This window comes from Moschus berezovskii, chromosome 6, assembly GCF_049115385.1.
Source record: "Moschus berezovskii isolate FMDL1 chromosome 6, NW_MosBer_1.0, whole genome shotgun sequence".
Lineage (NCBI taxonomy): Eukaryota > Metazoa > Chordata > Mammalia > Artiodactyla > Moschidae > Moschus > Moschus berezovskii.
In genome coordinates this window covers 114786245-114928357 of record NC_142465.1, presented here as the reverse complement: position 1 = coordinate 114928357, position 142113 = coordinate 114786245, and the positions used below count along the sequence as shown (strand labels likewise).

At 55.4% G+C, this 142113-nt stretch overlaps 1 protein-coding gene across 2 annotated transcripts; it reads right to left on the bottom strand.

Moving 5' to 3' along the window:
• Nucleotides 1-22368: 22368 nt before the first annotated feature.
• On the bottom strand, nucleotides 22369-131796 carry CACNA1I (calcium voltage-gated channel subunit alpha1 I). 2 transcript variants are annotated; one of them, XM_088836764.1, is made up of 36 exons: nucleotides 131564-131796; nucleotides 113225-113336; nucleotides 111296-111429; nucleotides 92989-93086; nucleotides 75731-75890; nucleotides 68379-68694; nucleotides 66911-67003; nucleotides 63411-63717; nucleotides 59981-60405; nucleotides 50488-50639; nucleotides 49472-49657; nucleotides 49047-49164; nucleotides 48299-48454; nucleotides 47706-47799; nucleotides 46857-47059; nucleotides 45745-46212; nucleotides 45291-45391; nucleotides 44487-44610; nucleotides 44137-44205; nucleotides 43458-43642; nucleotides 42912-43038; nucleotides 41202-41327; nucleotides 39779-39868; nucleotides 38222-38414; nucleotides 37506-37657; nucleotides 36119-36228; nucleotides 35418-35551; nucleotides 34581-34651; nucleotides 31269-31347; nucleotides 30433-30554; nucleotides 29624-29968; nucleotides 29224-29370; nucleotides 28112-28234; nucleotides 26022-26187; nucleotides 24298-24497; nucleotides 22369-23028 (listed from the first exon to the last, which is right to left on the bottom strand). In XM_088836764.1, the coding sequence occupies exons 1-36, from the start codon at nucleotides 131794-131796 to the stop codon at nucleotides 22369-22371; spliced, it is 6579 nt and encodes a 2192-aa protein (XP_088692890.1). The 2 variants fall into 2 exon arrangements, with proteins under 2 accessions (XP_088692890.1, XP_055250597.2); XM_055394622.2 differs by having other exon boundaries at nucleotides 24298-24494.
• Between the last annotated feature and the right edge of the window lie 10317 nt (nucleotides 131797-142113).

Below are 142113 nucleotides of genomic sequence, written 5' to 3'. Positions count from 1 at the left end.
CTGGTTATCCAGGCAGGATCGCCAGGCAACGGGGAGGAGTCTGTGGTCCAGAAAGAGAAGACACAGCCCCTCCACCAGCATCCTCCCCTCTGTTCTCCCAGGGAAGGCTGGGAGGGCTGGGGGCCTGATCTTTGATGGGTGAGGGGATGGGGGGCTTTAAATCCACCCGAAGCTGGGCAGTGTCTCTTTGGGAGTGAGCCTCATTGTTTGGAGACCTCTGTGAAGGTCAGGAAGGAGCTGAAGCGCCACTGGCAAGCGCCAGACAGCTTAATCAGGACACAATCCAGTCTCTTCATTATAGACCTAGGTCTTAATCCATCTTTCAAACTGATGAGAAATTTTGTTGGGACGTGTTGGGGTTTGGTTTTTTTTTTTCCTTCATGTTTTATTACTTTCCCCCCAAGTCTTCCCGGAATACAAATCTATGTGGGGAAGGGGTGTGGCTTAGTGTGCTGTCGGCTCCACAGCCCAGCACTCGAACCCCAGCTCCCCTCTGGGGAGGCCGGGCCCCCCAGAAACCAGCGCTGACCTGGCGGGGGGAGGTCCGCTCAGAAGGCAGAGCCGACACTCACACTTCCTTCTTACTCCTTATCTGTCAAGTACCAAGCTTCAGCTTCATGGGGGACTAAAAACCCCACAGACGAACAGTTCATGTTCCACATGCTGCCTTCCGACAGCAAGAGAGCTGCAGAGACAGCTACAAGGTTGTTTCAGATTGGAGGGTGTTTCAGATTGGAGGGCTGGAAGTCGGCGGAGGGGAGGTGGCTGGGAGGGGAGGACCAGAGGGGAGTCAGGAGGGGAAGGGGAGGCAGAACGGGGAGAGTAGGGCAGGCCCTGGCTGCTTGGCTGGGTGAGGCCTGCGGGTGGGTGGAACTTGCCCAGACAGATCCAGGATGGCCAGGCCAGACTGTGCACGGAGGCAGAGGTCAAAGCCAGTTTCTGCCAGGGTGGGTGCCAGGCCCACGAGGACCAATCGTTTTGCATGAGGAGGACACCCCTGTTTCACAGCCCCGGGGTCTCAGCAGGGAAATGGCCCATGCTGGTCTGCAGAAGGACCTACCGAGGGCCAGGCTGGACCTTCAGCTCCCTGGACCCTCTGGAGTGGGTATCAGGTCCTGACTCCTTTTCCTGGAAGACTGAGGGTGGCGAAGCAACTGGTCTCCTAACTAATGACAGAGAGAGACGCGCGGCCTTGCACATGGCGGAAAGGAGGGGTCAACCCCATCCACCCTCAACAACCCAGAACCCGGTGGGTGAGGCCTCACGGCAAACGTCCCATTTACAAAAGGGGAGAACTAGTCCCTCCACCCCAGCAGGAGGCATGCTGGAGGCTGGGCATGTGGGAGGGGGCCCCCTTGATGGCCCCCCAGCCCTGCCGCCCCCTCCCAGGCTCCCTGAGGGTGCGACCTGTTCCTGCCCCAGGCTGGGCACTGTGCTGGCGCCTGAGTCACGGGCATCATCCCCCAGCGTGAGAGCTGCCCCGGCATGTGCCCGCGTGGAAGGAGGGGCGGTGAGCTGAGTCACTCAGGGGGCCTGGGAGTGAGCTCCAGAGTGCAGAGGCTCCCCCGGGCCCTGGAGGCGTCTCGGAGACCTCTGGAGGTGCTCTGTTCCCGAGGACGTGGCCACGCGGCAAGGTCCCCACACGTCCAGCTCCCGCGCCATGGGCTGCAGGGACTCTGAACAGAAAGCCGGGCTCTGACACAGTGTGCTTGGTGTCCGAGTTGGTGTGAGCCCGCCCCCTGTCCAGGGGTGGGTGGTGGTGCCTATCCGGTCCCCCACGGGCAGAGCAGAGGGCTGGGCTGCACCCAGCTCTCTGTCAGCTGTCATCCCTTGGGCCCCGACCCCTCCCGACCCCAGGCAGCCCTAGAGCTGTGACCCTCCCCTGCTGGGGGGCGGGCGGCGGGGAACTCAGGCCGGGTCTCACCAGCTCAGGGTGAGGTGGTGCAGGAGGGCCTCCGAAGGGCCCCATGTCTCCTCCGTGCGCCTCCCCAGCCGGGTCCAGTAGCTTCCCCAGGATTCTCTTCCTCCCAGAGCCAGCTTCCAGCCCGAGCAGATGTCACAGCCAAGACCTTTCCTGAAATCGGCTCAGTTTCAACCCATTACTCCTCATTACTCTCCTGAACGACTCCTTCTGAATTTTCTCCTCCCCCACGTTTGGTCCATGCCCTTCAGAGGTTTGCAACAGGACTCATTTCTTGGCCCAGGGACAGGCCATCCATCTTCTTAATCTGACCTCATAAATCAGCCATCTGGGCCTCCTCAGGCACCCGTCCATGGCCCCCTCCACCCCTGGGGGCCTTTGGGCACCTCTCAGGGCAGCACCCACCGAGACCGCCAGCCCCTCCAGGAGGGGGCCTGCTTCCCCAACATGCCCAGCACCGTCCTTCCTCCCCACTGTGCCACCCCCCTGCCCAGCGACAGGTCAGGGCTCCCAGCTGCTCCAGCAGGACTCCCACCAGCAGCCCGGGCAGCTGCCTCTGCTGTCAGCAGACCCTTCTCCCGGAACCAGAACGTCTTAAGCTGGTTGGGATCAATTGCCCGTGTCGCTCCACTTAGTCCCCCTGCCAGGCCCTGACATCTTCACTGGACGAGAGGAAACAAGGGCTTTCCAGGACTCTGGACCAATCCCTAAGGGGCAGGGCCTTGGGGCGGAGAATAAAGCAGGGTCTGGAGGGGGCAGGGCAGTTAGAAGCAGGGCAGTTAGAAGTAGCTCCCCCTCTGTAGCCCCTGGGGAACCCCGTGAGGGGCAGTAGGACCAGCGGAGTCCAGTGCCAGTCCTGGAACACAGAGAGCCCTCAAGTAAGCTTGCTAAGGGGCAGAGGAGATGTGGCAACTCTGGTAAATAGAAATAGTGTGTGTGTGTGTGTGTGTGTGTGTGTGTGTGTGTGTGTGTGGTGTATGCATTGTGTATATGTATGGGTTGTATATGCGTGTCAGTGATTTTTTGGTGGGGACAAATCCCAAGGACTGATGCTGAAGCTGAAACTCCAATAATTTGGCCACCTGATGCGAAGAACTGACTCATTGGAAAAGACCCTGATGCTTGAAAAGATTGAAGGTGGAAGGAGAAGGGGATGACAAAGGATGAGATGGTTGGATGGCATCACTGACTTGATAGACATGAGTTTGAGTAAGCTCTGGGAGTTGGTGATGGACAGGGAAGCCTGGCATGCTGCAGTCCATGGGGTCGCAAAGAGACAGACATGACTGAGCGACTGAACTGAACTGTTCAGTCACTAAGTCGTGTCTGACTCGTTTGCAACCCCATAGACTGTAGACTGACTGGCTCCTCTATCCATGGGATTTCTCAGGCAAGAATACTGGAGTGGGTTGCCATTTCCTTCTCCAGGGTATCTTCCCAACCCAGGGATCAAACCCGAGTCTCCTGCATTGGCGGGCGGGTTCTCTACCACTTAGCCACCTGGGAAGACATCTTTGACTTGAACCCCCACTCAAAGACCCACTGGCCGGAAGATACACGTTAAGTTTATATAGTTAGTTGCTCAATTAAAATTGACTTAGCATCTGCTCTGTTCTGAGCAGGCAAATGATGAAAATGCAGCAGTAATAATAAAGACACCGTTCTTGCTTTGTGAGGTGTGTGTGCATGCTGGAAGTCTTCCTGGAGGAGGGGTGTTAACCCTGCAACAGACAGGAGAGATTTCGAATGATTAGATTAATGGTTCTAAAACTGGTCCAGGCCCAGGGGCACCTGGAAACTTTTAGAAAGGTAGATTTTCTGGCTAAGTCAGACACAGATGGTAAAATGTCCTCCAGGTGTTTCAGGTGAGAACCCCTGGGCTGGGCCATGGGAAAATCAGCATCGAGGAAACCAAATTCTGGGAATTCTCTCCTCTGACCAAGACTTTGGGTCCTCAAAGCGTGTTCTGGGCTCCTGTCCAGGTGCTGAACCATCCTGCAGGTCTGTAAAGTGTGCGCCTGGATTCCAGGCAAAGCAGAGAATACTAATCAAAAAATTTGATATTTAGTATTTTTCCAAAGAGCATGAAGATCGTCATCATGTCATCATGAAATACCAGCATCTTGGTCATCTTATCTATTTTATCCCCAAATTAGTACTAGGATTGCTCAGGGTTTCCCAAGTGACTCAGCGGTAAAGAATCTGCCTGCCAATGCAAGAGATGCAAGCGATGTGGGGTCAATCCCTGGGTCGGGAAGATCCCCTGGAGAAGGGAATGGCAACTCACTCCAGTATTCTTGCCTAGAGAATCCCATGGACAGAGGAGTCTGGCGGGCTACAGTCCGTTGGGTCACAGAAGAGTCGGACACGACTTTGAGACTAAACAACAACAGGATTGTTCTACAAAGTCAATGTACCTCCAGGCTTTGCCCACACGTGGACCATCTCCTTGCCCCCTGTCTTGCCTCTGGGCCTCCTTCCATCAGGAATCACCTTCCAGTAGGAGTGGCTCTCATGGAGGGGTCTCCTGTCCCCTCTGGGCTTTGTCTGAAGATGCCTTCATCCTGTTCTTGCAAGACATGTTTATGTGATACAGATTCCAGTTGGACAATGAATTCACTTGTGCTTTAGTCTTTGATAATATTGATTTCCAGGCTCCTAACCTCTCTCACTGCCATTAAGGAGTCTGCCATTCACAGATGGGACATTTTCTCTTCTCTCGGCTTCGTGTAAGATTTCTTTGCTATTCTCCATCACTGTGATGGGTCCGAGTGTGGGTTTTGGTTTTTTTTTTTAATCCCTTGCTTAGGATTTATTGTGCTCCCTGAACTGAAATTCATGTCTTTTATCAATTCCGGAAACTTCTCAGCGATCACCTCTTTGAATAATGACTGTCTCTCCTGTTCTCGGTTGTCACCCCCTGGCCCTCCATGTAGCTGTGCATTATTTCTCATCCCAACTTCCTCTTCTTGGCCTCTATCTCATATTTTCTAGCTTTCTCTCTGTCTTGCGTTTACGCATCCTGGTAATTGCTTCTGCACCATCTTCTAGTTCGCCGATTCCCTCCTGAACTGGGTCTATTTGCTGTTCCTCCCCTCCGTGGAGCTTTGTGTTTCAGTTATTACGTTTTTCATTTCTAGAAGTTCTACCTGGCTCTTTTTCAATCTCTTGGATCATTTTTATAGTCTTTTTTTCCCCTCCTTGTCTGTATTCTCAATTCTTTCTTGAAACATTTTTAACTTATTTTTATTCTAGTTCTGATCACTCAAATATCTGAAATCTTTTGATCTGGTTTTGCACACGTGGTTTCTGCTGACTCTGACTTATCATGGATTGTTCTGTCATGTGTTTTGCAATTTGAGATTGTAGTCAAATGATATTCTGTAGGAACCCAGAAGGACCTAGAAGACATGGGTGTGCTCTAGCCGTGCACCCCAGGTCTATCCACCCAATACCACTTTAGGTTAATTTCTGGACTTGGGGTTTTCTGGACCACTGATCTCACGAATTGGAGCCCCAATTGCTAGTGAAGGTCAGCCTAAACTGACATGTTCTCAGGAAGAAATCTTTTTATCTTCATTCATTGCAGAGCCCCAGACACATGAATATCCTTGCTTGCTTTCTTTGCTAAAAGTTTGGTTTTCACAGCCCAAACTTATACTGAGTGTACCACCTCGGAGGGTCCCAGCTTGAGATAAAGATCTCACTTCACACTCCCAAGTTCCCACAAGCTCTAGATAAGACAATGTCTTGTGGGTTAGTTGCTAAGTTGTGTCACTTTTGTGACCCCATGGACTGCAGCCCTCCAGAGTCTTCTGTCCATGGGATTTCCCAGGCAAGAATACCAGAGAGGGTTGCCATTTCCTTCTCCAGGGGATCTTCCTGACCCAGGGATTGAACCCACATCTCCTACTTGGCAAGTGGATTCTTTACCATCAAGCCTCCTGGGAGGCCCCAAAGATAATGTGTGCAAAAACCAATACAATAATGTAAAGTAATTAGCCTCCAATTAAAATAAATAATTTTTTTAAAAAAAGGAAAAGAAAAAAAAAAAACCCAGTTCTAGGCTCCTGTTAGTAAATGCCTCAAGGCAGTGCTTGCTTCTAGTTCGGATATCAGTTCCCACATAATTACTGGCTTTAAGGATTTTCCCTTACTTTCTTGCAAACTTAGCTATGCATTGAATAAAGAAGTTTGTCATAACTGAACCTGCATTTTTAGGTGTTTTTGTAGCAAGAGTGTCCCTCAACAACCAGAGGATCTGATTATAGCAGAACAAATACTTGTTCACCAAACCATCTCTTCTTCCTTTGGGGCTCACACCTAGATCGCAGCCCTAGCTACCCTCAACCCTTGCAGCTAAGCGTGGTAGCATGTCCAGTGGAACTGTTCCCAGGTCAGGATCATGAAAACCTCCCATATGATCCACAGGGGAAGATGGCAGAGTCACAAGACAGATGAGCCTGCGTCCCTAATCACTGCTTGAAGGAGAACTGCCTGCCATTTCAAACATTAGATGAATAAGAAAAAAAGCCCCTGGGACTTAAGGATTAACCTGTGACAGCAGCTTGTGTTTTTAGTCCACTGGTCCACCATTTGTCAGAATTAAAGTCTCACATGGAATTGTCCTGCAGTTTAGTATTAATCTCATGAGGCAGCAGTGAGCAAGGGTGTGAAGCAAGATCTTACCTACCTGCCCGGGAATTGAACCTGGGTAGCCTGGATGAGGGGCTTCCCTGGTGGCTGAGATGGTAAAGAATCTGCCTGCAATGTGGGAGACCTGGGTTCAATCCCAGGGTTGGGCAGATCCCCTGCAGGAGGGCACGGCAACCCACCCCGGTATTCTTGCCTGGAGAATCCCTATGGACAGAGGAACCTGGCGGGCTACCATCCAAGGGTAACAAAGAGTCAGACACGACTGAGTGACTAAGCTGGGTGAGAACCAGGAATCCTAGCCACCAGACCAGCAAGGGCTAGAGGCTGGAAGATATTTTTCCCTGGATCTTTGTCCCCAGTGAAAAATGCATTTATTACGAAGGCAGAAACTATAAATGCAGGTACAAAGTTTATTATTAAATCCAACAACAAATGGAAGAGCACACAGAGAAACAGTTTATTTAAATGAGCTAGAAGCAAGGCAGAGGTGCGCAGCCAGTGGGAGAGGGTGTGGGTGTACCCCCTAGCGAGGAAGAAGGCAGCAGAAAGGTGGCTAAGTCACTTATATAGGTCAGTTCTTCAGGGTCTTTCTCTTCCTTCAGGCCAATAACCTGATTTTTTTCCCCCACACCTGACCTACCCTGAGACCCTCCCCTGGGTGTGCACGTACCCCTCAGCCAAGATGAAGCTCAAAGTGAAGTCTTCTGGGAGGAGCAAGACTCACATGACCTGGCCTTATCCCTTGACTTTTGACCCGCAAGGAGCCTTTGTGCGCATGTGTAGTGTCTCCCTTGTCCCAAAGGTTGGGGGAGCAGAGATCCCTTAATCCTTTACTCAAACAGGGTTTTGCCCCTCTTTGTCCTTGCCATGGCTACTACCTTAAGGTGTTTACAAGAGACAAATACTGGCTATTTCTTTACTACTTTCATTTCAGAGGGCAAAAAGGAGCCTGTTCGTAAATGCCTTAACTGGAACCCACCTATCTCTTGTCTCAGGAAATGCTAACAGTTGTAAGTATCCAGCCTGAAGCCCACTGCTCTGTGGCCCATGAAATGCAAACAGGAGGCCAGTTGTAAATGCCTAACCTGGAGCCCATCCATCTCCTAACTCAAACCTGTACAATCTTTTCAGGCCTTGGGGGCTTCAAGTGTGTGTATTCAAGGGGCTCCCAGGATGCAAGACCATGGCTCACGGAGCCTGAGCGGCTCACTGGAGTTGTAAGTGGGATATTGGTTTGAGAAAGATCCCCCTTCTTTGCCTCGTCACCATTCTATGCCAGGCCTGCCCTGGCCACTGGGCCCCCAGACCATGCAGGTGAGGCCATGCTCTTGGGGAGCCCCTGTGTATTGGGGACACAGATGCAGACATAGGCAAGTCTGGGATGAGAAGATAATGGTGGTCGTGGGCTGTAGTGGAGTGATGACTCAGGTGATGGCCCATTCAGACAGGTCAGGGCGTGGCTGGGAAGTACCAGGTTGCCAGCTCCAAGGTTCAGGTCCCTGGAGACAGAATCAGGCAGGCCCTGCTCTGTTCCCTGCAGGCGAGATTCCAGAGGGCAGCCCAGCCCGCCTGGCAGGAAGGGGCCTGGGCATGCTCTGGAGGTGGGCATGTGGCCCAGAGCTGGCCAGACGTTGAGGCTGCCCCATGCAGAAAAACCTCATCTCCACAGTCCTTAAGGACACCTTGCTTGGTCTCTGGAGTCCTCAGGTCACCCACTGTGCAAGCATGTCTTCAAGAGGCCACAAACCTATATTCATTGACCACTTCTGCAGGGATGAGGGCCGCCATTGGGCATTGGTGACATTGTAGGGATACAGTTGTTAGGAGAACATTGATTGAAACTGCCCACCCTGGCCAGGCACCACGGTAACCGTTTTCATGAGGTCCTGGCAAGGAACGGTTAACTAATAAGCTACCACCAACTGGAAGAGTTCAGGAAAGGCCAAAAGGAGATGCCATGTGTCCTACCATCTCCCAGAATCCTTCTCGCTGGAATCCATCTTGGCTGAGCAATGCGTGCGTCACCAGGAAGGACCCTGAGTCAGAATGATTGGCCAAAGACAACCCAGAAAAAGAAATCCCATCACCATAAAACCCAAGACTTCAAGCCACGTGGAAGAGCAGTCCTCCTGGGTTCCTTTATCCTCCTGCTCTCCCCCCAGGCACCCCTTCCCAATAAAGTCAGTTTCTGGGTCTCCTTGGGCAATTCATTTCTGAGTGTTAGACAAGAGCCCACTTTTGGGACCTGGAAGGGGTCCCCCTTCCTGCAACATGGAGACACATCAGGCCAGAGAATGGGCTCCCAGACCCCCACCCTCGATGGCTCACAGCCTAAAAGGACAAGGAAGGGCCCCCTGCTGGGAACCGACCACATCCCCTCCTCTGCCCCCCTCAGCTCTGGTAACAGCAGTGTCCACAACCCCCTCCCCCCACCCACAAGATCACACATGTGCTGAGTGGTCCCTGCCGGCAAAGGTGTGAGTTAGAATGGCCCAGCTGTGATGTCGCTTTTATGTGTCAACCTGGCTGGGCCATGGTGCTCAGCTGCTTAGACAAGTGCAATGTAGATGTAGCTCTGAGGGTAATTTGCGGGCATGATAACATTTACGATCAGTTGACCTTGAGTAAAGGAGATGGCTCTCCATGAGGTGGGTAGGCCTCATCGAATGGGTAAAAGGCCTTCAGAACAAAAACAGAGGCTTTCCAGAAAAAAGGGGACTCTGCTTCCAGACTGGAACACGGAAGTTCTGCCTGAGTTCCCAGCCTGTCTGGGATTTGCCAGCCTCCAGTCACGCAAGCTGATTTCTTCAAGTAAGTCTCTCAATTCCCTCCTCTCTCTTTCCCTCTCAATTGCCTCTCAACCTCCTCAACGAAACCACAGTCTCGAGAGCTTCCTGTGCACCAAACACAGACGGGCGGCCCTTGTCTTTCAATTCCTGGTGGCCTTGCAGGGAATTCAGACTCATATAGGACACCAACCCTGACGCATCCCAGATCCCAGCCAGAGGGTTGGGGAAGGTGGCCCAGTTTGGAAAAAGCCTTTGAGGGACAGGCTGAGTGTTCTGCGCTTTGCTCTGGAATGTTGTGCCCATCCCACCTCAACCTGAGCCTGACTCCCACCCACCCAAAATAAAATATCTGAGTGCATTCCACACCCTGGGGAGCTGCCGGAACGGGACAAGATTGTGGCCAGGGTAGCCCAGCCCCGCCTCGCTCCCGGAAGAGCTCAGCAGACAGAGACCCGCACATCCACCTAGGGAGATGGACAGTCACTGGGCCGCACTTGCCCAGCGCTCACTTCACGGCCACAGGTAGCCCAGGTTCCTGGGAGACAAAGTGCCAGTTAAAAGCCCATCATCTCCTACCGCCTTCCCACCTTGCACTCCATAGATCATAAATTCCAAAGGGCAGAGGGGGCTCATGCTGGGGGCTGAGGTCACAACCCAGCTCCATCCATTGCTGCAGATGGAGGCCCCCTGGGAATAAGGTGCAAAGGGTGATATCAGCCCCGGGCATCCCTGTCAACCCCCAACAGAGGGCCAGCCCTCTGACCTTGACGGGGACTATTTTGGCCACTGCCCTGCACTCCAGAGAAAAGTAACCCTCCTCTGCCCCTTCTTCCTCTGGTTATCCCACCGTGGAGTACAGCTTCTGGGTGTTTAGGGTTAAAGAGCAGAGGGAAAGCTGTGAACACAGATAAGCCCAGCAATTTGATATTAAGGAAACTCAGAAGCCTGCAGACTACTGGAAAGGGTAGTTCATTTTCACTTGCATCTTAAACCCCTGGAGCCAGCTGGGAATAACACAGACCTCAGTGTCAACTACGGGCTTCCCAGGTGGCTCAACGGTAAAGAATCTTGCCTGCCAATGCAGGAGACGAAAGAGACACAGGTTTGATCCCTGGATCAGGAAGATCCCTTGGAATAGGAAATGGTAACCCACTCCAGTATTCTTGCCTGGAAAATCCCACAGACAGAGAGCCTGGCAGGCTACAGTCCATGGGGCCGCAAAGAGTCGAACACAACTGGGCTCAGCACAGCAGCAGCAGCGTCAGCTGAGTGAGGACTGGAAATCTCGGCCCTGCCTTTGGCTAGTGGAGGGCCCTGGGCTTCATTTCACGGCTCTGAGCCTCCATCTCCTTGTCCCACAGACGTGGGAACGACAGCACCCCCCTCACCAGGCGGCCACGAGGGTGAAGGGCCACACTGGAAGCGCTTAGCCGGCATTTGGCGCTCTGTGCCCAGAGCTCCAACCCTCCTCTCGTCCCTCCTTCTTTCCCTTCCTGAGAAGCTTGCGGGGACACAGGACGTGTAACAACTAACACGATCCCGGGGGAGGGAGGGGGATGGGAGGGTCAGAGAAGACGACCCGAGTGACAGGGAGGGATTTCAGGTGGGGAGGAGGGTCTCAAAGGCATTTTAGGGGCGTTTTCTGTGCCCCTGGATACACTTTAGAAGCAGAGGCTTGGGACTTCCCTGGTGGTTCAGTGGTTAAGAACCCGCCTTGCAATGCAGGCGATGTGGGTTCCATTCCTGTTTGAGGGACTAAGATCCCACGTGTCACAGGGCAACTAAGCCCACACCCGGCAACTACAGAGAAGCCCTTGTGCTGCAATAAAGATCCCACATGACACAAGACCGCATGGAGACAATAAAATTAAAAAAAAAAAAAGTAGGGGCCTGGATGGAGGAGAGGGAGGCTTCCTCTCAGGCCAGGGCTACAGATGGACTGAGCAGCCTCCTTCTTCGTGAAGGGAAGGACAGGGGTGAGGGCCCCATGGAGTCCCAAGGCCGTGAGGCACCATCATCTCCACAGCAAGTCACATTCCTGAGGAATCGGACCACATAAGAATGAGGCCCCAGAAACCCCTGACTGGGCATGAGAGCCGCAGAAGAGAGGAGGCCAGCCTCTAAGGGAGGACGTGTCTCCCTGTCCAGAACCACCTACTGTGCGCCGCCCTTACTGTGCGCCTTCCTTCCGCCCATGGAGGAAGCAGGACCACAGGGGCGGAGGGTCTCACCGTGCATTCCGCAAGCTTCTTGTGGCTGCAACATGAGCCTGGATGGAGCAGCCCTTGAGACACGTACCTACCCTTAAGGGGCTTCAGAGATTGGGAAATTGAGGCCCAGGAGCACATGACACCCCTAGGCTGACAAAGCTAAAGCCTTCTGAGTTCTCGGACCCGGGGAAACCCCCACTCAGCAGCTTCCTCACTACGTAAACTTGATGGAATTCTCCTGTGCCTCGGTTTTCCTGTCTGTAAAATTAAAGACATCAAAGTATCCTGTGCCCTGGCCCTAAGGATGAAATGAAATAACTCATGTGAAAGAGCCTCATCAGATGCCTAACATAATAAACCTTGATTAAAATGACTATCCAGACCACAGTGCTATTATTCTAATTTTCTCCCATTAAGCACTCTGTATTCACTAAATGAGTGATTTTTTTTAAACATTTTATTATGAAAGTTTTAAACACACAGCCAAGTGTAAAGAATTTTTAGTGAACACCCAGATTCTATAACAGTAGAATTCTACCATTTACATTTCATAATACTTGCTTTATCAATATCCATCCATCAATCTGTCTTACTTTTTGATGCATTTCAAAGTAAATTGATGATGTCAGTCCAATTCCCCTTCAATGCTTCCTGGTTTACTGTTTGGAGGGGGGTGTGTGAAATTTACATACAGTGAAATGCACAAAACTTAAAAGTTGTTTGCATATAAACATGTAATACAAACTCATATCAGAATAAAGGATATGACTATCATCCCAGAGGGGCTTCCCAGGTGACTCAGTGGTAAAGAATTTGCCTGCCAATGAAGGAAACACAGGAGACTCGGTTCGATCCCTGGGTTGGGAAGATCTCCTAGAGAAGGAAATGGCTACCCACTCTGGTATTCTTGCCTGGGAAATCCCATGAACAGAGGAGCCTGGCAGGCTATGGTCCATGGGGTCACAGAGTTGGACACAACCCAGCAACTGAGCACACATCATCCCAGAAAGTGTCCTCCCACCTCTTTGTAGGCAGTCCTGCCCCTGCTTCCAGGAGGCAACCACTGTTCTGATTTGTTTCCACTACAGGTTAATCTTCCTGTTGTAGAATTTCACATGATGCCGAACATGATTCCTAACACAGGGCTATGTGTATTTGTGTCAGCTATCTGCGGCTGTATAACAAATTACTCCTAAACTGAGCAGCTTAAAACATCACCACCTAAGAGTTCAGTTTCTTTGGGCTGGGAACCGGGACATGGCTATCCTGGCAGTGGTGGTGTAGTCGCTAAGCCGTGTCTCTTTTGCGACACTATGGACTGTAGCCTGACAGGCTCTTCTGTCCATGAGATTTCCAGGGCAAGAATACTGGAGTGGGTTGCCATTTCCTCCTCCAGGGGATCTTCCCAACCCAGGAATCGAACCCACGTCTCCTGCACTGCAGGTGGATGCTTTACCTGGGAAGCTCCCTGGATTAACTGGACCCTCTGGCTTGGGGGTCCCTTAAGGCTGCAATCCACACACTGCCAGGGGCTGCAGTCTCTCATCTGCAGGCTTGGCTGAGGGAGGTCAGCTTCCCAGCTCACTGGAATGGGTGTAGATGGGACCAGCACCTTGAGGGTTGTTGGACTTGGGGCCTCACCCCCGTGGATGCTGGCCTGAGGACTACATCCTTCAATCCCTCATCACGTAGGCCTTGCAAAGGGCAGCCCACAGCGTGGCAGTTTCCATCAGAGCAAGGAGGTGAGCGGGCCAGACAAGGCGAGGAAGATAGAAGCCAGAGATAGAAGCCAGATTCTTGCCACTGGCTCTCAGAAGAGACATCCCATCACTTTTGCCATAGTCTAGCCATCAGAAGGAAGTCACTAGGTTCAGTCCACATGCTAGGGGTGGGGACTCTACAAGGGAATGGATTCCAGGAGGAAGGCTTACTGAGCGCCGTCTGACAAGCTGCCACCTTCCTTGGGCGAGACACCCAGGGCCGGTCCATCCCTAGCTGGGAACGGTCTTCCTCTGGCTCTGGGAGGTAACCATGGTGACGGCGCCTGTGCCCCTTGCTGTGGCGGCCTCCTGGAGGGAAGATGCTCCTCTCCGTGGTCGTGGGTGGCCTGGGCCCTGTCCCAAATCCAACTGGGACCCTGGGTCCCTGACTTTTGCCTCCCCATTCTCCCAGGATGGAGTGTCTTGTGGGGAACACCCCTCCAGTTAGTATGTGACATGGGGTGCCCTGGAGTGGGGGTGAGAACCCCTCCAGTTCTACATTTAGCTGACAAGTCCTGGTGGCACCTTTCCTCGGGGCCCTTTTCAGCACCAGCACAGTGGGCTGTCCCCTGATTTGCCCAAGCAGGGTGACTCTGGACCATGGTCACTTGGTGGGCAGGACAGGGACCCTGACCTGAGTGGCTTTACCATCTCCCAAGACAGAGGAGGTGAGGGTGCAGGTGACAGGCGCCATGCGGGGAGGAAAGAGCACAGAATCGGGGCCGGGCTGGGACTTGGCCTCCAACCCACACGCAGACCTCAGCCCCCTTCCTGCGGGGCCTGAACACAGAGGGCCTAGGGTGGCCGCCTGGCTGGTGATGTGCTTTCTGTTATTGCAGATGTGAGGGGGAAATGGTCAGGATATCAATGGAGAGTCAGGGATGGAGGGAGATAAGACAGAGAGACAGAAGCGGATGGAGAGATGGACAGAGAGACACCGACACGGCGCTGGGCAGAGAGGGAGGGACAGCAGAAGGGGAGACGGAGGGACCAGGAGGCCGACGCTGATGGGCTGAAATGGGGCGAATGGGGGTGTCGGCGGCAGCACTGGGGAGACCTTCCTTCCTGTGCCCCGCATCTCCCAGGGGAAACTCAAAAACCTCATCCTGAGGAGCTGACATCTGGAGCCATCAGCCCGGCCCTGGTGAATGGGGTGGGGGCGCTGAGGGACCCCAGGCAGTCACTCAGGAGAAGATCAGACCAGATCTCGACCTGGGCAAGTCAGTCACCTCCCTCTGATAGGATTGGCAGATCAGCAAATAAGAATCTGACCTCCAGACAAACCACAGATAGGGCTTTAGGGTCAGTATGTCTCCAGTGTGGTATGGGACATACACTAAACAATTATTCATGATTTATTTGATATTCAAATGTAACCGTGCGTCCTGGATTTGATCTGGTGGCCCAGCTCTGAGGGGTGGCCAGTGCCTTTGCGTGGCTGTCTACCTCTTGTCCTCCAGGCTCAAAGGACTCCCCTCCAGAGAGGTCTCCCCTGGCAGAAGGATCTTCCCCTCTCCCCTCAGTCATCCTCCGTCAGAGCACCTGGTCCAGAGCAGTCCTGGCACTTTCAAGTTCTGACACAACCCCACCCGTGTGTCTGTTGGCTGTTTATTTTCTGTCTCCCCATCTGAGACAGCAGGCTCCTGAACTCGGGGACCCGTCGACACTGCATCCCCAGGACCGTCACCTAGTGCAGACCAGGCGCTCAACAAACATCTACTGCAATATGCAAGGGCAGAGCCATCAGGGAGGGGAGTGAGAAAAAGTCATGGGTGACATGGGGACACTGTGCATACCCCACCCCTCCCACTGGTGACCTGTCCACTCTCCCCTGAGTCTCAGAGCTGCCCGGGGGGACAGAGTCGTGGGGGCCCATCCCAAATTCGGGGGCCTGCAGGTCTGCACCAGCCCCGTGGGACCCTCTGGCGGCCCCTCCCCACAGGACCAGTCTCCTATCCACTGATTCCCAGCGCAACCCTGTTACCATGACAACGGCAATCCGAGGTCACAGCGCAGGAAACTGGAGGACGCCTCCCTCCTGGAACGCTACCTCCGGAGTCAGAATCTAATTTTCATTACAGCCATAATAGCAGTTTTGCATAATCGTCCATATATTAATACCTAACATGCCAGTGTTTATTTGGTTAAAATTCATGAATTCAGGTCTAAATAAAAAGTGCTGATGGGTGAAGTTTTTCATTCTCTTAAAATGTTCTTTTTTTTTTTTCTCAGTCTCTCTCCTTGGCAGCAACTTGCCTTTAATCCCATTATTAACGGGTAAGGGAGAGGAAAACAAAGCATGGCTCTGCTCTCTAGGGCCCACAGTAGCCTCAGCACGAGAGATGGATGCTAGCTCCCCAGCTATGGAAGGGGCGGGCAGGTCATGGTCACCACTGGCCCCGCTTCCTTGTGTGACTTGGCACATGTCATACCGCCTCTCTGGGCCTCAGTTTCCTCGGGTAGAGAGATGAGGGAGGGGGTTAGCTGGGCACTAGGCTCTGGGCTGGGCGGAGGGACCATGGTTGCCATTGTTGGACTGATGCGGTGTGATGGAGACTCAGGAGACAGAAGAGGACATGGGGATAAAGAGTTGGTGTGGAGGGAGAAGTGGAAGCTGGAGAGCAAAGCCATGGGCAGCCGGGAAGGCTTCCTGGAGGAAGTGACATTTGGGTAAGCTGAAGTGTTAAGTAAGAGCCAGGGGAAGGGGAGAAAGGGAACAAAGGACACTGTGGGGGGATGCTGTTCTTACAGGACATGGGGGAAGAGGTGTGGGGTCCGCAGCACATGGGTGGTCTGCAGAGCAACAGAGGCCGATGAGGCCTGCAAAGGAGGCAGAGACAGCCTGGGGGCTGGGAGGGAGGAGAGAGTTCCAGGAGGGACAGTCACCTCCAAAGGGCCCTGCAAGGTGAGCCAAGGGGCCAAGCAATGTACCCTGGGGTTCAGCAGGGGGGGTTGGGAGGTGATGAGAAGGAGCTGGGTGGGGGAGCAGAAGGGAAGCAAGGGTGAGGTGGGCGGTTCAGGCCAGGGGCCCCTGGTGGGGGAGGAGAGGAGTCTGGGGCCCAGGCTTCCAGAGAGGGATGGGTGTTGGGGGTCAGCCGTCAAGAGGTTTTGAACAGGTGGAGTCTGAAGTGCCCCGTGGAAGGGTCCAGCAGGCTGGGAGAGGAGGGGCTGGAGCAGGGCATCTCCCCAGGCAATCAGGGCTTGCTGGATGATTCGGCCATGAGAGTTGAGACTGGGCAGCTGGACCAAGTCTCACGGGTGATGAGCAAGATTCAGCCTGGGGCCTGGACCTGCGCTGGGACTCAGAGCCCTGCCTGCTCTGTGGAAGGCCTGCCCTGCCTCAGTTTCCTCATCTGAAAATGGGGGTCAGACCCCTCCCCAGGTGGAGGGGGCCTCCAGGAGTAGGGGCGGGCCTGCCGCAGGCCCACGCGCGCCAACGCGTGTGCAGCAGCCGCAGCCAGCCATTGCTGCTCTCCCTGCCCCCACTGCTCCACCCATGGTGAGGCAGACGCCCAGGCCTCAAAAGGGCTCCTGGTGAGACCCCCTCCACCTACCCCTCCTCAAGCAGGGAAAACCTAGTGTTCTGAGCAGCGAAGCCTGCAGCTGGAAGCATCCACATGGGCGCCATGCAGAGGACCTGGAAGGCTGCAGTGATGTCTCTGTCCACATCCCCTCCCCCCACCCAAAGCTGCAGGGGCCACCAGAAGGGGTCTCAGAGCAGATGGGAAAGCAGGGGTGAGCCAACAGGGGCGTCACGTAGGGTCAGGGTTACAGGCCTGTCTGTGGGGTGGCCCCAGGTCTTCCTGTTCTCTGAAGTGGACAGCACTGGAGGTCACCTGCGTTGTCCCCATGTCCCTCTCCTGCCCAGGCCAAGGCCCTAGTTGGCCCTCAAGTATAGAAAGCACACACCAAGGGGGCGGGTGGACTAGATAAGGCTGGTGAGGATCAGGTAGGCCCTCTAGCCACTGGCTTGGCTAGTCCACTCCTACAGCTTGTAGACATCCAGGTGATCAGTCTCTGGACCTCTCTGGGTCCCTGGTCTGATCTGAGGGGCAGTGATGAGAGCACCTTTCCCAGGGATGAAGCTACACGCAGCTTAGCCGGGGGAGAGACAGCCCAGGTCTCTGTGTGTCCAGCCTTCAGCCCCTCCTTCCAACAGGCACATGTGGTTCTCCTTGACAGTTTCTCCCTTTCTTGCTCTCAAACCATGATGCCAGTGAGTCACCCCCATCCCTGGATCCCAGAGTTCAGAGCTGGCCAATCAGAGTATGGCACGTACCCCAGCCAACCTGAGAGTCCGTGAACTTTGCCAGACTGTCAGGGACAGACACCCTCCTTCATCTGGGGGTGGGAAGATAGGCCCCAAGGTTGGGCTGCTGGTGGCCACTCGGAGAAGAGGGAGGTAAACTCAGAAGGAAGCAGAGGCAAGAGGTGGAGAGAGACTTCGTCCTAATAACATAGTTGGAGCCCTTGATCCAACTGCATCTGAAGCTGACTCTACCTCTGGACTTTTAAGCTACTTGAGCCACTAAGTTACTTTCATCTTATTTCTCTCTTCTCCCTGCCTTCCTTTCCTCTCTTCCAGCTTTTTCTTTCAAGCTCATTTGAGTTGGATTTTTGTCCTTTGCGAACTGTGGTGTTGGAGAAGACTCTTGAGAGTCCCTTGGACAGCAAGGCGATATAACCAGTCCATCCTAAAGGAAATCAGTCCTGAATATTCACTGGAAGGACTGATGCTGAAGCTGAAACTCCAATACCTTGGCCACGTGATGCAAAGAACTGACTCATTGGAAAAGACCCTGATGCTGGGAAAGCTTGAAGGCAGGAAGAGAAGGGGATGACAGAGGATGAGATGGTTGGATGACATCACTGACTTGATGGACATGAGTTTGAGTAAACTCCCGGAGTTGGTGATGGACAGGGAAGCCTGGCGTGCAGCAGTCCATGGGGTCGCAAAGAGTTAGACACTACTAAGTGACTGAACTGAACTGAAGCAAGAGTCCTGAAAATACCCACAGTATGACTTTAGGTAAGAGTGCCAGGTAAGTAGATGACTTCTCTCTTGTTACTCTCTCACCCGGGTCCAGCGTCTTCACTACAGAGCCAGGTTCTGCTTCCTCCTCAGCCCAGCAGCCCCTGACCCACACCCAAGCCAGGAGAGGACCTTTCCGTGGGTGTCTCTAGGTCCCAGACACCCCAGGCCCCGCAGCCTGGGCATGATAAACACATCACCACCACCACGCCCACCCACCCCCCACCGGGAAACCCCCCAGATCAACATCCACACCACTAGGGAAAGAACAGCCCAGACACACAGAAAAATTCTGAAACAGGCTTCGGGTTTTATTCAAAACAACACTGGTGGCGGCTGCCACTTGGTTTCTCTACCCCAGGCCGTCTGGGCAAGTAGGTACCAGCGCCATCAGCAACTAGGAGGGAAGTTTATTCACACCATAAAAACTGTACAGCGACTGGAAGTGCGATAGTCACAGCAGCAGGACTGGGTGGAGGGCTTCCAGGAGGAGGCGGCCTCTGTCTCCTCCTCAAACCCTGGCTCAGCCCAGGCTCCGCCAGGAACACTGATTATTGCACAAAGACAAAAAGAGTATGTGTATCTGGGCTAAATAGCGGTTTCTAAGACCCCAAGCCCTTACACAGCGCAGCAAAGGGGGCCAGAGGTGGCCCTGGAAACAGAAAGCTCCAGTGGGAAGATTTGGTGGGGGGGGAGACAGGTAGACAGGCTGATACTGTGCACATTTGGTCCACTTTTAGGGGGCTGCCTGGTGCAGGAGAAGGCCTGGCAGGAGACAGGAAAAGGGTTTGGCCAGGGAAGGCCCTGTCCCATCTGGTCTTGGGTCCCTTTGTATAGATGTTGAAGTGCCTGCCAGCCACCATCCCGCAGAGATCTGCAAACACACAGCTTGGGGTGTCCAGCACCAGGGTCCCCACTCTCCTTAGGGCCAGGCCACGTAGGTTAGGGTAGGTTTGTGCTTTTGTGATGGACAGGCCGCAGGATTGCGGAGGGCAGAGGGGCTTATCACCCAACCCTTAGCTTGTCCTGGCCAGCCAAGCACAGCTTCCCTGGTACCCTATCACCTGTAACTCCCACGAACAGGACCAAGTGCCTGGGTTCAGCATTTGAGGCCCTCCAGGAACAAGCTCATCTCTCACGACTCCCTCGGGCAAAGTTTCTATCTTCCGTGTTCAGCTCTGTTCACCTCCAGACACATCCTGCTCTGACCAGACTTCCTACCATCACTCAGGTGACGGCTGGATCACTCTTCCCACGTGTCTGCTTGTTATGAGGTCACACAGATCCCAGTAAATGGATGGCTTTATGTCAGGTACACCCAAGATGTGTTCCCTGCCAGCCACTGATAACCCAGCGACACCAGGAAAGTCACTTCTCTGGTCTGTGTGTGGAACAGCAGTGCACACGGCTCAGGGCCACCTGATGACACCTGAGCCCAGAAAACGGAAGCTGCTGACCGGTGTCAGATACTAACCCCTTGAACCTCAACTCACCCTCAACATAGTCCTCCCAGATCCCACAGGCCATCTTCCAGCCCCTGGCACACACGTCCCTCCAGGAACATGCTGCCGGGCGCAGCTACTGTGTGTGCAGCCTCCCCTCCACCTCGACTGCTGGGGCCAGTGTGGCTCATGGAGGGAGGGTGAGGCAGAGCCCGGCAGGCTACCCGCGCCCTCTTCTTCCCCAGATGAGCAAGCACCCCCATGATAAAACCATCAGCATGGCCAGGGTGGCCAGTGCAAGGCTCTCTGGAGCAAGCAGCTCAGGACTAGGGCCCAGCCTCCCCCCACAGCCAACAGGCCCCTGGTGGGCAGGAGGAGACATGACCCCAAGCCCAGCCAAACTCTCCCCTGGAGGCTGCTGCCTGGGAGAGTCCAGAGCGTTTGGGCACTGCCTTGTGTGTCCTCACAGCAACCCCTCAAAGAGGACTGCCCACCATCGCACTTTTGGGTGAGTACAGGGAGGCTCCAGAGGCTCAGGGGCAAGTCCAGGACTGACCACCAAGATGGCCCAACTCCCCCTACTGCCAGCAGAGAGGCCCGCAGCCCGGCTGTGACTTTCTGAATCCACCTGCTTTGAAACACAGGTCCCTGTTTCACACTCCAGGTACTCGGGGGCTGGCTGCCCACGGCACCCCAGCCTCCTTGCTGCCCGTGCTCTGAGGGTTCTGGGGTGGCCCCTTCACCCCCTGGGGTGGACTTTGGCTTCCTAAGGTGTGAAGTGGACCAAACAACCCTTCCCCCAACCAGCCCTTGGGGAAAGGCTTTGCAGGCCACGTTACCTCCTCCCCTTGCACGATGCCCAGACCCCAGGGGTCCCTCTGCCACCCAGAAGACCCAAGGCCTGTCAGGAAGACCTTTCTCCCAAACCCATCAGCCCAGCCCAAAGCCAAGCTCTTTAAGGTCAGGGTTTGGAAACAAGGTCAAGGGCCCCTCAGCAGGGCCAGCTGAAGCCTTTGAGAGGCTCTCACACTGGCAGAGGGCCTGGTTATTGCTGAAGCGCGGTGAGTCCCCAGCTTTCAGCCTTTCCCACCCCACAACCTCTGCGTGTCTGCAGATCACTGCATCACCATGTTCCAGCCTTCTTCCTCAAAAAGACTTCAAGTCCTTTCACTGCTCAGAACCAGCCATGATCTGAGCACTATGCCTGTGACATCACGGGATCAATGTACTGGGTTTTTTTTCTAATAAATACTGAAATAAATGCACAACTATTCAAATAAATACCCATCTGATAAATGCAAAACTATTCCAATAAATGCCCGTCTGGGAACCCATTTGAGAAGTGTCGCAGCTTTGGGAAAGCTGGGGAGGGGACTGAAACAGACCCAGAGGCAGGCAGCAGGGGGAGAGGATGTGGGGATGTGGGCCTCCAGGTGCCAGGCGGGTGTGGGAAGGTGCAGGGCCAGGGCTGATCCCAGGGCCCAGGCAGATACCGCCACTCCTACTTAGGGTCCTGTCGGATCTATTTTACCCTGAACTCCATGGAGGATGGGGGGGCAGGGAGCAGAGTTGGTCAAGGGACAGGGAGTTGGGGGATGTGTACAACCTCCAGGAATGACCGTGGCTCAGGGTCTACCCTGGGGTGGGGGTAAAAGGCAATAAGTAACCGGCCACTGATTGTCAGAACCCAGGAGCCCCCAGGGGCAGCTCAACCAGCACAGACCAGGAGGGTTCCCTTGACCTCCAAATATCTCATCTGTTTAATTCCTCCACTGTCTCTCTCCTTCCTGCAGCCCTGCTGCTCTCAGCTCTTTGGGGGCAAAAGCCCCTGGAACCTCACCTAAAGCAGAGCACCCCCCAACCCTGCCCAGTCATGGAGCCACCTTCCACCCCCACCCCTGTCCTAAAAGTAATACCAGGACTCACCCCTGGTTTTTCTAAAGAAAGACATCTAACTGGTTGACTAAGAGAGTTTCTGTGCCCTGGGGCATCTATGAAGGACTGTCACAACAACTAGACGGTCAGGAACAAGACAGACACCCCAACATGTAGAGGGGTGGGATCTTAGCAGCGTTTCTTCTTTAAAGGAAAAAATGCACCCTGAATTCCATCTCTTCTTCTGGGCCTGTCTCCCCAGCCACGGGGGGGCGGGGCGGGGGCCCCTCAGAGACCTGAGAGCCCTCTCCCAAGACACCCTCAACCCGGGAGGGAGGCACCAGAAATTCCAGCCGCCAGTGCCCCCGGAGTGGGCCCCCACCGGCCATGCTCAACTTTAGCACTTTCTGGAAGTCATAAGCTCTCGGTAGAAAAAATAAATAAATATATATGTCTGTCTCTATGTATATGCATATGTATACACGTATACGACCGGGCAGGACCACAGCTGGGCCCTCCTGCGCCTCGGCCACGGGGGGAGGGGGGCACCCTGCTCCTCCCGCCCCGACAGCGGCCCCCCGGCGCGGCGCCCAGGTCCAGGTCGTGGACTGGACGAAGTATTGCTGTCTGCCCCTGGCTCCTGAGGTAAAGAAAGGTGAGACGGGGCGGGCGGGCGGTAGCCCTCATCTCCTCCCCTGGCTCCCGGCGTCCCCGCACGGCGGCTCCCCCGGCGGCGGGGGCTGCGGCTCGGGCGCCTCGGGGTCCCGGGGGGCGGCCGGCTCGGCCGGGCGCGGCGGGTCCTTGCAGCGATCGACGGCGGCCCAGGATGGGCTGCGGGCCAGGCCGCGGGGCCCAGCGGCGGCGGCGCGGGGACGGCCGGGCCCGGCGGCCAGGCTGCTGGCGCTGCTGAACCGGCGCGCGGGCTGGAGGCCGGGCGGCGGGGGCGGCGGCCCGAAGAGGGAGGTGAGCGAGAGGCTGCTGAGGGTCTCCGAGTGCTCGCTGCCCGCGCCCCCGCCGCCCCCGCCGGCCCGGCCGCCCGCGCCCTCCTCGTCCGACGGGTCCATGGAGTCGTGCCGCGTGCAGCCCGGGCTGGTGGAGCCCCCGCTGCTGTGGCTGCGCTGGTGCGCCCGCAGCCCGCGCAGGCTGAACGGGCCCCGGCCCCGCGGGCTCGGGCGGCGGCGCGCGGCGGGCGACGGGCCGGCGCGGGGCCCCGGGACGGACGCGGGCGGCCCCAGCCCTCGGCGCGGGCTGTCGCTCAGGGTCAGGCTGTCCTCCAGCGTGGTCTGCAGGCTGCCTGCCGAGCTGCTGCGGCTGGCCTCCAGCGACGTGTCGCTCCCCGTGGCCTGCGGGGAGGGCCACAGGGGATGGGGGGCCGCCCGGTGTTCCCCTCCCCCGATGGGCACCCCCGCAGCCCCTCCGACCCCTCAGGAACACACCGGACCTGGCAAGGCTTTCCAGCTGTCTGAACTGCAGGGTGGCCTTCCTGGGGGTCCCTGCAGTAGCCTCCGACTGGGCCCCAACCCACCCCACTGCCTGGTCCTCAGGGTGCCACCAGTCATCCTACTCAGACCCCAGTCAGACCCTGGCACCCAGCAGAGGGGGATCCAAGTTCACTGCGAGGAAAAGCCCTTGGGCCCCACCCCATCCCTCTGGGACCTCCCTCCCCCCTTACTCACCTGGCTCCTCCCACCCCACCCTGCACCCCCACCCCCCACCTCTGCCTGGAAAGCTCTTCCCTGATACACACCTGTGTCACCCCTCACTGCCCTCCCAGTCCCTCCACCTGAACTGTCAGCACCCCACTCCCCCCCAGCTCCCCCCGCACCCCCACCCCCCACAGCATTCTCCCTGGCCCACATCACTGCCAAACAGACTATACTCTCCACGCATTTATTCTGATCATCTCTCCTGGCACATCCCTGCAGCACACCAAACGGTAAACCCCCGGAAGGCAGGGATTTTTTCACCCTGCGGCCAGGTGTAGACTGGCTGACGGGTAGCTGGGGTCAACAGTCACTGGGCAACAAGTAATTGCAAGAGCCCTGGACTGACTATGCCTCCCGCACTGTGCTTTTCCCTGAGACTTGATCCCCTCCCCCTGCCCCCGCTCCCCCCCGATCCCCACCCCCAGATCAGGGATGTCAGGTCTGCAGACCCTTCTGCTCTGTGCTCTGCGCCCTGAGGGGTGCTCAGGTGGTAGCCCTGGCCAATTCAATACAGGTGGCCCCGCAGACCGAGACCTCCATTCCAGCAATCACACCCCAACCCCCTCAGTGCCCCACCCCCACACCCTGCAATGACTCCCAACGCCCCCTCCTCCCTGTCCCCTCAAGCTAGAGCCCAGGTCTTCCTCCAGGGCCCCCGATCTGGGCACTCCCCACACTCTGCTGTCCCCAGATGCCCTAGGACCCAGCCCTGTCCACTTCATCAGCCTCTAGTGTCACCTCCTCCCTCCAGTCTCAGCACTACACCCCACTTTCCCAAGTGCCCCTGGCACCGCCCTGCCTGGTGCCTTTGGTTGGGCCCTGTTCCCTCCTCCCTCACCTTGGATTTCAAGATCCCCCTCGCATGTCCCCTGACAGGAGAGTTCTCAGAGCCGGGAGGGACCGTACCTGTCGAAGGAGGGTGCAGTTGACACTCGGTGACCGCAGGGAGGCCCAGGAGCCCTGCAGGGCGATCTTGGGGAGGGTTCCGGCCCCAGTGCCCTTCTCCTGCCCTTCCTGGCTGGCGGCCACAGCAGGGTGGAAGAACTCGGCCGGCATGGGCAGGAGTGGGCTGGAGGCATCCGGGGAGAAGGGGCTCGGGGGCGCTGCTGGGGAGGGAGGAGAGGGGCAGGGGAGCAGGCTCAGGCTGGCGGGCCCCTGAGGGTGGGCTGGCAGGAAGGGCCCCCCCCTAACAAATTGGCTGTGACTCCACGAGTGAGCCTCCCTCTCTGAGCCTCAGAGTCCATCGTGAGAGCAAGAAACACTGAGCCTGCCTTGTGAGTCCTGGGAGGACGGGCACTGGACAATGGCAGTTTCTGGAGCCAAGCAGACCCAGGCTCAAGGCCCCCTAGGTTCCTTCCTCTTTAAATGGGGACAGGCTGCCCACCTTGAGGAGTGGAGACGTGGCTGTAAGAGCAAGAGGCAGCTATGGAGCTCAAGCCCCATGAACAGCAGCACTCACTAAGACGCTCACTCCCCAGTCCTGACACCCTCGGGGCCTGGCCAGGCCTGGGGGCCCCCCACCCAAGGACAGCATACAGGTGGGCACCATGCTGGACAGCAAAGCAGACAGAGTGCTGGGGGTGGAGAGGGCCAAGGAGAAGGTAAGATGGAGGTAAGAGCACGGGCAGTTCTATGGGTCGGGGGCAGCAACCTCTGTCCCCTCAGTGCCTTCCGAGATGAGGATGCAAGCTCAAATGTCCCCAGGTAAGGGGGAATCCTCATCTATGTCATCTTATTTAAGGAAAAATGCTAATAAAACGTTGGGTAAAGAAGATGGGATTTCATCTGATCAGAATGGCTCTTCGGTCCTGTGCCCTAACTTTTGATTCAGGAGGTCTGGGGTCTTGGCACCTCAGCCATCATATCCAGTCCAGCTGTCAGCTTTAGGAAGGTCCTCGGAAGAGTCACTCCACCTTTAGCTCCTGGAAGATGCTCCAGGCCAAGCCTCCTCCCAGGAGAGTACATGGGGTGGGCTCAGGATCTTGGGGCCCCTCTTCTGATGAATTCATCTTTCTGCCCCCCTTCCCCAGCCAGTACTATGAAGCCAGATCCCATCACCTTCCAGAGGCACTGGAGGTGAAGGTGAACCTGTAATGGATCAGTCAATTGAGTCCTCTGTCCTCAAGCCCAGAGCCCAGCTACAAGCCCAAAGTGCAAACAGAGGACCCTGAGGGTAGGGCTTTGTATGAAAGAGCTGTTGAGGACCACAGGCTCTCTGCTGTTCAGCATCACCTTGTGTGATGATCTTGTGGGAAAAACACCTCTCAAATTCAGCTCTAGAAAAATGCTTCAATAATTAGGCAGCTTGCCTTCTGCTTGATGAGAGCTGTGTGTGCCAACCTGTTTCCTTTTTCACCACAGCTCCTAGGACACTCCGCGTGAATCATCCATTAGCCCAGATTTTTGGTATAATTATGATCTCATCCTCTGTATTATTTGGCTCATGGTCTTTTGTCATTGTTCTATCAGGCCTGAGATTCCTATCTTTTATTGTCAATTAACCATCTGGTTCTTTCTGGACTCGATATAACAGTCTAGGCAAAATTACTAAGGAAAAATCTCAGCTAGCTCCCTCCGAAGCCAACACCCGAGATCAGGGCCATGGGAGCTAGCGGGGCTCCCACCCTCACCTTGGCTGCTCTCGTGTTTCAGCCAGGACCGGACGGGGTTGAACGGGATTGCCTCCATTTCGCACAGGAAGTTCTCCGGACCCGACGAGACAGCCGTGTTGGGTAAGGGGAAGAAGCATTCGCCCAGGTCCCCTACCCGCATGGGCTCAGGAGGGTCAGGCTCACCCTACAGGAAAAGGGAGGTGGAAGGGGCAGGATGGTGGATGGGGAACAGCCCGCCACAGCTGCCTTCATATCCCTGCTCTTCAGCCGTTTACTTCATGGCTCTCACTGCCTGGGACGACCTTCTCCTCACCTCCTCCACCTGGCCAGCGATTGTCATCTTCCAAAACTTCCTGGAGGCGAAAAGGCCCCACCTCCAGGAAGCCCTCTCTGATGTCCCAGGCAAGTAGCAATTTCCCTACTCGCTCCCCTTGTGACCCTGAGACTCCTGAGGGTCTTCCTTGTCTCTGTAGCCAAGTGCCTGGCACAGACCCTGGCCAGTAAAAAGGCCAAGCCTAGGCTGGTGAAGGCACCAGAAGACAGACCAAGAAGCTTCAAAGCCTCCTTGTGAGCATGACCCTGGGCAGGTCCCTTCCCGTGGCTGAGTCTCAGTTTCCACATCCATAAATGAGAGAGGAACCGCTCCTTCTGGCAACCAGCTCTCCTTCCTGGCACTCCCTGAGCCCTGCCCTTCTTCAACCCTGCAGCCCAAGGTCACCTCTGAACAGTAAGCTCCTCAAAAGCTGCTTCAATGCCCCCTCCAAGGTAGATGAGCCCCCTATGAACTATTCTTTGAGTCCTAATAAAACAGAACCCACCTAACACCCGCCAGACCCTAGAAACTGTGCATCCCAACGTCCTGTGTGGGAAAACAGTGCAGGGGTGCAGGAGATCCAGGAAGGGGCTGGGGGTGTTGGGGGACAGGGGCTGTCATCTGTCAGAGGGGGACAGAGGGGGCCGGGAAGATCCACTGCCCCATCCCCGCCTTCCTGGAGCTGATGGAGGACAGCCCTGGGGGCAATGGTGCCAAATCCAGGCTGCACCAGGGACCAGGGGGACAGAGACTCTCTTAGGAGAGGCCCACTGCGTACCAACCTCGGGCCAGGGGCCCTCGCACCTCCCCCAGCCTGGGCAAGCACGACTTGAATGCCGTGGAGCAGTTAGGCCCTCCGATGCAACTACTGGGAACACACCACAGCTGGAGAGTCCATGTGCCTCAACAAAGACCATACATGGTGCAGTGAAGATCCTGAACGCCACAGCTAAGACCCAAGTGTCTGACTCCTTGCGACCCCATGGACTGTAGCCTACCAGGCTCCTCTGTCCATGGAATTCTCCAAGCAAGGATACTGGAGTGGGTTGCCATTTCCTTCTCCAGGGGATCGTCCCAACCCGGGGATTGAACCTGGGTCTCCCGCATTGCAGGCAGACTCTTTACCATCTGAGTCACCAGGGAATCCAAATAAAGAAAGAAATACTTTAAAAAAGAAAAAAAGAATGACTCTGCCTCGAGGTCACAAGCCCGGCGGCAGACCTCCCCTCCCTGAGTCTGCAGGATCAACAGAGCAGCCCTTCCAGCCCTCCTGGCCTCCCTCAGACTGACCACCTTGAGGGCAGAGGCTGGGGACCATGCCCAGCTGTGTGACAGGACAAGCCACCTCACCTCTCAGAGCCCTCATGCCCTGGCCTGTGGAATGGAGTCACATCACCCCTAACACACAGAGCTGGGGGATGGACACACTGAGTGCAGACAGAATGGCCCACAGGAGGTGCCTGCACCTGTTTAGACTCTTCAGCCTCCCCTGGTCCCCCTGTAAAGTGTGCCCACCAGGGACAACTCCCAGTGGAGCAAAAACATCCAAAGCTACAGTGAGTGGCCAGGGCCACTTGGATGCTGTGATTGGAGCCCTGGCTTGTTGCTGTGTGACTTCAGATAAATCACTCCACCTCTCTTTCCCAGCCCTCATCTGACCAACAGAAGATGAGGGCCCAGCACGCAGCGATGCCACTTAAATGGTGAGCCAGGAAGGGGCAGTGTCCCAGCATGGCAGGCAGAGGCCAGGCTACAAGTTCAGATCCGCCTGCCCAGAAGCCCACTGGGTGCTCACCTTGCTGTCCCTGGAGCCAACAGGGCAGGCTGCAGGGTCTTCCAGACTCAGGTCATCGCCAAGCAGGATGGACGAGGACCTGTCTGAGTTCAGGGAGAAGGCCTCTGTCTCGGCCAGCTGCACCTGCAGGGAGAGGGGGCCACCTCAGGTCACCCCTGGGGCTGCGGTGGGGCAGGCTGGTCCTCCAGAGAGACACAGGGCAGTGGTCAGCGAGGGCAGAGATCTGAGCACAGATGACGCGTCCATCCTGTGCAGGGACCCAGCCTGGGCTGGGGGTGGGAGACAACCTGAGGATGTCACAGCCGGCAGAGTGCCAGGCCTGGGCTGGACCAGTGGGCAGGTAAGCTGCTGAGGGCTGTGAACCAAAGCTGGTCCAAGCGGACCAAGTGCCCTTCAAGGCTGCTGGGTCTGATTCACCTGTGGCCCTGTGCAGGCTGCCTTCATGGGCTGGGGGGTGCTTGTGAGCCCCTAGGACCTGGGGGAGTCTGAAGTCACCTCAGGCTGAAGGGGATCCCTGGGGGCTGGACACTCTTAGGGAGGTGCTCAGGGCCCCACGTGGCTGGGGAGAGGAGACAGGGCCCGCCTGAGCCTGCACAAGACAGGCCCAAGGCCACGGATGCCCTGTGGTGCCCATCAGGGAAACCCCAGCTGGGGAGGGCAAGGCTGAGCCCTGGAACCAGGGCAGGGGCCCTGAGAAGAGGCTCCAGGATGCTCAGGCCTTGAGCTCTGGGACGATGGTCCTGGGTGACCCCTTGACGTCACAGAAAAGGCACACTGCACCAGAGGTGACGCCTGGGCTTCCTGCTGGTGCCCGCAGCTTACCACCACAGTGAGCAGCTGCCCTTTTGAGCACCTGCTGTGTACAGGCCCAGAGCGGAGCCTCGCAGCTCCTGAGGCCACACCACAGGCCTGCACCGAGCAGAGGATCAGGCCAGGCTGGGCTCAGGGAGGAGGCCCGTCCACCACAGCCCCCCGGGACCAGCCTTGATCCAGTAGGCCCTGGCAGGCCTCCACCCAGAGCGGCTCACCCCTCGGGCTGGCCCTCCATCAGGACTGGCGCCACCACCACCCCAACCCTGAGGCCCCAGCTCCCTTGGGGGCGCTGCCGTTACCTCCTGCTTGTCGTGGTGACACTTCTCGCAGCCGGCTGGTGAGGAGTAGTGGTGGAAGATGGACCCGGACAGGTTGTCGATGATGGTCAGCTCCCCCTCCAAGGAGTCCTTGATGATTAAAGAGACGCTGTCCAGCCACAGGTTCTCCTAGGCGGACGGGGACGGGGTGGGGACAGGTGGGATTATCGGCCGGCTCGGGATGGCCGGGTGGGCGGGCACGGCTGCCTTCCTGGTTCTCCGCCCGTGGCCTGGGCCCGACCCCACATCACAGGGTCGCCCCTGAAACGGAGCCAAGCGAGTGGGGCCTGGAACGCCGAGCTCTCTGCCTGAGCCCCGCCCCGCCAACGCAGCTGCCCTCCCAGCCCTCGATGACCCGCTGCCCTCTCCGGGCCCCGCCCACCTGGGCTGGCGAGCGGCAGCTTCGGCGCAGGTGGCCCTCGGGGTCACCCTCGCTGCCCGCCGCTGCTGGCCCGTGGGCAGGCGCGGGCGGCCCCGGGGAGCCGGCGGGCGGCCGCGGGCTGGGGCCCAGACCGTGGGCCATCTCCAGCTCCAGCTCGGCGTCCATCTCGGCGTCCTCCTGGGCCTCTTTGTTGCTGTCGTCCAGGTGCTTCATGAGCACAGCCACCACCACGTTGATGAGCACGAACTGGGCCGTGAGCACGAAGCTGACGAAGTACAGCGGGGACACGAACTGCAGGCTGCTCAGGCAGCTGCGCTCGTCGTGCGTGCAGTCCCGCAGCGTGTCCTGCACCGGGGACGGGGGAGAGTGGGATGCGGCAGGCAGCTAGCGGCGCGGCCCGGGGGTCTGGGACACAGGCCTCATCTCTGTCCTCATGAGGCGCCTCTCCACCCAGCCCAGGCTGCACTGCAGGCCAGAGCCAGGGAACCCGTGCTGGGTGATAGGCAGTGAAGCCCAAGCCAAGGGCCCCTCACCCAGAGCGGTGGTGCCTGGAGTCCCTGGCCTCAGGCCCCCAGCACCCCCTCTGGCCCCAGGCAGACTCCCATCCCCTAGAATCTGAGCCCTGATCCCAGAGCAGCATTCAGGGCAGACAGAAGACCCGCTCTGGCCTCACGTGCACCTTGCTGTGCCCCAGGGCCGTGGGTAAGTCCCCCTGCGTCTCTGTGCCCTGCACACCCTCCTGTGTGCGATGGGCCGCTGGGCAGGCAGAACCCAGCCTGACTCTCCCTCCCCTGCCCACCCGCGTGTACCTTCATGATTCCGTTCCAGTTGTCGCCAGTGGAGACCTGGAAGAGCGTGAGGAAGGCCATGCCGAAGTTCTCAAAGGTGGCGTGCCGGCTCATGCCCTCACAAGGGTTCTCGTCGTTGCAGACTGGAAGGAGAGTGGGGTCAGCCTGGCCCGCTGCAGAGTCCCCTGCAGGGCCTGCCCTGTGCTGCTGCCTCTCAGCCTCATCTCAGACAACCTCAGAGGCGCGTGTGGGCTGTGCCTAGCCCGCAGATGGAGAAACTGAGACTCAGAGTGGTGGCACGCTGGTGGAGACTCAAGCTCAGGTGAGCATGGCTCCTCGCTTCACCCAGGTATCAATTTCTGAGATAGAAGCTGGGCTAAGGTAGGTTAAGGGCTCATGCCCAGAGGAGCCTGGCTTTCTGGAGCTGGCCTGGGCAGGGCTGCCTGGATGTAGGCTGCGTTGCCTTCAATCTGTGCCCCGTCCACTCTGCCTACTGGGGTGGCACTGACTGGGGATGAGCACTGGCAGGTGGGACTGGAAGGGGCATCCTTGAGAGGTCAGACGGCTAGGGGGGCTCCAAGCGGGGGGTCCACTGCACAGGTATGGGAGTGCCCGCAGACCCAGGCGGGCATCTCTCCAAAGCCTCCATTCACACTGGGAGGGGGTGTGGATGGCTGAGGGTCACCCATCCAGCCCCCAAAGGCTCGCTGTGGGAACATTTCCCTATCACAGAGACCGTGGCATGACAGTCTGTTCGGGGGAGGGTGTCTCAGGCCTCCCCACCCTGCCAGGACCCTTCCTCCACTACCAGACCTGTTCCATAGCCCACCCCCCAGGCCGGCTTCAGCATCACGCACCCAGCTTCCCGAAGAGCTCCACTCCCAGGGCGGCGTAGATGAAGAAGAGCAGCATGAAGAGGAGGCCCAGGTTGCCCACCTGTGGGGACAGCAGGTGGGGCTGGGCAGGGTCCAGGGAGGAGGCACAGCAGGCTCCAGACAAAGGGCCAGCCTGAGAGTCAGGGCAGGCTCTGCGTCCATGTCTGTCACCCCTATGCCACCTCCTGAAGGGCCGGCTGGGTCCAGCACAGGGCACAAGACAATAATATAACACGTGTGAAGCCCTTACTGGTGGCCCCTGTGGCTCAGTGGTAAAGAATCCGCCTGCAATGCAGGAGCCACAGGAGACGCGGGTTCGATCTCTGGGTCAGGAAGTTCCCCTGGTTAGGAGAAGGCAGCCCACTCCAGTACTTTTGCCTGGAGAATCTCATGGATAAAGGAGCCTGGCAAGTTACAGTCCATGAGGGCACAAAGAGTCAGACACGACCGAAGTGACCGAGCGTGAAGCCCTTCCTACGAGCGGTCCGATTTCAAGCATTCCTTAGTCATGGCTGCACACAGAGATCTATGGCCTCTCTTTTACCCCCATTCTTCAGGTGATGAAACAGATGTCCTGAGAGGTGAAATCCTTGCCCAGGACCACATCGCTAGTAGTGGTAGGACTGGGGTCAAGCCTAGCAGGCTGGCCCCAGGGTCTCTGCACACAGCTTCTACACCTGTGTGTGGTCAGTACCATCCCACGGATGAATGGAGAGTAGGAGAAAAGGAAGTCACATCAGTAATGCTACCTCCTTCATGAAGCCTGCCTGGATTCCTTCAGACAGACGGGGATTCAGTCTTACAGCGTGAGTGTAACTGGTGTGTCCCTGTCACCGTCTCTGCCAGTCTGCGAAGTCCTGGAGAGCAGGGACATGGCTGGAGTAATTCAGATCTGCTTCCTTGGGCCAGCACGAGCCCTGGCCCCAGAAAGGTGGTAACAAAGGAATCATGCAAGACTGGGCCCCCCAGATGCCTCCTGCAAACCCAGCCAGCCTCCTCCCACAGCTCCAGAGGGAAAAAATATCGCAGATTTTAAACCTATTTCAAGTCTATCCATAGGCCAGAGACCACCTTTAACTCATGTTATGGGTAAGATAAGGCTCCAACATGTTCTCGCCCTAGAAAGGAAGTGTCTCTGAGAACCCTCAGAAGACCTGCACGAATGGAATCTGAGGATGTTCGTGTTAATTGCTGAAAAGTAAACCGTGATAATCACGGGCTCCTAATGTTTCTCTACTCCAGACAAGGGTTTCCTTCTGAGCTGCGCCACAATCACACCAATAGTGTCTAATTAAACGATGCTGATTTATTAAAGAGACAAGCTCTCACTGAGCACCTTTGAGGCCAGGTATGAGACCCCAGCTGCTGAGGTCCAGCCCTGTGGACCCCTCCCAGACTGATCACCCAACTCCAGACTCCAGCCACACAGAGAACAGACCCCATTTGCATATTCTGTTTTCTCTGCCAGGAAGACCTTCTCTCTGCCTTTGCCTAGAAAATGCCTACTCCCCACCCCTCAATACCGGGATCAGGGGTCACTTCCTCTGAGAAGCCTTCCTTGATGCCTCCTCTCTGTGTGCCTGAGACAAAGCCTGGAAGGAAAGGGCTGAGGTTTCATTTTCATGTCACTTTACAAAGAACCAAGGAAATGTCCAGGACCAGCTAATAGATTTTGAGGGGTAAGCCCCTCACCCCAATACCACATGGTTCCAGGCACACACGTCTCTTAAAGTGGTTGTAATTACTATCCCATGTCTCCTACTTGAAGCTGGGACCTCCTAGGCATCTCCATGTGCCCTATGCCAATGCAGGGTTAGGATGCCCAGGGGTCAGAACAAGGGGAAAGGGAGACGGGAAAGGGCCAGGAGGCCAGGCAGGCTGGGGGCACACACTTGCCACCCCCATTCCTGTCCTTAGCAGACTCTTCCGTGGTGTTTCTTATGATCCAGTGCTTTACAAGTTTTAACTATTTTAAACCTCACAACAACCCTTTGAGATAAGAACTACTACCACCAACACCCCTTGCCCCGATTTCACAGGCAAGAAAAATAAAGGCACCTCGTCCCCAGGCTCTCACAGGGCACTAGGCTTTGACCATGGGTTCCCTGGTGGCTCAGATGGTAAAGAATCTGCCTGCAACACAGAAGACCCAAATTTGATCCCTCGGTCGGGAAGATCCCCTGGAGAAGGGAATGACTACCCACTCCAGTATTCCTGCCTGGAGAATTCCATGGACACAGGAGCCTGCTGGGTTACATTCCATGGGGTCGCGAAGAGTCGGACACGACTGAGTGACTAACACCTTGACTTTCAGGGAGGCTTGAGTCTGGTCTCCAAACCATTTACTATCTGCCCAGAAATCACCCCCATCTCCCATGTGACAAATTCCTCCAAAGGAATTTCATGTTAGGAAAGGCCACAGCTCTCTGAATGAAAGCCCTTGCTTTCCATCCAGACCTGCTGTCTGCTGTGTCGCTTTCCCTTTGCAACAAGGCTGCCAGGAAACTCACACCAAACTTGAGAACGGAACTCAACCTCCTCAGCCCAGGGGCCTGAGAGAATTTGCTTTCCCTTCCCCTGGGCTGTTAATCTTTCATCCTCATCTTTCGCATGCTGTATCTGTGCCTTTTACCTTAAGACACCTCGAGTTCCCTAAGACTAAGTGAGTCACAGTGAATAATGAACGTGTATGAGGCTCTCCTCAGAGCGAGGTGAGGCCGCACGAGGGGAGGGAGGAGGGGCCGTCAGCAGCTGGGACAGCGGGGGAGGGGCAGAGCGGGACCGCAGAGCTCCCGGGAGGACAAGATGCACCCTCTGTGGCCCTGACCCTATCTCCCTTCCCCTCACCAATGGTGGGGGGCGCAGGGTCCCCACCCCCAGGTCAGGGTCTCATGCTATCCCCTCCTAGAATGTCATACCTGTCACCATGCCTTATGCCTTCTCTGATTCCCCATGTGCGGGCCTCTCCCCACACTGCCCTGAGGCCTCTGTCGTCCCCCTAGACTCCTGGGGGCAGAACCTGGGTCCTCAGCGGCCAGCCCAAGGGCTGGGTACAGAGCAGGCAGGTGGGGGAGGGGCGGGGGGCGGGACCAAGTGCTCCACCAAGAAAGGAAGGAAGAAGTAGATGGGAACCCGCCCATCTCTCACGCCCTGAGCTTACAATTGCTCCTCTGGAGGCAGGACTCTGCCTTGGCTCCGGGCAGATCTGGAGAGAAGGGAAGTCACAGCCCACGCCCCCCAGGGGGCCCAGCGTGACTCCGATGGCGGCCAGGTTGGGGGAGGGGCGGCTCTTACCTGGGGCAGGGCTTGCACCACGGTGTCCAGCAGGGCCCGCATTCCCGTGGCCATCTTCAGGAGCTTCAGCACTGTGGGCAACACCCAACCCGGCCCACTCAGCCCAGACCAGCGGGGACAGGCCTGTGCGTGTGTGTGCGTGTGAATGGAGTAGAGAGAGAAAGTGGAGGCGCGTGAATGAGATGCCGCACTACAGTTCCCTGGGTGCAGATGAATGGGGGTGGTGCACAAAAACATGTCCCCCCTGGGTGGGTGTCGGTGTAGAAAAGCCCAAGAGAAGGAGGGCAGGCACAAGGGACCAGAGGGCTATCAAGTGTGTGAGTGAGCACATAATTCACTGTGATGAGGCCACGATGACCAGCGCGTGAGTGCCCCTGGCTCTCTCCCTTCCTCTCCGGCTGGAGAGGCCCCAGGGTGACTGCTGAGTTTCTCCATCGGACCCCTCACCACCTTGGAATCTGGGGGCAAGGGCGGGGCAGGTAGAAGGTTGAGGCCAGAGGCAGGAGGTTTTTTGAAACAAGTATGAGGACAGCCTTGGGGCGAAAGGGAGGCTTCTGGGAGAAGAAAGAGGGTTTCAAGGACAGGGTGTCCCAGCCAGAGCTGGCAAAAGGCTGGTGAGGACCCAGTGTTTTCTCGGTGGCACTCGGTTCCTTTCAACCCCACCTGAGACTGGACCACACTGGGCAGGGTGTTATATGAAGGGGGCATGCCAGGGCGCAGTACAGAGCTGTCAGGACGAGGGTAAGTGTGGGCACATAGTGTGGGGGCGTCGATGTGTGACGGGCTCCTATTCCCCCTGCTCAGCAGGCGGCCCATGCTGCGCCGCCCGACCCTCACCCCGGGCGATGCGCAGGACTCGCATGATTCGGATGATGGTTGGGTTGATGGGCAGTGCCGCGTTGATCTCAATCTCCTCCAGCGTGATGCCCATGACCGACAGCAGCACGATGGCCAGGTCCAGCTGGTTCCACCTGTGCGGCCGGGCAGAGAGCGGGAGTGAGATGCAGGGCCAGAAGCACTTGAGCTTAGACACACTCCAGCTGGGAGGAGTTTCCCAGCCCTCCACCCTCCTGCCATGGCCCTCGGGGATCCCTAATATCCCCTAAAGATCCCAGTGGTTCCAGCTCCCTCGCTGCCCCCCAACCCCAATCCCACCACAGCCTCTATCCCTCAAGCAAGAGGCTGACCAGGCTAAAGGAACATCTGAGGAGGAATGGGTTCTGACTCCTAGGTCTGAATCTTGAGCCAGCTGCTCCCTCTGTGTGGCTTTGGGCTAGTCCATCAACCTCTCTGAGCTCCACTTGTTCCCTCTGAAAAGAAGGACTCGCATGAGGTATGTCCTGCTCTACCTGTGGTGTATGGAGGACTCATGAGAGGCGTTCGTCAGGGCTGAAGGCAGCGCCTGTGGTCAATGGCCATCAGTCCTCAGACTCACTGGTTCCCCTCCTCCAGCTGCTCCAAGTTTCCCCTGGGGTCAGGACTGCTTCCCCCTCCTGCAGTGCACTCTCTGCTGCCTCAGCCAGCCCGGTTTTGCTCACCGGTCCTTGAAGAAGCGTCTCAGACCAAATGCCACCAGCTTCAGCACAGCCTCCAGCACAAAGACAGTGGTGAACATGTAGTTGCAGTACTTGAGGGCTGTCTCCAGAGACTGCAGGAGCAGCAAAGAGAAGCATGATCCAGGCCCCGTGACCTGTCCACCACCTTTACTCCAGTCAGGAAAATCTCTGCCTTGTAACGCGAGGATTTACTCCATTCACACTTAATACAATGATGCACATATCTGCTTTTACTCTTCCCACCTTACTTAATGTGCACTATTTATTTCAGATTGCTGTTTCCTTTTCCTTATTTCTGCTGGTCTGGTCCAGTTGCCACTCAGTGGAGGCAGTATGGGGTAATGGTTAAGGTAGTGGTTAAGAACCAGACCACTTATTAATCGATGTAAATTCAGACTCAGCACTTACTCCTTGTTTGTAGCCTTGGCAAGTCACTTGACCTCTTCAGGACTTAGTTTTCCAGTTTATGAATTGGGGATGATAATAGCACCCACCTCAGAAAGTTGCTATCAAAATTAAATGAGGTAATAGTCCAAGACCAGACAGAATAAATACCTGGTTAATATGAACTTATTCTTATTCCGTCTCTTCATGCTAATTTAGAAGTTCTACCATTACGGCTGCATTCCATCAATGGTTGCCATCAATGGTTGCCTGCACTCATTGTATTTCACTCCTACCATTTAAAATAACGTACCAATTCCTCATCTGGAGGCTCTGCTCTCCCCTCTTCCCCCATTCCAGTCAGTCTTCTCAGAGACTCGCCCCTACATAACACACCCCTCATGTCCCTCATGAACACTGCCTGCAACCAGCTGGGAACTGGTCATCTGTCCTACTCCAGTGTCTGCCCTCGATAGCCCCGCCCCTCTGCCAGGCTCCATATGCCCAGTAGTAGCAGAGCCAGGTGGCAAACCAGAGTTCCAGTCCCACCTCCACTCACTGACTGAATGACTTGGGCAGCATATTTTATGCCTCTGAGCCTTGGTTTCTTTATTTATAAAATCTGGAGAAAGCCCACCACACACACACATTAAGGTTGCTGCGAGGATTAGAGAGTTAACATCTGCAGCGTGTCCTGCAGAGAGTCTCAGTGAACACACCACAGCTACTGTCACCCATGTTCAAGGCTGGACCTGAATGTCACACCCCACCCCAATCCCACCCCATCCCACCCCACTCACCAGGACCTTTCCCTGGAAAGGAGTGACCTCTCTCACTCATCCATCCTACCAGGCCCTGAGCTTCTTAAGCATAGGACCCCGTGCAGGACTTGCTCAGACCCTGGCCTGCCCATCCCTGGGGTGAGGACCCACTGAGGACCCGACCCACCATGTGACCTCAGGCCAGGGGCCAGGCCGGGGCTCACCGTGGGCTGGTTGTAGTGCTCCAGAGACATGGTGACCACATTGAGGCAGATGATGAAGGTGATGAAGATGTCCAGGTAGTGGCTGGTGCACATGGAGTGGATGAGCAGCCTCGTGGGACAGTAGGTAGCATAGTAGGGCAGCCGCTGGGCCTCTGCAGGGGTGCGGGGTGGGTGGCACAGACCACAGAGGGTTGGGGCAGAGGTGGGGGTAGAGCACACAGAGGGAGAGGTGGAGGGGACGGAGGAGGCAGGGGGGGCGAGATCGGGTCCACCCCTGGCCCTGGGGGTCAGCCAGGTCCACCCCATCCAGCCAGGGCACCTCGAGGAAACGGGGCTAGAACGTGAGGCTGGGTGGCAAAGGGGGATTGTCCTCATCCACCCCAAATGTGCCCATTCAGGGGTTCTGGGTCTGCTGGGGGGTCCCATGGCTCAGGGCTGGGCATCCAGGCTCTGTTTCTGCCCTCGGCCTGGACTAAGCTGCAGGGCCTCGTTTGGGCAGGCAGTGGGGTCACCATCAGACTCTGGATGGACACTGATGACAGAGGTCAGGTCAGGCAAATGCTGGGGAAGGGCAAGGCCAGGGGCACAGAGACCTCCGTTCCCTCTGGGTCCAGAGGCCCAGTGGCTGGGGTCAGGCCCAGGCCTCCGCAGAGCAGCGGGCAAAGGAGCCCTGGGGCCAGGGGGCTGTCCCCCTCCCCCGCAGGCCACCCACTCACTCCGGCGCTTCTTCTCCAGCCGCCGCAGCCGCTTCTCCTCGCGCCGCCGCGCCTCCTCGGCCTCCTGGTGCTGCCGGCACTTGTGGAAGTTCTCCACCACGACGCCCACGAACATGTTGAGCACGAAGAAGCTGACGATGAGCAGGAAGGAGATGAAGTAGAGCAGCATCCAGGGGTTGTGGTTGGGCACGGGCTGCAGGGACCAGACGGGGCTGATGGAGGCTGGCCGGGCACCATGGGGCCCACTGCAGGGGGTACCCTCCTTCGCTGAGCCTCCATGCAGGGGTGGGGCACCAATAGCAGCCTCCCAGGCAACTGGGAGATTTTAAGGAAGTGAAGGTAGGAAGTGCCCACCCTGCCTGGCACAAGGATGGTGCTCAGCAAAGACAGTGCCCCCTTTCCTGCCATCCGTCTTCTTCCTCTACCCACCATCTAGTCATCCACCCACCAACCTATCCATCCACCCACTCATTCTTCCATTTGCCCATCCATCCAGTTATTCATCCATGTGCTTATCATCCATCTATTCATCCAACCATCCATTCTTCTAGAAACAAACCAGGAAACAAAGCAGCCAGCAGAGGAGTGATCACAGCCCTGATGGGGTGTGTGTGTGTGTGTGTGTGTGTGTGTGTCCATGTGTGTGTTAGTGGAGGTGGCAGGCAGGAAGAATGTACAAAGAAGTGGAAGGTGATGCTACCACGTGTTCTCATTCCCCCACATCCCCAACCTCCACCTCTATGTCCACTCCAGAGCTGTCCAGGGTGAAGCCAAGAGCCTGAGGGGGCCTACAGGCCTAGGGGGCATCCCCAGCTCTGATGCCTTCACTGAGTGGGTCCTGTCATGACCTAAAGCATCTCCCTGCTCCTTCTCCTGATGACTCCTGTAGCCAGGACACTGCTGACCCTGATCAGCCATGTGTCTTGCCTAAGGCCCCCCCTAGCCCCTGAGGGGACCCCTGTCTCAGAGGGATCTTGGAGGTGAGGACTCAGATCCAGCCTCCTCTCTGACCCCTTCCACCCTCCCACTCCCAAATCCATCCTCGCCCAGCAGCCCCAGGAGGCTCCCACAAGCTCTCCTCACTGTTACCCCTTCACTGATGCCCACTGCCCTCCACTCCAGCCCCAGCTGTGCACCTAGGCCCTGCTGACCTTCCTGCCCTGCTTACCTCCTCTACTTGCCTCCTGCCACTCTCCTTCCACTTCCTACCCCCGGCCCTGGCCTCATGACTCACTGTCCCACCCAGGCATGCACCTGCTGTCCTCGCAGCTGGCCCGGCCCCGGCCTTCTCTTACTCTTGCTTCTCCACCCACGGGCTCTGCAGCCCTCCGGGCAGAGCCCGCTCACAGCGCTCTCCCTGCAGGGAGTGGGCTTTCGGAAGCAAACGGAGCACAGACTTAGACCAGCCAGAACACAGCCCTAACAGGGAGGGCGCAGCCAGGACAGGGAGGGGCGGGCATGGCTGACAGTGGGAGACGCCAGCTTCAGACCCGGGGCCCCCAAAGACACCGTGTCCCTCCACTGCTGCCCGGGCAGACCCAGCCCGGCCGTGCCCACCTGCTGGTCCACCGCGACGGCATCCAGTCCATTGTACATAATGTTCACCCAGCCGTCCTTGGAGGCCAGCACAAAGAGGGACATGAGGGCCTGGAAGACACAGGAGGAAGGGGGCGGGGGGATGGTATGGGCAGCTCAGGCTGCATCTGCCCCCTCAGAGGGACAGAGAGGCCTTCCCCAAGTCCAGGGCAGAGCTGTGTCCTTGACTGACAGACCTTTTCTGAGGACACACCGTGTGCCTGCCCTGTGTCCTGCAGGCACTGCTGCAGGAGAACGAGCACTGGACTGGGAGTACTGGGCTCCAGTCTCAGCTCTGAAATTAAGCGGGCAAGAAAATTCATGAGGTCTTTTCCGCTCACCCGCAGAATGGCTCTAACCCTTCAGGGCCTGCCTGCTGCATTGGCTGGGAGGATCAGTGGAAACTTTAAACTGGAGGTTCCTGAAATCATGAGGGGCCCTGCCACTAGTGCCTGAAGCAGGACCAGCCCGAGTTCTGCCACTCACTGGCTGTGTGACTTGGGGCAGGCTCCTTCATGTCTCTGGGTCCCAGCTTCTTTGTCTGTAAATGGCAATATTTACCCTCACTAATATTAGAAACAGAGGTGATCCCCAGGAGATAGCCAAGGCTTCTATACGGACAGTAGGCCAAAGCATCCATGGGAGAGGTCTCCTGCCCTGTACTGGCCCCTCCATCCTGTCCATCCAGGCCTCAGACCCTCTTCGCTTCCCAGAGGGAATGGTGCTGAGGACTGCCTGGAAAGGGCTCAGGCCCAAGAGCAGGACAGGGGACAAAAAAGGAGCCCTCTCTACCAGGGAGGCACACGAAGTCCTTACAGCTCAAGGGGCAAATGTCCCTGTGAACCCTTAGATCACAGAGGTCTGGAGTGCAGAGAGCCTGGGGACCTAGGAATCACAGACCTGCTCTCACCGCTCCCATTTACAGATGAAGACACTGGAGCACAGAGAGGGACAGAACTGGCCTGAGGGCACACAGCTGCTAAGAGGTCCAGGAAGGGATCTCAGATTCCAGGCCATGCTAGAACCTCCAACATGCTTCTGCGGGGACCTACTCAGGAGTCTAAGGTCATCAGCCTGCCATTAAGAAGATTTTCCAGAATGGGAAAGGGCTGGGTGGGGGAAGAGGACCAGTAACCAATGTCCACTAAAGTCCTTACTAAATGCCAAGCACCTGCCAGACACTCTCTATTCAGGGTTCCTAAGCCTCACACTACCTGTGAAGGGAGTTCTCCCCCTACCCATTCTACAGAAAAGAAAATCAAGGCTTGAAAAGCAGAAACCCTGGCAGGGGAGGACTAGAGCCTGGTCTTTAGTCCTGCTGGCACCAAAAAGGGCTGTTGGCACGGAAGAGCTGTCGCCCCCACCCATGTTGGGGGTTCGATCAGGAGCAGGAGGGGGTGCTCACCTGGCCCAGGTTGTCAAAGTTGTACTTGTGATGGACCCAGCGGTAGTTGGCAGCAACGCAGTCGGAGCGGTTGGTGATGTTGCGGGTGTCTACACCCAGACAGTGGTAGAACTTGCCCTTGAAGAGCTGGGGGTAGGGACACAGGGCTAGTGACCATCTAGCCAGTGCTCCCAGGGGATGGTGGTGGGTGGGGTGCAATTGGGATGCAAATCGCAAAAAGGACCTGCCCCTTCAGGGACATGTCCTCTGTGCATGCCTGAAGCAACCCACTGCACCCCACCTGCTCTCCAAGTCTTCTAACATGAGGCAGGGCTACGCTCATCCCATCTCACAGGTGAGAAAACTGAGACCCCGTGATGCTAATTTCCCAAAGTCATTTCAGGTTCAGAAAGTGGCAGAGTCAAAGTTCACAGCCTGGTCTGATTCCCAGCTCTTCCACAGACCCCAGAGAGCAGACCCTGGAACGCACACTGGGGATTCAGGCAGAGATTCCACACAAGCAAGTTGCCTGTACATCTCCAAAGGAGAGAGAGAAAGAAGCAAGGGGACCCTCTTAGGGACCCAAGCCCTCTCCATGTCAACTGCCTGGAAGGGGCAGATCCACTGTCTGCACGAAGCCCTTCCTGCCCAGGCAGCCACGCTGTGATCTCTCAGGACACCTATGCACAGGGCTCCTCCAAAGCTACAGCCCGGAACACAGGACCAGGTGGGGAGCCTGGGGGCCTCAGAACAGGGCTCGGACCCTCAAGAAACAGGGTCTCAGTGGCAGCTCAGACCACAGAAGACCCAGGTCATTCTGGCCACCCCCCAACATATAGTCTATGGTCTGCACCCCCTCCTCCCTGTCCAGCCCTGAAAGTGAAAGTCGCTCAGTCGTGTCCGACTCTGCGACCCCATGGACTGTATAGTCCATGGAATTCTCCAGGCCAGGATACTAGAGTGGGTAACCGTTCCATTCTCCAGGGGATCTTCCCCACCCAGGGATCGAACCCAGGTCTCCTGCATTGCAGGCGGATTCTTTACCAGCTGAGCCACAAAGGATGCCCAAGAATAATGGGGTGGGTAGCCTATCCCTTTTCCAGCAGATCTTCCCGACTTAGGAATCGAACTGGGGTCTCCTGCATGGCAGGCAGATTCTTTACCAACTGAGCTATGAGGGAAGCCCTATCCTATTCCCAGACTGGGCTAAACCAAAATCTGAGTCAGCTCAAGGCCCTGCCTGGGTCAGAGGTTCTCCATGGTGCCCACCACGATGAAGCCAAGCTGCCCTTCCAGGTCTCGCGCCCCCTTGGTCCAGCTCACCTCTCCACGCCAGTCGTAGCTCCAGGACTCTCTCCACCAGTGCTCTGCTTATCCCCCTCGCCCCCCGTGTGCCCATCTGCCCCTGACATATATTGCCTGTGACCTGCCCAAACCACTTGTCTTTCAGGGCCCAGTGAAAAGGCTGCCTCCTTCCCCGTTGTCCCCAGCCCAGCCCTGTGTTCCTGCCTCCCTTGGACCCCTGGGATTCCATTTACCCCGCCTGCTCTGCCCTCAGCCCTTTGGGCCCTGTCTGCCTCCCTGCCTGGAATGGGAGCTCCCTGCTGGCAGAGACCATGGCTGCTCCACCAAGGCATCTGGCACAAGGTCCCGAGAGCTGGGCAAGAACCTGGAGCCTCTTCCTCAACTACAGAGCCCAGCCTACTGCCAGCCCAGCCTGGGGCCCCTCACCTGCACCCCCAAGATGCCAAAGATGATAAAGAAGGCGCAGCAGATGAGGACGATGTTGCCGATGGGCTTTAGGGAGGAGATGAGTGTCTCCACCACCAGCTTCAGGCCAGGTGCCCGGCTGATGACACTGCAGGCAGGGAAGGGCCAAGGATACCATGAGCCATCAGCCAGGCCTGGGACAGCCCCTATTAGGCCAGAGTCACCAGAGCAGAGGCCCCCAGGCCGCAGATTATACGCACAGCAAGACGCAGTGCTTTTACCCCAATCCCTTGGGATACATACTGCACCCTCCTCTAGATACTAGAGGCCCAGAGAATGCATTGAGCCCCCCAAGGACACACCTTCAGCCCCCGGCCTTCCAGCACCTGCTGAAGGCCCCGCCCCCCCAGGAGCAGGTCCCGCAGCCTGGGGTTCAGATGGTGCCCGGCACATGCTACAGAGGACCGCTGTGGGTGCGGAGGGGGCGAGTGAAGGGTTCACTTAGACCCTGGGAGATCCCTCAGGCAGTGCAGGGATTTCCCATCCGCGGGGGTTGGGGGTCCTCACCGCAGGGGTCGTAGAGTACGTAGGAGCCGCAAGACCCGGAGGACACCCAGGATCTTGGCTCCCCCAGCCGAGGCCACGGACACCACAATGTCGATGATTGACACGAAGACAAGGAAGCCGTCCAGTACGTTCCAGCTGCTGCGCAGGTAAGCCTGCTCCCCGAAGTAAAGGCCCAGCGAGACCACCTGGGGGCGGGGCGATGGGCGGGGTCAGGTAGGTGTCAGGGAGCAGGTGGGCAGGAGTGGATGTGTCTGCTGCCACCCCTCTGAAGCAGGCTATAGTTGTCCCCTTACCCAAGGAGCTGCTCCCTGAAGCACAGGCCCACAACTGCCCAGTTCCCTGCTCCCTGCACATCTGGCTAACCCCCACTGGAAGCCAAGCACTCCCCGAAGCACCCTAGACAGAACCCTCTCCTGTGCCCCACGCCTCCAGCAGGTACCTCCATGACACTGGAAATGCGTGTGAGCACCCGCCCGGCAGACATGAAGCTGACCTTGCCTGCCTCCTCCTTCCTCCACCCCAGGAGCCCAACCCAGTGGCTGGCACCAAGTGGGAGTGGGCCTCCAGCGCCCTCTGTGGAATGCTGCCTCGGGGCAAGTGGGTGACCAGCTGACGGAGGCTGGACCACAACCTGGGGCCCCGGACAGGGGGACGGAGAGATTCCAGGTGAAGCCAGTACCTTCAGTGTCATCTCGCCCACGAAGATAGCTGTGAAGATGTAGTTGGACACAGTGAGGAAGATGCGTTCCTGAAAGAGCCGGGAGAGGCCGTGGGTCCAGGGGCCTCCCAGAACTGTCAGCCTCTGCCTTCAGCCAAGGGGCACCCAGGAGAGGCTGCCACTTCACAGTCCATGGAGGTGGCCCCCTCTCCAGAGGCCTGCTCCCGGCCACATGTCCCTCCGTGGCATCCAGCCTCGTAGAGCTCTCCAACCACCCATCCCCCAAGCCCTTCACGCTATCCCACAGCAGGCCCTGGCAGCCTGTCCCTCTGCCTTGTCCCCTGCACCGCCTGAAGGCCCCAGGCACTCACGGTGCTGCCGGCCTCAATCTGGGGCCGCTCTAGGGCGATGGTGATGCAGTTGAGGAAGATGAAGGCCAGGACGACATAGTCGAAGAGCTTGTGGGCGATGATGGTCTGACACAGGACCCGGAACCTGGGCAGGGTGGGCAGGGGCCACGTGAGTGTCAGTTTGTCCCTCACCCTGGCCGGGAGGAAGGCAGAAGGCCCAGGCACACATGGGGACCAGTGTAGCCCAGAGGAAAGCTGACCCTTCTCTTCTGGACACATCACAGGCGGCGATTTCACATCTTCTCAGGATGCCACCTGACCACACGGCAAGCTCCTAGCACCCCAGAATGAAGGGTGCCCACCTAGCCTCGACGCTCAAAGCTTTCCAAACACAGCCCATGTCTTCAGCCGCATGGGGACACATGGCCAGATACCCTCAGTTCCTGCCCTCAGGCCTTTCCTCAGGCTGCTCTCTCCACCTGGACCGGCCTCCACCTTCTCACACCTCCCTCTTCATCAACAGAATGCTGTCTGTTTCCAAAGCCCAGCACAAAGGCTGCCTCCCCCAGGCAGCCCTTTGATGCCCCCTACAGAGGGAAGCACCCCAGGTTCTCAGAAGATTTATCCAACCTGGTGCCCAGCACAGGAATGGCCTAGGGTAGAGAAGATGCTCAGAAAAGCCCCCACACGAACCCCTCCCTCCCCTGCAGGCTCTGAGGTATAAGTGACGCCCCCACAATGGTCCTGTTTGGCTTGGCAGAAATCTCTCTCTCCCAGACAGGTCAACCCCTACACTAACGGCACCCCAAGCCTGGCCCTGCCCACCTGTTCTCGGGGGAGAAGAGGTAGACGGACCAGTCCTCGCGGACTTCACACCAGTCAGGCTTGTAGACGTCAATCATCTTGCGGACTCGGAAGCACAGAGTCTGGCAAGAGAAGCCCGTGGGGTCAGGCAGGTCAGCGCTTCCCAGAGCTGCTCACCTCCACCCCTCCACCCCTCCTGGCCATCTAGCAGAGTGTGGCCACTAGATGACCTCCGAACTCTCCGAGCAAGACCAGAATCTTCGCCCCACCCAGGGTAGGCCAGGAGGGCTTCTGTGCCAGGGGTGGGCCCACCAAGAGGTGGGCAGTCCAGGCCCTGCCCCTGCTCATGCACGCCCTCTCCCCACGCCCATTTAGGTGGGGCCCCATTCAAGCCCTGCCCCTCGGCCCCTCCCCGTTCTATGCCCGCTGTCCACCTCATGGTCCCTTTGGCTGCCCCAGAGCTCTGCACACTCACGTAGTCGATCTCCTCCTCGTCCTCCCCGTGATCCCGGCGGTCATCCATCTTGGTGAAGACGTCCTTGGCGATGCTGGGCATCCTGCCATTGCAGTCCTCGTGCCCAGAGGCCGGGCCCGCCGCCCTCCAGGCCGCCCGGGAGTGGGTGCCCACGGTGGGCACCAGCTCGGCCAGGTCCACCGAATCTCTGGTGTCGAGAGACAGCGTCCGTCGGTGGTGGCGATGACGGTGCGTCGGGTGGGGACCATGATGCACGTGGTGGGCGTGCGGGGCGTGCAGGGGCGCGGTCCGCAGGGGGCCCTCTTCCCGGGCGCCCTCGCGGCACCGGGCGCTGCCACGCTCAGCGGAGAGCAGGGACTCATGCTCCGCCGACGGTTGCTTGTGCTTGAGGCTGTTCCAGCTGGAGCGACGGCTGGCCCAGGCCCCGCTGCGGCCCCACGGCCCATAGTAGGAGCTCCGAGAGCTGGACTGGGAGGAAGCCCAGGGCTCTGGTCAACGCCATCACACAGTCACAGCTGTGACTGAAGGCAACCTGCACACCCGCTGAGGCCCAAAGGGGGCCACCCACCCAGCCACTGGGGGACAGAATGGGCTAGACCCCAGGAGACCTGTCCCTGCTCTGCCTCTCACTCCATCCTCATCTTGGGACATTTGGTCACCTCCACCCTGTGGTTCTGTCCCTCCTGCCACCTCATTTCTCGTGAGAAAGGTACAGCAAGTTAAGGCATCTGCCCATTTTACAGGAAAGGAAACTGGAGGCTCAGAGAAGCGTTGTAACTTGGCCATGGTTACAAAGCTTGGCAGTGGCAGAGGCCAGATTGAAGCTCAGGTCTCCCCAACCCGAAGGCCCATCTCTTTACCCTGCTCATTGCTGCTGAGACAAAAACCCAACTCTGCACCAGACCCACTAGCACTTATTAATTCATTCCTTGTTCCCTGGACACCCAGGAATGCAATGACATGGGCCCTGCCTGGTTCTGGCTGGGCAGTCTGGTGTCCCAAGCCTAGGTACAATCTGAGGCTGGTACCAGACCGGCAGACACATCTTCTCTGGGTCACTCAGCACATACCCGGCAGGAAGCAGCCATTCAGAGCACCCCACAAGGACTCACCAGGGAGCGCTGGTCGTAGCTCACCCTCCCCAGTGACATGACACTGCTCTTGCGGGAGCCCAGGGCCATTAACACAGGGTCTGGCTGCAGTGAGAGGCGGGGGGCAGATGCTGCAGCCCCAGTGGGGCCCAGATGTCCACCCAGCGGGAGATTGGGGTCCAGGTGCCCATTGGGGGTCATGGGGATTGGGCAGAGCTTGGGATCTGGAGGGTTCAGATAGAGACAGAAGGAGGGGCAGATAGGAGGACAGACAAGAGCATAAGAAGCCGTGAGACGAAGAAATAGACATGGACAGTAACAGAAAAGAAGAATTTTTCTGGAGAGACCTCCTCCACCAGGAAGTCCTCCTGGTTGGACCCCATTACACGTGCCTCCCCTATGCCCATCTCCAAGGATCTCAGCTTTACTTTTGGATGAGTGAAGCCCTTGCCTTCTATGTTTAGAGGCCAGCTCTGGGCTTCACCCAGCATGGGAGCCTCACTCCCTGAAGAAGGCAGAACCTGTCTAGCCCAGTTGCTGAGAAGGACACAGCATGGGCTGGGGACATTTCTTCCCAGCTGCCCAGAAGTACTCAACAGAACCCAGGCATCCTGAGGCCCAAAACTCTTCCTAACAGGCCAGCTGTGTGGAGGGGTGAGGGTGGGCTGCATGGCTAGAATTCAGGAGAGCCATGACTGTCCCCGACCTTTTTGAGATTCAGCATTTCTGTCTATTATAAACAACAAACCATAGAAGGTTAGCAGTCCCGGAGCCTTGGCTTAAGGGGAGACTAGATGCTGTACCCTCCGCCCGCCTGGAGCTCTGGGGAAAAGTCCTGGCCTCTCAGGTGACGAGTGGAAATCTGTTTACCTCCGCTGCTGTCCAGGCCCTCCTGGAGCTTGTCGAACTCCTCCATGTTGGCTGAGCTCTGGTCCTCGTCCGAGTAGGAGCGATTGGCATCACCCTGGGAGACCGTCCCTCACATTGGAACGAAAGTCAGTTTAGCCCTTCCCTCCCTCCTGAATTTTTCAATGGGTGTTTTTACCATTTCCCACACACATATACCATTTTCAGATGGGAAAACTGAGGCTTTGAAAAGGGAAGTGAGAAGCTAATGAGGACCTCAGCCAGAAATCCACATCTGCCTGACTGCAAGTGTCCCCCAAGCCTCAGAAAATGGAGCAGGAAGGATCCAGCATCCCAGGTCTTGGGGACTCTAGGATCTCAGAGATGGAGAGGCTTATTCCTATATCCCTGGGGGATAGGCAGGGGTCTTAGATGCAGCCTCCACTTGCATGCTTCCTGTGATGGGAAGCTCACCACCTCACTGGTAACACCCTCCTCTGGAGACCCGTTGCCTGCTAGATGTTTGAATTGTGGTCCTTCTCTATCCAGGCCACCCCACCCCACCCAGTCTCATATAGGCCCCAAAGGGGTGCTTCCTCCACCAAAGCCACAGTCACCTCCGCCTGGAAGCCCTCTACCAGGATGGCCACTAGCAGGTTGAAGAGCACATAGTTGCCGAAGGTCATGAGGGCAACAAAGTAGAGGGAGGCCCAGGGGGAGGTGGAAGCCATGCCGTTGTAGAGGACGACGTTCCAGTCCTCCTGGGTGAGGATCTGTGGGGGGACAGGATTGACTGCTTAGCCCCTGAGTATGCCCAGCCCACTGGGTACCTTAGCTGCAGGCAGGCAGCAGCTCGTGCACACCTACACACAGCATCCTCTCACACACAATCGTGCACACCCAGGGTCCTCGCATATCATGGCCTCGGATGGGGCATAGCCACAGACCCAAGCGCATGCACATGTGTGTGTGCGTGCACACACACACACACACCTTGCTCTTCCTGCCGCCTGGCCTGCCCACACCCTCAAGGCCTGCATCACACACTCCTGCCCTAACACTCGCTCCCCGGTGACCAGCGCTCCCTCCTGGCTGCGCCCACAACCCCACCCCCAAGACCACAGTACCCATGAGGAAACGGTTTCAGGGAAGAATTCTAACCCCAAAGTCTCAGGGCAGGAGTGGACGCACAGGGACGGGCACTGGGCGGTCAGTCCAGCTCTCACAGCCAGAGCTGCGGCAGTCTGGCCACTGGAGGCTGGGGTTGAGGGGCCTCCCTGCAGGCTGCTGCTCTTCCCCGGACTCGCTGAGTCTGGGGGCACCTCCAAAAAGCGCAGACACCCGTGGACACAGGCCGGGGCTCACCTGGAACACCGTGACGATGGCCCACAGCAGGGAGTCGAAGTTCTTCCTGTCGGGGACCGTGTCTCCTGTGTCCGTGCGCAGGCTGAATTTGCAGCCAAAGATGTGCATCCCAAGGATGCTGGAGGAAGGATGGAGGTGGCTCAAGGGATTCACACACACACCATGCTGTCTGCCCACCCGCCCTGTTTCATTCTCAGAACAGCCCACTAAGAGAAGCACCAGAGTTGGTTCACATTTTACAGATGTGAACACTGAGGCTCAGAGGGGCAGGATTTGCCAAGAGACATCAGGGATGAAGTGATGGTGCCAGGATTCACACCCAGGTCCGGGGTGCTGCCTGGAGAAGCTGAGTCACACTTCCCCAGACCCCTGCCCACGGCCCTGGCAGGCCCCGTGGGGGTGGCCCCAGGGTGGGCAGGGCTCACCTGAAGATGAAGATGAAGAGCATGAGCAGCATGCAGAAGGTGGCCACGTTGTCCATGGTCTTCATGAGCACCACGAGCTGGCGCCGCAGCGCGGGCATGAAACGCACCAGCTTCAGCACCCGCAGCAGCCGGAAAGTACGCAGCACTGACAGCCCTCCGTCCGCCTGCCCCACGATCTCCCAGATGCTGTGGCCCGGCCAGCAGGCAGGGCGGGGAGGGGAGAGAGGCAGGAGGGGTCAGTGGGAGGCCGGGACGAGGGCAGAGGAAGAAGGGGAGGCCGGGGAGGCGGAGATGCACACCTTCCATTCATACACTTGTTCACCCAATACTGTGAAGATACTGTTTGACAGGTCACTGCGGTTCGTGGCACCCTAAATCCAGGGCTCTGAACCTGGATTCCACGGACCGCCCCCTTCAAGAAGTCTACAGCCCATGAGTATCGCTGAACTCTTTTTGAGATTCAACATTCCTTTAATTATGAAGGTCAACAACAAACGGCAGAGAATTAATCAGCAGTCCCTATGACCCTGTGGCCAATCGAAATCACTGGTAGTTTTCTATCACGTGATGGCTGATACAGGAATTTCCAGACATTAGTTATGCTCATCCTTTCTCTGGAATGGGGTTGTCATGGACCCACTACTATTGATCTTGATATTTAATTCATTCATCCAGAAGCACATCTATATTGATAAATCATACATTTTCAAATATTTTCATAACTGGTTTTCAGTATAATTGACTTCCTCTGATCTTATGTACTTCATTTACATCCATAGTTGGATGGCATCACTGACTCAATGGACATGAGTTTGAGCAAATTCCGGGAGATAATGAAGGACAGGGAAGCCTGGTGTGCTGCAGTCCATCGGGTTGCAAAGAGTTGGACACGACTGAGCAACCGAACAACAACAACAACTTCATTTACTGGCTGGGGCCCGCGCATTTAATCCCCCTCCTGCCTCGCTCTATCTCTAACCCCGCAGGCTGGGGCGGGGGTGTGGGGGGGTCAGCACCTGATGATGACGATGATGCTGTCGAAGATGTTGTAGGGGTTGCGCAGGTAGTCGAAGAGCCCGAAGGCGGCGAGCTTCAGCAGCATCTCCAGGGCAAACATGCTGGTGAAGACCACGTTGCAGATCTCCAGGATGTTGGTCAGCTCCTCGGGCTGTGGGGTTTGGGGCAGGGGACGGGGACCCAGTCAGGCCAGAGGAGAGCCATGGATCCCCCACTCTGGACACCCATCAGCTCTCAAACCCCGAGGGAGGCCTGGCTCTGCCACCCTGGCCCCATGGCCTGCAGGTCGGTGTCCTCGGACCCCCATCCTCCCTCTGCACTTGGCCTCTGCATCCTCTCTGCTGTCCCAAGAGGTCTACTGACATGGGAACGCATGGGGCCAACCTTCCATCAATTGGGCAATGATGCCCCTACAGCCCACTGAGGGCCACATTATGATACCCAATTTACAGATAAGGAAGCTAAGGCTCAGAAGGCAGCCTGAGGTCACACAGTTAGACACAGAGCAAGACAGGAAGGCAAACCAGCAACTGCTGAAATCCCTGTCTGCCCACGACCCTAACCCATTTAGTGAGTGTGTGCAGGTCCTGTTCTGTGCACTTCATAAGTATCATGTCACTTAGTCCTTCATAAGAGCCCATCTGTATGCAGGACAAGAAACAACAGTTAGAACCAGACATGGAACAACGGACTGGTCCCAAACTGAGAGAGGAGTACGTCAAGGCTGGATATTGTCACCCTGCTTACTTAACTTATATGCAGAGTACATCATGAGAAATGCAGGGCTGGATGAAGCACAAGCTGGAATCAAGACTGCCAGGAGAAATATCAATAAGCTCAGATATTTAGATGACACCACCCTTATGGCAGAAAGCAAAGAGGAACGAAAGAGTCTCTTGATGAAAGTGAAAGAGGGGAGTGAAAAAGCTGGCTAAGAACTCAACGTTCAAAAATCGAAGATCACGCATGGCATCCAGTCCCATCACTTCATGGCAAATAGATGGGTAAACAATGGAAACAGTGAGAGACTTTATTTTGGGGGGCTCCAAAATCACTGCAGATGGTGACTGCAGTCATGAAATTAAAAGACACTTACTCCTTGGAAGAAAAGTTGTGACCAACCTAGACAGTATATTAAAAAGCAGAGACATCACTTTGCTGACAAAGGTCCGTCTAGTCAAGGCTATGGTTTTTCCAGTAGTTGTGTATGCATGTGAGAGCTGGACCATAAGGAAGCCTGAGCACTGAAGAACTGATGCTTTTGAACTGTGAGGTTGGAGAAAACTCTTGAGAGACCCTTGGACTGCAAGGAGATCAAACCAGTCAATCCTAAAGTAAATCAATCCTGAATATTCATTGAAAGGACTGATGCTGAAGCTCCAATACTTTGGCTACCTGATGTGAAGAGCTGATTCATTAGAAAAGACCCTGATGCTGGGAAAGATTGAAGGCAGGAGGAGAAGGGCATGACAGAGAATGAGATGGTTGGATGGCATCACCAACTTGATGGACATGAGTTTGAACAAGCTCCAAGAGATGGTGATGGACAAGGAAGCCTGGCATGCTGTAGTCCATGGGGTTGCAAAGAATCGGACACGACTGAGCGACTGAACTGAACTGAAGAACCCATTATGCAGATGAGGAGACAGGTTCAGAGAAGGCCCGTCCCCTGCCTGAGGCTGCACAGCTAGTACCTGGATTTGAACCCAGGCAGCCTAACTCCAAGGCTCTGCCCTTCACCCCTCCATACCCAGCCCTCCCTCCACCTCCTTCCTTCCTTAACAACTGCCTTCTCAAGATTGTGGGTGGCTGGATACCACCAGCTCTGTGAAGGGCAGACAGAGTCCCTGCACCTACCGTGTGCCACCATGGCTTTCAATACACTGGACCACCCGGTCAGTGGGGCTGACTTCACCTGCTGCTCGGAGGAGAACACTAAGGCCCAGAGAGGCTGAAGGTCAAAGGGGAAGTCACTCAGACATGTCCGATTCTTTGCGACCCCATGGACTATATGTAGCCCGCCAGGCTCCTCTGTCCATGGCATTCTCCAGGCAAGAACACTGGAGAGGGTTGCCATTCCCTTCTCCAGGGGATCATCCTGACCCAGGGATCGAACCCAGGTGTCCCACATCGCAGGCAGATTCTTTACCATCTGAGCCATGAGGGAAGCCCCTGAAGGTCAAAGTCCCAGCTACTCAGAGGGAGACTAGCCCCTCTGTCCACAGACCCACCCTCTGCCCCTGGAGCTGTATACCTGCTAATTATCAGCAGCACGTGACACCCCCACAAGTGGGACTACCCAAGGAACGCCAGTGCATTAAACAAGCCGCCCTATAGCCGTGACTGGGGTGAGGTTCCAAGTCCGGCCTCACTGCCCAGGCCTCAGTTTCCTCATCCACAAAATGGGAGATGGCGTGAGGGGAGGGCCGTACAGGGCTCCAGCCCCTTCTCTCTCCGCCCCTCTCCGCTCCCCTGGTTCTGCCAGGACCACTGAAGGGTCTGGTCTCCACTCACCGCCGGATCAGCTTGCTCCTGCCCAAATCATGCAGCAGGAAAGGGCCATTTGTCAGGCCTGAGCTCAACCCCAACTCAATTACTGACACCTCAGCCACCCTGCAAGGCCACTGTTGTCATCTCCGTTTTACAGATGAGGAAACTGAGGCTGAGAGAAGGGAACTGCCGTGCTCAGAGTCACCTGGCAAGGCTGTGGCAGAGCCACCAAGTCAGACTCCAAATTGCGCTCCCAGTCCCCACCCCCACCCCTGAACCCATCCATCCATCCATTCACTCGTCCACTGTTGCAGGCTCTCCCCAGCGTCGGTCAAGGGCTGGGCTTGTGCTACCCAGGCTGGGCGGTGGTGAGCCAATCAGGACATTCTTCCTGCCCTTGAGAAGTGCAGGCTCCACTGGCAAAGCCCATCGTGTGGGTTAACAAACCAGTCAGCAGGTTATAAAAACAGAGGGAAGTTAAGGTGGTTTGGGCCATAGGGTCAGTGGAGCCTGGAGCAGCTTCTTGGAAGAAGTGATATCTCAAGGAGACCTCAAAGCCAAGAAGGGGAGTGGGTAACAGGGAGAAGAGAAGGTGTCCAGGCAGAGGGACCAGCTGGAGCGCTCTGGCCCAACTCTCCCACAGAGCAACAGGGGCTCAGGGCCTGACTTTGACTCCACTTGGGTCAAAAGGAAAAGAGAAAAAAATAGCAACCCAACTCTCGGCTTCCCGCCTGGTGCCTGGGAAATCTAATAAAACTGGCAGTTCCTCTCAAGGCCAGATCAAAGGAGAAGGCACCATTCCATCTGTAATTACATCTAACTCACAAAATGGTCCCAAAAGGGAAGTGGGACCCGGAGAGAGGCCCCCAGAGCAGGAGGGGCTGGGGCCCAGCATCCCAGGCTGAGACAGGGCCCAGATGCTCTTGAGAGTCACCAATTTCCCAGCCCGCCAAAAGGGAGATGAAAGATGTGGCCGCTGACAGTCCGCAACGGCGGTCACCCCGCTCGGGGCCACGCGCTGCACATGCGCCCGCCCACCCACAACTGATGGGAAGCCTGCCGCCTGGCTCTCCCGGAAAGGTCACCTGCGTTCTCCCCTCCTCCTTCGCAACAGCTGTTTTTCTAGTCAAGCGCACACCTGTTAATCTTTTTCTAGTGGACCATCCATCACTCCTGCAAGCATTTTTCTGGGAGAGAGACAGTGAGCGGGAGACAGACAGGCAGACAAACCTAGATGCAGTGAGTGAGAGGCCAAGCGGGGAGGCCCGCAGAGGAGCAGGGCAGCCGTCAGAGAGACGGACGGAGGGGGGCTCAAAGCAGATGGACAGACAGACAAACATGGACCCGGGGAGCGAGAAGCGAACGCAGGGTGTGGAGAGACAAGACGAGGAGAGGAGGACAGAGATACACGCAGGATGAAAGCCTGAGATCATGACACCGGGTGAGAGACGGGGCCAGGAAGTCAGAGCGCCGAGGCAGACGGCAGAGAGGTGGCCGGAGATGGCGAAGACCCACCCAGAGGAAGGGGAGGTGTGGAAGGGCAGAAAAACCGGGTTACACCAGACGGGGAGCGGGGCGCCGATGAGGGGGCTGCAACCTGGAGGAGAGGCCGGACGCAGGGGGGACAGGGCAGGGCGGGGCCGGCTCACCCCGATGGACGCCAGGCTCAGGAGGGCTGGCTGCAGGGGCAGACAAGGGCCCAGCTGGGCGGGAACCTAAGCTGCCCCCAGGAACCCCTCGAGCCCAGCATCAACCCCATGACCGCAATGCCTGCTGGTGTTAAAAACATCCCCATGTGCCAGGAGGCGCTAAGCACGTTCCATGAATGATTCCATCCAAGCTAAAACATTACCCTACAGTAGCCCCGTTTGACAGCCGGAAAACCTGAGACCCAGAGAGGAGAAGTGACTGCCCCTGGCCACAGACAGGCAGCGGAAGAACTAGATCTCAAATCTAGATCTCCTCCCTCTGGCCCAATACCTTCCTATGGTCCAGGTGCCTTCACCTGCCCTACCTTTCTGACTTGAGGCTCCAGTTCAGCACAGACTCACTGGCTTGCTTATAAGCCTTCCATGCCTCCCTCCCCCACTACCCTAAGGAGAAAGCCAGTCTCAAGACCCTTCATGAATGGACAGCCCCCGGGCCTCCTGGGCTGTCTGCCCTGGCCATGTGCATATGCACCATGAGGGCTCAGGAGGGTCTTCCATAGGAATACCTATGTTTCTGGTGCCTGCATTTGTCTCTCCTCTATCTACTGAAATCCCAGTCATCCCTCAGGATCCATCGCCAGTGCCACCACCTCCAGGAAGCCTTCCCTGACTGCAGCCCATGTTGGTGTGTCTCTCCCCTAAGCCCCCATAGAGCTGGAATGTCAGGCACTAAGCTATCCCATCTTCCTCTTCCCAGAGTCACCCCAGATCTAGGTTGGCAGCGACTTGATAGGACTGCTGAAAACAGAATAAAACCTGTTCTGACCCATCCACTGATTTGGAGATCTTGAATGCTGTCCCCTGGGAGCTAGAGCCAGTGGACATACCCCAGCTGGGGTCAGCCCTGCCCTAGGGAGGGTTTCTGCACCCCTGTCTTGCACTCCATTCAACCTGACTCTCTTTTTCTTTTTTCGCCCCACTGCGGCATATGAGATCTCAATTCCCCAAGCAGGGCTTGAACCTGCGCCCCCTGCACTGGAAGGCAGAGCCTTGATCACTGGACCACAAGGGAAGCTTCTGATCCTCTTTGTGTTGTCCGATACGGTGACCATCCTCTAGTCCCAGGACGGCCTTGCCCAGCTCGGGAGGAGTCATGGGCATGGTCAAGAGAGTGCCAGGAGAGGGTGGGCCTGAGACAGCCCCCTCCAGGAGCAGTGCCTCCCCTTCACCTCCTATGAGCCTTCTGGAACCTCCAATTCAACCTCAGCATCTTGCAGCCCGGCGCTGACAGCCGCTTACCACACCACGCTGGGCAAGCCAGTTCACCTCTCTGAGCCTCAGTTTCCCCACCTGCCCAGTGGAGACGAGACACTCGCCCTGCCTGTCCCAGGGGCTACCAAGGTCATACCAGGAAGAGATATGACAACACAGGAGAGCAGATGACGACAGAGGAATCTGGCTGCCCAAGCCATCCCCAACAACCCACCTGTCACGCGGACTCCGTCCCAGATGGTTCTGGCCCCCCCCCGACGCCGGGTCGGGAACAGACTACAGCACCATCTGACCTTCTCATGGGTCACATACAGGCCCCTGCCTGGCTAACTCCTGCTTTTCCCGGTCACCTCTTCCCAGGCCAGTCCCTGCACGGAATATCCGTGACCACGAGAAAACTGTTGACACTCCTTCGTGATCTTGGCAGCAGTGACCACCTAAAGGCTGTGGGCACCCCAGTCTCACCTCTCATCTGAGCCCCTGTGATCACAAAGTGGTGGTCCTTTCACAGACGGAAAAGGAAAGTGACACCTGACCTCTGTCATGCCCTTGTCACCTGCCACCCCTGCCATCTGGTGAACCACACCAAGCTCCCCGCCTGCAGGGTGTGCAGCCGGAGCCATACGAGGGACCCCCCAGGACGCCTCCCTTCTGGGTCCCCTCCCCTGCAGGAGACGGACTGCATGTGCTCCCCAGCCTCCGCTTCCCGCTCCCCGCTTCTTTCCCTGCCCTTTGGCAGCCCTGGGCCACCTCTCTCTCTACCGGCACCACCTCAGACGGGAGTTGCTCAAAATAGACTCGCGGGCGGATCGCTTCCTGCCAGCACTGTCTGGGATGGGAGCGAGGGGCGTGGAGCAGAGCTACCCGCGCCCCATGAGCGGGCCCTGCGCAGAGCTCCGCCAAACAATGGCTGCCACTCGGAGCTGCTTTGAAGAGAATATTTTTAAAAATCTTCCCTCCCCCTCACTTTTTCCTTAATAATTTTTTTAAGCTCCAGACGGTAGCTGGGTAAACTCACCCCTAGCGTGGTGTAGTGAAAGTCGCTCAGTCGTGTCCGACTCTTTGCGAGCCCATGGACTGTCCATGGAATTCTCCAGGCCAGAATACTGGAGTGGGTAGCCTTTCCCATCTCCAAGGGATCTTCGCAACCCAGGGATCGAACCCAGGTCTCCCACATTGCAGGCAGATTCTTTACCAGCTGAGCCACAAGGGAAGTCCAAGAATACTGGAGTGGGTAGCCTATCCCTTCTCCAGGGGATCTTCCCGACCCAGGAATTGAACCGGGGTCTCCTGCATTGCAAGCAGATTCTTTACCAACTGAGCTATGAGGGAAGCCCCAAGGGTGGTGTAAGAGTCCAACAAAAGTTCACAAACCATTTCTAACTAGTGGGCGCAGACTATGCGCCAGGCTTCTTAACGCATTTGACCCTCCCAGCTGCTCTGGGAGGAGAGATTCCTGTGCCCACTTCCAGATGGGGCTACTAGCTGAAGGAGGCCAAGTGACTTGCCCAAGGTCACCCTGCTGGGCGACAGCAGAACCAAGGGATGAAGCAGCGGGTTTCAGCATTCTAGTGGTAGACGTCAGGTTGGGGGGTGGGGCAGGTGGTGTTAATACCTGCTTTGAGGATGGTAGTGAAAACAATACACCAGGCTGGCTCAGGGCCTTGCGCTTAGTAGGAGCCAGGGAGCCAATCCCTATGAGGGAAAGGATGCAAAGTCAGGGCATCTACTTGTGGACGAGGAGGCCAGGGAGGATCCTGTGAAGGGGCAGAGGGTGCCAGTGAGGGCACCCCAACAGGGAGTCCAAAGGGGGCCTGCAGTACCAAAGATAAGAGCCCCTGCTCCCTACCATCTGAAGGCTAGAGTGTTTGCCCAAAAGGATGCGGCAGAAGGAAAAGGCGGGACAGGCCAGGCGGAGAGACCCTGAGAGAACTCGAACAGGGACCATGGCCTGGCCTGGGTCTGGGGCTGCAGGGGGAGGGAGAAGCTGGACCCAGAGGTCAGATCTGCGGCCACCGTGTTGCCTTGGAGGGATGGCTGAGAAGGCGGGAACCAGTGGTACAGCAGCAAACAGGCCTCTGAAAATTAGTGCTGATTTGCAGCGATGGCAGCTTCCACAGGGTGAATACTCCCACCATGGCTAAACCGTTTGAAAGGGTGGGCTTGTAAAATCCTAGAATCTGAGAAAACGGGCTCCTGCGAACTGGTTCCACAAGCCAGCAGCAGGGACCGGGCTCAGGCCCTGGTGGGGCGGGGCCGTGACAGGCAGTCTGGGTGAGGCTCCACCCAAAAGCTAGAGCTAGCACCCCAGCAGCACCAGTCCACGGTGGGGCCTTCCCTGGGGATGCTGGGCCAGCAAAGGCCAGGAGACTAGACCCGAGGCAAGCGGGTCCGGGCTGCCAGTCTCACCAACTTTACCCTTGCAGAAAGCCTCCCCACCGGCCCTCCCCAGAGACCCTCGTAATTAAGCTGGAATGGCTGGCAAACAGGCAGCTCCGAGCAGAGTGTGGCAGCAGCCCCAGGGGCTGCATTTAAGTAAATTGAATGGAGCCTGTGCCTGGTGAGCTAATGCAGAGGGAAATGAGAGTGGGGCCCACCCTGGGGTGCTGTGGGCGGGTGGGGGGGCCCCACAGAAAGAGAACCACTGGGAAGCCAAGGGGGTGTTGAAACCCTATGGGGGATGAAATCTGACCCCAACTGGCTGTGGGATCTTGGGTCAGTAACATCCCCTCCCTGGGCCTCAAGGTTCCCCTGCTGGCTCCTAGACAGAGTTCCTCACACAGCTGGGGTGCAGGTTAAGGGAGGGACCCCACCTAGCAGCTTGGGAACAATGGGAGCCAGAAAATGATGTTTTTCCAAAAGGAGCCCGGGCTGGACTGACTTGTCCAGGCTGTCAGCCAAGTGTGAGCTATGGAGACATCTATGTTAACCCCCTCGCCCTCCATCCTGTACCCCCATAAATACCCTCTGGTACAACACATCCTCCCTGTGCTCCTGCAACCTTCCAGTAGCCGTCCCTGCCCCCACGGGCAGCTATCCTCCCTTGGGGGACCCTTTCTCTGAACTTGCTGCTGCTGCTAAGTCACTTCAGTCATGTCCGACTGTGCGACCCCAGAGATGGCAGCCCACCAGGCTCCCCCGTCCCTGGGATTCTCCAGGCAAGAACACTGGAGTGGGTTGCCATGTCCTTCTCCAATGTGTGAAAGTGAAAAGTGAAAGCGAAGTCGCTCAGTCGTGTCCGACCTGCCTCACTCTAAACCCCGGGCAGTACCCCTGGTGGCCCAGGGGACCTGGGACCCACCATTTAACTCTGTCAACACGGTCTCTACAGAAGCCATGGGTTCGGCCAAGAAGGGAGACAGGGGCAGCAGGGCAATCCCAGAGGGGTCCTCGGTGCTGTGGGGCTGCAGTGGAGGGGGGAAGGAAATTGGGGTGGGGGATCAGGGAAAGGAGGACGCCCCACCTGCTGAAGGTGTGTCATGGGTAGGGCACAAGGAGCTTTGACTCCCAGTGAAGATGTCTGCATTTTGTGCCGAGAGTGACGGAGGCCGTGGAAGTTTGGGGCCAGGGTGCTCCCAGCCTCTGGAAAGACCACCCCAGGGGTTTTGGAGAGAAGGGACAGGAAGGCTCAGGTGCAGAGGTGAGGAACGGAAGTCAGGGTTCAGCAGGGACTGGCGGGGGATGGGCTGTGGGTGAGCTGGTGTCCACGCTGAGAGGGACAGGAAGTGCTCCCCCTGGCTCTCACCCCAGGTGGCCATTCGGCCACTCGTCCACACTGAGCTCTGCCTCCGTGCCTCGCCCTGGGCTGGGCACTGAGGTCACGTAGCTGAATGGGACCCAGGACAGGGGAGACAGACACACAGCGGGTGTGCGCCGGGCCCGGGCACACACGTGCCGGCCCGCCCCGTGCCCCCCTGCCCCACACGTGCCGGCCCGCCCCATGCCCCCCTGCCCCGCACGTGCCGGCCCGCCCCGTGCCCCCCTGCCCCGCACGTGCCGGCCCGCCCCGTGCCCCCCTGCCCCGCACGTGCTGGCCCGCCCCGTGCCCCTCTGCCCCGTACGTGCCCCGCTCCCCACTGGCCTGCTGATGGTGCTCGATGCCCATGCTGACGGTGTTGACCAGAATAGCCATCATGATGCCCCGGTTGAAGTACTTGCTGTCCACGATGCCCCGCAGCTTGGCTCGCGTCTCCCGCCACACGTCTCCACACAGCCGGGCCGCCCCGTCGGCTGGCCCCTCCTCATCCTCCTTCCCCAGCTCCAAGGAGGCCCCGTCCTCGCTGGTCCGGGCCACATCCACGCTGGCTTCATCCTCGCCGCCCCCCGAGTCCCCGGAGCCTGAGCCCTCCTGGCCCGAGTCGCTGCTGCTGCCCAGGCCCGAGGGCCGCCGGTCGGTCTCGTGCTGGCACTGGGGGCAGCTGGCAGGGTCGGAGACCAGCATGGCGGAGATGGGCTGCACCAGCGTGTGGGGCGTTGGGTCCAGGGGGCTGTGTCGGGGGCATAACTCTGGAAAGGAAGCAGAGGTCAGGGTCGGGGCCTTGGCTTACGCAGGAGGCTGTCCCCACCCGCGGTCGGTCTGGCATAACCTGGGTCACCACCCGTGTGAGCCCGCAGGGTCTGCCTGGAACCCACCAGTGCTGCTTGGAGGCCGACAGCTGGTGGTTTCTGGGGAAATGAGCTTCCCCTTCTGGGCTTTCCTGGCCCCCCAAAGAAAAGCAAGGACCAGAAGCACCCATCCCACACAGCTGTGGGGTGGGTTCTATTGGTTAAGGCGCAGATGAGCCGTGAGGAGTGTCCTTGCTCCATCACTTCCTGACCTGCGGCCCCCCGAGATTAGTCACCAAAAGACCCTTCAGGTACCCCAGCCCGTCCCCACTGTTTTGCTTCATGGCATCATGGAGCCTGGAAAATGGCTGAAAAGGCCGGTGTGGAGGGCAGACACCCCTCAGAGGAAGCCAAAGAGGCCTCAACGTTCCTTAATTTTCCTGGGGTCTATCGCATCCAGGGAAGAAGGAGGCAGGAGCCCTGGGCAAAGGATAGTCCTCATTCTAGAAGCACCTCTCCCTGTCCCCAGGCTGCCCTCTACATAGCTGAGTCAACGTGGGCCCTGGGGAGTGGGCAGGAGGTCCCCACACGTGGCAGGGGCAGGAGCTGTCATCCCAGGGGTGTCCCTGGAGAGGTGAGGAGCTCGGCCAGTATCGGATCCAAGTTCTATGATCCGTGAACCATTTCAAAGAGGCGTCAGAGAGGCTCCGTCTGGGTGATTTGGTTTCTTCTTTACATTTGTCTATGTTTTCCTAGAATAAATGGGTTTTGCTTGTGTAGCAAAAAATATATAACATTAAAGGGAAAGAAAAACCTGCAATGTCTACCCTTCATTTCCACGCTTGCTACCAAATACCTCCGGACAAGGCTCTCGGCCTCACTCACCCTCTAAACTGGTGGGGCTGCCAGGGGTGGGCCCACCTCAGCATCGGAGGTCAGAGCAGAGCACTTCCCAGCCCAGCTGTGCATGGTTGTCCCTTCTAAGGCTTGTTTCCCAAGGAAGGGAGTTGGGGGAAGCACGGAGGCCCAGGGCAGGGGACAACCTCCCTCCAGAAACCTCCTCCACGCAGTTTCTCGGGAGAGAGTGGTGGGCGACAGCAGGAAGTCCCCAAGCAGTAAACACCCTCCCCGCGTCATCCAGGAACACAGGGTGCCAGCCTTGCCCAGACCCCCCCTCCCCCGGCCACGTGCTGGGCCAGCCCACAGGCCACCTGGAGCCTCCTCCAAGACCATGCCTGGACGGCTGTCGCCCAAGGATGGGTGGGCGGCCGCCCTGAGGATGAATTCTCCAGCTTGTCTCTGAGCATCTCAGATTCCCAGAACTTGAGAGCTGCAGAGGCGGGGCTTGGGCGTGGCTGACTCCACAAGGCCTGGCCTCATCCTCACTCCATGGATGAAGACCGGAGGGCTGCAGAGGAGCCGGGCCGTCCAGGGTCACAGCTGCCGCTGCTCTGGGGTCCAGTCCTGAGGCTGGCTGACTTCCTCACTGGCACCAACTGGGGGGCAGGGCTGGGCCTGGCGTGGGGCTCACCTCCTATGGCCCCTTTGCCTCCTCCTACGGAAAGGATCACGTCCCCCTGGGTGGTGGGGGGCGGGGGCAGCAGAGCCTGTGACGCTGATGTCCCTGACACACTGTGTGACCTTGGGTGATGCCCTTCATCCCTCTAGACCTTAGTGTCCCCATTGGAACACGGGAGCCGATATTACTCTGCTCCCTTCTTAAGACTGTTTTCTAGAACAGATGAGAAAATGAATGGAAAACCCTCTGAAGCCTAAGGGGCTAACCCTCTGGAACCGTCTACAGTCGAGCAAGAGAAATGGCCCCAAGGCAGGAGCAGATCACAGTGTGTGAGGTGCCCAACATGCCTGCCCAGGTGTGCTAGCAGGCAGGCAGGTAGCAGCAGGAAGCCCTGGGCGGGGGCACGGAAGTGGGAATGGCCTGCAGTGTAAAGGGATTTTATAGCTTCATAAAACTAAGGAAAACTATAAAACTATAAAGAAAGCTGAGCGCCTACGAAGTGATGCTTTTGAACTGTGGTGTTGGAGAAGGGACTGCAAGGAGAGTTCCTTGGACTGCAAGGAGATCCAACCAGTCCATTCTAAAAGAAATCAGTCCTGAATATTCATCAGAAGGACTGATGCTGAAGCTGAAATTCCAATACTCTGGCCACCTGATTCGAAGAACTGACTCATTTGAAAAGACTCTGATGCTGGGAAAGATTGAAGACGGGAGGAGAAGGGGATGACAGAGGATGAGATGGTTGGATGGCATCACCAACTAGATGGACATGAGTTTGAGTAAGCTCCGAAAGTTGGTGATATACAGGGAGGCCTGGCGTGCTGCAGTCCACGGGGTTGCAGAGTCGGACATGCCTGAGCAACTAAACTGAAAACTAAGGACAGATGCTCCAGAACTTTGACCACCTGATACAAAGAGCTGACTCACTGGAAAAGGCCCCGATGCTGGGAAAGACTGAAGGCAGGAGGAGAAGGGGACGACAGAGGATGAGATAGTTGGAGGGCATCACTGACTCAAAGGATATGATTTTGAGCAAACTCCAGGAGATGGTGAAAGACAGGGAACCCTGGTGTGCTGCAGTCCACAGGGTTGCAAAGAGTCAGACACGACTGAGCCGCTGAACAACAAAGAACATATAACTGTTCATTCTTTCGAGCATGGAGCCCACGGCAGAGCCTGAGTCCTGTGCACACATGGGATCAGATGGGAAGTCCTCCAGGGCGGGGCTGGGCACCCCCCCCAAGTCCAGGGCTAGGTCAGGCCAGGCCAGGCACCAGCAGGTGGTCGGGAAAGGAGAAGCTCCCAGGGGAAGGCCCAGGTTCTGAACTAGATGGACACCTCTGCTTGTGCTGGAGAGACAGGCCGCGTTTTCAAACCGCCGCTTCTGAGTCCCCAGCTGGAGACACACCAGGCCTGGGTGGAGCACCCTGGAGGCTCTGCTACTTACTGTAGTGCCTGGGCTCCTTGGTGCGGGGCCCAGGCGTGGCAGAGCCGGGCGTCCCCGAGGCCTGGCGCCGGCTCCGCAGGGCCTGGTAGAGGCCCAGGGCCCGGCGCTTGGCCTTGCGCAGGATGTGGCAGACGTACTGGAAGATCTCCTCGTAGCAGTCGCCGGGCTCAGCGTAGCTGGCCACCGTGCTGGAGGACAGGTAGCGCTGCCGCTGCTCCAGCATCAGCCGGTGCTCCCGCTGCTTGGTCTCCGAGAACTGGGTCGCTATGACAACGAGGCACAGGTTGATCATGAAGAAGGAGCCCACCTGTGACCAACGGCAGGAGAGGACAGGGACAGAGGGGACGGTGGGGTGAGAGGGGGTGGGCGCGGGGGGCGGGCCGCAGGAGGGTGGGAGAGGGAGGAGAGACAGAGCGGGAGAGACGCGGGGGAGACAGGGATGGAGGCAGGGCGAGGAGCAGAGGGGATGCAGAGGTGGGAAGAGGACCAGGGGGAGGGGCAGATCCCGGACGTGAAACAGGCAGAGAGACGCAGCGGGATGCAGAGAGAAAGGCAAGGAGAGACGCCGAGGGAGGGTGAGACAGGCTCCGAGAGGACAGAGATGGGGTGTGGGAGGCACGGAGACGGGGGCCGGTGGGGACAGGGAGAGAGAGGACAGGGCGGGGTGTGGAGGGCCCAGAGAGACGGAGAGGCACGGGCACAGACAGGAACAAGAAAAGATCACTGAGGCCTGGCTCCCGGAGGAGGCTGGGGCGCAGGACAGTGGTGACCAGGGCAGCCCCCCAGAAGGCTGCTTCCCTGAAGCCTGCTTCCAAGCCCACCCGCTTCGGATCCCTAGGTCCTGACCACAGCTGCCCTCCTGCCTGGGACATCGACACTGATGCAGGGGAGGGAGGCAGAGACCCTGCAGGCTCTGCTAGCCCTGAAACCCACCCCTGCCCTGCCCTCGCTATGGCCTTGACTTGGGCCCTAGTTGGGCCCGCAGACCCCACTAGAGAGATTTGCTTTAGAAAGGGTTTCCTTGTGTGCTTGGATGGGGTGGTAGGGAAAGGTTAGGAATTCTGCTACCTCAAGTCCTCAGGCCCTGCTCCAGGGGCCACCAGAGGCAGAAGGGCCCTTTCTGCCCCAGTTTCCAGAGTCAGGCTCCTCCCAGACACGTGCTGAGCCTTGGACCAGACTCAGCTGCAGTGAGAGAGGTGGTGGTGTTGCACCCTCCTCCAGGTTGCCCACCAGAAGGTTTCTGCAGGCGACAGTCGGTCGCTCATCCCCTCTTCCTTCCTCTCCCCGACAGCACGGCTGGGAGCTGGGGTTCGGGAGATGAGGTGTGAGGGTTGTAGGGGGCTTCCTGTCCCAGAGGACTCTGGGAAAATCCCCTGCTTCTAAAGTAAGAAGATGCCTCACTCGTTCGCTCTCTGTATTTCCGGGAGACAAGCTCCGCATGCCCGTGTGGGGGACACGGACCCCACCGCTGGGAGCTCACACTTGGCAGCCTCTGCCCAACCTGCCTCTGCGGCCGCTGTCCCTGGGTGACCAGACAGCGCCCCATTTCCCTCTGGACTTCCATTTTCCCCATCTGTCAAACAGAAGGCTCAGACGAGCTTAGGACTTATCCAGCCAGAAGGAGCGTGGGGGACCTGGGTCTTAGGGCTGAGAACCCCCACTGGCTGTGTGGTCCAAGCCAAGCACCTCACCTCTCTGAGGGTCAGGGTCCACACTTGAGAAATGGGCAGGTAACCCGGCCTGGTCAGGGCTGTGAGGGTCAAAGGACAGCACGGTCTCCCAGGCGCTGCTCACTACCCGCTGCCTAGCACCTGGCCAACCCAGCACCCCAGCCTCCCACCAGCCACCCTTGTCCCTGAGATGGGGCCACCACCTGGGGCCCAATAATTGCAGCAGCAGCAGTGGGACCCATCTACTGAGCAAGTACTGTGAGCCAGGAGCTGTGCAGGCGGCAGGCCCTACCTCCTCTAACCCTCCCGGGGCCCATGAGCCAGATGTCACCACTGGTCCCCACTTCACCATGAGCTTGGGAGCCAAGGGGCCTGCCCAGGATCACGCTGAAAGTTGCCACCCCCAGAGCCACTCCTAACTCCATTAGGAGAAGCAGATGAAGCGTCTGGCCGCTTCTCGCTGGATCTCAAGGCTCCTCTCACCACCCCAGTGCTTCAGAGTCCGCCCCACTGCAGGATTCTGTCTCAGTTCAAGGTCTCTACAAGGCGCCCCCTTCCCAGAAAGGAGCTTCCTCTGGCTCTTCCCTCTCCAGCTTTTAAGGTTCGATTCTGGCATCACCTCCTCCAGGAAACCTCTCACTTCCCCATCCCTTCTCCAGGCTGGGCGAGAAGCCTCCTCTGGACTCCCTTAGCCTCTTGGGCTTCCTTTTGTGGCGGCTCCTTCAAGATGCGGCTGGTCCCTGCCTTCTGCAGCCCGTTTTCCCCAATGAGACTGTGAGTTCCCAGAGGGCAGGGAAGGCCAGACTCACTGCTTGGTACCCAGCACTCGGGGCCTGGCACAGTGCAGGCTTCCCTGAAAGTGCTGGGAAATGAACGAACCAGTGGATGGGTAGAGATGCTGAACAAAGCCTAGGATCTTCTCCTTCTATCGGCAGTGTTTCCTTATGGAAGGCATTCCAGCACCCCCAGGAAGGCACTGAAGATAAGCCAGCAGTGGGTGTGTCTCAGCTTAGTTTGCCCTGAACCCCAAGTCAAAGTCCCAGCAGCCCAGGAGGGGGTGCTGCCCCACAGCACCAAGCACACCCCCTCCTAACACCAGGAAGCCAGACAACCCAGCCCTACAGCAGGGAGCCAGCAGTGACTCTCCTGGGAGTGAATCACCTTGACATTTGGGGACTGTGCTGTGGCTGAGACTGTGAGGCATGACAGAGTGGATGAGCTCTAAGCTTAGAGGAGGCTGTGGTGGGGGGAGGGGGCTGGCCAGCAGAGGGGCCCTCTCTGGGGGCAGAGAGAGCCCCCCTTCACCTCCAAGTCTCCCGCACAAGGCAGAGACCCCCGAGAGGTGTGGGTCCCTCCAAGAATTCCAAGGAGCTCCAGGAGCCCACACCCAGGCTATCTCCCCTCCAGACTCTGCCTGAGAAGCCACCCCAGGCTTCGGTTTCACAGCATCTCATTTTCCCACCCCAGGAAGCAGGGGGGATGCTGGAGCTCTTGAGAAGCTTCATCTGGGGGCTGCATCCCTGCTACGGTCATAAAAGAATGTATTCCCAGAGACTGCAAGGCAGAGAAACTCGAGCGCTGGGTAGACTTCAATGCCCAGAAGTGAGAAATGAAGGCAATCAGAAGTGATGGATGCCTCCAGCAGCCACCCCCAACGAGCTCCTTCAATCACCCGCGGCTCGGGTGCATTTAAAAACTGCCCCTCCTGCTCTCTCCCACTCAGCTCTGTGGGCTCGGAGGGTCTCCCTGGGGACTCCCAAAGACTCTCTGGTCCCCTGGCCCGTGGGTCCTGGAGCTTGCCCGGAGAGCACCAGCTCTCTTGACACTTACTATGATGAGCAGGATAAAATAGATGAAGTTGTAGAAGGAGTGAGCATCCATCACGTAGTACATGATCTCCACCCAGCCTTCCAGAGTGATCACCTGCAGCCGGAACAGAGCAGGAGAGAGGCTGAGACAGCCGAGCCTCTGGAAAGGCAGGCAGCAAAGCGAGTGCCCCAGACAGAGGGGCAGAGAGTGTCCCCAGTGCCCCGGGACACTACACAAGCTCTCTCTCACACTTCTCCCAAGGGCTCCACTGGGCAAGCATCCTCATCCCCAACATGCAGGTGAGGAAATGAGGTTCAGAGAGATTCGGACACTTGTCCAGTGTCACACAGCCAGCAAGTAGCGGATCAGGGACTTTTAACCGGGTCAGTCTCGCTCTAGTGCTCCCTACCTTTCACTCTTCCACAGCAAAGCAGGGGACTGGAGGAAGCAGGTGGTGGGGAGGGAGTCTGGGCTGCAACTCCAGCTCACCCCCTGGGCCACTCTCTGAGCCTCAGCTGCTTCTTCAGTGCGTGGGATTAACAGAGCCTGCCCGGCAGGGCTGGGGACACAGTTCAGCTGAGCCAGGGACAGTGGCTGTGCTGAGTTTGGTGTGACTCTGTCCCCCATGCACTTTCCCAGAGAGGAAAAGCAGAGCAGCCTTGGGCAAGATGAACACTGGGTCCTCCCCAGCACCGCAGTCTTGTTGGCTTCTGAGCAATTGCACGGAGCAATTCCCCCTCTTGGGGCTGGAAGGTCTCCAAACACAGATGCTGGGCTATGATCACATCACACCTTCAGCTCTGAATTCTATAATTCTGACGCTCCCCAGAGCAAAGCTTGCAGAGCAGCCCTCTCAGCGGCTTCTCAGCCACCACCCTCTGCACCTGCCCCATCCTTCCTTCCAACCGCAGCAGGAAGGTAACCCTGACCGAGCACTCACTGCACGCTGGGCTCTGCTCACATCGTCTGGTTTATTCTTCTCAGCCACTCAAAGTTGGGGGGCAGAGGGAAGGAGCTGCTATAATCCCCATTTTTTAAGTTAAAAAAATTTTTTTGATGTGGACTATTTTTAAAGTTTTTATTGAACCTGTTGCAATATTATTTCCATTTTATGTTTTAGTTTTTGGGCTGCAAGGCATGTGGAATCTTAGCTCCTCAACCAGGGAATGAACCTGCATCCCCTACATGGGAAGGTGAAAATCTTAACCACTGGACCGCCAGGGAAGTCCCACCCCATTTTAGAGATAAGAAAATTGAGGCACAGAGACTTCAGGAAATACACCCGAGGGCCTATAGTTCTTTCTCCAAACCTCAGTTGCTCTGTCTGGAACATGGGCATGAGAGTGCCTGCCGCGCCGGCAGGTCAGGCAGACTTCAGGGACACAGGTGGCAAACGCCTAGCACAGAGTGCCCGGTGAAGCTGCTCCCCCCACCCCTGCCCACCCCCAGCCCCCAGCACGGGGGCTGGGGCCCGGCCAGAGGGCCTCACCTGGAAAATGACGATCCAGGCATAGCCGATGTTGTCAAAGTTGATGGCGCCCTTGTGGGGGTTGGCGCTGCCCGTGCGGCACACGTTGTAGTAGCGGTTCCAGTTGACGCAGAGCCCACTGGCGTTGAGGTCCTGGCGGCCCGCCCCGAAGTCGTAGACGTCGTCCTTGGACAGGCAGCACTCCCGGCCCTGCTCCTTGAGCGGAGGGATCTCGTGGCAGCCCATGATGCCGTTGTCCCCCGATAGGGAGCAGATGAAGGGCATCTCATCGTCCTCCTCCGGCTGGTAGTAGGGGGGCAGAGCCACGTCCCCTTGTCTGTCGACAGGTGACGGTGCAAAAAAGAGGAGAAGGGGAAGGTCACCGCCGCGCAGTGCGGCCGGACTGGAACTGGTCGTTCCAGTCCGCCATCACTTTAAGGCCTTCGTGCCTGCTGTTCCCGCTGCCTGGGACACCTTTCTCCATCTCTGGAATCGTCACAAAAACTCCCACCTACTCACTGAGGGACGTTCCAGGGTCCCCCCTCCTCAGGGAGCCTGAGGCCCTGCACAAACTCCCATGATTGCTCTTGGGGAAAATGCACTCAACTTTCCTGGGAGCCTGGAGCTCTCTTAGGGCGAGGACTGGGTCTCAGCACCCCTCGTGCCTGCACACTGTCTGGTCGGCACAGATCAGGTGCTCAATATACAAATGCTGAATTTTACCGTTCCAACGAATCAAGGTAAGATACCTTCCTGTCCCACCCTGTCCCATCTATGTGACCTTGGGCTGGTCAAAGCCCCTCTCTGGATATCAATTTCTTCATCTGTAAAACAGAGATGGTGATCCCTGCCCTGCCCATCCTGTGAAGCTAGTCTGTGACTCAAGGCAATCCCAATCAAAATTCCAACATGCTTTTGTCTCTGAAACCTGGCCAGGTGGTTCTAGGGTTTATGTAAATGGGAGACTAGTCTAGACAATTTTTTAAAAGAAGAAAGATGAGTGGAGTACAGCCCTACAAGAGGTCAAAATATACACTGTGGTATTGCACAGGAACAGAAAGGTTCGTGGAGCACCACAGAGCACAGGCACAAACCCAGGTGTAAAAGAGAACTTCGTATATTACAGAGAAGCCTTTTCAGATCCACGGAGGACAGAAGGCCTAGGCAATAAATGGTGTTAAGACATTTGCTATCCATCTGGAAAACAACAAAGTTAGATCCCTACCTCACACCACATACAAAAATAAACTTATGGGAGACATGGTATCAAAAGGAAAAAAGAATGCCTATTATCTCCTCAACTGTTTATATTTATTGCCCACTGAAAATAATATTTGGACATACTAGGTTAAGTAAAATATATCATAAGATTTTAAATAATAAAATCCTGGTGAACAAAAAACGTAAGTGCAACAAAAATAACCACAAATACTTTACAAGAAAATATGAGATATTTTTGTTAACTCAGGATAGGTAAGACCTTCTTATATAAGACACATAAAATCCAAAATCTGTAAAGAAAAAGGTTGACAAGATTGAGTGTATACAAAATTTCTGAGACAAACAGTAGAATACACACAACAAATTGCAATAAAGCAGAAGTAGGCAAACTTTTTTCCATAAAGAGACAAATAGTAAGTTTTTTTTTTCTTTTTGCAAACCACATTGTCTCTGTCCCAACCATGCACCTCTGCCACTGTAACATGAAAACCATCATAGAAAACAGATAAACAAGTGGGCATGGCTGTGTTCCAATGAAACTTTATTCACAAAAAAAGGCCAGAGTTTGCCATCCCCTGTGATAAAGTATTTGAAAAACTCATAAAACAGATACAATATGGGGGACGACAGAGAATGAGATGGCTGGATGGCATCACCGACTCGATGGACATGAGTTTGAGTGAACTCCAGGAGTTGGTAATGGACAGGGAGGCTGGCGTGCTGCGGTTCATGGGGTCGCAAAGAGTCGGACACGACTGAGCGACTGAACAGAACTGAACTGAACTGAAAACATTGAAATCTGTTATAACTCAATAACAAAAAGAATCCACTAGGGAAATAAAGGGCGAAAGAATGGAAAATTCACAGGAGAAGTCAAAATGACCAACATACAGGAGGAGATGCTCACCTCACTAATAACAGGAATATGCGAACAAAAATTACAGTGAGATCATTTTACATCCATCCCAAAAACAAACATTTCAGGGTTCATAATACTGAGTGTGGGGAAGGGTGAGTGTAAACAGACACGCTCATACACTAGTGGTGGGAGTATAAATTGGCACAACCTTTCTAGAGGGCACTTTGACAACATCCATCAACAATTAACATGTAGACATATAACCCAAATACATATGGTCCCCCGATGGTAATAAAGGCACTCTGACAATTCAGTGGAGAAAGGATGGACTTCTCCAGCAGCAGTGCTGGGACAACTGGTCACATGAAAAATGAATCTTGACCCCAACCACATGCCATACTAAAAATTATTTGAAATGGAATACAGACCTAAATGTGAAACATACAAACAAAAAAGCTTCCAAAAGAAAACATTGGAGGATATTTCATAACCTTAGGTTAGAGAAAGATTTCTTAAACTGGATACAAAAAATAATACTAGAAAAGTAATTGATAATCTGGTCCTCATTACAACTGGGGAGCTTCTGTTTATCGATCAAACGATACCATAAGAAAGTGAAAACTGCAAAAAGACAAAAAGAAAATTAGAAAAGAAAAGAAAAAATACAGAAGTACAAAAAACCTTTAAAAAGAAATAAAAACGGAAAAATAAAAAACAAAATTAAAAAAAATTTAAAGGGGGAGAAAAGAGTGAAAACATAAAATTCAAACTGGAATCAAACATATGATATATGTCATATACATGTATATATATATATATATATCCACTGAAGGACTCAAATCCAGAATATAAAGAACTGCTACAAATTTATAAGAAAAATAAAGGCAATTCAATTTTAAAATGGCAAAAACCATAGAGGCACTTCACATGAAGATATACGAATGGCTGATAAACACACAAAAAAGTGCCTATCACCACTAGCCATCAGGAAAATTCAAATTAAGTTGCAATTTAAAACCACAATAAGGCGCCACTGCACTCTCACTAGAATAGTAAAAATTAAAGGACTGACAATTCCAAACATCGCTATAGAATGTGGGGCAACTGAAACTCCTTAGACTTTGCTAGCGAACATTCAGTGCAACCATCCTGGAAAACGGTTTGACAAAATTCACAAGCCAGTAAACACAGGCACTCCCTTCACCTGGCAATTCTACTCCTGGGAATTTACCCAAAAGAAAGAATGGCCATATCCAGCCAAAGACATGGGCAAGAATATTCATGAGTCATTGAACCAAAGAACCAGAAACCACCCACATCCACAGGAGAATGGAAAAACACAACACACTGTGGTGTATTCAGTCAGTGGGAGCCTCGCAATAAAAAGGGAGCTGCTGATACGTGCAACAACTTGGATGAGCCTCACAGACACCAGACCATGAGCCAAAGATGCAGACACAGGCGGTGACCGCCTGTATGATTTCGTCTGAAGAAACCTCAGAAACAGGCAAGGGAGTCCATGGTGATAAGAGATCAGGATGGCGGCTACTTTGGGGCGAGGGGGAGGGTGACAAGGAACAGGCAGGGCAGAGCCCTGTTGGGCACTGTGAATTTCTCAGGGTAGATTTACACCGGTGCTTAGTCCAGGGAAAACCTCACTGAGCACTCCGCCCACAACAGCACCGAATAGCTGTGCCTGGCACTGAGTGTAATTTATACCTTAACCAAAAAAGGCAAATAAAAAAGTGGACACAGAGGTTCAAGAGGGAGGGGGACATATGTATATCTATGGCTGACTTATACTGACATTTGGCAGAAACCAACACAATTCTGTAATTATCTTTCAATTTAAAAATTTTTTTAAAAATTTGTTTAAATGGACACAGGGCATACCTCATTTTATTATTTTTAAATATTTATTTACTTATTTATTTGACCGCACTGGGTCTTAGGTACAGCATGCAGGATCTTGGATCTTAGTTGTGGCATGTGGATCTTTTTAATTGGGGCACGTGCAAACTTACTTGCGGCATGTGGAATCTCGTTCCCTGACTAGGGATCGAACCCAGGGCCCCCTGCATTGGGCATGTGGAGTCTTAGCCACTGGACCACCAGAGAAGCCCCCATACCTCATTTTATTAAGCTTTGCTTTATTACCCTTCTTACAAAGTGAAAGTCTGTGGCAACCCTGCCTGAAACAAGCCTATCAACACCACTGTTTCCACAGCATCTGCTCATTTTGTGTCTCTGTGTCGTATTTTGGTAATTCTTGCACTATTTCAAGCTCTCATTCTTATTATGTCTGTTATGGTGGTCTGCGATCAATGATCTTTCTTGTTACTACTATGACTCATTGAAGGCTCAGCAGAGACGACTAGCATTTTTTGGCAATAAAATATTTTCAGCTGGGGCATGTTCTTTTTTATATACTATTGCACAATTAACAGACTCCAGAGGACTTGCCTGGTGCTTCACAATCCCAATGCAGGGCACCTGGGTTCAATCCCTGGTTAGGGAAGTAGGTCCCTCATGCTGCAACTAAGAATTTGCATGACCAAACTAAAGATTTCACATGCCGCAACAAAGATCGAAGATTCTGAGTACTGCAACTAAAACCTGGGGCAGTCACATAAATAAAAAGAAATATTAAAAAAAAAAAAACAGACCACAGGATGGTGTAAACATAACTTAACATGCACTGGGAAACCAAAAAAATCATATGACTCACTTTATTTCTGTGGTCTGGAACCGAACCCGCAGTATCTCAGAGGTGTGCCTTACACTTTGACTAGCAATTATGAGTCTAGCCATTGATCACACAAGGGCATACAAAGATGGCAAGCATACACGATGCTCCCTGCAGGCTTCCACATAAAAGCAAATACCTGGTAACCACACAAAGTCCATCGACAGAAGCTGGCTCACTGAACTGTGGTTCATTAGTGGAATAAGAAACACTGATGTAAGACACACTCAAGACACATTGCCAAAGCAATTCCCATTTTTAAAACCTGTCTGGGGTGTAAATAGTTGTGCGTGTGCATTAATGCCCAGACAGAATCTGCCAGAAGGGAGCAGATGCTTTGCAGAGGACACGAGACGGAGCCCTGCCACTTCCCAGCTGGGTGACATCACCTTTGCTCATCAAGAACCCTCCATCTGACCATCTGGGGTCTCCCCCGGGGCCTACGTGCCTGGGGCATGCTTTGCGCACACTCACTGGGGGGTGGTCACAGTAGGCTTTGGAGGTCCTGGAGCAAGGTTCTCCTCTCTCAGCCTCAGTTTCTGGGTCTCCGCATAGGGTCAAAAGTCAAGCACCACCGCCACCTCCCGTATCACACAGGACTGTGTCATCCTTGCTGCTGCTAAGTCACTTCAGTCGTGTCCGACTCTGTGTGACCCCATAGACGGAAGCCCACCAGGCTCCCCCGTCCCTGGGATTCTCCAGGCAAGAACACTGGAGTGGATTGCCATTTCCTTCTCCAATGTGTGAAAGTGAAAAGTGAAAGTGAAGTTGCTCAGTCGTGTCCGACCCTTAGCAACCCCACGGACTGCAGCCTACCAGGCTCCTCCATCCATGGGATTTTTTGGCAAGAGTACTGGAGTGGCTTGCCATTGCCTTTGGACTAGAGATGCCCAACAACCCAGAAGACAAACTCACAAGTGAGACAGGTTCAGACAGAGACAGTGCCGAGAAAATCAAGCAGGATAACGTCTGGGGGAAAGGGGTGGTGAGGGAAGGCCTCCAGGAGGAGGTGACACTGGGGTTGAGCTGGGTGAATGAGAGGGGGCCACCTCGGGATGAACTAGGAAAAGATCCATGGGGGACAGAGGGGCCTGGATGTGACCTGAGCCCCCAAAGCTGAGAGCTCATACTGCCCGTCTCCATCTGTGCAGGCCAGATCCAGAGAAGCAGGGCCCGCCCCTTCCAAATGATTGACTGTGTGCTCCCCTCCCCAACACAGGGTCCTGACCCACGAGGGTGCCCTGCCCCTAATCTGTCCCCCACAGCGCTGCAGAGGGAGCCAGTTCTTTCCCCAGGCTTCCCCCTGGCTCTCCAGCGTAGCTCCATCCCCACAACCAGCAGTCAGGTGGACAGGGAGGCCCAGCCCATGCCTGTGCAGTGTCCCTATGTCCCTGCACCCCTTGATCCCCAAGGGCTGGAACTCCACCTTCTGCTGCACCCTCCCCCGAGCTGGGCAAGTGCCGCTGCTTGGGTGAGCGTGTCAAGTCACAGGATGAGTGAAAATGCTTTCCTACCTCTGTCTCCCTGGGGCCTGGCACACAGCAGGAGTACACTAATGCATATTAGTGAAACAAAACAAAAGCTCAGTCATGTCCAAATACATATGGCCATATATGTGTACTCAAGGGCGCTACTCATCCCTCCTCGCTGAGATGCTACAGATTCCAATTTCTCCTATGACTCAACTCAACTTCTCCAAGAGCCACAGCTTGATTTCTGTTTACATAGCTTTGGACAAGCCTCTCTCTAGGGAGCTGTCCACCCCCACTGCTTTTAGACACACGTGGGCCAAATGCAAGCTGACCTTTCCCTGATGACTAAGAGTCACCGATTGGAATGTCTGTGCTGTAATTAGACAGCCAGGTTTCATGTCTGCTTTTGAGGTTTTCTATCTTGTTTTTCCTTGCTGTCATCACTTCTGCTTGGGTCTTCCCCTCCTATCCAACCTCCTTCTGGTTTGCTGCTTCCCACTCTTTTGGTCCCAGTTACCAAGTAAGTTGCTTCCTGCTTCCCAGGTGGCTCAGACTGTAAAGAATCTGTCTGTAATGCAGGAGACCCGGGTTCAATCCCTGGGTTGGGAAGATCCACTGGAGAAGGGAATGGCAACCTGCTCCAGTATTCTTGCCTGAAAAATCCCATAGACAGAGGAGCCTGGCGGACTACAGACCATAGGGTCACAAAGAGTCAGACACGACTGAGCGACTTAACACTTTCACTTTCACCCAATAAGTTAAAACTATGTGTTAAGTAAGAGTCAGTAGGAGCTGAATTAGCATCTAAGGGCCTATCTTGGACTGGGACTTTGTGATAACAGTTTGGAGGGCTCAGAGGCCTTTTGCACTCATTCTGGTGTCCAGCCATTCATGGGAGACCTACCACCAACACACCCAGGCACACTCCTTAATCTCTCTGCTCCACTGGGAGTAAGGATTGGGACCAGGTGCTCAACAGGGAGACCTTTCTAGCCTGGAAACATTCTGTATGAACAATGCCCCAGGTAAAGCTGGCCAGGAGTCCCAGGGCAGGGGATGGGGGAGCTGCACTCACATGGTGAAGTTCTCCTCCAGGAAGCAGCGGTTGCGAAGCAGGCCAGCCCAGAGCTGCACGCCGATGATGCCAAAGATGAAGAAGACAAAGAAGCAGAGCAGGAGAACATTCCCCAGCATGGGCAGTGTGTCCAGGAGCAGGTTCACCAGGATCCGCATACCTGGGAGAGGGAAGGGTGGAGGGATTAGCAGACAGGGGCAGAGGGCCCAGAGAGGAGAGAGAGAGAGCAGGGTTAGAGGAACAGAGACGGGGTGGTGAGAGGAGAGGTGGGACAAGTGGGCAGGGGCTCCTTCTGCCCTCAACCTGCTCAGTGGCCACCAGACAGACCTCCTTGGTACCTGCCCCTTCTCCCAGAAGCCATGAAAATGGCTCTGCATCCTGCTATACTTCCACTAGACCATGGGTGAATAAGCAGATATTTACGGAGCACTTTTAATGTGCCAAATGCTTTTCGGGGTAATGCACAGATACGAGCTCTTCAGTCTCCATGACAACTCTATGAGGGTGGTAATATTATCCCTATTTTATAGAAAAGGCAACTGGAGGTTCATAGAACTGAAGCTACTTGCCCAAGTTCACACAGATGGGAAGCAGCAGGGTCTGGATTTAAACCAGGTGTCCTGACACCAAGTTAGCACTCTTTCCATAGCCTCCAAGTACCGGGAGGTCTGGGACTGAGGTCAGCTTATCTCCTTATGCCCAGCACCCACCCAGGATGGGCACTGCTTCCCTAATAAATGTGTCCTGAGTGTCCTTCATCCCTGGGACAGTCAGAGGTCCCCTGACCATGCTAGAACACATCAGTACCAACCAACACCATCCTGCTGACCCACCCTGCTGCATGATGAAATCAGGAAGAGTTCTCAGAACCACCTAGAAAACAACCTTGGCTAGAAAAGCTACCCAGACCTGGCCTAATGCCAGAGGAAGAGGACTTTTCCTTTCCTTAGAAATAGCTACAGTGAACAAGCCAAGCCAGAGGCAACAAGAGGAGAAAATGGGGAAATGAGAGAGGAGATAGACATCCCCAGGTAGGGTGATGGGGTGGCCTGAATGGGGCTTCAGGCAGGCATGGAGAGGGGAACAGAACATGTCAGCCACTTCCTGAGGAGGTCTGACATCCCAAAACTCTGCAGGTAGGGAAAAACTGTGGAAAGCACATAGTCCCTGATGAAGAGAGAACAGGGTTCAAATCCTCACGCTGCTGGCCTCTGGGACCTGTGGGACCTTGAACCAGTCCCTTCCCCTCTTGGAGGATAAGACCCCTCAGCAGAGGGGCCCAAGAAGACAGCAACCACGCTACAAAGATCCCCCAGCTCAGGGCCCACACCCAAGCCTCAGCAAACTCTGGGGCTGTCACCCCACAGAGAAAGTGGAGAACAGGCTCAGCTTTTGGCACCACTCCACACACTTACCGCTCTTCACATCTGTCTCCCCATCCTTCCCTTCTGCCCCACCTGCCTGGGCTGACCCATCTGCACCCTCCAGGCCCTCTCTCCCCATGGGTTCAGTCCCCCAGCTGTGAAAAGCATCTGCTCTCTCAAGTCTGGGTGATGTCACCCACTGTCATGGCTTCAGTAGTGGTCTGCATGTCACCCACTCCCTCCTGACTCCTCAAGAAGATCCAGCCACCCCAGTCACTGGAGAATCCACAGGAATGCAAGTCCCAGACAGGTAGGCCACCTCTGTGACTTTGCCCAGCCCCTATTTCCCAGTCCTCTGAACACAGCAGCACTCTTCCATTCCAGTTCCATGGTTTGGGTGGGCAGACATGGAGATCACATGACCCAGCCTTGGCCAATCAGCATAGTCTGTTTGTTTCCCTAGCTTCCGTGATTGGTCCAGGATGAGCAGTTGGCAATGAGACTTCTGATGGAACTACAGAAAAAGAGACGCTGTCTTGCTGCAGAGATTACAAGTTGGGAGGAGTGAAGCCTGGAGTTGCTGGGGTCATCTTGCTTCCCAGGGATAATGCCTGTCTGGGGTTGAAGCCAGTCCAGGGAAAGCAGAGCCCAGGGCAGAGAGGGGGCAATTCCTGATAACAGCCACTCTAGAACACAAATGTGGGCATGTCACCACTATGTGTACAAACAGGTGGCATTCTCATCAGTTACCAGGGTTTGTGGATCCCTGGCATGTGGAGGGAGGTCTCTGGAAGGACTACAGGAGGTCATTGAACCTTATGAAATTGCTGTAAAATATGCAAGTATGATGCCATGAGTTTTTCTGGGAAGAAGGTCCACATAAGTGTCAGTGGCTTCAAAGAGTGTCAAGAGCTAGTGGGTCACCCTTGAGTGTACAGCACCCAAGACCTGTGATTCCTGTGCGCCCTCTCTGGCCTCATCTTTCTCTCCCCCTCCCTCTGTCCCCAGTGTGCACCCTGGGTCTCAGGTGGCACCACTGGTGAAGAACCCATCTACCAATGTAGCAGACGTAAGAGATGTGGGTTCGATCCCTGGGTAGGGAAGATCCCCTGGAGGACGACACAGCAATCCACTCCAGTGTTCTTGCCTGGAGAATCCCATGGACAGAGGAGCCTGGCAGTCTGCAGTCCACAGGGTCACACAGAGTCAGATACAACTGAATTGACTTAGCAAGCACAAGCACACATGCACAAAGATACCACGGGATTTCACATCTCCATGCTTTTTTTATTCATGCTGTTCCTTCTTTCTAGAACATTCTTCCACCTCTCTTGTGCCTGGCACACCTTTATTCAGTCACCATAGCTCTCTGTGAAGTCTCCCTGTGACTTCCCAAACCCCTTCTAAACCCATCTCTTGCTCATCTGTTCTGGGCCACCTTAGCACCTCTGACCTAGCATAGGCTGTCATGTACAGCTGTGCAGGTTGCATACTGCACAACCTTGGAGGCACCATTTACATCAACATCTAATCTTCTAACCTTAATATATAGTTACCCATTTACTCTCCTGTTTTTTCCACTGGGCTATATGCTCCTGGGGACAGGGTCTGTCTGAGTCACCTCAGTACTCCCAGAACCCAGCACGTCCTGGCCCAGAGCAGAGTATCAGCCAACATTTATTGAATGACTGCTTGTGAATGAACAATGTACAAAGTCATGGGGAGGGGGTGGAATTTTGGAGAGGGGAGGATGAAAGGATGGTGACAGGGAGAAGAGTGGCTCTGTCCAGATTTTTATTTATTCCAGGGATGATGGCTGAGGTAGTTATTAACAAGGATAATTATTTGGGATTTGCATCACGAGCTCTGTATGGAGTGATTTCCAATCAATAATTAATGCTCACCCCCATCCTCCCACCCCACAAAACTAGGTCAGCCTCCTCTTGGGAAAGGCAGTGGGGCTCCCTTGCAGGCTCCTGCTCACCAACTGAGAGCAAGCCAGGGTGAGTGAGGGCTCAGTACCCCACTCCGTCCGCATCCGCCCCCACAACAGGGGGTGTGCAGAAGAGGGAAGTGAGAAATCCAAACGTTCAGTCAGTCAGTCGCAGGCCTGTCTGGTGCCCCATCACTCATTCATTCATCAGACACTTACAAGAACTGTTGCATACCAGGCACCGAGATGGGCTCGTGGGAAATCCCAAATCCCATTTTCACCCCTTGCAGAGTTTGCCTAGAAAATCCCATGGATGGAGGAGCTTGGTAGGCTGCAGTTCGTGGGGTCGCTAAGGGTCAGACACGACTGAGCGACTTTACTTTCACTTTTCACTTTCACACATTGGAGAAGGAAATGGCAACCCGCTCCAGTGTTCTTGCCTGGAGAATCCCAGGGAAGGGGGAGCCTGGTGGGCTTCTGTCTATGGGGTCACACAGAGTCGGACACTACTGAAGTGACTTAGCAGCAGCAGCAGCAGCAGAGTTTTCAGTCTGCCAGCAGAGGGACAGGGGACCCCAATGTTGGGGAAAGGGACGAGGCCTGGGGAGTAAGGGAGCTCCAGGCACGTCGCTGGCACAGGCTGATTCGAGCTGGGCCCTGCAGGTTGACAGGAGCAGTGGCAAAGGCACAGAGGGGTGGCCAGTCAGAGAGGGCATCCGGGGGCTCTCTGCCTGGTGACTACTTGGGAGATTTCTAAGCAGGCTGAGCCCTTGATCAGCTCTGGGCTTTAAAGCCGATGGAATAATCTTGGAGAACAGGACAGAGGCAGGAGGCAAGCACAGAGGGCCAGGCAGCGGCCCTGAGAAGCAGTGGGATCAGAGAGGCCTGGAGGAGGCAGCTCTGCACCATCCCAGCCTGGCTGCTCCCGCCTGCTCCCCCCGGGGCCCAGCTGTTGTTGCTCAATTAATTACATTTCCCAGTTCTCCAGGACACTGAAATTCTGAAAGGCTCCTGAGAACCTGCCTGGCCGCCGGCTTCCCTGAATGGCAGCCCTGTCTCTCCTCCCCTCCTCCCTCCCCTCTGCTGAGCTCAACCCCAGCTCACTTCACAGCCCCCCTGGGGCCCAGGGAGTCCCAGGGCCACAGAGCCAGGGCATAATTAGCTAATTAGGGACTCAGGGCAAGTTCATCGCTTCCGCGCCAGGGAACAGGGGCCACGGGATTAGGGAGCCAGGAAGGACCTCACGAGAACCCAGCTAATCCTCCTTTCAACGCCCACAGTCAAGTAATTAACTCAAGCAAGTCGGAGGGTTCCACCATGCCCTTGATTCTCCTGGCAACCGGTACAGGAGAGACAGAGAAAGTGAAATAGGCAGAGAATTACAGACAGAGAATAGAGGTGCAGAGAAAGAGGCAGCGACTGCTCATGAGACCCATCACCATCTACCTCAGACTATCTTTTCTGCTCATCTTCCACACCTCTCTTCAGCCAAGGCCTCTTCCTCCAGGCAGCCTTCTCTGATTCTCACCCCCAGATACTTAGAAGGCTTCCTGCCTCTCGCTGCCTTATGGCTCTCCCTTTTCCTCTCTCGGGACGAGATTACCTGGTTTTGGTCTCTGTGGTTTTTGAGCCTTGGATGGAGACCAGGTGGGCCTTGATGAGGGCAGGCTGTAGGTGACCCATGAGTGTGGCTTGGGGCCCTGCTCCCCTAGTTAAGATGGAAGAGGACCCCAGAGTCCTCAGAACATCTAGTGTAGCCCTTTCTCTGATAAGCAGACAGAGCACCAACTCAGGACAGGACATCTGGGTGCCAGTTCTGGCTGGGCAGCCTTGAGGCAAAGCTTTCCCTCTCTGGGCCCCAGAGGACTCAACTACAGAAGAAGACAGTGGTTCCTGTCCAGCCTCAGGAAGACCCAAGGCCAGAGCACCTCAGTGGGGGGTGCCCCCAAAGTCAAAGCCTCCCATTCCAATGGGGAAAATGTAAATCCTTATCCCACCCCCCAATCACAGCCCCCCCAACCACCAGGCTATAGTCTGTCACCCCAGCCTCATCCCCCTCTGTCCTCCATGCCATACCTGAACCTGCAGCTCCACCAGACTGCAGACACGCCCAGCACGCCCACTCCCTGCCTGAGCACACATCCTGCCCCCACTGACCGCCCCCACCACTCTCTGCCACGGGGGTTCCTTTACTATTGTGCTGCTGAGAGCAATACCAAGTTCACTTGCCAAGGCAGGAGGGGGTCCATGCTGGAGCCAGACTGACCCACTTCCAATCCCTGGGAAGCCCAGGTTCTGGGTCACTGCGGGGCCCTTGCACATGCTCAGAAGGCCATCTCTCCTCTGTTTTCAGACCTCTGCTGTGTGGTCACCTCTCCTGGATCCCAGGGCTGGACTCGCGCCCCTGCAATGAGCTGCCACAGCCCTGTCCGCCCTCCATCACAACACTGACTACACTGTCATCCTTCATCACAGCTCTGCCATCCTCTCTCCCCGGAAACCAGGAGTGCAGAGACCACCTGGGGTGCTCTGCATCCCCCACTCCAGCCTGGGGCCCAGTACAGAGTAACCCCTCCGAGGGGGGCGGCCTGAACAAATGTAAGAGTGATGGGCTGGGTGGATGGATCCGTTCTACAAATGTTGAGTGAGGGCCGACTACATGCCAGGCACTGTTTTAAGCTCTAGGGATATATCAGTTTAAAAACACACACACGAAAACAGATCAAACCCTTGCCCTTGTGAGGCACACTTTCTAGGTTAAGGGTAGGAAGAGGCAGGGGATTCGCCGGTGACTCGTCGGTAAAGCATCTGACTGCAATGCAGAAAACGCAAATTTGATTCCGGGGCCAGGAAGATCCCCTGGAGAAGAAAATGGCAACCCACTCCAGTATTCTCGCCTGGGAAATCCCATGGACAGAGGAGCCTGGTGGGCTACGGTTCAGTGGGCTAAGTACATTTCTTCCTTTGTTGGGAGGGAAGTGAGACAAAAACGAAGAGTAGGCTGCAGAAGGACCAGGCTGGGGCCAGGGGTCCAGCTGGTATAAAGCGGAGGCCGGGAAAGGCCACCCTGCCAAGACTCACAGAGCAGCTGTGTGCCCACTTCGGGGAGAGCTCTCCACGAGAGGGAAGAGCCGGGCAAAGGTGGGAGGGCAACAGGGCTGCCTGCAGGAGGGCGTGCGACTCCAGCTTTGACTGGCACTGAGAGTCGCAGGTAGAAGACAGACGTGGCCTCCCGGCTGCTGGGGAGAAAACGACTGCATGGGCGGGGCCCAGAGAGGGAGGCCATTAGGGACCCCGGCTTGCAGGATGGTCTACAGACACCCCTGTGTGGCGCTGGAACCCGCACACGCTTCTCTGGAAAGGGGGCTGGGCCTGTGGGCTGCATGGCCAGGAGCCTGACAGTGACCACGTGGTCACTGCCTCCTGAGGGCACCCCCTGCCTTCCCCTGGGACTGAAATGGGGATCCCTCAAGGGGGTGCCTGGGGCTTCTCTGGTGGCTCAGACAGTAAAGTGTCTGCCTGCAATGCGGAAGACATGTGGTTTGATACCTGGGTCAGGAAGATCCCCTGGAGAAGGAAATGGCAACCCACTCCAGTATTCTTGCCTGGAAAATTCCGTGGATGGAAGAGCCTGGTGGGCTACAGTCCATGGGGTCGCAAAGAGTCGGACACGACTGAAGGACTTCACTTTCTTTCTTTCTTTCAAGGGGGTGCCCAGGAGAGACTCAGGCTCCTGCCCGGTGCCCTCCCTGCTGAGGTTGCCCAGGCCAGATGCTGGGACTGGGGACTCTCCAGGGGCTCTCCAGGGTGGGATCCGGGCCTTTGGTCTACCTGCTCCTCTTCATGCCACCTGGCCTGGCCCAGCCCTCGCTCACCCGCCATCCTGACAACACACATCTGGCTGGGTTCGGATGACGTGGCAGTGGAGAGGGACATCGAGGTGGGGTTCTAGCGGCATTCTGAAGATTGAGTCAGGGGTAGGATGTGGGTGTGAGTGGAATAGACCTTGGGCATCTCCAAGGTTGGGGACCTGAGTCCAGAGGCACACAGCAGCCCTCAGTGGAGATGGGGGTCTGGGAGGATATGTGGAATTGGGGGTGCCTGGTGTATACCTGCATGAAATCAGATCTCAGGGTCTGGGGTTCAGAGGGAGAGGTATGGCCTGGAGCAGCACATGGGTGGCATCAGGATAGAAACAGTTTGTAGGTGGCATTTTATTTTTTCATTTTTTGGCTGCACTGTGAGGCATGCAGGATGTTAGTTCCCAGACCAGGAATCGAACCCACACCCCCTGCATAGGCAACGTGGAGTCTTAACTACTGAACCACCAGGGGAAGTCCCTCTAGGTGGCATTTTAAATGCCAGGAGCTGGGGGAGACGATGACAGGTGGGCAAACTGATGGAGCTGCTCAACCTTTTCACCCCTTTCTCGCCAGCAAGCCACTGGACCAGTCCCTCTGCCCTAAGGAAAGCTGGGCATCAGCCAGACAAGGGCCCCTGGTGGCAGCGGGGTGCCCAGGAGGCGAAGGGGGTGCATTTCCTGACTGGCCTCTCCCCTGGAGGTCTGGGGTGCTCTCTGCAGACAGAAGCTGTCAGCCCAGATTAGTGCAGCCGCTCTGCCAGGGCAGCTCAAGTAGAAAGAGCCGAGCTCATGCCAGCCTCTGCCAGGGGCCCAGCCCGCAGCCAGGAGGAAGGGAGTAGGCCTGGGGCGAGGGACCGCGAAGCAGCGGCTGGCCCTGGGGCTCCCCTCTCTCCCTGGTCTGCCCAGGTCAGCAGAGGCTGCTGAGCAGCTGGGAGAGGCGGTGTGCTTCTCCTGCCACAGCCAGTGCCAACTAATCAGAGGCACAGTGGGTGCCCGGGAGGCCGGGCCAGGCAGCATACGGCTAGGCGGCCGAGGACACAGCTGCTGGCCCCAGCCCCAAGGGGAGGGGCCTGTGGGCTGAAGAGGGGCCTCAGTGCCCACTCCTGAGACGAGAAGCAATGCTTGCACAAGGGGTCTGCAGCACTGTACCCTCCACCCCAGGGGAGGCCTTGGTTCCTCCCCAAGGCAATCAGTGCTCACACCCTGGAGGAGGAGTGCCTGGTCCTGTCCTGCTGAAGGTCCCCAACCCCACCATGGCCCCTGATGCCCTCTCACTCATTCTTCCAAAGTCTCTTGCCCACTCCTCTCTGAAGCCTCCTCAAAGTACGCTGTTGGGAGCCCCTCCACTCGGCCCAGCTGCCTCTGTTAAGGCACCTGGCCCCAGGCTCACAGCTTTCCAGCTTGAGCATCTGCCTACAGAGTCGGGGTGCCATCAGAGCCTTCTCCATGACCCCCACCTCTGCCCCAAGGCCTGGCTCCGTGGCCCCACAGCGGATGCTACTCTGGATGAACGGATGAAGGAATGAACACACATGCAGTGGCCCTCTCCCTTGATCTGGTGTCCTGTCCAGGAATCATGCCCTCCTGATGTGTAAAGCGGAATTTGACCCAGTGCGGAGGCGGAGGGTAGAGGAGAGGGCTGCCCTCACCCCAGCTCCACCCCGAGCATCTCTCCTCTGCAGTCCTGGCTGCCCTTCCCTGTTCCCGAGTCAGGTTCTCATCAGACGTCCTGTCCAGATGTTCTCCGGCCCACCCCCATCTCTTCTGAAAGGCAGCAGCCCTGGCGAAATCGGGCCCCTGCTCAGTGTCCTCTCTTTTTTCTCCCCACCTCCCTCCTTCCTTCCCTTCCTTCCCGGGTGGCTGCCAGACCTTTCTTCCACGGGGCAGCTGGGGGAGCCGTGTGGGTGCCAAGGACAGACAGTCTGAAGTTCAAGGTCCTGCTTGGGGTCAGAGCCCCCTTCAGCTGCGCCCCAAACCCCACTGAACACACGTACAGATCGAAAGTGCTGAGATTCTCATGCAAGCTTTGTTTCCAGGTACCCCAGCCCCTCTGCCAATATATCTGGAGTGTGACATTTGGAGTATGAGAAGTCACTCGAGCTTCCCCGGTGGCTCAGTGGTAAAGAATCCACCTGCCAATGCAGGAGACGTGGGTTCAGTCCCTGGGTCTGGAAGACCCCCTGGAGAAGGAAATGGCCACCCACTCCAGTATCTTGCCTGGAAAATCCCATGGACAGGGGAGCCTAGCAGGCTACAGTCCATGGGGTGGCAAAGAGTCAGACACAACTTAGTGACTAAACGACAACATGAGACCCGTGATCAACACACGGTATTGGCACCTTCCCTGGGCACCTTCTAGGAGCAGGTGTCATGAAGATGCTTTGCTACTCTGTAGCCTAGCAAGGGAGGGTGGGGACCCATCTTATGGACTGAGAAACTGAGGTCCGAGAGGTGGCCAAGATCCCAGGCACAAACCCTGGTCTAACTGCTCCAGATGCTGCGGTCTGTAGCCCTGACACTGGGACCCTCCCTCTGAGGGAACAGGGATGGAGCAGTTCACCAGGCACCTGCGCTACATCTGGCACTGCAGACTGACCCACGTTGAGGTGCCCTGTGTCATCCCCCTTGTGCGGACGGGGGTCCAAAACAAGAGAGGTTTCTTTCCCCAGGTCCTGCAGCTAACTAACACAGGCCCAAGCTCTGAGCACTGACAGGGCAACTCAGACACCTTCCTCCTTCCTGCCCTGACTCACCCTCAGGCTGCACCATGAGAACTCTTCACCCTGACAGGGAAAGGCGTTCAGAGGTCTGGAGCACACCAAACTTGGGGGGGCCACTACTTCAGCCCATGGGGCCTTTCTGCTTTGATCTTGGATGTGGGCAGGTGTCTTTCCTGATGCCCCTGTGCAGATGGAGTGGGTGGCGAAGATGCCTGCGCACTACAAGGAAAGGAAGGAGGTTGTGAAAGGGAGCACAAAGCACGGGCCAGCTGTGTGGCCTTGGGCGGGTTACTCAACCTCTCTCTGCCTCAGTTTTCCCATCTGTAAAGTGGGCATCACAATGGTACCAACATCCTAGGACTGTTATGATACAGTTTGTGTAAAGCATATGATAAATTTTAGCCACTTACCATTATTAGTAAATCCCTAGGAGACATGGAAACTCGCCGCACACCTCCCCATGACAGGCAGTGCTCTGTGCCTACGCACCAAAACATGCACACAACCCCACATGTGCAAATACATACACACACAGTCCCAGCAGAGCTCCTCTTCTCTGCCTTGGCGTGTGCAATTCCGTTCTGTCTGCCAGGACCACCCTTCCCCGTTCTCTGTGTTCCTGGTGAGCATTTTCCACAAGCAACCTCTGTGAAAGGTCCTGATGCCCTCACCCTCCAACCCCGATGCTCCCAAGCACCTTCTTCATTAGAGTAGCACCTGATGGCCTTAAACTGCATACAAGGCTCCATGCCAAGCTCCTACACACATGGGAGCACTTTGTCCTTAAAAACCATGTAGTAACTGGGATCACTAATGCCATCCTATCACTGGAGAAATAGAGGCCCAGAGTCCCACAGCGGGTGGGTGAAAGGACCAGAACTGCGGCCTGTCAGTAGAGAGTAAACCTCCAGTTCTGAGCCTGCAGTTGGGGCCCAACAGGGGCCTTCCACACAGCACTGTCAGCTCTGCCTCCCTGTCCCCAGGCCCTGCCCAGCCCAGCCCCAGTCCAGAGGCCCCCGCACAGAGGTGGGTCCTTGCTGACCCAGGGGCTGTCAGCCAAATAGGGCTCCAGGAGGTGGACAGCTGCCCCGAGCTCCCTAGGCCTCCCTCCCAACCCCCTCCACAGCCTAGGTCAGGGCGTACAGGGGCACAGGTGGGCCAGCAGTTCAGACTCAGCCGGCTCAGGCTTTAGCAGTAACTGCCCTAGTTTCTTAACGGAGAAAAAAGCACTTTTCATATTTAAATGGTTTGGTCAATGGGCTTTGGGAGGTACCACACTGACTGTACCAACAAAGGTCCATTTAGTCAAAGCTATGATTTTGCCAGTAGTCATGTATGGATGTGAGAGTTGGACCATAAAGAAAGCTGAGCACCAAAGAATTGATGCTTTTGAACTGCGGTGCTGGAGAAGACTCTTGAGAGTCCCTGGGACTGCAAGGAGATCCAACCAGTCCATCCTGAATATTCATTGGAAGGACTAACGCTGAAGCTAAAACTCCAATACTTTAGCCACCTGATGCGAAGAATTTACTCATCTGAAAAGACCCTGATGCTGGGAAAGGTTGAAGGCAGGAGAAGGGGACAACAGAGGATGAGATGGTTGGATGGCATCACTGACTCAGTGGACATGAGTTTGAGTAAACTCTGGGAGTTGGTGATGGACAGGGAGGCCTGATGTGCTGCAGTCCATGGGGCTGCAAAGAGTCGGGCACGACTGTTCAGTTCAGTGACTGAACTGAACAGCTGACTGAGAGGTGTGTAGGGTGGGTGAAGCCTGGAGTCAGCTGGTGCCAGAGATAAACCAGCCCCATCTTGCCAAAGCCCAGAAAGGGATAGCAACTTATGAAAAGTCACACAGCAAGGACTTATAAAAAGTCAGAACCTAGCCTCTTGACTGGCAGTCCAGTGCTTCTTCTTTCCCTCCCCAACTGGCTCCTCTACGCTATCTCCTGCCCTTTATCCACCAATGGTTGAGTGGCCAGCACACACCTACAGGGATGGGGTGGAGGGACACATTTTATGATGTTCTGTAAAAAGCACAACCCCCAGGTGCCCCATCCATTCTGGACAAAGTCCCTCCTCCTCCTTTGTGCAAATAGGGAAACAGGCCCAGAGACTCCCAAGGGCTTCCCAGGTCACACAGCAGACTCTCAGCCGAGTTCAGAAGCAGAACTTACATTCCCTGACAACCCAACTGAGTTTTCCTGGTTGCTCGTGTTTTTAAACTTCAGGCAGACACCTCCCTCTCCACAGCTTTGCAATTAATAACCCATAATTTGACTTCGCCATCCCAATCCTCTAGCCTGCCATCTAGTGGCCAAATGGAAAGCTACAGGCTATTGTTGAATCAGTCCCAGGGCAGAAGCAGCAATAAAGATAAATTGGGGACTTCCCTGGCAGTCCAGTGGATAACACTCCATGCTTCCAATGCAGGGGATGCGTGTTCGATCCCTGGTTGGGACTAAGGGAGCTAAATCCCCCATGCCATGTGGCACGGCCTAAAAAAGATAAATGGGAGGACTTGGAATGTTCAGGGAAACAGCTAGGAAAAAAGAAGGCAACCAACCAAACCTCTCAAAGAGACACTTCTAAGTGACCCCCGACCCCACAGGCCACTCATTACCAGTGACTCTGGGCAGAGTACCTGGCACCTGGGAAGGAAGTGGCGAGGTCTGGATTAGTGCACCTGCTCCAACAGCTTGAGGCTCCTGTTAAGCTGCTCATGAAGATGGATTTATCTTAAGGTCCCTTTTGGGGAGTGGGGTGAGGCACATTGGCTATATTTTGGATCCCGGAGGGTTCATGCTCTCAAAATCTACCCCCCCTCCCAGGTCAGGTTCTGAGAAAGCAAGAGATTCGTTTGTCAGCTGAGAGACAGAAACAGCTCAGAGCAGGAACAGAACTGCCCACCTCAGGCAGCCCTGGGCCTCCTAGCAAAGCCTATTAGCAGGAAAGAAGCCCTGGGGAAAGGCCCAGACTCCTCTCTGGGCGCTGGGGGCTGCCCAGCCTCCAAAATCAGAACCTCCATGAGCACGGGGCCCAGCCTGGCCCTTCTCTAGAGAACTGGACGGACTGGCACTGGGGGCCTGCCAGGGACCCCCCACAGCCAGGAGCCGCAAATGAGTTCCTCACACGGGCAGTGAGGTGGCGGGGGGGAGACACGTGGGCCCACACCCCCAATGTGCACACCCCATGTACACGTCCCCACATGTGCATACACCCCCATGAATGCATTCCCACATGTGCATACCCCCAAGTACACGCCCCCACATGTGCACACCCCCACATGTGTACACCCCCATGTACATGTCCCCACATGTGCACACCCCATGTACACGTTCCCACATGTGAACACCCCCATGCACATACCCCCACATGTGAACACACCATGTATGCGTTCCCACATGTGCACACTCCCATGTATACACTCCCACATGTGCACACCCCCATGTACACGTCCCCACATGTGCATACACCACCATGTATGCGTTCCCACATGTGCACACCCCCATGTACACATCCCCACATGAGCACACCCCCACATGTGTACACCCCCATGTACATGTCCCCACATGTGCACACCCCATGTACGCATTCCCACATGTGAACACCCCCATGTACACACCTCCACATGTGCATACCCCCATGTACGCGTTCCCACATGTGAACACCCCCATGTACACACCTCCACATGTGCATACCCCCATGTACGCGTTCCCACATGTGAACACCCCCATGTACACACCCCCATATGTGCACACCCCATGTACACACCCCCACATGTGCACACCCCCATGTACACACCTCCACATGCACACACCCCCATGTACACACCTCCACATGTGCACACCCCCATGTACACACCTCCACATGCACACACACCCATGTACACACCCCCATATGTGCACACTCCCATGTACGTGTTCACACATGTGTACACCCCCATGTACATGCCCCCACATGTGCACACCCCCATGTACACATCCCCACATGTGCATATAACACCATGTATGCATTCCCACATGTGCACACCCCCATGTACACGTCCCCACATGTGCACACCCCCATGTACATGTTCCCACATGTGCACACCCCCATGTACACGTTCTCACATGTGCACACACCCATGTACATGTTCCCACATGTGCATACACCCCCATGTACACGTTCCCACATGTGAACACCCCCATGTGTGCATACATCCACATGTACAAGTCCCCACATGTGCACACACATATACACATGGTCTCTCAAGGAGAGACCCTTAAACACACACACACACACACAAATGTACAGAAACCCATCCATAGAGACCCATACCCTGCGTGTCTATCCTATCCACCCCCCACCCAGACCATCTCTCAGAAATCTCCGGTCACACCGCTGTTCCCATGCCTGTCAGACCCTGAGACCTGACAGGAGATGCAGAATGCAGGATGCCCTACAAACGCCCCAGTGTGACCCCAGCACACGCATCTCTGGAAAGGGGGCCGGACCTGTGGGCTGCATGGCCAGGAGGATGACAGTGGCCACATGGTCAGCGCCTCCTGAGGGCAGCCCTGCCTTTTTCTCGGACTGAAATGGGGAGCCCTATGGGGGTCCTTGGAAGGAAAGTTATGACCAACCTAGATAGTATATTAAAAAGCAGAGACATTACTTTGCCAACCAAGGTCCGTCTAGTCAAGGCTATGGTTTTTCCCGTGGTCATGTATGGATGTGAGAGTTGGACTGTGAAGAAAGCTGATCGCCGAAGAATTGATGCTTTTGAACTGTGGTGTTGGAGAAGACTCTTGAGAGTCCCTTGGACTGCAAAGAGATCCAACCAGTCCATTCTAAAGGAGATCAATCCTGGGTGTTCATTGGAAGGACTGATGCTAAAGCTGAAACTGAAATACTTTGGCCACCTCATGCGACGAGTTGACTCACTGGAAAAGACTCTGATGCTGGGAAAGGTTGGGGGTGGGAGGAGAAGGGGACGACAGAGAATGAGATGGCTGGATGGCATCACCGACTCTGTGGACATGAGTTTGAGTGAACTTCGGGAGTTGGTGATGGACAGGGAGGCCTGGCGTGCTGTGATTCATGGGGTCGCAGAGAGTCGGACACGACTGAGCGACTGAACTGAACTGAACTGATGGGGGACGCCCAGGAGAGATGCAGCCCCTGCCCGTGCCCTCCCTGCTGAGGTTGCCCAGGCCAGACATTTGATTCCCTCCAGGACTCTCCAGAGTTAGGACCAGACCTTCCAGCCACCTGCTCCTCTCCACCCTGCCCAGCCTGGCCCTTGTTCACCCACGTTGCCGGCACAGTCTTGTATCCACTTGCTCACCGCTGGACACTAGAACACTCCCTTGTTGGCTCAGCCCCCACACTCCGCTGAGTCTCAGCTCAGACACCACCTCAAACCCCCAGTGCCCCCCACTGTGCCCCTCCCTGCACCCTTGTGCCCTGCACATGCCCAGCACCCCTCAGTCTGAGCACGGGCAACAGGACAGCTGCTCGATATACCTGCCCGGCAGGTCCACTTCACACCTATTTACTGAGCGCCTGCTACACACCAGACAGAGCTGTGGGCGGTACAGGAACAAAGGCCACCTTGTGGCCAGTCTCCCAGGAGGAGATGGGGCCTGGGGAGGGGAACATGCACCCCTGGGAGAAGTGTGCTGCTTAGAAATGGGCTCTAGCTTAGTTCCTGCCACGACCTACTGTGCAACCTTGGGCTGGCCATGACCCTCTCTGGGTCTCACTGGCCTCCTTTGTTAACAGGGGTAAAGATGGTTTAGAATGAAGTGATCTTTAAGGAGACGCCTAGGCTTGGTGGCAAGTGGGAAGGACAGAAAGGATGCCAGCCAGGATGGCCTCTCTGGATGCCCCTTCTCTGCCCCAAGGGAGTCTCCCTAGGACCAGGAAGGGACAAAGGTGAACTGCTCCTTCCGCTCCCAGACCCCTTGAGTTCCCACTGCCCACCTCTCAATTCCTACCTCTCAAGCCCTCCCTGGGGACCCTCACAGCGGCTCTCAGGGGCCCCCGAGTTCCCCATCATGTCAAGGCTCATGTGTGGGGAGGTGACCTTGTACATGTGACCTTGAGACGCCAGCCCTTCCCCCTCTGCACCTCATCCAGCCTGAGCCAGCCTGCCCCCTCCCCAAGTCCCTCTGCTCCACAAACATCCCAAAGCACAGCCTCCACTGCCCCACCAGGCCTGGCCGGGCTGACCGACATGAGCTCAGAGTCAGGCGGACGGCTGCAGACAGGTGGGCAGGCTGGGAATCGGTGGAGCGGGGTCAGTGCCAACTGGGGAGGAGAATGAAATGCCAGGAGCCCCTTCCCCTTCTGCAGAAGAAGAAACAGAGGCTCAGGCAGGGAAGAGAATTAGAGTTCAGACCGAGTCAGGGAAGAGCAGGGCTCAGGACAGACAGAACTCTGCTCAGATCCCTGCCTTGCCCCTGAATTGCTGTGTGACCTTCTGCAAGCCATTTAACCTCCCTGAACCCACATAGGTTGTCGAGGGGGTTAAGTCAGTCATCAACATGTCAGGAGCCTGACACACAGGAGGTGGGCGGATGCTCGTGGAAGTTCCCATCCTTCTCCATCAGGACAGAAGCTCCCTGGGGCAGGGCCCCCCTGCTCCTTTCCCGAATCCCCATTCCATCCTTGACACCAAGCAGTGGAAAAGAGTCAGGGGACCTTCTGGGAAAGTAACCTCATGTCTCCTCCAAGTCTCGGTTTTTTTCATCTCAGTTTTTCATAAGCACAGCCCACCTCGCGCTCCCGCCCAGGGGGACAGTAAGGCTCAAAAGAAATCACAGAGATGAAAGGCTTTGAAAGCGGTGTGAGTCTAGGCAGATGCCAGGGATTGTTGTTCTCAGATAACCTCTCTCAATACTAGGTGGGTGGACGGATGGGCAGCTGGTCAGATGGGGGAGCCGAGTGGGTGGATGGACCGGCATGTCAGGGTGGGGATGAACCTATGGGGGATGAGGTGGGTCAGGAGCTCAAGTTCCAGGTCACTTGGCACAAGTGGGGGGCCCAGGAGCCCCTCCCCAGTAGAAAGCTTCATGACACCTCCCTCCAACCAACCAGCTTCTTTTCACACACCTGCCACCTTGACTGCCCCCCCGCAAGGAACCTTGTCCCCAACAAGCCAGAAACTTGCTGCAGCAGGAGTGCTTTGGGAACCTAGAGGCATCAGGGCCACCCTCCAACATTTTCAGGCCCAAGTAATGGCCCAAGAGGCCTGGGCAGCAGGGCCCACATCTGTCCTGTCATGGAAGGGTCCCGTGCCCAGCACAGGCCTGGCACTGGGAGGTGCTGGGCAGTCTTGCTGAGTGCATGAGTGGCAGGGTGGGCCTGGGGCAGGGCTGGGGGCACCAACTCACTGGGCACACGGTTGATGGCTTTGAGGGGCCTCAGGACACGCACGGTGCGGATGGCCGATAGGTTGATGTTCTGGAGGTCCAGGGAGTACTCGACCATCCTGCGAAGAGAGGGGAGGAGAATGAGACCCAGAGCTCGAAGGATGGCAGGGCCACGGCCAGACCAGCCACGCCCACCCCTGCCTGGATGGAGTAAGATAAGTGGTCAGCATCCCCGGCTAAGCCCCAGTCAGCCCTGTGGCCTCGGGCTGTCCCCTTGGGCCCATCTCCTCCTCCATAAGCAGGGCTGGTGACATCCACCGTGTAGATTACCTTGAGGAACCTGGTAGATGTGGCCAGAGGCAGAGTGAATAAGGAAGAGAGACCCTGGGTTCCCAAAGCCTGTCCAGTACTGTGCTGGCAGTTCCTGCCCTCGTTTCCAGGGAAGCCCCCCAAACAGGGAGCAGTCACCCCGTTCCCCAGGGGGAGAACGGAGGCGTCCAGAGGCCCCAGGCTGAGCTCAGACGGTGACTGGCCATCACAGCTACAGCCGCAGCAGCAGCATCTGGTGGAGCCCACCAATCCCTTCATCTCCCCAAGTCCCCAGGAACGCCCCAAGCCAGGGTTAGATACCCAGATTTATGATGAGATAAGGCTGTAGGAGAGGTGATGTCACATGTCCCAGGTCACCTAGCAAATGGGTTTTAGAAGCTCAGTTCAGTTTAGTTCAGTCACTCAGTCATGCCCAGCTCTTTGTGACCCCATGAACCGCAGAACGCCAGGCCTCCCTGTCCATCACCAACTCCCGGAGTCCACACAAACCCATGTCCATTGAGTTGGTGATGCCATCCAACCATCTCATCCTCTGTCATCCCATTTCTCCTCCTGCCCCCAATCCCTCCCAGCATCAGGGTCTTTTCAAATGAGTCAGCTCTTCGCATGAGGTGGCCAAAGTATTGGAGTTTCAGCTTCAACATCAGTCCTTCCAATGAACACCCAGGACTGATCTCCCTTAGGATGGACTGGTTGGATCTCCTTGGAGTCCAAGGGACTCTCAAGAGTCTTCTCCAGCACCACAGTTCTAAAGCACCAATTCTTTGGCGCTCAGCTTTCTTTATAGTCCAACTCTCACATCCATACATGACCACTGGAAAAACCATAGCCTTGACTAGACGGACCTTTGTTGGCAAAGTAATGCCTCTGCTTTTTAATATGCTGTCTAGGTTGGTCATAACTTTCCTTCCAAGGAGTAAGTGTCTTTTAATTTCATGGCTGCAATCAGCATCTGCACTGATTTTGGAGCCCAAAAAGACAAAGTCAGTCACTGTTTCCAGTGTTTCCCCATCTATCTGCCATGAAGTGATGGGACCGGATGCCATGATCTTAGTTTTCTGAATGCTGAGCTTTAAGCCAACTTTTTCACTCTCCTCTTTCACTTTCATCAAGAGGCTCTTTAGTTCTTCTTCACTTTCTGCCATAAGGGTGGTGTCATCTGAATGTCTGAGGTTATTGATATTTCTCCTGGCAATCTTGATTCCACCTTGTGCTTCATCCAGCCTGGCATTTCTCATGATGTACTCTGCATGTAAGTTAAATAAGCAAGGTGACAGTATACAGCCTTGACGTACTCCTTTCCTGATTTAGAACCAGTCTGTTGTTCCATGTCCAGTTGTAACTATTGCTTCTTGACCTGCACACAGATTTCTCAGGAGGCAGGTCAGGTGGACTGGTATTCCCATCTCTTTCAGAATTTCCCACAGTTTGTTGTGATCCACACAGTCAAAGGCTTTGGTATAGTCAATAAAGCAGAAATAGATGTTTTTCTGGAACTCTCTTCAGTTTTCCATGATCCAGCGGATGTTGGCAATTTGATCTCTGGTTCCTCTGCCTTTTCTAAAACCAGCTTGAACATCTGGAAGTTCACAGTTCACGTATTGCTTAAGCCTGGCTTGGAGCATTTTAAGCATTACTTCACTATTGTGCGGTAGTTTGAGCATTCTTTGGCATTGCCTTTCTTTAGAAGCTCAAGCCAGGAGCCATCCCAGTTCTGCCCCCTCACCTGTCTCTGAGTTTCACCTGGGCTCTGCGAGGCCAGGCTTCACAGGCCACAGCTCGGGAGTGTGGCAGGCAGGCGGTACTTGACCTGTAGGAATAATCCCCTCTTTTGGGGGCACACCCATCAGCCAGCCCCTGCAAGGCGCCGAGGCTCTAGCCTCACGGCTCACTGCACTGTCCCGCTCCAGGCCTTCCTCCCACTGTCCCTTCCGCCTGGAACACCTCCCTCCTCTGCTGCTGCTGCTGCTGCTAAGTCGCTTCAGTTGTGTCCGACTCTGTGCGACCCCAAAGACGGCAGCCCACCAGGTTCCCCCGTCCCTGGGATTCTCCAGGCAAGAACACTGGAGTGGGTTGCCATTTTCTTCTCCAATGCGTGAAAGTGAAAAGTGAAAGTGAGGTCTCTCAGTCGTGTCCAACTGAGTGACCCCATGGACTCAGCCTACCAGGCTCCTCCATCCATGGGATTTTCTAGGCAAGAGTACTGGAGTGGCTTGCCAGTGCCTTCTCCGCCTCCCTCCTCTATTGAAGCCTTAATCTGGTTTTGTACAGAAGTCCCTGGAGACTTGGCAATTTCTCCACACCTGGGTCCATGATGAACCAAGCCAGTCCAAGTTCTATGGACCCAAGAACAACTCAGACCGGCCCCTACCCTCAGGAGTCCGCATGGAGGCAGGGCAGAGACTCAAAGGCAAAGACGGCCCTGGAGCCCTCACTGCTGCCCTCCTTCTCATCCTCCGGGCCTCTCCCCACAGGCCTGCCCACCTCTCCCACCATCCACCAGTCCAGCAGCAACTCAGAGACAGTCTGCCTCCTCCAGGAGGCCTTCCTGGATCTCTGCAGCAGGCAGATCTCGGGCAGGGCCCCCCTGTAGTTTCCAGCACGTCCACCAGATCCTCCCTGCTCAGTCACTACCAGCTCCCCACCTCTGATAGGCAGACGCCCCAATCACCAGACCTGGGCCCTCAAGCCTGAGACTCGGGCCAGGCTTGACCTGTCACCGCCGTCAGTGGGAATGAAGGCTTTTCTTACACATTGTGCAAACCTGTCCGACTGCTGTGAAGCTGTGCCCCCCACCAAGCCCCATGCTCCCCGCTGCTTGAAGAGTAATTGAGTGAAAGCCTTGCTTGCCTCAAACGCTTGCATCCATCCCCCAGCTTTCTGGGGCCCAGGTTTCACTCCCTCTTTGTCTCTCTCTCTTTCACACACACACAGAGCCCAGAGTCAAACGCCTGCACACAACCTCTGATGCACACACAGATACACACGCACTCCCTGAATGCCCTCACCCACACTCGTTCCTACCAGAGCCCAAATTCGGATGAAGGAATGTGACAGAGGCCTCAGAACTAGAGCCGGAGACCACCAGGGGGACCAGAGGAGGGGGCGGGAGGGGATGCGGCGGGGACAGGGGGCAGCAGCCAGGCAGAGAGGGCGAGGCCGAGGCCCCAGGGGCAGCGGGTGACACGAGCAGGGGGCGCCGGGGGAGGGGGGCTGCGTGAGGATTCCGCGCGTGGGCGAGCCAAACTGTCGTTTTCCTATCTGGAAGAAAGAGCTCTCCAGGCAGCCCGGGAGATGTGTGTGATGGAGGCGCTGCGGGGGTGGCACACGTGGGCACACAACAGGCTCTCACACTGGCGCACGCACACACACACACGCACACGCGCGCGCCAGGCCGGGCTCAGCCACCCCAGGGCAGGCAGCCAGGCCCAGCTCCAGCCCTCCCCTCCCCCTGCCCCCATCCCCACTAACACTGACCCTCTCCCTTCTGCCTGGTTCTATTCCATCCTGACAACCAGCTCGGTTGGTACCTTGCGGGGTGTGCTGGAGGTGGGGGGCTCCCCACCCACACCAGAGGGAACCCACCCAGGGACTACGTTCCAGGAGCCCCGGGCACACCTCTGAGCTCCAGCAGGTGCCAGTCCAGGATTTGTTCAGGTCTCACAATAAAAATAAATAGCCACTTCACAGGCAGAGGGGTAGACAGAGAAAAGAGAATGGATTTTGAGGTCTTCTTGCATGTGTTCTCATTATCCACCTGCGTTAACCTCCTCAAGCGCCCTCTACATCACTCAGGTCCCACCTCAACCCTCTCCTTGCTCCTCTGGACCAGGGCAGACCCACGGCTACAAGCCACACAGGGTTCACTCTGCGCTGGGAGCCCTCTGGTCCCTGACGCTCTCTCCCCACTCTGCCACGTGGGCTCCATGCTGTCAATCCCCTCTCAAAGAACCTCAGTACAGAGTCTGGGACTAAAGCTTCTTAATTAAGTCAGGAGCATCCACCATGGCCCTGACCTAGGATAGGCTGGAGGGCAGGAATGGGAAACTAGAGATGCCCTGCGTATTCAGGACCGATGGCGAGAAATCGGGTTCAGGCTCCTCATGTGTTTCTCTACAACAAGCAGGGTGGCCCCTGCCTCCTGAGCACAAAGCAAGTTATGACTGGATGCACCGAAGCTCACGATAACCCAGAGTCAGTGAGCCCTAGGATCCAAACACCTCCTAGACCCCAGCCCTCCCATGGAGGCTGATCTGACTCTTGTCCCATCTCCGAAGGGGACTACACAGCCACAACCTGGCGACCCAGACCAATACAGTGGCTCTGCCCCTTCCCTTCACCTCTGACCTGATCCTCTACTGCAAAAATCCCCCTGAGAATTCATCAGTTGCAAGCCCCCGGGTACCCACGGAAAAACTCCCCCAAAGAAATTTCTTGAAGAACTTAGTGCCAAGATCTTGGCCCTGAGCTTCCTGGCAGTCGAGTCAAAAGGGAAAATGTGATGAGTCACTGAGTTCATGGCAGCATGATCAACCCTGACCCTGGGAATTCCTCTTCCTGAACACTTCTCCCAGGTCCTAACTCTCTCTTCTGTATTTTGTGAACCTATCAGGTGTCCTGCCACTGCCGCATCTCCTGGGGGAGCACTTTCTCCTGTCTGAAAACACTTTCAGAGGTAAAAAGTAAACAGCAGGTACACGGTGAGCAATCCAGCAGTTCTCACAGTTCCCTGAGAGGAAGAGGATAGAAAGCTGGATATTGGACAAGGATGGGGAGACAGAAACCAAGCGAGGGGCCGGGAGGTAAGAACTGCAGGTCTGTGTCTCTGTCCTGGAACCACACTGTCCTGATGGTGACTGTACCCACCAGCCCAACATGGACAGTCGCTGACAGCTCCAGCACCCTGCCCCCGCCCAGCCACCGTCCCTCTCTGCTGACAGCTGCAGCAGCCTTGGTGAGCCCAAAGCTCCTGAAACGCAAAGCTAGCTGCGTCACTCCTGGCCTTAAACCCTCAATGGCTCACCACTGCCCTCAGAGCAAAGTCCAAGCCCCTGAGCAGGGTCTTCACGGCCCTGCAGTCTGGCCTCGGCCCCCTTCCCCCACCCCTTGCCCCTACTCCACACATCTCGGGCACCAGGCACAGCGAGCTCAGCAGACACACTTCCCTGTCCCTTTCCTCTGAGTGGAGCCCATCCTTCTCACTCTCCGCCTTCAAGGCCCCCTCCTCCAGGAAGCCCTGCTCTCCCCTCCCTGCACCGCGGGCTGCCCTCACCCCTCTGGGCTCTGGTTCCCCCCACATTCTGTTCACACCTCCTGTCTGGCTTGGGCTCCCCCAGCACCGCCTCAGCCAAGGACTCAGAAGCCTCAGTTTACCTGGGAGGTGATACCAGGAGGCCCAGAGAGGGGGCAGAGATGGAAAAACCAGCAAGGGGCTGTTTGTGAGCAGGTTACCCCACAAACATAAACGGGGTGCAATCCCAGCGGGGACCCTGACAGGCTGTGTGCATCAGACCTGGACCATGGGGGCGAGGCCGAGGCATTATCCTTGGACGACCGGCCGGATGCTGGCCGGGCAGCTCTCAGACACAGCCGCTCCAGGCCCACCACGCAGAGCTGGCACAGCACTGACTCGGGGAATCTATGCAGCACGAAGAACACCTGGGACGGAAGAAGCCACCTCCCCCGTCGGGAGAGCTGAAGGAGCAATCTCCCCCCACCAACAAAAGGGAAGGGGAGGAGAGCTGCTCTGTGGGTGAATAACCATCCTGTTGACTTCCCTCAGGCCCCGAGTAAGACATCACTTGCGGGAGTGAGAAATTAATCCCTAATTACACAGTTACTTTATGGCGCAGCTTCAGTGCTAAAAGTCTAAAAAAAAAACCAACAAACCCCCCCACTACCTCCTGCCAGCTCCCAAGCGCCTAATTAGGTAAGTAATTTTGCTTTAAAGCAAGCACATTCGTCCTGACATCACCCCAGGAGGAGGGTGACTGCACCCAGCTCCCAGATGGGATATTGTCTGGGGAGAGGGGCTTGGGTGTGGCCGTGCAGAAGTGCGGGCCGTGCCAGGGTGGGCAGGCAGGTTGGACACCTGCTCTTAGGGCCCTCCCCACGGATTCCTGCTGAGAAGCCAGCCCCGTGCCCTGTTCCCCTGGTTCCCAGGAGAGGCGCAGAGACCCAGTCCCGGCCCAGCGCCAGACACCAGCCCCCACGACCACCGCCAGCCACTGTGCCTAGTTCAGGATGGGCCGTGAGGAGCTGCTGGCCCTTGAGCCGGGACTGCAGAGGAGAGATGCTCTCCCTGGCTAAGCCACCACCAGGAAACCCGGAGGCGCTAATGGCCATCTTGCCTCCATGGTGGCCAGAGAGCTCTGCCAACACAGACGAAGGCGGAGGCCAGAACCGGGGCGAGGCAGGATCCTGACCATATGGTTGGAGCACTCCCCGTCAGCTGCACCCGAACCGCGGATCTGTGCCCTGTTCTGCCCAGGCATGCGAGCCATCCCCTTCCCTTTGGGGCTTTGGTGTCATGTGAACTGGTTTCTCTCCCTGGCAACTCGCAGAGTCCTGTTGCTTCAGAGGGCTTTCTGGAGCACTTGCTGTGTGCCAGGCACTTTACACTCCTTCCCCTGGAGGGAGTAGGGCACCCACCCCGGAAGCTGAGGCACAGACAGAGCCCAACTGAGCAGTGGGGGGCCCAGGAGCTCTGCATGACCCGCCCCCCACACTTCAGCAATCATCAGGTCAAGCAGAGCAACTCCCACAGCTAGCCAGTAAATCGGACTGGCAGCATGTGGAATAGGGCCAGTAACCATGGAGGCTGTGTTATCTGATGTTTAGACCACAGAACCTGGGTTCCAATCCCAGCTTGCGGTTTGCACCGGGTGACCTTGGGCAACTCACTGAATTGATCTCATGGGGTCAATGAAATGCATTCATATATGGATTCAGCACCTAGGACAGGGTTTGGCACCTGAAAGCCAACCATTATTACATCACAGCCTCATTTGCTGCCTCGGGGCACACTGGCCCACGAATCACATGCTACCTGCTTAAACCCTTCCCTGGATCCCACTTCCTCCCGGGGGAAGCCCAGGAGATAAGGGCCTCTGGAGGCTCCCTGACCATGACTCCATCACCACCCACCATTTGCCCTGCAGTCCAGGAACACCAAACATCTCAGTTTCCCAGAATACACCAGCAGACATGCCTCTGCATCTGCCAGCCTCTCTCCCTGGGACGCCCTTCCCGGCTTTCAGATCCCACCCCCGGGCACCTCTGGCTCGAGGGGGTGCTGTCATGTCCCTGTTCCTCAGGGCATGGCTCACAGTCCTAGTTAGGTCCCCAGTCCCCCGTCCAGCACCCAGCTTGGAGGCGGCTCCCCCTGCCAGCTTGTCAAACAAATAACTTGAGGGACAAGATCAGAAAAAAAAAATCTAGGAGCTGACAAGAAGCAACATAAAATGACTGAGACTTAACATCTTTCCAGGAAATACCCCTCCCAGGAGATGATTTCTGAGTGTTATTGATAAAAATAGGGTGTTTCCTCAATCTTTACGAGGGACTCACAGGGGCTTTCTTAAAATGTAATGTAAGATGCAGCTAATGGAAAGGAAGCTGAGATGCTGGAAATGGCAACTCATCTGTCAGGAGGCAGCTCTATGATGACTCAGGCTGGTGTCGGGTGGTAACTAGACCACCAGCCTATGCTACTATCCCAGCACCCAGCACATAGTAGGTGTTCAGTGGAGGGAGGGCAGGAGGGAGAGAGGAAATCATGGAAAGAGAAAATTAGGGACTGATAATGTTAACCCTTGACTCTGGTCAGTGTTTTATGATTGGTGGGTCATTATTGCCCAGATTCCATCACACAATTCTTATGAGACCAGAACAAAGTTTCTTTCTTTTTTGAGGGGAGGGGATTGCACTGGGTCTTCATTGCTACATGCAGGCTTTCTCTAGTTGCAAGCAGGTTTACTCTTCATTGGGGTACATGGGCTTCTCATTGTGGTGGCTTCTCTTGTTGCAGAGCACAGGCTCTAGAATGCAGGCTCAGTAGCTGTGATGCATAGGCTTAGCTGCTCCATGGTATATGGAATCTTTCCGGACCAGGGATCGAACCCATGACCCCTGCACTGGCCGGTGGATTCGTACCCATTGTGCCGTCAGGGAAGTCCAAGAACTCGGTTTCTTAAGCCTACCTGACAAAGAAACTGATGGGCTGAAGCCAAGTCAGGCCAAGTTTAGAGTAAAGGAGGAACTGGGGGCCACAAAAGAAATTTGGGGACCTCGGCAGCAGGAGACCCTGGACCCTCTCTCCAAAAGGCTCTATGCAGGGGACAACACACAGTGACTTTGTCTGTGGGTAGAGCTGCCAGGTACATAGAGGATGCCCAGTTAAGTGAACTTCAGGCAAACAGTGTTATCATTTTTTAGTATGAATCCCAAATATGCCTCCTGACTGCCTCCCACAAAATTCAGCTCCCTTACTCCAGAGTAGTCTTGGCACTACAGCTGGTGGGCACAGCTGCTGGAAACCAGATAGGGATTCTTTTGGCTCCACCACAGCTTCAGGGGAAAAAAATCCCTCTTCCCAGACTCATCCCATATCCTTCTGAGAGCTGGTGAGGCCGTCCAAGTCCTCCAGGGAAGATCAACTGGGATCTTTTGGCCTCTGAAAGGGTAAAACCCTTCATGTTGCGAGTCAGCATGGGTTCTGGGGACAGTCGTACCTGAACACATCACACAGTCCCTACAGGCTGTGTGACCTGAGGCAGCCTGCTGATCTCTCTGAGCTTCCATTTCCCCAGTTGGGAAATGAGGTTAACAACCCCAAGTTCTCAGGACAGTGGGGGTATAGGTAAGACAGTGCAACCCAGCCAGGGAACCTTAGTTCTGGCAACCCACCTAGGCATCATCACTGATTTGTGCCTACCTCGAGCTCCCTTCTCCGCTTGTAGGGTAATAGTCCTGGGATTTGCCAAATGCATCCTCCCCACTCTCTGACCACCTGGTATAAGAGAGGTCAACCTCACACCTGGCCCAGGGCAGAGACCCTGACCTAGGTCTGGCCAATCAGAGTGCTGCCTCATTTAGGCTACAGTGATTGGCTCAGGAATGAGCACATGACCCATACCAGCCAATCCAAGCCAAGGAGGCTCTCTCCCACTCTGCTTGGAGTGGCTGGGGAAGCAGGGGTGTCTTTCTGTTGAACTGGAAGGAGGAGTTTGTGCCCTCCTTCTGCCCACCGGCTACCCCTCCAACCCAGAGGAAAGCTGCCATGGATGGAAGTCAGCACAAAGGACCGAGAAGAGCTGTAGGATGGAAGGACACTCTACCTGGTGACATCTTTCAGGATTCTGGATTGAGCGGGTCCTGAAGTCAGAGACCCCTTGACTTTTAGGAAAAGGGATGGTAAGCTTCTTTAAACAAGGTTCAGAGGGTTCCTGTTCATATAAACTGAGAGAATTCTGACTGATTTATGATTGACTGGTGTCTGGCTTGTCAACTTGTAGCCTGAGAATCTCTGGTGATTTACCCCCTACCCGGTCCCCCATGTCATCTAGCATCCTGTTTCCATGGAAATGGACCAGAGTGATGATCATCATGCTGTCTCTCCCTCCCACTTTATTCCATATGCAAATGAAGAATCATCCACACCAGGACTTTCCCTGGAACCTTCCCAGGTCCACACCCACCCAAGGGCCAATTCAGCTAAAAGAAAATGGCCCCAGATCCCCAGCTCTGCAGTGACGGGACACAAAGATACAGAACAAATATGGAACTTCCCCTCTGCGCTGGCCCTGGGGCCAAGTTCTGGGGACTCCAGGACGATGGCTCAGCCTTGGCCTTGCCCTGGAGCACACAAGCCCTCGATCAGACAGACCTATGCAGCCCAGGATAAATCAGGGTCTAAAGTCATAGAACCAAGAGGATTCTACCTGGGCCTGCTGACATGTGCAGTGCTTCCTTGACCCAGAGATCATGCACGTAGAGCCATGCAGGAGGTAGGCAGACAGCAAAGGCTTCTGGAAACAGCCCAGTGGGAACCCTCTCACACCGGTAACCACAGAAAGTCTGCTAGTGGGCACCAACCTCTGCCGAGCTTACACGGGTTGGTAATTGACTTTAGATTTCTCAACAGATCATGTACATCCCCAGACAGCCCAGGCAGGGCCCCTGAGGCTCCAATTAGGACTTGGAGACATGGGAGGGCCACAGCCTTGGCCAAGAGCAAATGAAGAAACACGGGCTGTAGTAGAAGAGGGTGGCAGATTCTGAGAGTTGCCCACCCAAAGTGCATGCTCTCTTCTTCCAATCTTGCCTAACCCCAGGGAACAATTCTTGATTGATTTACCCAAATTCAATGATGTTTTCTATTCTCCTAGCTTCCCTTGTGGCTCAGAGGTTAAAGCGTCTGCCTCCAATGCGGGAGACCCGGGTTTGATCCCTGGGTTGGGAAGATCCCCTGGAGAAGGAAACGGTAACCCACTCCAGTATTCTTGCCTGGAGAATCCCATGGATGGAGAAGCCTGGTAGGCTACAGTCCACGGGGTCGCAAAGAGTCGGACACGACTGAGCGACGGAACGGAACGGAGCTTCCCTTGCAGCTAAGCATGGCCATGAGACCCAGTTCTGGCCAAGTGTGCTGGGATGGGGAAGGATCTAGAAAAGAAAATGTTGTTTTTCAGATCCAAGTAGACACACACAGCTGGCATAGCCCTGTCTCCTTCCACCCTTCCTGCCTTCAGTGCAGACACGACACCCACAGCTTCAAGAGCCACCTTGTGCCCATGGAAAGAAGATCTGGAAAATCACAAGGACGTCAGCCCCCACATCACAGAGCCATCACCGGTAACCACTGACCTCAGAACGTCATGTTATGCCGGGAAAAACATCCCAGGATTTGCACTGTGGTCAGATGTTCTGTTAACTTGCAGTCCAATGCATCCCTGATAGATAACACCCAGCAAGTTACACAGAACCAGGATTCAATGCCAGCCCACGGAGCCAAGCTGCCTGGATGCAACTCCTGGCTCTGCCCCTCACCGGGTCATGACCTCAGGCAGGTCACTCCCTGTCGCTGTGCTCATCTGTGAAATGGAACTGACCACAGTCCCTCCCTCACAATACTAGTCTGAAGATTAGGCCAGATAATGCACAGCATCAGGCCTACAGTGAGTACTCGGCAAACAGTAGATGCTCTTATTTTTTTTCACCTGGATAATGCCTAAGAGGATTCAATTCCTTTTGCTTTTTAAAGTCCCACTGATGGGCCACTTTGGACAATAGGAACTCTCAGCAAGCAACCACAGAGGGGACAAGCCTGCCTGATCTCTTTAGAAAGCTCTAGTTCGGGGATAAGGAACAATTCTTATTGACATTTTGTTGCCCGAGAGCCTGTAAGAGTCGGGTTGGAGAAGCTGCTCCCCACGCAGTCTGGGGAGAAGCTGTTTCCAGGGCACGACAGATCCTGGCCCAGCCCCTCCTCCCTCCTCCCTGGCCAAAGTGCAGAGTTCCTGATGTTACTACTATTTGTGTTAATAATTATTAATGATGACAGAAATTTTTATGAGTCCCCACTGTTTCACTGACAGAGCACATCTGTTTGTCTTGAGAATTAATTCAGATCCTGGGCATGGATCAGAGACGGAGCCCTCCCCAGGCCTCTTCTCCTTCCTGTGGTTCCCAGAACCGGGAATCACACTCACCACTCGAAGGGCTCCTGATGAAGGGCTCTGTGAAGATCAAAAGAACCCAGACCCACCTGAGCATTTGCATAAAATGCAGATGCCTAGGCCCTCCATACCTGCTGGGTCAGGATCCCCTGGATGAGGCCCCAGAATCTGTATTTTAACCTGTGCCCCAGTAACCCTGTGTCTCTCTGAATTTCAAGGAGCACAGAGAAGGGGTACAAGGTTGCACATATGTTTAAGGTTTGGAGAGGTTGCCCATTCCTGATTGGCTCATGCTTATCCCTCAGCAGCTCCATTTTCCACGCCAAGGCCTTCTCCAGGATACCATCATAGTCAAAAGCTTTTAAGGGACATCAGATTCAAGGCCACCCGTGTTCCCTGAGCTCCTCCAAGGCAGGGCTCACATCAGCCATGACCTTGGCAAGGGCACTGGCTCAGACTCATTCTAGAAAGGTCCCTACCAGCCCAGCCCTACAGCCCTGGCTCACCATACCCACCCCTCCTCCCAGTCACCAGTCATCAGAATTCTTGGGAAACATTTTAACAGAGGTGCCCAGACCCCTCCCCAAAGCTATCAATGGCCATTGCATGTGGTTTTATTTTTTTGGTTAAGGGAGGTGATAGTATTACCAGTATGATGCAGCAAAGGAGATATATAGATAAAGAAAATCTCAAGTTCAACGAGAATGTCATTGAATATTTCATGGCCTCCTAATGGACTAAGGCAGGAATGCAAAGCTTAAATAACACAGTGAGGCAGGTTCCACTATCACCCACCGATGAGTGGGGCTTTGCCACACACTGGAAGAGTCTCTAGTGAGGTGCCAAGGGCCTCGCTGTCCTGGGCTGATCAAGCACAGGAAAAAAATGCAATGAGTGGCAGAACAAGACTCCAAGAGATCATTGTAAGATGAAATTAATAACAACAAATGCAAAGGTAGGTATTTGTGTTTTTTTAAAAAAAATCAGCTGTGTTTAGTTCCAGGGTAGGAGAGACCTGGCTTGGAGAGTGAACACAACCTGGGGTGGCAGGTAGCACAGCCCTTCAGCAGGTCACCACAATCCCACACGGTCCTGGGTGAGGGCAGTCCCTTTTCTCTCTCATAAGTCATCAGCAGGAAGCCGGGGTCTTTCCCCCCAGCCAGGGACCAAGGCAGCCTAAAGTAGGTTCAGCAGGGGAGGCCACCTCCCCTCCTTTGACAAACAGCGGGAGATGCTGGGAACATTTTATATGGGGAAGGGGAGACTCAGGGAAGAAATGAGCCGCTTTCCAGTGTGTGAAGGCTGTCACGAGGCTTTTGGGGACACCCCTGCTGGAATGGCAATACACTCCAGTATGCTTGCCTGGAGAATTCCATGGATGGAAGAACCTGGTGGGCTACAGTCCATGGGGTTGCAAAGAGTCGGACATGACTGAGCCACTAATACCTCTGAGTGGTCAGGCCCCTGTCCCATCTCTGGCCTCATCTCTCAGCACCCACCCACCCCATGGGTCCCTGGGCTCTGACAGCCTCCTCTTCCGCAAGCAGCCCCTTCAGGCCCCCTGGGTGCTGTCCCCTCTACCTAAGACAACCTCCCCGAGCCCCTGCTGGTCAACTCTTACCCCCAGGCCTCTCTTCCTCAGGAAGCTGTATACAGACCCAGTCCACACCCTCATGGCCCTCTATACTTTGCTGCAATGGCTTTGGTCCCAATGCAGAATTTATCCAAAACTTTATTATCAGTTTTATATTGTTTCCTAAATCGTGAGCTTTATGAAATCACAGTAGCATCTGTCTCGTTCTTTTCGTGTGCCCCCTACGTAGTACCTGGTATGCAGTAGGTACTCAATAAATGCTGACTTTGTCAATGAGTAGGTGAAAAGACCCACCATCGGGCAGGAGCTCCAAGAAGACAAATTTCAAACTCCTTGAAAGAACTTTCCAGCACATTAGGCTGGACATGAGTTTGAGCAAACTCTAGGAGACAGTGAAGGACAGGGAAGCCTGGCGTGCTGCAGTCTACAAGGTCGCAAAGAGTCGGACATGACTTAGGGACCGGACAACAATAACAGCTGTCCTGGTTTGCAATTGGCTGCCTTGTGAGTTGCCCCCAGTGGCAGCACACAAGCAGGGGCTGACTGGATACGGAGGTGAAGGCTCCAACCTCTACAGGCACCTTCCAGTGTGGAGGTTCTGTCTCCTCTGTCACTTGAAAAGGGAGCCAGTAATTTGGGGATAAGGAGGAGCAGGAAGGAAGAAAATGTCCTCAGGATGGCAGGCCTGTTGCTCAGGAAACAGGACATTTATAGCTGCAGGCTTGGGTGGGACTGGGTGAGGGGAGCTGGGCTCTGAAACCCAACCTTGTGGCTCCCCATCCTGCCTTCTGCACCCACACCATCCCTAGGCGCAAAGGACAGGAAGGACCCAGAACTCTGGGTCACCAGAGTTCCCAGCATCCTACATGGGGCTGTTCATGACTCACAAAAATGTCTCTGTTGAGCCCACCTCCAAGCCAACACTGGCTACATAACTTCCAGGACACAACGCTAAGTGAAAACATAGGGTTCAAAAAGTATTAAGAATTTCAGAACTTCTCTGGTGGAACAGCGGATAAGAGTCTGCCTACCAATGCAGGGGACGCAGGTTGGATCTCTGGTTCGGGAAGATTCCACATACCTCGGGGCAACTAAGCTTCACACGAGCCCATGTGCTGCAAATACTGAAGCCCAGGCATCTACAGCTATGCTCCGAAATAAGAGAAGCCACTGCAATAAGAACCGCACACACCACAACGAGAGTAGCCCCTGCTCGCCCAAACTAGAGAAAGCACGCACAGAGCAACAAAGACTCAGCGCAGCCAAAGGTAAGAAAAAAATCATATAAAGTAAAATCGTTTTATGAAAGGAATTCCAAACATTACATGTTAACACACATACACGGAATCTAGAAAAGTGGGCGTAGATGAAACTGTTTGCAAAGCAGAAATGAGACACAGACGGAAAGAACAAATGCACAGACACCAAGGTGGGGAAGGGGGGGGTGGGAAGAATCGGGAGACTGGGGCTGACAGAGAGATACTGCAACTTATAAAATGGGGCTTCCACGTCCAGAATAGATAACTAATGAGAGAACTCCACTCAGTTCTCTGTGGTGACCTAAAGGGGAAGAAAATCCAAAAGAGAGAGGATATATGTATACATACAGCTGATTCGCTTTGCTGATACAGCAGAAACTAACACAATATTGTAAAGCAACTGTACTCCAATAAAAAATTTTCAAAGAAAGAATTCCATTGTGGAAGACCAACAACCACCAGAAAAAGAAAAAAGAATTTCAAACTGATGACAGCAGAGCATTACACCAAGTTTGGTGCCTATGGGGCTGCACATGCACCCAGTCCTCCCTGACCCCCCAGGAGGCTGCTGGCCTGTGGACCCCATCCCCGTCCCATCCCCACCCCAAAGACCAAGAGAAGATATCAAACAGAGACCGCACCACAATGCTGAAGCCAACCCAGCTCCTTAGACCACTCGGTTTAGATCTTTATTGTCTTGTTTTATAAATGCGAGCAGACAGAGAGGAACCAGTAAGCCACAGAGGAGACTCTTCAAGGCCAAAGGGCAGGGCGGGGGCACTCATGGGAGACAGTCAGTGCAGCCAGCAAAGCAAATGACTTCCCTGAAACAGAGGTAAGAAAAATCATCCTAAAATGTGGAATTTCAGCAAAGGGAGGGCAGCATTTCTCGTGATATCATTTGGAGCATTATTTAACAGACCCATCTAAAGATTATTTCATTATCTGGGGGAACAAACCTTGGTCTGATTCACTCTTTACTGTTAATTAAAGGTCTGGCTGCTACAAAATTACATGTGAACTTGGAGATATTTGTAAGTGGTTTTTGCCCAATATAAAAAGATAACCCCAAAGGTTATGGTTTTATGACCCTATAAGGCCATTAACCAGCTTTGATTCTAAGTACCTCATATCCCCAGGTTTTTTCTCCATTGCCTGTTTTCCTGATTCTGATGATTACCATCCTGCTGATTCCTCATTAATGAGTCGAATAAATCTGTAATATACATGTGCCTTCTAAGATTTGTGTGAGGGTAATTTTTTTTAACTTTCTGGAAATTATACTTTGACTTCAGGATCAATAAAGCCTAATTTGTATCTACGAAGAGATAGGAGTGAATATTGTATCCATAAAAACAAGCTGCTCTGAAAAATAAGAAATTCAAGAGCAACAAGTGATCCTGAGAATTAAAAAGACACAGAGAAGATGAACACTTCCATTAGGGGCAGTAAATTGAGGAAAGGACATCGTTAGTGATTCAGAAGGCCAAGTCAAGAAATCCTCTTAGTACAGATGAAATCTGCAAGAGAGGTGAACGAAACATGCGGAGAATGGAGAGAGGATGGAAGTAACCACTTACTGGGAATTCTAGGAGAGAGCAGAGAAGAATGGCCAGTCACTAAAGAAGATATGGAATAATTTTTTTCTGACCTGAAGGATTCACAAGTCTTGAGTTCCAAAAGGCCCCACCGGAAGCGATCCTTCACTTAACACCTGCCCTTGTGAAGTGTCTGAATTCTGAAGGTAAGGAGAAAACCTTCAAGCTTCTAGCAAAGAAAAAGCAGGTTTCTCCTAACAAGGAAGAACCAGATCTATAGTGGCCTCGGCTGCAATATATGGTGTCGATTTGGATGGTACCACACACAGGGCTCTGAGGGCGAAAAACTGCAACTCTAGAGCAGCGCAGACAAAAACTGCCCTTCACCCCCCAAGATCAAAGGGATATATGCTTGGACAGGCAAGTCTGAAAAATGACACTGTCCAAGCACCTTTTCTTTTTATTGAGTTGGTCGATAAGTTCGTTCGGATTTTTCCTTAACATGTGATGGAAAAACCCAAATGAACTTTCTGGCCAATCCTATTAAAGAAAAAAAAAAACTACTTAAGGATGTCCTCCAGTCAAACCAAGATGAGAATGAGAAGGAAGAATTTGACAAAGAGGGTGACACGGCTTCCATGTCGGGACCCAGTTTAACTTCTAATTTGGTCTAAATCATCACTGATAATGTGGCTGTGGAACTGAATACAGCTCTGAGGAAAGGATACTGTCACATTCTAAAGAATACCAGTGAACAAACCACTGCCCTTCAGGACACATCCGCGGAATTCAGTGTGTACATGGTGATACTGACTTCCCATCTCAGCCACATGCCTGGCCACCCTCCCTGCAACTTCTCAAGGGTATCACACACATATCTTGGCACACACGTGTATGCAAATGCACATGCTCTCACAGACACGAACACGTGTACACACTCACACACACACTTGTGGGTCTCTAGCCTTTTTGTCCCTGCTTTTCATTTCTGTCATACTGACCATTACTGGGCATGGTTAACACCTGTACATCTTCCAGCTGTTGTGTCCACATCACCTCCTCAGGCAAGTCGTCAAATCCCCAAGTCCCCGACCTGGTGCGAAGATGCTCTCAGAGAATCATAACTCTTTCCCAGAGCCCTGGTCTCAGCATGTGGCATGTTCACCCGTGTAGCTGCTGAATGCCTCTTTCCAGATGGTACTTGGGAAGGACAAAGTTTATGTCTAGATTTGCCATCCTTCCTGCCCTGCATTGAAGACAGTGCTGACACTTAGTAGGAGCTCAATCAACTGCTGACTGTGGGATAAATGTGTGGATGGGCCACCAGCCTGGTTTAACCCAGGAAAGGAAGGACAAGGCACAGAGCAGAGTCCAAAATGCTCCAAATAGGTTAAGTTGTCCCCTGACCTCTTTCTGACTATAGCTTACATATTGGCAGAGACCTCTTTCTGACTATAGCTTACATATTGGCAGAAATAACCACAGTTTGGAGTCAGACAGTAGAGTCTGTGCTGGATCTCTAACTTGCTAAGTGATCTAGGATGATAATAATAATAAAGCTAACATTTGTTGGGTGCTCACTTTAATGGAGCTGTCCTTCGTTATACATTATCCCCATTTCACAGATGAAGAAACTGAGGTTTAGAGAGGTTAAGTAGCTTTCTAAGGTCACAGTTAGTTAGTGTAAAACAGACCCAGTATCAGCTGACAGCGCAGGAAGACACACAGTTCACCAGAACGAGAAGGACGGAATATTTGTTTGTCCAGGCCACTAAGGGAAGGGACATCATTCCTTCCACAACAGGTGTCCAAGAGGAATCCAGACAATAATACACAGCTTCATCATTATTACCAAGAAGCCCCAGAGATTATTTACATGATGTCTGGCATGCATCAGAGGCTAGGACCTGTCTGAGATGGTCTACCTACCCTGCCATGACAATGAAGAAATCCAGTCGGTTCCATGTGTCCCCAAGGTAGCACTTCTTGCCAAAAATGCCCAGGGCCACCATCTTGAGCACCATCTCCATGGCAAAGAAGACAAAGATGAAATCATCAAAGACCTGCAGGGGCAGGAGGAAGACAAGAAGCAAGGAACAACGTGAGGTCCCAGAGCAGGACACAGGGTTGGAGCCACGGTGTGAGGTGGGAACATGGGCATGGACACGAGGGCCCAGGGAAAGACCTGGAAACATCTTCTCCTGGTCCGGGAGAGAACCTCAGAGATCCTAGTCCAAGGCATTCATTTCACAGAGGAGGAGACTGAGGCCCAGAATGGGGAATGAGCTTGCCCAGGGTTTTCCAGCCCCCTCTATTTGTTCCCTAAAAGCAAGCATAATGACAAGGGACCCAGATGGGAGTGGGCAAGGGGGGGTCTCCCTAATAATTGCCATGCCCTGGGCTAGATCCTTGCCCTGCATTCTCTCTTCAGTTCTCTCAGTGACCCCTTTACAGATGAGGAACCGGGAACTCAGACTGCTTCAGAAACTCGCCACAGTTCCCACAGCAGTGAAGGGAAGAAATGACACTCAGGTTTCCCTGACTCCGAAACACACATGGAAGGAGCTTTCTGAAAACAGGCTTGACACCCACACTGGGCACAGGTCCCCGTGCTGTCTTCCTCTGCTCAGAAAGGAAGCCCCCAAATGCAGCTGTCATCATGGGCTCAAGTGTCTATTGCCCGAGGATGGGGCCTGGGTGGAATCCCTCTTTCCAGGATCAATGAAGGTTAAAGACAATTCAATCCAACAAATGGACGCTGAGCACCTTCTCTGTGCAGCTCATAGGCTGAGTGTTGGGGGCCTAGAGATGAATGCTCGCTAAATTCACCACCTGGTAGGGAAGCCAGTCTAGTATACACTGAGGTTAATGGGTTCTAACTCCACCCAGGACCCTGGGGCCAGCCCAGGAGCTTGGTACCCACTTGGACCACAGACCCACCTCAGAGATTCTATCTAATTCTGCAGGTTTTGTATGGGCCAGGGGTCTGGATCTTGAACATGTACCTCCAAGGGAATCAGAGAAACTGGGCTGCTTGGGAACTTCTGAGTCCTGTGGGAACCCAGGAAGCAGAGGGCAGTTCCTCTCAGGAGGAATCTGACTTTCTCAGGGAGACAGAATTAGATGTTTCCACATCCGTAGTTAAGTTAGTTAAGTCGCTCAGTTGGGTCTGACTCTTTGCGACCCCATGGACTGTAGCCTACCAGGCTCCTCCGTCCATGGAATTTTCCAAGCAAGAGTCTTGGAGTGGGTTGCCATTTCCTTCTCCAGGGGATCTTCCCAACCCAGGGATCGAACCCGGGACTCTGGCACTGCAGGCAGACGCTTTACCGTCTGAGCCACCAGAGAAGCAGTCTCCACATCTGTAAAATGGGTATAAACCTAACACCCTGCACTACCGATGAACATGTGCCACAGGGGCCAAAAGTCAGGCCTCCACCTGGGATCTCTGTGAGATGAGAACAGGAGAGGTCCAGGAGGCGGCTCCTAACGGCATCAACCTAATGATGGAGCTCGGTCTTTATCCCATGATCACTGGGAGTGAAGGGCAAGGCTTTCTTCAGGGAGTGTCAGATCACTTGTGCTTTACCGGATAGGGGGGTGGGGATGGGGAGACCAGGAGGAAGTTGGTGGTGGGAGAAATGGAGGGGCATGGACTAGAGCAGAGGCCTCGAGATAGGAGAGGACGGGAGGGAGAGAGGATGGAAGGGACGCAGGTAGGACAAGCTGGCAGTGAGGCAGAGAGGATGAGCGCAGCGAGGGCAAGACCAGGAGTGAAGCGGTGGCTGGGCGGGGATGGGCGGGGCCGGGCTGGGCGGGGCGGGGCCTAGCTGGGATGGGCGGGGCAGCCGGTCTCACCTGCAGGATCTTGCAGCGCTCTGACAGGCAGTCCATGTCGTCGCACGGCTGGTACATGCCGAGGGTCACGCAGTTCAGCAGGATCACCAGCATGCTGATACATTCAAACCACGTGCGCACCAAGTCAAGGACACAACAGCTGGGGGGCCGCTCCCCCCCAACACATATATCCACCCCATTGCCCCCCAGGCGCCTCCCCTGGTGGGTCAGTGCCTATATTTTCAAAGACTTTTTAAACAGCCTACCCCAACCCCTCACAACAGACATGGCCAAACCCACCAGAGAACCTGAACTCCACTAAGCCACCATCTGCCAGGACGCCCTCCCCACCGCCCGCCCCCGACCTCTTTGCCACAGCCTGAGTTCCCCCAGACCCAGAAAGGAAGAGGTCCCCAGAGACCTGACTGGGGGACCATCTCCGGACTCTCCCAGGCTCTCTAACCCTGTCTGCCTTCCTCTGATTGTCACTTCCTCCCTTCTCTGACCATCCTTCCCCTCCCCCACCCACACCCCCTCCATCTCTACACAAGCCCTGGAGCTGAACCCTGCAGAGCGCCCGTCCAGAGTGACTGAGATTGGCCAGACACCCTGTATTTCTCTCCTCTCCTGTGGTTGGGTTACAGCTCATCGCCAGACTCCAGCAGGTCTGTGCCTGGGCTCCCCCACCAACGGACCCTGCACGAGTCAGGGTGGGGCCCAGCCTCCTCAGGCCCGTCCAGGCAGAAAGGCTCCTGCAGTCAGCAGTCTGGGCCGGGCCTCAAGGGCACGTGCTTGGACCCGGGTGAGTGGGCTTTCCAGGCCAGGCTGCTCCTCTCTAACACCCTGCTCCTTCCTGGCTGGCTCCTGCTCAGTCTTAGAACACAGCCCACCGATGTTCAGCCCCGTCCCTCCCTCCCAAACCTAGAATCCCCAAGCCCCCAGGGGAACAGGGGAGCCAGAACCCAGAAGGACCCGAGGGCCTGAGTCATTGACGGATTAACTTGCTGACACGTTCATTGTCTCTATCCAAGGCTAGAACCTACATTCCAAGGGCATTCACGCATCTAGGAGGAGCAAAATAAATGTCTGTCGTGATTGAGTAAACCTCTCTAGGTGCTGCCCACTCGGACACCCAAAGATTCTTGAGTGTCCCCAAATGAAAGCTCTGGCCCCTCAATTTCAAAGCCCTTTCTCTGAGATCAGATGCAGCTATGCCAGTCAGACTCTCAGCCAGACCCCACCCAGTAGTAGGGTGAGGATCTCTTGCCTGATGGAAGACTGACCTGGTTTCCTTGGCAACAGCCTCCCTCCCATCCCCGGTCCTTGCTCACCTTGGGATACTGCCTTCCCTCCCGCCTCCCTGTCAGACCCTCCTTGCCCCAACTCTGCTCCTTCCTGCCCCCTCAAACCTCTGCCACTCTCCCGCCACAGCCTGTAATTAACTTCAGTCGTTGCCAGGGCCCCCTTCTAGCCTGAGCATCGCTCCAGCAGCAGCTTCATCATTAATTAACTTTTTTAAAGTTCAAACGTTCTAATTACCAGCAAACGTCCCCCATCCTCTTTGCCTTTTCCCCTGGCCTGTCATGCTCTCTCTCCTTTCAGCCACCTCTTCTGCTCCCTTTGTCCTTCCTGCCAGCTTCAAGTTCAAAGTGCACTTGGCAGGTGTCTTCCAGGAACTCGGCACTCCCACTTCTTCCTCACCAAGGCCATGACGAGTGGGGGTCAGCAGACCCATTTTACGGATTAGGAAAACTGAGGTTTAGAGAAATGAGGGGCCTATCCCAGCTCACACAGCTGGGAAGCGCTGGAGCTCATTCACACCAGACCTGCTCTCCTCTCTGCCTGTGTCTTTCCTTGCCCTCCTCTGAGGCCTTAGCTCATCTTCAGCATCTCTCACCTGAGCCTTGCCCAGCTTCTCTGCTAGTCTCCAGCTCTGGTCTCTGTCCCCCCAATCTGCCCTGCACACAATCCCGAGGTGTTTGTTGTGTGGCCGATACTATCCAAGCTCTTTGCAAGTGTTATCGCATTTAATCCTCCAGCCCTATTACAAGCCCCAGTTACAAGTGAGGAAACAAGAGTCACAAAGGGGAACACAATTTTGCCCCAGGACCCCAGCTGGAAAAAGGCAGAGCTGAGCCACAGAACCAGAGCCTGCTGTTCTTGCCCCATTTCGTTATCGCCAAATTAATCTGGCTGAAGCCCGATTCTGATTAGACCTCTCCCCTATTCAGAAGCCTTCCAGAGGTGATGGGAGGGTGGCTCCCATCACCCTCCCTAGCCTGACACCTACAGCCTCCTACCCTCTGACCTCAATGAACTCTCTGGCCTTCCCTTCCGCCAGCCTTGGCATGCACTGAACTTCTTGCTGTCCCCAATTATACCCTTTGCATGGAGTATGCATGCATACCTTTCTACCAACATGCATATCCTTCTGCCAACTTTACCTGGCAAACTCCCACTCATCCTTCACAGCCCAGGTCATCTGTCACCTCTTCTGGAAGCTTTCCTGAAGCACCTTTCCCCACTCACCTAGTGGTGGCTCAGCCTCCTTCCTGAAGTGCTCCCCACACACCTGGTCTAGCTCATATCGCGTTAATGAACTTGGCAGTAGTCATGACTACTGCCTGCCAGGCCCCTAGGGACATGGCCCTAACTCTCCTCACAGCCCACAGGGAGCAGATGGAGAAAGGGCCTGGAGAGCTGGAGTGACCTGACCAAGGTCACAGTCAGTGAGTCGCCCGAACGGTCTGACTTAGCGGTGCTGGAGCCGCTGCCATGGGGCCGCCTCTGGTGCACGTCCCTCGAAAGGGGCAGATGGAGCGGCTTTCACCTCTAGATGGCTCAGCTTCAGGGATGGACAGTCTCAGCCCTGCCCCAAGGCACTCAGGGAAATCCCAGATGGCAGGGCTGGGCCCTTTCCAGGAGCCCGTGAGGCTCAGAAGTCAGGCCAGAGCTGGCATTGCTGTCCGCGGTTCCTGACACACTCCCCACTGGCTTGGGGATCAAAGGCATAAGCCCTCCTTGAAGTTAAACCAGACCACGTGGCATGGGGAAGGAGAGTGGTGGAAGAAGTGAAGGTCCTGGGCTGAGCGATTTGGTGGCCTGGCCCAGTGCCCAGAGCTGCCATCATTAGTCACAAGCACCGGGGAATTCTGAAAGCCGTCAAGCAGAGCTCCGGGCCTCTGGGACAGCACAAGGGAGGACGGAGGCCCAGAGAGGGTGGTACAGAATTTATGGGTAACAGGGCAGGCCGGGGCCCAGGTGCCAGCTCCACGAGGGCCTCCCATGGCAAAGCTCAGGGTCCCCGCCTGGCACCCAAGGCTCTGTGGTTAGGACCCCGCCACCTTGCCCACTTGGCCACCCAGACCCTCACGCCTCTCCATGTGACCTTTGCCACAGAACAACCCCATCCCGGCCCTCAGAGAGCCCCTGATCCCATCCCCCACTGCACAGAGGAGACACAGAGGGGCAGAGAGCATCCCAGGGACACATCCTGGAGTGGAAGTGACCCTCAGACAAGAGACTCCCCGGCCACAGGGTCCCTGAGCTTTTCACTTTTCTAATGAAATAGCATATATTAATAATATGTCATTTAAACCTTACAGTGAGCACAAGAGGAAGGGAGCCCAGAGGCCCCAGAACACAGAACCCATGTAACTGTGGCTTGTCATGTATACCCCTGTCCTTGTCCACCTCTTCTGTAACAGGGTCCAGGGTTTCCCATTCTTTGGCTTTGTGGTGAAAAAAAAAAAGCCACCTCACCAGCAAAGGACTGAGAATCTCAGACTGGTGTTATCTGCTGATTATTTAACATGACCTTGAGTAAGGACAAGAGATGCGATCACAAACCCTTTAGACCATGGCTGCCTCCCAAGGGCTGAACCTTCACTCACAGGCTTTAAACACAATCAACAACTTGGAGAGTCGCCCTTCACCTTCAGCCGAGTCCCCTCAACTGGCGGGTGCTACTGTTACCCCATTTTACAGATGAGGAAACTGAGGCACCAGCACTGGCTCCAGGGCTCCAGCCACAGCCACCCAGGGCCACATGGCTGGTATGTGGCAAAGTCAGGATTTGAACATGCTTCTCCGGACTCCAAACCCCATGTTCTCAGTCACATGCTGTGGCCTCAGGGAACAGGGCCTGGACTGGCACATGCTCAATGGAATATTTGCTTTTCCCTTCCAACTGGGACACTTCCCTGGTGGCTCAGATGGTAAAGCGTCTGCCTACAATGAGGGAGACCCAGGTTCAATCCCTGGGTCGGGAAGATCTCCTGGAGAAGGAAATAGCAATCCACTCCAGTATTCTTGCTTGGAAAATCCCATGGACAGAGGAGCCTGGTAGGCTACAGTCCATGGGGTCACAAAGAGTCGGACACGACTGAGCGACTTCAGTCACTCACTCACTCACCCACTCCAAGTGGGAAGGAAGGAGATGGTGCAGGAGAGGGTGGGAGGGGAAGCCAGCGAGGACAGGGTGCCAGCCTCAAAGTCCCCAGCAAGAGCTGAACCAGACCAGGACCATCTCCACCCCATGCCTGGCTGCTGTGTGACCTGGTAGGACAGGACCACCAGCAAAGCTACGATGCCAGGGGCCCCCTCGAACCTGCCACTTCCCAAAAAGAAGAGTGACTGGGCAGTGTCCAGAGCCCGACCAGGCCCCTCAGGGCAGCCTCCTCTCCAGGAGCCAGAACCAGAGGCCTGCACTGTTACCATGGCAACCACCACCCTCCATCCTGCAGGCTCAGCTGACAGTCATGGTTTCTGCAATTCCAGGGGGCTCTGGGAGGGTGGGCAGGGGATGGGAGTGCTCAGTTTGGATGGGGCAGCCAAGTTTGTTTTTATTTTTGTCAAATCTGAAATCAGATCCATTTCCCGGCGTGCACTTCGGTTGTGTAAATAAATCAAGTAGAGGAAGTAGGCTGGGAGCTACATCCTCCTGGACCAAGGAGGCAGGGAAGGTGAGCCCACCCCTATACAGAGCTCCCTCCTCTGTCTGTCTCCAGGGCATCCAAGGATGGGCACCCAGGCCTCGGGCCTTCATAGACCAGGGCCTGAGGTTCCAGACCCTTGTTCTTGGGCCAGCTCTGTGATCCTCCAAGGCCAGGTTCACAAGCATCCATGGAAAACCAACTGGACACCTGACCTGAGCATCAGTGTTCTGAGATGAGCCAGGCTAGAGGTGCCCAGAGTGCTTACCTGTTCTAGGACCTGCATGGTGTGAGGCCACGTAGTATGCACTGTACTAGAGGTGGCTCCCATTTTGAATGTCAGCTATGCTCCAGGCCCTGGGCTTTAAAGAGGATATCCATTCACTTACTCACTCATTCATTCAACTTATCTTTATGAGCCACAACCACTCTGGAAAGCTGCTTGGCAGCATATATTAAAACTAAACAGAGGGCTTCCCTGGGGTTCCAATGGTTAAGAACCTGCCTGCTAAAACAGGGGACATGGGCTCAATTCTTGGTCTAGGAAGGTTCCACACGCCACAGGGTAACTAAGCCATGTGCCACAAACTACTGAGCCCTCACTCTCGAGCCCACCAGCCACAACTCCTGAGCCCATGTGCCACAGCTACAGAAGCCTGAGCACCCTAGAGCCTGGGCTCCACAACAAGAGAAGCCACCGCAACGAGAAGCCCATGCACTGTAACTAGAGAATAGCCCCCACTCTCCGCAACTGGGGAAAGCCCTGTGCAGCAATGAAGACCAGGTAGAGCCAAAAATTAAATAAGTAAGCATTTTTTTAAAAAGATGGGTGACTTTAAAAAACATAAGCCCATGCTAGGATCCAGCTGTGCTACTCTTGGGTCCGCACCCCCCAGAGAAATGCCCAGATAAGTCCACAAAAAGGCACGTGTTACCCTTAACAGTCCCAACTTGGGAACAATCTAAGTGTCCATCGACAGGAGAACGAGTCGGGCAGGAGATTTCAACTGGAGATGATTTGGGCCCCCGGGGGGACATGCAGCCATGTCTGGAGACATTTTGGGTTGTCACAACTCTGTTTTGAAGGAGGCTCTTGGCATCTGGTGGCTGGAGACCAAGGATGCCGCTCAACACACCACAATGCACAGGGCAGCCCCACCACGAAGAATTCTCCAGCCTGAAATGCCTGCAGTGCCAAGGCTGAGAAACTGCGACACATTCCTTTGATGGAACACTACTCAGTGATCTAAAAGAACAAACTACAGCAGCATGGATGGAGCGGCCAGACCTAACGCTGGTAACAGGAGCCAGAAGAGCAGAGTGTCCAAGTTCAATTATATGAAGTGAAAACCCAGGCAAAGCGAAGCAACAGGGAAAGAGGTCAGAAGGGTAGTAACTCTAGAGGAGAGAGAGTTCATCACGGGTCGGGTGAGGGAGCTTGGGAGGACTGGAGATGTTCTTCTTGGACGGAGTGAGGTCACAGGAGTGTGTTTACATGGAAAAATGCCTTGGGCTGGACATTAAGATTTGTGAGCTCTATTGCATGCACATTTTGTCACAATAAAAAGTGTAACAAAAAGTGATGCCGAGCTACAGCTGTAGGGCAATATAAAATGCAACAATTAAAAAGCCACAACCCCTGCTGGGACACTGGCTGTCAGGGACCCCCCAGAAGATCTTCACCACAACCCTGCAAAGGAGGGGTGTCACCCCTGTTTCACAGACTTGCCCAAGCCACAGCAAGGGACAGAACAGAGATCTGAACCTCGCAGCATTCTGTCTTCATTTAAGAATTTCTTCTGTCCAAGCCCACAGCAACCTTGGAAGATGGGCATGGCAGACATCATTCCACCCATTTTACAGATATGAAAATGAAGGTCCTAGGACTTCACTAGCGATCCAGTGGTTAAGACTCCCCGCTTCCACTGCAAGGGGCATGGGTTTGATCCCTGGTCAGGGAACTAAGATCTCACATCTCACATGCCTCGTGGTGTGGCCCAAAGAAAGAAAGAAAATGAAGGTTCAGAGATGGCAGGATTTGCCCAAGCTGACACAGTGGTTCAGCTGAGACAGAAAATTGTTCCACAAAGTGAACAGACCCGCTGGGCAGATGGTCCTCATCCTCTTTCCACTTACATGCTTCTAATGGCAGGGAGCTCCCCACATGACACACAGTCCTTCCCCAGGCTGATTGGTTCTAGTTATAAGCTATGGAGGTTCAGTGGGCTGAGATCCCTCAGAAAGAATGTCGCTGCCCCCAAGCCCACTTCTTAGAGTCTGTGCAATTTGACAACTCATTGAATTTGGCCAAAGTCTTTGATTCCCAGATGCCCAGCAGGCCTCCGTGCCCAGTGCAGACAGCCGGAGTGGAGGAGGCAGTGGTGAGGGAACTGGGGCCGCCAGCCTGGAAGAAAACCGGGGTGGATGGTCCATGGGAAGGAAGCTCCAGCCAAGGAAACTCACCAGACACCGCACTTCAGCCACTGCTGAAGAGAAGGGCAGGGTAGGCCCCTGGGGACCAGAGTCGCACTGTCTGCGAGCCAACCCAGCCTCAGGAGCCCGTCCACAAAGAAGGTGCACCTGCAGGGGAGCCTCTTGGAGTCCTAGGCAGGGGGTGTGGAGGCCTCCCCTGGGCCCTTACAGAACCTCAGACGTGCCCCTGACAACAGTGTGGTTCTGTCCCGGCTTCCCACCCCCAACCAGGCCGTGCTCTCCAAGGGCAGCACATATCCAACCTTCTCTATGCCCAGAGGCCCACCTGGAGCAGCAGCTCAGGGCATCTACAGCCTTGGGAAGGAGTGAGGTGCCCGTCACTTGGAGGCATCAAGGAGGCTAAAGAGGGATTTCTGTGTTGAAGGGATCTTCAGCCCCCTCCCCACCTCAAACTCCCCCTCCTCTCCTTTCTAACATCCATCACTCACTATTCATATATTCAACCCTTCTTCACTGATCCCCTGCCCCCCACCCTGTCTGGCCCACAGTGACCCTGGAAACCCCGAATGAAGATGCCATGGTCCCTGCCCTCCAGAAGCCGCGAGCAAACGCAAACACTAACGGAAATGCGGTTGGACAGGGTGAGGGCTGGACAGAGGGTGCTGACACTCTTCCTTGGCCTCCTGGGGGCCTGTCCCCCACCACACGGCTTCTCTGCCTGCCCCTGACCACACATGTGTACATGTTCACATGTGCATTCCCACGGAGCCCCACAGCCCCTCCCACATTTACACACGCCAAAGTGTGTGCACACCAGCCTCTGCGCCCCCCTGGGGGCAGCAGCACTGGGCACGGCCAACCCACTCTCTCCCTGCACCAGCAGCTCTTAAGCATTTCTGTACCTCCTGGGGAAGTTCATGAACCCTTTCTCAGAATACTGTTTTTAAGTGCATAATTTTTTTTTAAGAAGGCTTAGTATTAGAAAGGAAGGAAGCCAGTTATATTAAAACAGTTGTCAAAATATTTTTTAGAAAAACAAATTTGTGATGGAGAACTCTGTGTGCTTCGTTATCAACACAATGAATAACCAAAGCCAGGGGCGGGTCTGAGCCTGTGTGCCTGGGAAGCCGGGGAGAATGACAATGACATTCCCAGAACTCTACAAGGAACCATGATGTGGCTCAAAAATATCGGTGACTGCTGCTGGTGACAGTCGCAGGAACTGCCGGTAACCCCATTGTGCTCAGTTGCCTCTGTTCATAATACAAAGAAATGCTACATTTCAGTCGGAAGTCAGTGAAACCAAACACGCAGCTTGTCCCGATTCAAGTGGACGAAACTCAGTTGAAGACCCTTGTTCCAGAGATTCCTGCTGGGAGCTGGGGACACCACAAGCCCCTGGACAGACCCCCATCCTGCTTGGTGGACCTCACCCTTTAAATGCTGGCCTTTCCCGGGCTCCCCAGGCCCCTGAGATTCCCTCTCCATCCACCGAACCCACACCCAGACCCACAGCCTCGATGACCTGCCCTGGACTGACAGGTCCAGAGTGAGCCAGAGGCTCACTCTGATGCACTAGCCTCCCAAGCACTGCTCTGGGATGTCCCTGGGAACCTCAAAGTCATCATGTCCAAAATGGGATAGGTCATCCTCTCTGCAGTCCACCAAACTCCCCCTTGAACTTCCCATCCCATGAGCGATGACCCCAACCATCACCAATCCTGCAAGCTGTCCAGGCTAGAACCCCTCAGAGCCCTCCTTCCCCTCACCCCTGACGTCCATCTCAGAGACCTGTCCATCTCACCCCCTAAATTTCTCCTCTCCATCCTCCCTCTGAACCCCACTGACCCAGGCAAGCCTCGCTCTCTCACTCCTAAGTCCATGAATAGCCTGCTCCTCCTGCAGCCCTGCCTTCTCTGACACATCTTCCACGCAGCAGTCCGAAGGCTCCTCCAAAGCCAAAAGCCTTCCGTGGCTCCCCACTCCCTTCCAGAGAATTTCCAGATTCCTTGGCTCTGCATTCCATTGTGTAAGAGCTCTTGGCCAGCCTCCTCTCTGTCTGTATAAACTCCACCTCCAACCCTGTTAACTAGGATGTGCTTCACTGAAAGCTTTGCTGCACACCTACTATGTGCAGCATAGGGCTGAGGGTCAAGGTTAAAGAAGAGACATGAATTAATGGAACACGGAGCCTGCCCTCAGGGAGCTCACAGTCTAGCAGAAGGTGAGAATAAGAAGTCAGATACAAGAGGTCTTGTAAGTGCTACGGGGAGAGAGTGATGGTGCCCAGCAGAGGGTTGGGCTGGGTATTCTGCATCTGCCAGATAAGTGAATGGATAGATGGGTAGGTAGGAGGGTGAGAGGGAGGCCTTTGTGTAGTTGGAGCAATGGATGATTGAACGGGTAGATGATTGGGAAGGTGGGTAGATAAATGCACAGCTGTAAGGACTGAGTGAATGGATGGGTGGGTATGCAGATAAACAGACGAAGAAATGAAAAGATGGATGGATAGACGGGTGGATGGATGGATGAGTGGGTTGGGGAGTGGCTGGATGAATTGACACACGAAGCGAAGGAAGGCGGGTGGGAGATGGGTGGGCGGAAGGAGGGGGGTGATCGAGAATGTGACTGCCAGTAAACGGCAGCTCCAGGACTCAAACTCAAGTCCAGGAGACCACGAGAAAGCCTGCCAGTTGGGACTCCGCACCGTCCTCCTCTTCTCTCTCAGTGATCCTCCTTAGCTTCCCTCCGTCTCAGCCCTCCTCCTCATGAGACCCTCAGCTCCACGCTCTCCACACTTTCGGAGCTTCGGGAGATCTCAGGGACCTTCCGAGCCTCCGCACTATTGACATCGAGGGATGGAGGGCCCTTTGTTGTAGGCTGCCCTGTGCGTCACAGGATGTCTGACCTTTCCCCACTGGCAACCAGTAGCACACGCTGACGCTGAGAAAGATAGAAGGTAAAAGAAGAAAGAGGAGGCAGAGGATGAGACGGTTAGATGGCATCCCTGACTCAATGGACATGAATTTGAGCAAACTTGGAGAGATACTGGAGGACAAAGGAGCCTGATGTGCTGCAGTCCATGGATGGAGTCAGAAAGAGTCAGACACGACTTAGCGACTGAAAGAACAACGCCCAGTAGCACACCCTCCCTGAGCTGTGACAACCACCAGTGTCTGCAGACATTGCCAAATACCCACCATGGGCAAAATCGCTCCCAACTGAAAATCATGGTTGATACGGCTCAATCCTTTCCTCGGTCCTGTTTTTTTTTTTTTTTGGAAATTGAGATGAAGACAGGAGTAACCACCTGAGGTCACAGGGCTTACACATGGGCTGGGTTTCTTCCCCTAGCCCAGCCCCCAAGATCCATACAGAATCTCACAGTCAGCCAAGCCTTCTCCTTCTGCTTTCTCATCTATATACAGGAGCCAGAGAGCCCAGAGAGGTCAAGTGGCTTGCTCAGCACCACACAGCAGTCAGCAGCAGAGTCGGGATTTGAACTTGCAGGGAGACAGGGGACTCAGGACTCCCCAGGGCAGCTGGGGACAGAAACGTGGATGGCGGCCCCATAGGAGAGCTGGAGAGAGATGAGCAGGAAGACCTTCTGGCTGATTAAAAAGACATATCGATTTCTCTCCCAGGGAAACGAATGGGGCCATTTGTCTCCCAACAGGACCGCAAGGTAGTCTGAGGGAGGCGACAGGTCAAAGTCGGCTTCTGACAAGAAGCTGCAGCCCAGGCTGGACTGACGAGTAAAAATCCAATCGTGTTTTAAATGCCCCAGGAGGGGGTTGACTCTTCATTAGCTAGCCAGCCCTCCTTCTAATCCGCCCGCTCTATATCAATCACAACGAGGCTTCCCAGCTGGGCTCACCTCGGGGCTTCGAGGGGCTGGCAACACAGGCCCGGGCCCCCGCCCCAATCCCCCTCAGCCACCACTAGGCTGGGTGGTCTGGACAAGCACTTCCCGTCTCTGAGCCTCGGCTGTCAAATGGGAAATCTCGAGGGGGACCTGAGCTGCACCCAGCAGCACATGGGAGGCCCTTAGGGATCATCAGAGTCCTCTCTGGCACAGCCTTCCAGAATCTAGACCCCGAATGTCCCTCTGTGCTCAGACCCCACTCCTCTGGTCTCCCAGCCCAGACCCCAGGCTGTAATCAGCGACCTTGGTGACCCCCAGCTTGACTCGGAGCCTCCGATCAGGCTGTTTCCTCAACTGGGATATCATGCCCCGTCCCCCTCTTCTCCCCCATCGAAGTCTCTCCTGCCCCACTCCTTGTCCATGAGGGCTCCTGCGGCTTCCCGGTCACAACAGACTGACCAGCCTCCTGGTGCCCACAGCCCACTCAGGGTCCCTCTGCCCAGTCTTTACCCCGTTTTCCTTCAATGGAGTATGATCTGGGTGTGGTTCTGACTCCCCATCAGACTGGGTCTCCCGGGGGCCAAGGCTGGGTGCCAGGCCTGGTACACCGTGGCCCCACCCAAAGTGGCTGAACAGCCCCCCACTCTAAGACAGTGCCCAACACTGCTGAAGCTGGGCTTCGCTAAACACTTGTCGAATCCATCAGTCGATTCATCTATATCTATTATAGGTGCTTCCTGCTCGGTCTCCTGACCTTAGTCTCTCTTCCTCAAGCACCGGCCATTCTGCTCCAGGAGGAACCATTCTAATAAATGAAATTACACGTGCCCTATCCCTGCTGGACATCCTTCAGGGGTTCTGCAGTGCCCACAAGATGGAGAGTAAGCTCTAACCTGGCATTTCATACCCTGCTATTCCGCCCCTCCTCACACAGCTCCAGCCACACTAAACTCCTTCCTGTTCCCTACACTAGTCCCCCTGCCTAAAACACCGTTCCTCAACTGCCTTCCTGGAAAACTCCTACTCATGCAGCAAGACCCAGCCAAATGTCCCCTCCTCCAGGTAGGCTTCACCAACCCTCCTAGGCTTTGTCAGGGGCAGCTTCTGCACCTGTAGCTCTGTTTATATAGACATCTCCAGGTGACAGTACCTGAGACCGCCCTGTGGGTCAGGCTCTCCCTGGCCCAGCCAGGCTCCTCTGAGTGGCCGTCAGGTCCACCCTGCTGACCAATGAGCATGCAGCATCCACTCTGACCACCATGAGCATCCCCAGGGCACAGCTTGGTGCTGACTCGTACTTCTGAGAAAAACAACCTTCTCTACGCCAGATGGAGGGAAACGGACAATTTCCCAGACATGTGCAGCTTCTTCCAGCAACACTTGCCATCCGTCTGGACGTTCCCTTTGGGCCAGGGCTGAAGGAGGAGGGGATACCCTCCCTGAAAGAACCCCTACCCAAGCCACGAGAAGTCCTGGGCTCTGATCTGCACTGGCTTTGTCCACTACTCAACATGTGCCCTCCCTTCCTCAGCCTCAGGCTTCCCAACTGTGGAATGGGGAGCTAGCAGACTTCTGGCTCTGGCACCACACGGGAGGAGCTGAGAGTATCTGACAGGTCGTAGCGAGCAGGAAAGTACTTTGTAAACTGGAAGTGATGAGATGCCTGTGCATTTAGAGCCATGGGCCCAGCCCTCTGGGACCCCACTGGAAGAGGAGGAAACAAGGCCATCCACCAACAATCCCCCGAGGCCGGAGGCTAGGGAAGGACTGCGGAGTCTAGAGAGGAAAAAGCTGAGATTCAGGAAAACTTCCTGCAGGTGGTGGCCAGGAAGTTGGTGCTGGTGGGGCTGGCAGGATTTGGCACCCTGGAGACTGGGGGAGAGGGTGTCTCGGGGGGCAGACCCAGCGTAAGCAAAGACGGGCGGGCAGGGGTGTCAGGAAACACCAGCAGCGTGTGTGGGCTTCAGGATAGAGTGTGTGAAGGGAAACAGCAGAAAGGCGGCTGGAGGCCAACCAGGTGGATGGTGGAAGGCCCCAAATCCAGGCTAAGTGAGACTATTCTGGGGGTGAGAGAGCCGCTGAAGGTTTCCGAGGGAGGAATGAATAAGCAAACAAATGGAAGAGGCAGCGAGCAGCACTTGACTGATGACAAACCGTGTCCACCCCAGGAGCCCAGGACCCCCTGAGGATGAAGGCAAGTGGGGAGGAGAGGGCTGCAGGAAAGAGGAAGGAGGAAGATGCCAGCTGTCAGTGGGGCAGGAGGGGTGAGATCCCAGAGGCCACCTGTTTAGACAGGAAGAGGTGGAGGAATACAGGCCCAGATTTCCCAATGGCCCCAACCCAGGGAAAGGGCTCAGGACAGGAGGGGTGGGGGTTAGATTAAGGAGGACTTCCTGACAGTCAGTTGAGAGCCTCAGAAGGCCCAAAAGGTACTTATCAATTGGCCCCAGGCCCCGTCTGATGCAGCAGAGAGGTAGCCCACCAGAGGCAAGGGGATGGACTAAATGACCAGAGCAGGGGCAGCAGGGCGATGGGAGGGTGGTGATGCCCCATTTCTCTTCCCGTGGCAAAGGATTTCCAGGCCTTCTCCCCCTCACTCCCCAAACTTCATGCCCTCCCTCCACCCTGCAGGAGTCGGCACCTCTCTCCCTGGGGGCAACCCAGCCCACAGGCTTCTCAGACCATCATCCAGACACGGGACCCAGTTACCCACCAACCTTGAAAACCCTTGCCCTGAGCCGGGTCACCCAAGTCACCCCAGGTGTGTCCCTGTCAGCTCCATCATCGGCTCCAGGGTGCACACAGCTGCTACTCCACACTTAACAGTTTGCCCAGTCAATGCCTGCCCTGGAATTCTCACTGGAACCCCTGATAGTCCCAACTGGGGGTCATTGAAGTTCCCATTTCACATATGAGCAAACTGAGGCTCAGCAAAGACAAAGGCCCCTTGGCCAAGAAGGTCATCATTCATGCTTGACCAAGCTACAATCCCTGGGGTCACCTCTATGTCTTTCCAACACCAACCCCAAGGTAGCCATCCCTCCACTCGAACCCCCCTTTCTGGCCCCACCAGCACCCTCAGCCACCAGCCTCCCTACATCCCCTCTCATGATGGTCTCCTGGCTGGCTTCTCTCCAAGGGAGCCAGAGCGACCCTCCCCTGCACAAAATGGCCATGGTTGGCCTCTGTATAAGCCTGGTACGTGGCAGGCACTCAGTAAGGGCTTGCTGACCCAGCTCATGAATGGGTGAGCAAAGGACGGATGAACAAGAGCCCGTTTGCCCACCTCAGCATATTCGCTGACCCCTCACAGAGAACAGCACGAGGCTTGACACCACAGGGCTATGATGAGAAAATGGACCCTGTCTCTTCCTGCCCCATGATGACCAAGGTCAGAGGGTCTGCAAGGAGGCAGGGGTCTCAGCCAGGTGGGCTTCAATGAAAAAGCACCCACAGACCCCCAGTCCTAGCAGCAGAGCCAGGCAGGGCACCAGAAGCAAACAGAAGTGGGACGGAGGAGCAGATGAAAACCAGGACCACAGCCATGAAAGCACAGAGCGCGTGCACCCGCCCACCAGGAGCACGGAGCCCCATCCCTGCACACCACGGGACACTTTCTGACAAAGGCGGTGGGGAAATGGTCACCCCAGACAGCCCCTCCTGACTTGGGGAGACTGCCCGAGTCTCCCCATTCTGCAGACAGGCAGGCCGAGGGTGAAAGAGGGGAAGTGACTTGCCCAAGGTCACTGGCAGCTGGTGTCTCCCGCCTCCCAGCCCAGGCTGGCGCCCTCCCCCTGCCCAGGAGAGAGGCAGCCTTCACAGCCGACTGGCTCCCACCATGCATGGCTGGTTCACACAGCAGCATAAGCGTTGGCTCAGCGCAGGCTGCCATGGGGGAGGCAGCAGCCAGGGGCATGCGGGGAGGCAGGGGGCTGTGAACTCCTCCAGGGAGGTGGCCCCTGGCAGGGCACAGTGATGTGGCTGCCGAAGGTAGACGCTGGAACCCAGGAAGACCCTCGCCCAGCCACCTGGAACTGCAAAGCATCCTTGCTCCGGTGGAGTGTGGAGAACCTGTCTCCAGCCTCCGAAGGCTGGAGCCTCCAGCAGCCGTGTCCTGGATAAAAGCTGAGCCTGGGGAATTCAGAGAGACTGAGGCTTTTGTGCTAGTTTTACCACATCCTGGCTGTGCAACCTGGATAAAAGTTAGTCAACCTCTCTGAGCCTCACTTTCCCCATGTGTAAATGGGGCTCTGACAGCACCTACCTCCTGGGCGGTGGTTATAAGGGTTAAAAGGTGATGCTGCAGGCGAAGCATCCAGCACAGTTTAAGTGCTGGCTCTTGTTATTATCACAGCCCCCCCTCCCCTGACCCCACCTCTGGGCTAGACACATGGCTGGGTGCTTTGCAAGAATCATCTCTCATCGTCTTTAATTGTCCCAACACAGAGATGAGAACACTAAGGCTCAAAAGGAAACCAGAGTGCATACAACCCACCACTGGCCGTTCTCCCACATGCCACCGGTGACATGCCTAAGAAAGGCTCTAAAAGTCTAATCGAGGGTGGAAAACAGGTTTCAAACTGATTAGTCATGCTGCCAAGGGTGCCCTGCTGGAGGACACTGTGATCGATTAGCAATGTCTGCACGGATGAGGGCACGGGTATCAGCACGGTAACTGGCACAAATCTACCTAAATCACAGAGATAGAATCTGATTTTCCCTGGAAACAATGCCCTCTGAAAGTATTATGTTCTATCTAAAGACGTGATGCCCAGTGTCTTGTTGAATCTACCACGAGCAGTGTTTGCTTAGCTGAACGTGAGGGCCCTGATCACTTTTGGGCACAGGTAATAAGAGTGATAACCACATGTGTGGTTTTCTAGGACACAAAGATTTGCTTTCCCATGTGCTAGTTATGTACTGCTTTGGTCTTAAACGCAATCCAGTAAAATGCAAAAACACCACCTCTGTTTAACAGATGGAGAAACTGGGGCTCAGAGAGGTTAAGAAATTGGCTTGTGGTCACACAGCAAATAACAGGCAGAACCAGCCCATGGGTCTGTCTTACTCCGGTTCCCAGTGCTTTCCACGTGCCATCTCCTTATAGTCAGATAGCACAAGGCGGGGACCTCCCTGGCAGTCCCATGGTTAAGAATGTGCCTTCCAATGCAGGGGACATGGGTTCGGTCCCTAGTCGGGAAACGAAGATCCCACATGCCATGGAGCAACTAAGCCCAGGCACTGCAACTCCTGAGTCCACGCACCACAACCAGAGAATCCCTGCACCTCAGCAAAAACCCTGCATGATGTAACAAAGACCCCACGGACGGTAACTAAGACCCACGGCAGCCAAAGAATAAATATTTTAAAAAATAAATTAGTTGATTCAAAAAATTAAAACAGCACAACGGACCCCCTGACACTTCAGACGCAGAGTCCTCCCAGCTGAAACCCGGCTGACAGTGTGAGCTTAAGGCCCAGGCCAGGTAAGGAACGGCGCTGACCTCTGGGTGAGTGGACCTCTGCCACCCCAACTCGACAGCTTACGGAGGGTCCCAGCGGCCTTCTGTCTCTCCAGTGAGTCAGGCAGTGACTCAGGGCCTGCCTCTGGGCTGGGGGAGGAGCTGAGTCAGGAAGCACCAAGTTTCAAAGGGCAGCTGGCTCTGAGCCAGGGCCCCTCAGCACCAGGGACTCCAGCGCTCGGAACAGTCTGTCCTGGGCGGACCTCCCACACCACCCTGTTCCCACCCAGGCCTGCGGGTCCTAACAGCCTTTCCCTGCTGGCCTGACCCTGACACCTCCATGTCCACCGTTCCTTTGGGTTCGTGATGGAGAGCAGACTCCTGCAACATCTGCAGATGCAATGGCTCATTTTTGGTTGTCGCAATAATGGAGGGCTGCTCCCTACCAATATTTAGGGACCAGGAAGAGCAAACGTCTTGTGCTGTGCAGGACAGCTCAGACCACACAACACCATCACACTCCAAATGCCAACCCTGCCCGCACGGAGGAACACTGGGTTACGCAATGCTCCTTTCCTGAGCTCCCTCCCAGAAAGAAGGGGCAGGAGGGAGGTTTGTGGTTGGGGAAGAATCCTGGAGCCCTCGGCATGGGATCAAAGAATCCCACTACATCCCCCCAAGATCCTAAAGCCCAGCCTGAGTGCCCCATGATGGAGCTTCTGCTCCTTTGACTATGGAGACACACATTCAGCAAACAGTGCAGGAGCACCCACGATGTGCCAGGCACTGTGCTGGGTGCTGGAGTCCCAGTCAAAAAGACAGGCTTGGTCTGTGTCCTGGTCACCCGACAGTGCCCTGGAGGAGACAGTGTCAGATTCTGAGTCCCATACTAGCTAGGGACAACAAGCAAGAGAGGTTAAGGAGAAACCACAGGGGGCTGCCCTGAGGAAGTGACACGTAAGTGGGGATTTGAAGGATACAACAAAGGATTTGGCTGGGTGAAGAGGGAAGGGGAGGCATTTCAAAGGAGAGAGTATGTGAGAAGGCCCTGAGGCCTGGAAGAGCAGGGGAAGCAGAATAAGGGGAGCGGGGCAGGGCCTGGGGGCTGGTTAGGATTCTGCTCTGTGCCTCCAAGACCATGGGAAAGGGTGAAAGGTCTTCATCAGGGGGTGACCCGAGCAGAGGAGAGGCAGCAAGTGGAGGCAGGAAGCTCTGTAAGGAGGTGAGGTAGGTGGAGCCTCACCCTGCGTGTCAGGGTCACCTGCCAATGGTCCAGGCCCACGGTTCCCCGTCAGGCTCTCATCACCCCTGTGGTCAGCACCCCCCGAATGACTCGATCACTGGGAGTTGGGCCGCGGGCCAGGGTCTGACTTAACTCTGTTTCCTCCTGCAGACCTAAAGTTCACACCCGAGGGCTTCCTGAGCCATCTGGACACTGCACTGACCACCCATGGTCATCAGAAACTTCCAGAACATTCACATCAGCAGGACGCCAGGTCCTCATCCGTCTGAACTCTGTGGTCCAAGATCTCCCAGACCCAGCACCTGAGCTGGCTAACCGACACCACAGCCTCTCAGCCTCAGTCCAGGCCGCAGGCCTCCTGGCCAGAGGGACCGGCAGGACCCCAGGCAGAATCCAGATAAACCCAGGCCCCACAAAGGATATGGGTTACACACCATCTTGATGCACCAGTTCCGGGGGCTGGTGGTCTGTCGCAGGCAGAAGAAGGCAACGGGGGCCAGGTCCGGGTGAGGGACTTCTGGGTCAACTCCGTCCAGGGGCTCTTCTGGGCCAGGAGGGGAGGGAGGGGGGCTCTGGGGCCCCAGCTGCTCCGTGACTCCAGGCTCAGCCACCGGGGCTGCGGCGGGGGAAGGGGGCGGCGGGGAGTTCTCAGCCATGTCAGCGCTGAGCAGGGAGCCCTGCAGAAGAAAAAGAGGCGGCACTTGGCAGGGGTGGGGTGAGCCTGGCACCCGCCTCCCTCGACAAGGGGACACAGCTCAGACAGCCCAGCCACTCTGGCTGTGAGGGTCAGAAGAGTTGAGGGCCCAGAGGCACCCAAGTTGGAATCCACTTCCAGGCTGGTGGTCTTGGGGCAGGTCTGGTCAACCTTGATGAACCTCATTCGGAGGAGATGAAATGTGGAGAGAATAAAACCTTCTTAGAACACAGTTATGATGTTGTTGTAAGGTTTTTGTGTTTTGTTTTTTTTCCCAGTGAGACCAGAGTTGTATATTTATTGCATCATCGAAGAAAAGTCACAGGAGAAAGACAAGAGTTTTTGGAAAGACAGGCATTGCCGGGATGACATGTGTTACAAAGCAGAGGTGCCGTGGGACCTCTAGGTACCCGAGCAAGCCGGGGTGGAATCAGGGCAGACTTCCCTGAGGAAGTGACCCTTGAGCCGAGACCTACAGGTGAGCCCAGGGACACCCCACCCACTGCTCCACAAAGTTGAGAACCCAGAGAGACCTCACACACCAGCCTCTTGGTTTCACAGCTGGAGAAAGTGAGACACAGAGAAGGCAGAGGACAGGGCTCCTGTCCACTCCATCAGGGCTTGCTTCCTGGGTGTCTCAGAAGAACCCACTGCTTGGTTTAATGTCCTGCTGTCACAAACTTGAAATCCATAATATTTTCCATCAAGGGGCCCACATTCTCATTTTGCGCTGGGACCTGCAACTAACATAACTGGTTCTGACTTCCCCTCAGAGGTACTTTGACAGCCTGGTTTCATCTGATACTCATTACAACCCCAGAAGCCTTATTGGGCCCATTTAGCAGATGGAGAAACTGAGATGGGAGGAGCATGCCCAGGTTACACCTGGGCACAGGCTAAACTAGGGCACGTCTAGAGGCCAGAAGCCCAGTACCAGCCTCCGGATTCAGTGACAACTGACCGTGACCTTGCTCAGCCCCCTCCAGCGCCAGTCAGGGGCAGGGCCTGCCCCTGCCCACATCACCCAAGAGGTTAACAATCCCTGAATCCTCCCCCAGGGGAGTCTCCTGGGCCCTGACACCCTGGCAGTGCCAGGCTGGGCAGTGGGAGTCAGGGATGCATGGTACCCACCCAGCTGCTGCCTGTGGCTGCTAAGCTGTCAGCTGGGCCACCCAGAGCTGATACATTTGGACATTTCTCTGGTTCTTGGGGGCAACAGGAGGGAGGTGGCACCTCCTGCCTCTTCGCCCGGCTGGTCAGCGAGGCCGAGTTTTCTCCTGAGCTCAGAGCTTTGCTCTTGGTTCTAGAAAAACAGTCATGGGCCTTACATAAGCTCCCAGGCACCTCAACCCCCCACGTGTCAACCACTGGGCGGAAAACATCCTCCCCGGGGTGGCTGCAGGTCTGCTCACGGCCATGCCAGCCCAAGTCCACTGCTCCCCACACTGGCCCCGTGCTCCTGCCAAACACTGCCACATCCCGTCCTGGGGCGCGGGCTGCCTCCTCTCCCAAGCCTCTGCTTACATGGCTCCCTCTCCCGAGAACACCCTCTCCCCATCTCCCTTCTCCCAGGCCCTGACAATTCATTCATTTGCCCAACAATGATTTCCTGATCACCTACTACGTGCAGGCAGTGTGCAGGCTCAGGGGGCTACATTGGTGAAGAAGACAGACTCGGCACTAGCCTTCATTCAGCCTTCAGTCCAGCAAGGGAGAGAGGAACACGGATCAATTCATTTTTCTCTCTAGGCTTCCAAAGCTCTTATCACCACCCAACATGCCGCATAATTTATGTATTTACATATTTATGATTTAGTGTCTGTCTCCCGACCTGAAAGGGGGCTGCAAGAGAGAGGGGACTGTGGTCTGTGTTGTTCACCCCAGCGCCTGGACAGGGCCTGGAACATAACAGGTGCTCAGCAAACAGTTGGTGACTAAATAAGTAAAAAGTGCTGGGAAGTAAATAAACAAGGGAGAAAGGTGGGCTCGGGAAAAACCCATCTCGCCCTCTAAAGACAGACCTTTACAATAAAAACAAGAATTGGAGGCACGAGCCGTGGATGCTCGGTGGGAAGGGGCCTCCAGGTACCAGGAACAGCTGGTGCATCTAAGGAACAGAAATGAGGCCAGTGTGGCAGAGCTGGTGCCAGGGAGGAGGAATGAAACTGAAGAGTTTGGCAGGGCCTGTTGTGAGCCCACAGAAGGAGCTTGGGTTTTAGTCCAAGTGCAACAGGAAGCCACGGAAAGGTTTATGCAGGGAGTGCTGTGCTTGGGGCTGCGTTTTAACCCTACCCCTCTGTGGGCTGAAGGGAGAGTAGGTGGAGAGGCAGGGGAGGACGAGAAGGAGACTGGGAGGATGGGCTGGGCTGGCCTGGGATGCTGGAGGAGGTGAAAAGAAAGGGGTGGCTTTGAGGTATATTTTACAGGCAGGAGAGCCTGGCCTGGCATTGGCCCCAGTGCCACCTCGCCCAGCTCCACCAAAGCCCTGCTGGGAACAGCAGAAGTGGTAACGGCTGCTGTGGCCTCTGGGACCACTCAGAACCGCCTCCTCTCCTCGGTCTAAGCTCATTCCACTTGGTACCACCTTGCTCTTTGCCTCACCTGGCCCTGTGTAAAGCTGTCACACTGCTGTCCCTTGCTTTCACGCTTCTCCTCCCACACTGCAGGGCTCTTAGAGACCATGACAGCCAAGGTCACCAATCCACTCCCCACTGCCCCACCCAGCCTTCACCCTCTGACCTGCTCCCCCATGACCCTCCAGGCCGTCTCCTGCTGGCCTGCTCCCTCGCAGCTGCCCAGGCCGTAGCTCTCTGGCTTCAGTTCTCCCTTCCCAGTCCTCTCTGCTCCGTGCCTGTAGCCCAGCTCTTGTCCCCAGCTGCTCATGTGTCTGTGGCTAAAGGTTCCTGGGGAGTTGGCAGCTGGGCCCCCCTGGGCTTTGTTCTGTCTGCAGATGGAGCCTCAGAGAAAGCAGACCATTCACCTTAGGTGGTAGGCAGCATTGATGAATTCAAACTCAGGTCCAACTGGCCCCAGAGTCTGAGCTGCCTCCACATTCAGAGCCTCCTTCCGCGAAGTGCTCCCAGGGTGGCCCCATAGGGGCCACTAGACTGGCCTCCATGACCAGAGACAGGATCAGGACCCCACTGTATCTACAGCCTACCCCCACCCACTCCTGACTCCACTGGCCTCTTGGAGCCTCAGTTTTTCTCTCTGTGAAGCTCAGCCTTGCTCCTGCCTCCCTCTGCAGGCTCCTGTGAAGAGTCAAAGTGACACAGAAGGAAAGGTGCTATAGGACCCATGAAGGTGGTTGCCCCAGCAGGTATGGGGCCAGTGGTGTCATCCCCAATGGCTGTCACCCTAACCGTCTCTGTGCTATCACCACCATCTCCACCATTACCACCACCATCATCATCTCCACCATTAGCATCATCACCACCATCTCCACCATTAGCATCATCTCCACCATCTCCACCATCATCATCACCATCATCATCTCCACCATTAGCATCATCACCACCATCTCCACCATTAGCATCATCACCATCATCATCTCCACCACCACCACCATCATCACCATCATCATCTCCACCATCATCATCACCATCATCATCTCCACCACCATCACCTCCACCATCACCACCACCACCATCATCATCTTCATCATCACCACCACCATCACCATTACCACCAGCAGCAGCATCTCCACCATCATCACCTCCATCATCATCTCCACCACCACGACCACTACCATCACCACCACCACAATTACCATAACCACCACCACCATCAACAACAACAACACCACCACCATCACCACCATCATCTCCACCACCACCACCACCATCATCACCACCACAAATACCATAACCACCACCACCATCAACAACAACAACACCACCATCACCACCATCATCTCCACCATCACCACCATCACCACCACCATCACAGCATCATAGAAGCTCTGACTGAGTCTGACCCTACACCAGGCAATGGGCAAAGGGCTTCCTATGCGCAGTCCATGTTGATTTCCACCACAGTCCTATGATATACACACCATGCTTATTCCTACTTCATGGAGAATGTGACTGGGGACCAAGGAAGTCCAGCAGTGCCTGAGATCATTCAACCAGTATAGGGCAGAGTCGGGTTCCAGGCCAGGTCTGCCACCCCTGAGCCCAAGCCCACTGAACCATCATGGGCACCACCTTTAGACAAAGAAAGGTGCCCTGGAGCCAGTTTTTCCCTCCAAGCTGAGTCACCAGGCAGTGAAGTTACAGCTGCTGGTCCAGCCAAGACCCCCGCAAAGGCCCCTCAAGTCTTCCCAAGTCTCTGGGGAAATCTGCCTGCCAGGGTCTTTCCTCAGGAACTCCAGAGCCTTTAGAGTATGGTATGGGGAAGCCTTGTTTCTGCAGAGCCTAGAGTCCTGGTGGAGAAGAACCCAAGGCCTGGCCAGCTCACCCAAGCCATGTCTGTGTACGTGTTTGTGTGTGTGTTCACAGGTACACACAGGCCAGCAACTTGTTTATCCCTTTGTCAACAATCATACATCAGCTAATGTCACAGCTCCGAGAACAACAGATTCATTCTGGGAATCCTAGAATCCAGGAATCTCAGAACCAGAATATCTTAAAATCACCCAGAACAAACCTTAGAGACCCAAGATATTAATTATGGTAAACTTACACTCTATAATGAGTGCTTCAGAGCACCAGAGTTGGAAGCCAAGACTTGTATCAGAGTCCCAGTTCTGACACCAACTCACCTTGCACATGACAACCTGGCAGGGACCTTGGATGCCCTGTCTATAAAATGAGGCTATTGGCTGTTCTGTGGTGGGGCCAACGGGAGGATGAATGGGGTAACACACACATCAGCACCCGACCACACCACCAGCCTCTGGGCCTGTGCACAAGGAGCCTGTGATGGTTTCCCAAGCATGTTAGCACATCAACCTCAGAATTCCAGAACCCTGGAACTCAAGTGTCCCAGAAACACAGTGGCTCCAGATTTCTACGCAAGGAATTTCTGAAAAGACTGAGACCCCAAAAGTGACCTAATCATCACCACACACATTCACCAGTACAAGATAACACAATCATAATCACACACAGAGACATACCTACAATCGCACACTCACATCACACCCAGTCACACAGCCAGATGTCTTACACATTGTCACAGTCACAGACACACACACACACACAGACACACATTCACCATGATACACACACACATTCATTCACACAAACATGCACACACACACTTCATACACTCATCACACACGCACAGACACACATGCACAAACACCACACCCTCCAATGCAGAGCCTGGGGAAAAGTCTCTATGAGGCTGCGGGAAACCTGCCTACCAGAATCTTCCAGCTGGCATCTCAGAGCCCCCCGCACCCTCTGTCTGCTCCCTCTTCCAGATGACAGCCCAGCAGATGTGTGACAACCGCCCGCCCGCCCCCAAACCTCATATGCCCCAGGCCTCTTGTCACCAGCTCCCTCATCCATTTCTTAGGTGACAATTTCCAGATCATCTGTTCCTTGGGACCTCTCCCCAGTCATGCTAGAGTCTGCGAGTTTCCCCCCTGCAAGGGCTAGACCAGGTTTGCACCACGTCACCCAGAGTAGGACAGACAGGTCCCCTGCCTGACTCTGCAGAGATGGAAAGGGAACTCTCTTGATGCAGTCTGGGAGCCTAGCAGCCAGACTGAAGCGACTATGAGGCGTGTGGTCCATCGGTCTCCTCTGATCCTCTTCAGAAGAACGGCAGCCAAGTCAAGGCTCCTCTAGCCTAAAGAGGAATGGCTGAAATCTGGCCTCTAAGTGTGGGACCTGCCACAAAACTTGCTCTGGTCTGGCCAGCTGAGCCCGCCCACATGCTGCAGTCACCTTGGTTCTGTCACCAGAATCAACAGCTTGCCCTCCCATCCTTGCTGCATTCGACGAATTGGATGAGCAACCCCTCCAAGACAGCTAACAAAACTCACGGCCGACACTGTTTGTTGAGCACACGCTATGTGCCAGGCACTTCTTCACAAGCCAATAAAGTAAGCACTTTTGCCCTCTCCAATTAGAGGCGAAGAAATCAAGGTACAGAGAGATGCAGGGATTTTCCCAAGGTCAAGAGCTACTTAGTCAAAGAGCTAGGATTTGGATGGAGGAGGTTCAAATCCAGGTCCCCAGTTAAAGGGTTGTCCAGGCCGGGCTGTAGCCTGAAGGCTGCAGTCATGCTCTCGCCCCCAGGACCTCTCCACATGTCTGTCACTAGGCATCATTTGTTCGTCGGCCCTCGGCCTCAAGACAAGTCCCAGCAAGTGGGGCTGTGCTTGAATCTCCACCCGTGTGTTTGAACATCTCCCAGCTGGTGACTCTGCTGATCATTTTTCAGTCCCTCTGCAGGAAGTACGGCCTCAGGTCTTACTTCAACAAACCAGTCAGGGTGATGGTGGCCCCTGACGGAGGGAGAGCATTCTAGCAGAAAGAACCCTGGGTGCGGAGTCCCAGCTCCACCTGCTCTGCCTCGTAGTCACAGCAAGCTTAATTTCTCTTGTATAAAATGCAACACAGGGTCCTTTCTCTATCTCTCAAAAGGGACAGCAAATGGGGAAGGAGATTCAGAAAGCACCTTAAGGAAAAAAGGCAGCATCCCTGTGCCAGGCCCCGTGCTAGGCACTGCAGAGACATTTCTAAGCCTCACAAAATTCCCTTAAGGTGGATGCTATTTTCCCAATTTTATGAGAAGCCGATGCTCCCGTGATGCTAAACACCTTCGGGGGCCAGGCCTGTGACTCTGGACTGGCTCATGTCTCTCCCGGCTGGGACAGGAGCTGAGGGACCCAGGGAGAAAGCCTGAGTCCCTTGACCAGCGGCGAGTGAAGGGCAGCGCTGACTGCTCATCAGGGCCGGTGGTCAGCAGTGAGAAGAAGGAAAACCCCGACACTTTTCTCAGCCAGACTGCCCAGGCCAGAGTGCAGGAGACAGGGAACTAGCAGAGTGAGGGCCTCCAAGATGAAGGGAGAAGGTCTGCAAGGCAGGACCAGGCCTGTGCTGACCTTGGCAAAAGACTGTGGCCTCCACCCTGGAGAAACCACTTCCCTCTCATCTTCTCCTGCTCAAGGAGCCCTGGAAGCTCCCAGCACTAGCTCCCAGGGTATCCAAACACCTCGTGCTTCCAAAGCCTTCCATGATCTGCATCCTTTCCCACAAGTGCCAAACACAGCCTGGTTCTCCTTTCTGAGAGCACATGAGGAAAGCAGGTCCTATGACCACATGCCCACACCTGGGCACCTGGCAGGGGGATGCCCCAGACCCCTCCTAGGGGCACAGATGCTTCAAGCCTTCGTCTGCTCCCCTCTGTTCACTGCTACATCCCTCCAGCACCCAGATCGGGGCTTGGCACATAGTAGGTGCTTATCAAACACAAACGAGAGAAGGGAATCCTGGAAATCAGATTTTTCTTCTCTTCTTAGACTGGCAGCCATGAGGGGGAGAGACTCAGCCCACATCTTCCTGGATATGAGGATCCACAGACCCACAAATGTGCGGACACACAAACCCGTGAACCCACATATCCACCAGCTCGCAGACAAGTTACACCCACAGTCCCATGGACCTAAAGGCTCGCAGACCCACACACTCACACATTCACAGAGATTCACGGAAGACGGAGCACAGACCCACAGACCACATGCTCCCAGCTCCCTGGGCGGTCTTTGGGCCTCCAGCAGAGCCACACACCAGACTCCTGCGGGCAGAAGGATTGAGGGCACTAGCCAAGAGCACCTCCTGGGAACTTGCAGGAAGAAAAGGCTCTGCAGAAAAGAACCAGAGGGCGGGGAGAGGTCAGAAAGGAGCAAGGGGAAGGGCAGACTGAAAGGAAGCGGGGAGCCAGAAGCAGAGAGGGGACGGAGAAGAAGGGAAAAGAGCCATGCACCCCCTGCCGCCCCCACCCAGCCCAGCACCCTCTCTTTCCGGGCATAGTTTGGAGCACACTGACTGGGCATCCAGTGAACAAGGTGGCCCAGGAGGAGACGGGCACGAACCAAGGAGCCTCATGAGAGCCTGCTGTTACCTTGTGTGCCTTCAGAAGCTGCCCGGGGCAGGAGCCCCTCGAGGGTGTGGGAGGGACAGAGCGGGGCCCAGAAGCAGACTTGGGGCACAGGGTGGGGGGGGCAGAGATGGCAGTGGAGGGGGACAGGGGGAGGTAAGTCGGAGGCGACCACCCCCCACCGCCCCGCTGAGCATTTGGGATGTGGATCTGGGTCCAGAATCCCCGGGAGGCTGCAGTCACATGCAGTCCCTGAAACTGCTCCCAGCGTAGCTGTGGGGCTCGAGAGGGGCAGGCTTGTCTGGAGCCAGCACCAGGGAGAGGGAGAGGAGGGAGGGGGTTCTGGCAGCTACCACCGCCCCTACCTCCCCACCCAAGGTCAAGGGGAGTCAGGACACAGAGAATTGCTGCATGGTGCCCCCTGGTGGGCCTAGAAGATGCCCTCTTGGAAGCGCCTGAAACGGAGGTGGAGGGAAAGGGGGTGGAGGACCTTCATCAAAGCAACCGGGAGAGACCTTCAGCCAGGCTGGCCGCCCCTCCCCCAAGCTGCCCCCCACGGAGCTCCAGAAGCAGCCTTGGGCAGCTCTGGGCATCCAGTCTGGGAGCCCAGAGGTCCTGGAGTGGTACCCAGGCCCCCCGAGGGTGGGGATGTTGGGGGGCAGGGCGAGTTTGGCGCCAGCCAGCTTAGCACTCCCTCAGGATGGGGCTCTTCCCTTTTCCTCCCTGAGACTGCAGCCCCAGAATTGTCCCAGCTCAGTGCCACCTGCCCTGTCACCCCCTGGGTCCTCCCCCTCTGGGCTCAGCACGGATGGTGGAGGAGGGAAGGGGACAGGGAGGTCTTTAGACGCCCCCAGCCCAGTCCCCATCCCAGGCCCAGGGGCCTGGAGCCTGAACAGAAAGTTTGTCCTGAAGGGTGGACAAGAGTTTCCAGGGCCAGTCCTGGGGGCTGAGGGGAGACACTGATCTGTGTGGTGGTCTGACAGCCTGGACAGGGCCTGAGCCGCAGGCAAGCAGCCCAGCTCCTCAGCCAGACCCTTTCCCACAGGCCCCGGCCCACAGACCCACAGCTCCATCTGCACAGCACACTGGCCCGAGACAGGGCCAGTATCTGCTGGCTGAGTCCCCTGGGCAGCAAGAGACAGCAGGACAGATCGGCTCCCTGGTCAGGCCATCCTGAGCACTCCAGCCCCTAGGACGCCGTCACACGGCATGTCGACGTGTCAGACCTGATCACACCCCACAGCAGACGCAAGCAAGCTTCCCCTCGCTTTTGCTCTCTCTCGCTCACACACACACACACACAAACACACACGCACACACACACATGCACACACCTGCCCCAGACCACAGACTCCCAGGGCCAGAATACAGCTCCCAGGGTGTCTCCAGAGGCCAACCTCATTCAAGGCTCCAGAGCCCCCAAGACCCTGAAGGGAAAGAAAGACACAAGCAGAGCCTGACTGATGCCTCAACCTGGACCCATCTAAGAGCCCCCTCCCACCAGGCATCATGCCCTCCCCCCAAGAGGCCTGCCCACCCCTGCCAAGGCCTCCTGTCCCCCCACATCCTAAACACACACCACCCAGCACACAATTAAAACCCAGTCATCATAAACACTCATTATATAACCAGTCCCAACCTACTGAGGTTTCCTTTACCCCCGAGAGTCCCAGCTCCGACCCCCGCCTGGCTTCCCACAGCAAGGCTCTGGGCACCCTCGGATGCTGACCAAGAAGGGGGCCGGCTCCCACCCCGGCCTCAAGGAAAGTTAAACGCTGCCTGGGATTCCCCCATTCAATCCCCCTGCGGCCGCCCTGCCTCCACCAACACTCCCAGCTCAGCCCCCTGGACAAAGGCACGAGCTCTGCTCCCGTCGGCCGCAGAGCCGCAGCCGCGGAGGGACAGAGGGATAGATGGACAGACAGCCTGGGCGCCCCCCCAACCCCCGGCCGGCAGCCTGACTTGTTGAATAAATTTCTGCAGCGCTGGCTCAGCCGGCTTCAGCATTGGCACGAAGAGAACTTTCATGGCCTTGGAGAAGGGACCGGTCAAAGTTTCCCGTCCTTCCTCTCAAGGCACCTACCCCCAAGGCACGGGGTAGGGGGCCGACCTGATGGACACGCGCGGGTGGGGGGACCGGTCCCCAGAAATAAATAAACGCCCCAATAAAGAACACGACGCGCCAAGAAACTGGCATCGGAGCGGAGCCCTCCCTTGCTTCCCG

Bases quoted from the DNA above. Each gene is read 5' to 3' on its own strand.
- CACNA1I (XM_088836764.1), bottom strand. From the start codon at position 131,796: ATGGCTGAGAACTCCCCGCCGCCCCCTTCCCCCGCCGCAGCCCCGGTG. The intron at 113,337-131,563 runs ATATCCTTTGTG...CTTGGTGCGCAC, and splicing joins ATCAAGATGGTGTGTAACCC to GTGGTTTGAATGTATCAGCA. The intron at 48,455-49,046 runs GTGAGCCCCGGC...GTCCCCCCACAG, and splicing joins CCATCGTCACGGTGTTCCAG to ATCCTCACCCAGGAGGACTG.